General features: G+C 37.0%; 4 protein-coding genes, 1 long non-coding RNA gene and 1 pseudogene across 17 annotated transcripts; 4 read left to right on the top strand and 2 right to left on the bottom strand.

The window, feature by feature from the left end:
• Nucleotides 1-34,194: 34,194 nt before the first annotated feature.
• LOC104885597 (uncharacterized) lies at nucleotides 34,195-48,409 on the top strand. The gene is made up of 4 exons (XM_010670265.4): nucleotides 34,195-34,818; nucleotides 37,304-38,059; nucleotides 44,274-44,921; nucleotides 47,371-48,409. Exons 1-4 carry the CDS (start codon nucleotides 34,345-34,347, stop codon nucleotides 48,142-48,144), a joined length of 2,652 nt encoding a protein of 883 aa, XP_010668567.3. The 5' UTR covers nucleotides 34,195-34,344; the 3' UTR covers nucleotides 48,145-48,409.
• Nucleotides 48,410-83,690: 35,281 nt separating this feature from the next.
• LOC104885603 (ankyrin repeat-containing protein At5g02620) lies at nucleotides 83,691-85,969 on the top strand. Its single transcript, XM_057392682.1, has 2 exons — nucleotides 83,691-84,545; nucleotides 84,962-85,969. Exons 1-2 carry the CDS (start codon nucleotides 83,937-83,939, stop codon nucleotides 85,709-85,711), a joined length of 1,359 nt encoding a protein of 452 aa, XP_057248665.1. The 5' UTR covers nucleotides 83,691-83,936; the 3' UTR covers nucleotides 85,712-85,969.
• Nucleotides 85,970-94,347: 8,378 nt separating this feature from the next.
• LOC130590529 (F-box/LRR-repeat protein At4g14103-like) lies at nucleotides 94,348-97,622 on the bottom strand (annotated as a pseudogene).
• Nucleotides 97,623-107,583: 9,961 nt separating this feature from the next.
• LOC104885615 (retrovirus-related Pol polyprotein from transposon TNT 1-94) lies at nucleotides 107,584-133,894 on the bottom strand. Of its 13 annotated transcripts, none has more exons than XM_010670283.4 (2): nucleotides 133,533-133,830; nucleotides 107,584-108,367 (listed from the first exon to the last, which is right to left on the bottom strand). In XM_010670283.4, the coding sequence occupies exon 2, from the start codon at nucleotides 108,331-108,333 to the stop codon at nucleotides 107,809-107,811; it is 525 nt and encodes a 174-aa protein (XP_010668585.2). In that variant the 5' UTR covers nucleotides 108,334-108,367; nucleotides 133,533-133,830; the 3' UTR covers nucleotides 107,584-107,808. The 13 variants fall into 13 exon arrangements, 10 of the variants coding, with proteins under 10 accessions (XP_010668585.2, XP_010668596.2, XP_057248664.1 ...); XM_010670294.4 differs by having other exon boundaries at nucleotides 133,538-133,830; XM_057392681.1 differs by lacking the exon at nucleotides 133,533-133,830 and adding an exon at nucleotides 126,555-127,312.
• LOC125495091 (uncharacterized) lies at nucleotides 120,981-122,852 on the top strand. The gene is made up of 2 exons (XR_007271781.2): nucleotides 120,981-122,448; nucleotides 122,602-122,852. It is a non-coding gene; the product is annotated as an uncharacterized LOC125495091 (long non-coding RNA).
• Nucleotides 133,895-138,437: 4,543 nt separating the features above from the next.
• LOC104885641 (uncharacterized) lies at nucleotides 138,438-143,819 on the top strand. Its single transcript, XM_019247304.3, has 7 exons — nucleotides 138,438-139,086; nucleotides 141,123-141,161; nucleotides 141,280-141,350; nucleotides 141,695-141,759; nucleotides 141,851-141,940; nucleotides 142,043-142,135; nucleotides 142,867-143,819. The coding sequence occupies exons 1-7, from the start codon at nucleotides 138,659-138,661 to the stop codon at nucleotides 143,299-143,301; spliced, it is 1,221 nt and encodes a 406-aa protein (XP_019102849.2). The 5' UTR covers nucleotides 138,438-138,658; the 3' UTR covers nucleotides 143,302-143,819.
• The last annotated feature ends 360 nt before the right edge of the window (nucleotides 143,820-144,179 follow it).

Genomic DNA, 144,179 nt, shown 5'->3' with positions numbered 1-144,179 from the left:
TATAAAATATATTATAAAGTGGATAATAAGTCTATTGAAAAACATAACTAACACTAAGAATTCACTCCATTTCCTAATTATAGTATTTATATTAGTACTAGAGTTTCCATATAATCACATACTTTCTCTAATTATTGTAACTTAGTAATAGATATTAGAATAATATAATTGTTTGAAAATGTTTCACATATATAATTATATTGAGAAAAAAAATATTTCAGTATTTCAGTTAACCATTCACTAAAAAATCATAATCGTAATCGTACCGTTTAACTGTTAATTTTATCGATTCGGTAACCGTACCGTTAATTTTTTTTATCAGTACGTTTACCATCTGTTTTAACCTACTTTTCAATATATTGATACGTGATAGAGTATAAATCTATTCCTGGGGCCTCAACCATCAGCTTAAGCTTTTGGTTGAGTTGGTCCTTTGACATGGTATCAAGAGCCAGCGTGACAAAAAGGTCACGGGTTCGAAGGGCTCTTGCGAGGGGGCGTGATAGAGTATAAATCTATTCCTGGGGCCTCAACCATCAGCTTAAGGTTTTGGTTGAGTTGATCCTTTGACAATACGGTCTTTCAGTTTCAATTTTTTATGAACACCGACGAGCAACAACATAGCGAATAGAGATGCAGGATGAGAAAATATTTCACGAGGGTAGGGGTTTCACGGGGTTTTGGGATTTTCTTTTGGGTGATAATGAGGATGAGGGATGCCACGATAGATTGGAAAAAAAAATAAAGAATTGAATTGAATTTGGTTTGGTTGACAAACTGATAAGGGCCATAAAAGAAATGGGGCGACTGATAAGTGCCTATTTATACATATTTTTACCCTCTAATATAATAGCTTTAGTGTCGTCTGTTGAGTTATATGGGTTAAATATTATACTTTTAGAATATTTCGATTTAATCACTTGATAATTATTTTTTAGTGTTTAAAAGGTAAATTTGTGACTATATTAATTATTTAGTGATAATCTATTTGAATAGAGTTCGGAAAGATACACTAAATTCGAGTATTACTAATTCTGCAGGGCTAATATAGTATTTTGGTCATATCTCACTCATACGGAATCAAAACGAGACGATTCAAGTGGCTACGGAAAGCTGAGATCAAGACCTACAACTTTTTAGAAGAAAGCAAGAGCTAATTCAGCCGTTTACTTGGTCGAAATCGTGTTGCACACCTACAGCCCAAATATTTTAAGTACATTTATAATTTGAATAATTAATGGGGTAAGCCCACTTGTACTAACTAGCAAGCAGATTGTTGAAGAACTCACGCACAAAACAAAACAAAAAGGGAGGCTGAAAGCCCAAGGATTCAGAAGAAAAGAAACAGAGAGTCAACGCCTCAAAGGAGAAAAGAAGATGGGTTCCTATTACCCTAAGTCTAATGCATGCAAACATAAGAAAAAGGAGAAAAAGTAGGCTTTTGATTAAAAAGCCACAAAACAAACCCATACAAAGAAGAATAAAGAGGGAGGCGGCAGGAAGTAGAAGGACGGGAGAATGAGATGAAGAAGGGCGCAGAAGAGAAATGAAGGAGGACGAAACAATGGCGGCGAGATTTCAGTCTAGAAATTTGTCTCTAATGAGTTTTCTCTACTCTCTTTTATCTCTTTTCTTTGTTTTCATGTCTAATTTAGAGTAGTTTACACTAGTAGGAACATGTAATTGAATCTTGTTATGGGTTTATGAGATTATGATTTATGTTTGTTCAATTAATTAGTTTGATTGGTATTCACATGAAATTCGTTATTTGAGTTTATAATTTATGAATGTTAATTTTAGATTGATCACCTAAGATTTTATTCATGGTTATTTGCTTGGATTAACAGTAATATTATTAGGTTGAAGCTTTCTTATCTGATGTCATTGCTGGAATTTTATGTGATGTTAATTTTAATATAGTTGCAGCTTTCTGGCTTAATTAAAGTTAACTGATTGGTGTTCTTAAAGTGGTCAAGTTTGTTAATTTAATATATGCTTTCATTGTTAAATTGATATATTTGATTAGGACTGAACTTGCGTGCGTTCACGGGTTTAGTTAGTATGAATTATAAAGCAACTAATTTTCTTGCGTTCAAGGGATTATTTGTTAACCAATCTATCTATCAACTAGTTAAATGATTCAATGATTAAACTCTATCTCAAGAGAAAATTACATGTCTCCTATTAGTTTCTTAGTTATATTTTAAAACCGAATTTATTTCCTGCAATTTGTATTTTTAATTTTAGTTTAATAGTTTTAATATAATTCTGATATTTGAAACCCCCAATTTATTAAATAGTAGTTATATATATAATTAAATAATTAGTTTAAGATAATAACGCAGTCTCTGTGGGTTCGACCCTTACTTTCCCTATCTATTTGTTAGAGTTAGTGAGTGATTTATAAATTTAATTTTGTTGCGGAAATGACACGCATCAAATTTTGGCGCCGTTGCCGGGGACTGTATAATCTATTATTTTAGACTATTGTTTTAGTATTAGTATATATCTAAGTTTTTGTTTAATTCTAGTTTTTTTTGTTGCTTGATCTAATATTTATTTTTATATTTTCTGTGTGACTATTAACTAGTGAAATGGCAGGAGAAGGGGAAAAGAGCTTGAAAGAACATATGTTCAATGCATATGAGACACCCATGAGTGTTATTTTTCCCGCCTTAGAGAAACCATTCAAACTTGATCCAGGTTTTATCGGAATTCTCCCTAAATTTTATGGTCATGATAAGGAAGATGCTCATAGACATTTACAAGAATTTTCTCTTGCTTGCTCTACTTTGTCGTTAAATGGTAAAGATGATGATGGTATTAAACTTCGTGTTTTCCTTTTTACTTTACATGATTTAGCTAAAGATTGGTTACTTTATCTTCCCGTTGGATCTATTACTTCTTGGGATAGCCTTCGGAGAGTTTTTCTTGAAAAATACCAACCTGCTAACATAACTAGATTAATAAGGAGACAAATATGTAGTATTGAGCAAGATAAAAATGAGCAATTGCATGAGTATTGGAAAAGATTTAATAAACTTTGCATTTCATGCCCACAACATCAACTGAGTGAGAAAGTCCTAATTGAATGTTTTTATGATGGTTTGTTAGATGATCAGAAACGTTTAATAGATATCGCTAGTGGTGGAACTTTGGTGAATAAAACTCCTAGTGAAGCGAGAGAGTTAATAACTACTATGGCCCTTAATAATGAACAATATGGGACGAAAAATGATTCTGAAGTGAAAATCCAAAGGCAACTTAAGGAGCAAACTGAACAAATTGCTGAATTTAAAGTTGTAGTTACTAATATCAGTAATAAAGTTTCTAGTTTTAGTTCTCAACATGAGTCTTTGGAAAATTTAGTAAAACAACTAACTCTTCAAATAGGAAAAGTTCACTCTCATGAATTTAATAAACAACAACAAACTGAAAATCACCTTCACCATCTAGATAACCAAATAAACCAAATATGTACTACTCTTAGCAACATAGAAAGTAAATTGGATGGAAAAGTTTTTGAAAAGCCTATACCTCACTTGATAGATGAAACTAAAGCCATAACTTTGAGAAGTGGTAAAGAACTTGAAAATCGAGGTAATGTTGAAAACGAAGTCGAGGTGAGTCATGAAGCCATAGAACATGATAGTGAAAAATTAAAAGGTGACAACATTGGGCAGATTAGTGATATTGAGATGCAGAATGTGGAAAACGAGGTAGTGAAGATGAGAAAAGAAAAAGAAAAACCTACCATGGATCCTTTTTCAAATAAATCTGATCCTAGGAAAATAGTGCCATTTCCCTCACGTTTTGCTAACTCTAGGAAAGAAGAATTAGACAATGACATTTTAAGGACATTTAGGAAGGTTGAAATAAACATACCTCTCTTAGATGCAATCAAGCAAATGCCTAAATACGCTAGATTCTTAAAAGACTTATGCACTAACAAAAGGAAAATTCAGAGTGGTGAAAAAGTATGTGTGGGGGAGAACGTTTCTGCTGTTATTCAAAAGAAAATACCTCCTAAATGTAAGGATCCTGGGATGTTTTCTATACCTTGCAAAATAGGAAACCATGAGCTTAAGAGGTGTATGCTTGACTTAGGAGCCTCCATTAGCGTAATGCCTCAATCAATCTATAAATCTTTGAACCTGGGCCCCCTCTCTAAAACGAACGTAGTAATTCAGTTAGCCGATAGATCACAAGCATATCCCTTAGGAGTCTTAGAGGATGTTTTAGTTCAAGTGAATGAGTTAGTGTTTCCTGTTGACTTCTACATTCTTGATATGGGTGATACGCTTGATTCTATTGATGTGCCATTGTTGTTAGGGAGACCCTTTCTCAAAACCGCTAAAGCAAAAATTGATGTGTCAGAGGGTACTCTTTCTTTTGAATTTGATGGTGAAATGATTAAACTTAACATATATGATGCGATGAGATACCCTTCTAACATACTGGATGTGAACTTTGTGGATGGTATAGATGAGATTGATTGCATTAAACAAGAAAATTTTAACAGAGTTTACGAGTTGTGTGATAACAATTTTGATAAAAATTTAACAGAATTGAACATGGATGATTATCTTCTTGATGCTACTATTATTAACTCATTCCATGTTGGATCTTTTGTTGAATCTCCTGTAACTGCATATTCAGAGAATCATGTTGCTACACAAATTGATTTTGCATCTGGAAGTATTAATTATGAGTCAGCAAATACATGTGCTAATAATATGCAATTTGTTTCAAGTTGTGAATTGCCTGTCAATACTCAAAAGTTAATCCCATCTATTCAATCACCCCCTAACCTTGAACTAAAATCCCTGCCTAGTAACCTTAAGTATGCTTATTTGGGTGAAAATGACACTTTGCCAGTCATCATTTCTAGTTCACTTTCTGAGTCACAAGAGGAGAAATTGTTAAATGTTCTTAAGGAATACAAAGAGGCCATAGGATGGACCATTGCCGACATTAAAGGAATTAGTCCTACCTTGTGTATGCATAAAATATATTTAGAAAATGATGCCAAACCTGTTAGAGAAGCCCAAAGGAGACTTAATCCTTCAATGATGGATGTAGTAAAAAAGGAAATTCTTAAGTGGCGAGATGCAGGTGTCATTTTTCCGATTTCAGATTCAAAGTGGGTAAGTCCTATTCATGTCGTGCCTAAGAAAACGGGAATAACAGTTGTTGAGAATAATAAAGGAGAACTTGTTCCTACTAGAGTGTCCAATGGGTGGAGAGTGTGTATAGATTATAGGAAACTTAATCAAGCGACTAGAAAAGACCACTTTCCCTTACCATATATTGACCAAATGTTAGAAAAGCTTGCAGGACGTTCTTTCTTTTGTTTTCTTGATGGATATTCCGGATACATTCAAGTTCCTATTGCCCTTGAGGACCAAGAAAAGACTACCTTTACTTGCCCTTTTGGCACATTTGCATTTAGAAAAATGCCTTTTGGACTCTGTAATGCACCAGGTACATTTCAACGTTGTATGATGAGCATATTTTCTGACTTGCTTGATAATTCTATAGAAGTCTTTATGGATGATTTTACGGTTTTTGGTGATGATTTTGACTTGTGCCTTCACAATTTATCTCTTGCTTTGAAAAGATGTGTCGAGACTAACCTTGTGTTAAATTTTGAAAAATGTCATTTTATGGTGGAAAAAGGAGTAGTCTTAGGTCATATTGTTAGTTCTAAAGGACTCGAAGTCGATAAAGCTAAAATTGATGTCATAAGTTCACTTCCTTACCCCACTTGTGTGCGTGAAATTAGATCATTTTTAGGGCATGCTGGCTTTTATAGGCGTTTCATTCGTAACTTTTCCACTATTGCATCTCCATTATGCGCTTTACTTGCTAAAGATGCACCTTTTATTTTTACTGAGAAGTGCAAAATTGCTTTTGATACTTTGAAAGAGAAGCTCACTTGTGCTCCTGTTATTAGACCACCTAAGTGGTCTTTACCTTTTGAAATAATGTGTGATGCTAGTGATAAAGCAGTAGGTGCCGTACTCGGACAAAAGGTGGATAAGGAACCATATGTTATTTATTATGCTTCTAAATCTCTTGATGCTGCCCAATGTAATTACACAGTTACTGAAAAAGAAATGTATGCAGTTATTTTTGCTCTAGAAAAGTTTAGACCTTATTTGTTGGGGACTCATGTGATTGTGTATACTGATCATTCTGCTTTGAAATATCTTCTAACAAAGAAAGAGTCTAAACCTAGATTGCTGAGATGGATGCTTTTACTACAAGAATTTGACCTAGAAATTAGGGATAAAAAAGGAGCAGAAAACCTTGTTGCTGACCATTTAAGTAGAATCACCCATGATACGGAAGCAGTAACTTCTTCATCTGATTTATTCCCTGATGAGTGTTTATATGCTTTGCATGGTACAATGCCTTGGTATGCTGATATTGTTAATTATTTAGTGTCAAAAGAGTTGCCTAATGATTTGTCTAGAGCCCAAAAAGATAAAATTAAACATGATTCAAGATTTTATATTTGGGATGAGCCTTATTTATATAAAGTCTGTTCTGACGATATCGTTCGAAAATGTGTGCCTGATCATGAAATTAAATCTATTCTTGAATTTTGTCATACGTTTGAATGTGGTGGTCATTTTGGTCCCAAAAGAACTGCTCATAAAGTTTCAGAATGTGGATTCTTTTGGCCTTCTTTACATAAAGATGCTTATTTATTTGTGAAATCTTGTGATCGATGTCAAAGAACTGGAAATATTTCTAAGAAAGACCAAATGCCTCTTAATTCTGTTTTTGTGTTTGATATCTTTGACGTGTGGGGCATTGATTTTATGGGACCATTTCCCGCTTCTTCTGGTAATCTTTATATTCTTTTAGCAGTTGATTATGTTTCTAAATGGGTAGAGGCAAAAGCTACTAAAACTAATGATTCGAAAGTGGTGGCTGAATTTGTTAGAGATCAGATTTTTAATAGATTTGGCGTTCCAAGGGCTATCATTAGTGATAGAGGGACTCACTTTTGTAATCGTATAGTTGAGGCTTTGCTTAAGAAATACCATGTCACTCATAAGATTTCAACTGCTTATCATCCCCAAACTAATGGACAAGCTGAAGTTTCTAATAGGGAAATAAAATCTATTTTAGAGAAAGTTGTGAATCCTAATAGAAAAGATTGGAGTAATCGCTTAGGTGACGCTTTATGGGCTTATAGAACTGCCTACAAAACTCCAATAGGGATGTCTCCTTATCGCTTAGTGTATGGAAAAGCTTGTCATTTACCCGTAGAGTTGGAACATAGAGCATTTTGGGCTATTAAAAAGTGTTATTTAGACTATGACAAGGCGATTGCCCATAGGAAATTGGAAATTCAAGAGTTAGAAGAAATAAGAAACGATGCTTATGAAAATTCTCGAATATATAAGGAGAAAACAAAGAAATATCATGATCAAATGTTATCTAGGAAAACTTTTTTTATTGGCGATAAAGTTTTGCTTTACAACTCAAGGTTAAGACTTTTTCCAGGTAAATTGAAGTCCAAATGGACCGGACCTTTTGAGGTTATTAAGGTTTTTGAGCATGGTGCAGTAGAAATTAAGAGTTATGATTCTGGAAAGATATTTAAAGTGAATGGACACCGACTCAAGGCTTTCTATGAAGGGTTTGACGCCAATTGGCTCGACGTTATTCATTTGGAAGATCCCGTCTACCATGACTAAAGCTCAAAAGGGATGTCGAGCCAACTACGAGGCACAAAGGCACTACTTGGGGGGCAACCCAAGGATTTATTGTTTTTAATTGCTTTCTTTTATTGTTCTTGTTTTAGTCTTTTATCTTGTTGTCCATTAAGCGTATTGTTTTGTTTTTGCTAGCTTTCTGTTTACTATCTACTGACCTATTGTTCACATGTGTGAAAATTAATTATCCCCTCATAATTTGTGCTTGACATTAATGATCCAGTAACTGCTTAATTTCTTTCCTGATTTATGATTTGTCGGTATAATCAATAGTATCTTCCAGGAAACATGTTTTTTAGAACGTGATTTACTTATGTACACTTAGTGTGATAGGCTGAATTCAGTTCTTTTATTGTTCAAGTTTCAAGTTTACTTGGGAACTCATCTCTTGCATTACTTATTTAATTATGATTTAGCGATGACTTGGTAATTCTATTCAATACTGAATTCTGCAAACACCCGATAAGTCTGAGTTACTATAGTTCGTTTAGGGCTGCAAAATTTTTTTATGCTTGCTCGTTCTTGGTTCAGATTGCAGGCTCTTCTCATATCTTTGTCTGATTAAAAGTTTTATACAAGTGTACTAATCACTTCTCCATTTTGGTTCTACAGAGCATTGTCTCCCACTCACTCCAATTTTTCTGAAGCTATAAGGGACTAAAACACTTAATTCAATAATGACTACTATGGTAATGTTCAAGGCACGATGAAGTAACTAATATCATAGCTGGCAGTTTACAAACGACGAAAGTAATGCAGCGATGACGGCTTAGAAATTGCATACAACCAGCTAAGTGTCTTCTTTCCCTTAATTTTGTTTTAATTTTTGTTCCATTGAGGACAATGCAACACTTAAGTGTGGGGGGAATTTTGGAGTTATTTTGAGCTGGATGATAAAGTTGTGTTGGATTGATATTTGCTGGATTACAGGTGTTGTGATAGAAAAAAATTATGGATTGTTACATTTTAGGGGAGGTGCTGCCGAAATTTTAATTGAGTTTGATTATATATTTGCATCTACATAGTAGTTTTATTCATGTATTCATAAAAACAAAATAAAACAAAAAAATTATATAATGTGCTTTTGTTTGCATTAGTTTAGGATTGGTCTGCATTATTTAGGATTTCACCTCTTAGTTTCCTAAGGAATTTCTATTAGTAAGTTTGATAAGAAACTCTAATCTAACTTGTTTTTGAAACTAATATGTTTTCGAAATAAAAGATTTTGGTAATGTCTGTATAATTGGAAAAGAATGGTTGAACTTGAGAGATCTATAATATAATTGGAAAAAAAACTATCTTGTTTCTCTTAGATAAGTTGGCTAGATAGATAGATCAAAGCCTGTGAGTTTCTGAGCCTATTAGATTGACACATCTGAATCAGTCTGTATTTTTTTCTTGTGTGATAGTTCCTCAATGAAGTGTGGCTCTTAAGCTTGACTTGGTACTCTTTGAGACTTTTGTGACAAATGCTATGAAGAAATGATTTAGGCGTTCTTTTCATTTTTTTAGCCTCAGATATATTTTATTTCATATACTATTTCCCTTTCTTTTGCCCTTTAGAGCCTTAAAAATCCGTGTTTATTTGCTAACCTTACATTACAAACCTGTGGCCTTCTACATATTATACCCAAGCTTGGCTAAGGGGAGTTGTTATATTGAGTTTGTATTGTAAGTTTGCTTTATAGTGGAGACAAAAAAAAGCAAGGGTTATGAGATTGAGAAAAATATTATATAAAAAAATATTGTGAAAAGAAAAGAGAAGAAAAAAAAGAAAAAAAAGTGATTGAAGATTATAGATTGGTAGAAATGCTATGAATATATTTGAAATTGTTGCAATTGCATTATTATTTAGGAAGGAGTGGTGAATGATATAATTATAAGAAGAAAAAGTTGGAGTATGATGTTCAATATACAAATGGAGTTTGTTGTGACTAAAACATCTTAAGTCATGTATTTTTGCTCCCTTTAGTTTGGTTTTTTTTAAACTCCACATTCCTAAATATTTTCCCTACCCTTTAACCTTAGCCACGTTACAACCCTTTACAAGCCCTTTTGATCTTTATGCATCTTGTCGCTCTTAAAGTGTAGAATTGAGACGATAGTCAAGTTTAAAGAAAAATACTTCATTTAGAGTCGACTTGGTTACATGTTTGAGTGATATATTATTTAACCCTAAACACATAAGAGTAGAGTGTTTAAATTATATTTGTGAGGGTCTATCTATTGAACTTGATGTATTCACAAGGGTGAACTCATGCTAGCTATCTTTGAGTTGCAAAGAAAACCATTTGTTCATGAAGTATTATGAGTTTTGATAGTATGACACTTTCAATGCCAAGAGTATAACATGCCTACTAACTTTTTCACAATGTTTTCGTGACTAACTTTAAATGTTTTAGTTTCTTGTCTTATACTTGTCTAATTTAGTTATTTCCAATAGAGAAATTTGAGGTGGTCAATTAGATCTTGCATTTAGTTGGTAAATTGCATTTAGTTTAATCTTAGTGGTATTTTGATCGAGGACGACCAAAAGCTAAGTGTGGGGGAATTTGATAAGTGCCTATTTATACATATTTTTACCCTCTAATATAATAGCTTTAGTGTCGTCTGTTGAGTTATATGGGTTAAATATTATACTTTTAGAATATTTCGATTTAATCACTTGATAATTATTTTTTAGTGTTTAAAAGGTAAATTTGTGACTATATTAATTATTTAGTGATAATCTATTTGAATAGAGTTCGAAAGATACACTAAATTCGAGTATTACTAATTCTGCAGGGCTAATATAGTATTTTGGTCATATCTACTCATACGGAATCAAAACGAGACGATTCAAGTGGCTACGGAAAGCTGAGATCAAGACCTACAACTTTTTAGAAGAAAGCAAGAGCTAATTCAGCCGTTACTTGGTCGAAATCGTGTTGCACACTACAGCCCAAATATTTAAGTACATTTATAATTTGAATAATTAATGGGTAAGCCCACTTGTACTAACTAGCAAGCAGATTGTTGAAGAACTCACGCACAAACAAAAACAAAAAGGGAGGCTGAAAGCCCAAGGATTCAGAGAAAGAAACAGAGAGTCAACGCCTCAAAGGAGAAAAGAAGATGGGTTCCTATTACCCTAAGTCTAATGCATGCAAACATAGAAAAAGGAGAAAAAGTAGGCTTTTGATTAAAAAGCACAAACAAACCCATACAAAGAAGAATAAAGAGGGAGGCGCAGGAAGTAGAAGAGGAGAATGAGATGAAGAAGGGCGCAGAAGAGAAATGAAGGAGGACGAAACAATGGCGGCAGATTTCAGTCTGAAATTTGTCTCTAATAGTTTTCTCTACTCTCTTTTATCCTTTTCTTTGTTTTCATGTCTAATTTAGAGTAGTTACACTAGTAGGAACATGTAATTGAATCTTGTTATGGTTTATGAGATTATGATTTATGTTTGTTCAATTAATTAGTTTGATTGGTATTCACATGAAATTCGTTATTTGTAGTTATAATTTATGAATGTTAATTTTAGATTGATCACCTAAGATTTTATTCATGGTTATTTGCTTGGATTAACAGTAATATTATTAGGTTGAAGCTTTCTTATCTGATGTCATTGCTGGAATTTTATGTGATGTTAATTTTAATATAGTTGCAGCTTTCTGGCTTAATTAAAGTTAACTGATTGGTGTTCTTAAAGTGGTCAAGTTTGTTAATTTAATATATGCTTTCATTGTAAATTGATATATTTTGATTAGGACTGAACTTGCGTGCGTTCACGGGGTTTAGTTAGTATGAATTATAAAGCAACTAATTTTCTTGCGTTCAAGGGATTATTTGTTAACCAATCTATCTATCAACTAGTTAAATGATTCAATGATTAAACTCTATCTCAAGAGAAAATTACATGTCTCCTATTAGTTTCTTAGTTATATTTTAAAACCGAATTTATTTCCTGCAATTTGTATTTTTAATTTTAGTTTAATAGTTTTAATATAATTCTGATATTTGAAACCCCCCATTTATAAAATAGTAGTTATATATATAATTAAATAATTAGTTTAAGATAATAACGCAGTCTCTGTGGGTTCGACCCTTACTTTCCCTATCTATTTGTTAGAGTTAGTGAGTGATTTATAAATTTAATTTTGTTGCGGAAATGACACGCATCAGCGACCTAATTTCCTATTTGTCTAAACAATCAACTAATTTTGGATATCTAAACCCAAGATAATTTAAAAAATAATAAACCTTAGAATTAATAAACACATTATTACAAATACGACAAAGAAAAGTTTTAAAGTCCAAAACTCAAATAAAAATAAGAAAATCCGAACTTAATAACTTAATATATAAAATTACTTCGACCATTCTCTTTTGTTCTTCCAATTTAGAATCTTGACACTATTCACAATTGAAGAGAATCTTCTAAAGTTTTTTCAACATATGACAAAAAAATAGTCATCTGGGGTCATGTTTGATTCTTCTCAATGAGTACTTTTTTAATATTCAATCATTATAATTTTTACTAATACACAATGAAAGATATTTAAGGTCAAAAACGTGCATTGGCAAACGTGAAAGTCAAAACAAGAAGAATAAAAAGAAATAGAGGGAGTAGTATTTAATAAACTCTTTTAACACAAATAATATTTTAATTGGTAAATTCGTACCAAAAAAGGAAATAGAAAATCTATTTGGGACAAACATAAATGGAAACATGGAAAAATCTATTTAGGGAAGGATGGAGTATAAATTAAACAGTAAAAATATGTATGTTAAGACTCGAACTCACAACCTCTCATTTGAAATACAAGTGTAATAATAACCAACTAATTAACCAATCTACAATCTCATATTAGCCTTTGTGAGAATTTTTCATATATTCAAAGATAAGAAATATTTCTGATTTGATGATAGTAGATTGATATCTCATATACCACATGTACGATTTGTTTTTTTTTTTTTCTATGTATTTAATTTTGAAAAGTGTTTGAGAAAACCGTCTTTTTTCTAAGACGTGACTGAGACGCCCCAGCGGTGAGCCTGTGCAATCCAATACGAAGGAGGTGAGTTCGGTTCAGTTACAAGCCTAGGAGGTTCCGTAATCCGTACTAACTTATTGGCAATAGTAGGAGTATATCCTCTAGCTTATATTATACTAGAATTTTTTGCACGCGATGCGTGCTTGAATTTTTTTTCAAAACAAAAACTCGATTTTTTTCGGCATAAGAGTCAAAATTTGAATATTAAACATACGAAGTGTAATTGTTTTTAGTTGCAAAATTTGATTGGTTTAGTTTCTGTCACTTAAATCTCTCACCATTCTTCTTTTCTTTTTTTTTTTTTTTTTCTTTTCAAAGTTAGAACAAAATAGAAATTTTATTGAATTTATTTATGATTTCTAATATTGTAATTTTTTAGTTGATTTTTGAATTAAGTACAATACTTCATAAAGTGTAAAGAAAGTAGACACTTTGATTTCAAATCAATTTTTTCATAGGTTGTAGTTTGTAAGTGAATTTTTAAGTTTTTGTAAAGTTTCCTCATTTAGTGATTTGCATAACGTAAATTATGCAACTTTATGATTTTAGTTGACTTATGAGTGATTGTTATAATTATATTTTTGATATTTTTGTTTGAAGCCCCCTTTGATTTGTAAGTGAATTTGTAATTTAGAATGGGAAGGAGGTAACATAGTCTATTCATTCGGGGACACCATAGCTCCCCCCAGCTCTTATATAATAGAGATATGTTGTACTTTAATTCTTAAATGATATTTTACATAAACTTTTTTACCTTGATAATTAATCGCTATTATAATAGGTCCAAATGTATGTAAAAGTTTCATTATATATAGGAAACACTATAAAAAAGTAAATATTTTTTTTCCTTGTTTAACTTCTAAATTTTGATTTCACTATAAATACACCTCTATTTTTATCATGACCCACCATTAATTGTGAATGGTTCTTGAGAATAGTTATTTGTAAGTAAATTTTTGTAAATATTTTTGTATGTATTGACGTTCTAAGTTATTAGTTAGTTTTAGTTTGTATGTTAATTTTAAGTTTTAATAAAGTTTCCTGATTATTTGAGTGATGTCCGTGATTTTTATAACGTGATTTCTCAATTGTATGAGTGAATTGTAAAGTTTATTCTTTTAAGTGATTTGTGAGTGAGTATTGTAAATTTATTTTAGGTAGTTTTCTTTGAGTGCCGATTTTGATTTTGACATTTCTTTTGTAATTTAGAAAGGGAAGATATGATACTTTCTCTCATCTTTCTCCAATTTGGGACAACTCACATGTGCACAACATATATGGGGTTCAACACTCCCCCTCAAATGTGAGTCTCCTTAGAATTAGAGTACAATGGCGAGGTACACATTAGTAATTCTCATTGGGAATGAACGTCCAGTAGATGTCCTTATCCGATTGCTTGACAAAGCGCTAGTATGAAAGGCCCAACAACTTGGGGTTTGATACCATGATAAGTTTGATAGAACTGAAAATGGACATGGTTGTAGGAGTAGCTCCTCTATCTTATATTATGGTAATTTCTCTCCTCTTTCTCCAATGTGGGACAGCTCACATGTGTACAACATATACGGAGTTCAACAGTGATCCTCTACTTTATTACACAAATTATAGACTAATTGGTTAACAATAAATTATTTTGTTAAATTTAATCTGGTAAAACCAGGTGCACATAATCTAGACAATTGTTAAAACTAATATACGAATCTTGATAAAAGTTTATAAAAACACACAGGGCTCCTGCTAATATAATAGAAGTACTCTAAAGTTCTATAAATTGGTATACAAGAAGCTTATTTTTCTTTCATTTAAATTTAGCTTGATCTAAAGTATATATTAAATGCATGTATTACCTTATCCCCGACATATAGGTGCGTTCCACCCTCATCAGCAACTTTGTTGTTCTTTTATTAATCAAAATACATAATTGCTCATCTATAATTTCTATATATATTATTAAGACCTGTGTGGAATTATTAGAGGTCGTCACGTGTCTTCTGAATGTATACACTGATAAAACAACATTTTCAATTAGTTTATAAAAAAATATGTGTAATGTCTCGAGGCATCGCCCGAGCCAACGACTAGTTAAATTCTAAAGCTTGTATCTCACGAGATTGCTTTTATGAAATTGCTTGACCTGACCTTATTGAGTGAAAAATTGCATAACATGACCTTATTTTTGAGTGAAAATTTGCATGACCTGACCTTATATTGAGTGAAAATTTGCATGACCTGACCTTATATTGAGTGAAAAATTGCATGACCTTTGTAATAGGGTAGACAGGCTCTTCATTTCTACATAAGTTTCATAACATATTTTTTGATGTCACAGTGAATTTGTAGGATATAAGAAAGCAAATTAGAAACAAAACTTTGGAGAAGAAGTTATTGCTTTCTCATTCAGCTAAAACAAATAATAACAACCTATTATATAGACATACATAAGCTGAAAAATAGGAAAAACTACCTAAGTGGGATAGTGATTCACACATGATTTGCATCCGCTACTAGCAACAGTAATCAACACATGATGAAATTAACTAAACTGACTCTTAAAAAACTAACTTAGTTATCCTAAACTTAAGGAATTAATTAACCACTAACTTGAAGCACTAACTTCAACAGAATTTTCGTTCGTATTAGAAAAAAGTGTCTTATTTTAATCGAGAATGTAATGTAGGTTACGTATGAAGTTACGTTATTCTACACAAGCTCTGTGCCTCTGTTGCTTTAAGTAAATTTTTGCATTAAATTATTTTTCTTAAATTTTTTTTGGGAAAGACAAAAAATAGATTACTTGAAAGAGTTTTAACACACAAACTTTAGCCATGATAAGAAGGTTCAGGATCCATGGGCCAGCTGTCCTTCCTTGTGCATATCTTGCTACGCACCCGCAAGCCTATTAGATGGTCTTCCTTAAATATTCCCCCAATTGCTTGACCTAAACCAATAAACGTAATATTCCTCCTGCAATAAAGCATAGCACAAACTATTTCATGATCCCGAATGATGAGGCTCGTCATTTTCTTGAGTAATGGAGCCTGTATCAATTGTCCACATATATGTGGTATATATATTATTCTTGAAGCTAAGCTTCCAAATTTATGGAAATTTCTATATTTACAAAACAAGGACGTTGATGTCATTGAGAAATGTCTGTAAATAACCTTTTTACTTCATGCATCATTATGATATGCCTTGTTCATCAAGCTTTTACTACAGCATAATCTTGATGCAATCATGCAAAACACGATTATGGTATATATACTTCTTTAATCTTTTCAAAAGGTGAATATATGCTACGTGAATAAGGAATTGCTACCCCACATGCAAATATAAGTGGCGGAGGCATTATATGCATTTTAGGTGTATTATTCAGCTTTGATAGACGAGCTCACAGGCATATTCAGGATTGTACATATATTGGAACACGGAAATCAACCTATCAAGTGGTAAGCAACTTGATATCGTTTAAGGGAGGTCTCGAGTTTGAGTCTCACCGTATGTAGAAACTCTTGTTGGGAGACTCACCCACCAAAGCCAGGTGTGCGACCCAAGTCGAGCTCGAATGTAGTCGGAGCAAAATCCCGGTGAACCGGGTGGGCAACCCAAAAAAAATAGAATACCGAAAATCCAATTCACAAAATAACCATCGAAAATTGACCTAACTTCGAATTAGATTATTTGAATTATTTTTAATCATTTTTTTCTATGTCAACTTGACAAGTTTAGTTAGATTTTGTTTGAATAAAATTACGAAATGAAACAAGGATCACAAGATGAACAATCTTCTAGGCGTGGATCACTTTCCCAAAAGTAATATTCCGACCCTATTCGTAAAGCATGGGTATCACGGAATTCACCTTCGAGATACAAAGAAGAAAACAATAGTGGTCACGCTTACTATGAACACTATCAATTGAGAATGAATTTGTGAGAATTTGTGAAGATGATGATTCTCTTAGATTTAACTTTTGAGTTTGTATGCAAGAGAGAAGAAGTAGTTTTCTCATTATCCTTCATCATATAACTTGTCTCATATATATACAAGTGCTCCATCATTTCTTAGAAACCGAAACAATGTATTGACAAACCGTCAATCCGCAAAGCCACGCAAAAAACGCAAGAAAAACAGAAGATCTTCGCGACTCGAGATCAGTGTCGCGAGTCGCGACTGGGCGCCGTCGCGAGGTGCGACCCAGGTCGCGAGTCGCGAGCACTCGTCTGTCTTCTCGTTTCTTCTACTTCGCGAACAACACATTGACGAAAGCACTCGCGAGGTGCGACATAGGTCGCGACTCGCGACCAGTGCCTGCTGCTTGTGCGAAGTGCAACGCCCTTTGTGTGGCTTGCTGCGACCTTGTGCGTAGGTTTGCTGCGACCTTGTGCGTGGCTTGCATAGCATTGTATCCATGTATTAAGTTGAGCAACAACACCATGACCAAGTAGCTCAAATAACACATCATGAAATATACTAAACTATATACTCTAAATCTCCAACAGATTTTACTCTTCCAATTCTAAAATATAGTACTTGATTTTCATTTAATTAGGATGTCCTACACTACAATGCTTTCAACTCAAAAACATCCTTTCCCCCCTAATATACCCTAGCTCATTTTTTTTTTTAAAAAAAAACTCCTCGCTTTTATATCCCCATCTTATCTTGGAAAATTATTCCATATTTAATGTTATTATAATTAATATGATATCTTTGACCATTTTTGTAATTTTTCTCTACCCTTAATCCTCATCATTCACTTTCATTAGTTGCACCCAATTACAATGATTTTGTTTTTTTTATTTAAATATAAATAAAATCTCTTTGTATTCCTTTTAGATTTTACTTACCTTAATTTCTGTGAAAAAAGAGAATCAAACACTATATTTTGGAATGGAGGGAGTAGTTTTCATCAATAATTAAGTGCTGTAACAAGTCTATTTTATTATAGGAATATTCAATTTACAATTGTTTTTTCTTTTTTCACACTTGTCAGACTCAAATTCGTATTTTTGAGGTTTTTTTTACGAGAAAGTACTTTTTATGTTTAGTAGTCTAGGAAATTGCATTTCTTTTCCTTTTCTTTAATTTCTATCTAATTAAGGGCTTGTTCTTTTCGGCATAAAACAGCTAAACCAAACTGAACTGAACTGAACTGAACTGAACTGAATTGAACTGAATTGAACTGAACTGAACTGAAATGAATAGTGATATGTGAGAGTAAAAGTATTGTCAAGAGCTGAACTGAACTGAACTGAACTGAACTGAATTGAATTGAACTGAACTGAACTGAAAATAAGCTGGGGAGAACAGCCCCTAAAAGTCATAGAGGGGAGGTGGTAACTTTCTCTTTATTATTGTTTCTTTTCCGCCTAAAAGTATACATTAAAAAAAAAATGATGGAGCACACCCATAACCTCACATAGATCCCTCTCGATGACACCATATAGCCTGACTATGTTTCGAACTTTTTTTTTATTCACGTCTTACTAATCATATGTTGACTAGATTAGGATTTGTTCTTATTGTTTGGGCTTATTTCCTGGGTTAGGCCTGCCAGGGATAATTAAGCCCAATAAGGGCCTTAAACCTCCAGAGGGCCCCACCTGTGATGGTGCATCCCAGCTGTCAGTGCCCCCAGCTGGCCTACAGTTGGGATATCCCAGCACTATAAATACTCAACCCCCTCATCAATGAGAAGGTATTGAATTCTACCTAACAAACCAGAGCATCTCTCTCTAGACTTTATCTCTCTAAGCTTGATCACTGACTTGAGCGTCGGAGAGGCGATCCCGGAACAACCCCCGGGGCAGTCTAACCGTTACTTTTGCAGGATTCCGGCGTACGGACTTTGGACTCAGGACATTCGAATCTGACCCGGTACTCCCTAAGCAAAGGAATCAGAACCCTTAATTTCTAGACAGAAACAGTTTGGCGCCGTCTGTGGGGAAAGTACAAAAAGTTACTTCGCCACCACTCACTCAGATTTATTCACTCAGCTACTCAGCTCAGAACGCCAATCGACAATGGCACCAACCAAAAACACTCGCGGCCAACCTCTGATCAGGTCGCTCGACTAGAGAGAGGCCACTCGCCCGCGCATAATCGGGATCCCCCAATCCCCCGACCAGAGCGAGGTCATTCGCCTGCGCATAACCGGGAGGCCGAGCGGACTCCCTCACCGGCTCGGAGGTCACCTACCGTCCAAACTCTGGACCCTCGGTCGTATCCCAGCATATCAGCATGTGGAGCCTCAGCCGCTCTTTGCGTCTGACCTGGCCCTTATCACGGCTCAGCTCCAGGAAACTTCCAAAAGGGTATGATGGACATGATGGCCATGCTCCAGCAGAGGCAGCCACAACAAGTGTCCCCTCAACAGCATGAGCCCAGGGAGCGCACGGTCGTCCGCTCTCAGAGGGACAACTCTCGTTCTAATCGAGATCCCAGCCTAGCCGGCCACGGTCCGATGCGAGAGACCCAGCCACCGGGAAGAGAAAAGTCAGCGCGACAGGGGTCGGCCCGTCAGCATGCAGAGACCCATGTATCTAAATCCCCAAGGGGGGGTGCGGGTCGGAAACCCCAAGATGCCCGAGATTCCTTAACAACAAGAAGCGCCTCAGCCAAGGCTATGACGCCGGGAGTTCCTCAGGAAGAAAGCAAATGACCGAGAGGGCCAAGGGGACTCGGCTCATTCTCAGCCCCTAGGCTAGCTGGAGGAGGGCTCAAGTTCCTGATCCCCTTCAGTCAGGAAATCCTAGGGACTCAACCCCCGGGTAAAATTAAAACCCCCCTGATCGAGCCATTTGCGGGCCTAACCGACCCAGATGATCATATGGCTAGTTACAAGGCTCAAATGAGCGTACAGACAAGCTGCGAGGCCACTTGGTGCCGCTTCTTCCCTACCACCCTCAAGGGTTGGCTCTGAATTGGTTCCAAGAACTGCCGGCGGGGGTCATCACTGACTTCGCCATATTGGAGCACCTCTTCATCCATCAGTTCGTAGCGGGAAAGAGGCAAAGAAAAACCAGCCTTCACCTCATGGGGGTGAAGCAAGACAAGAATGAATCCTTGTCGGACTATATAAGGAGGTTCAACGAAGAGTCTCTCAAAATAACTGACCTACAGGACGCTGTAGCCTTCGCTGCCCTCATGTCCGGCCTCCAACCGGTCGGCTCAGATGGTCATTGGCCGAGAATGAAGTCAAAACTTACTCGGAAGCCATGGCTCGGGCCAAAGATTCATCCAAGCAACGGATATCTGCCGTTACTCGGACGAGGTTGGCAAGAAAAGGAAGGATGAAGGGATCACGCGGGTCAGCCTAAGCATCAAAGAACGGGGGCCGAGGGGATCGGCTCACGATAATGGCAACGACCCCCGATTCAATAAAAACCGGAAGGAAATCTACTTTGACATCCGGAAAAAATTGGCTTCCCAGGCCACGCCCATCCGGACATCATCGTCTCGGAGGGATAAAGTTATGGTGTGACTACCACAAGGAATGTGGACCACCACCAACGACTGTCGGAGCTCAAGAAATCCTTGAACGGTTTGGCCGACCAGGGCAACTCAACCCTCTAAAGCGTTCGAGCGAAGAAAAGGGAAAGCAAAAGGTGGGTCAGTCGAACAGTGGGGACACGAAGGTTCATTGGTGTCATCGCTGGAGGATTCGCGTCGGGAGGCCTAACCGGCCGAGCGCGCAAGGCTCACCTCCAGAACCTTAAACATCAGGTCTTGATGTTCAGCTCCCCGAGCAGCTGCCCCGTCATGACATTTGGGGAACCTAGTCGGACGTCGTGTTCCGCACGACGACCCCCTTGTCATCGAGCTCAAGGTAGCGAATACAAAGGTGAAGAGGGTATTGGTGGATAGTGGTCATCCGCTGAATAATCACCCTGACTGCCTCAAAAAGCTGAAGTACACCGAACGGGATGTTACCCCCATGGCTCAGCCGCTCATAGGCTTCGGGGGCAACTCTGTCCACCCGGTCGGATCAATAAAATTACCCACTCGGATGGGTGAAAAGGGTAAGGGGAGAAGCCTACCGATGACTTCTTGGTGGTAGACATCCCTTTGCCTTACAACATAATAATGGGGAGGCCCATGCTAAACAAGGCCAAGGCCGCCATCTCCACCTACCAGCTCCTCTTGCAGTTTGAGACTGATGACGGGAAGGTAGGAAAAATTCAAGGCGACCAACAGGCCGCAAGAGATGCTATGTGAATAGCCTCAAAAAATACCGACGTCCAAAAGGACTCGGACAACGACGTCCAAAAGGACTCGAAAAAAAGAAAATATGAAGGGGGTCAGCCCTCAACGAGCCTCGGGGTGTACATAACTGAAAACCCAAGCAATACGAGCGTCCTCAGCCAGCCGAGAGGACGAAGAAGTCGCGATCGGCCAGGACCCCGGTCGGACTGTCAGGGTAGGCAAGGCCATGGACCGCAAACAAGGCAAGATATCATCCAAGTGCTCACGGAGTACCAAGATGTCTTTGCCTATGAGGCCACAGAAATGCCGGGGCTCGACCCGAAAATCATGTGCCATGAGCTTAACATCAAAGAGGGGTTCAGACCATCAAGCAGAAGCTCAGGCACCAAGGTCCCGAAAGAAATGCCGCGGCAGCAGCAGAAGTCAAGAAGCTGCTCGAAGCGGGTTTCATAGAAGAGTGTCAATACTCGGAAGGCTGGCCAACGTGGTCTTGGTCAAAAAGCCGAGTGGGGCATGGCGAATGTGTGTCGACTTCACCGACTTAAACAAAGCCTGCCCAAAAGACAATCACCCTCTGCCAAAGATCGATAGGCTGGTCGATTCAACGGCAGGGCACGCCCTTCTCAGCTTCATGGATGCAAATGCCGGCTATCATCAAATTCCCATGGCCGAGAAGGATAGGGTTCATACAGCATTCATCACTCCTCAGGGTGTCTACTGCTACAAAATGATGCCTTCGGCCTCAAAAATGCCGGGGCGACATATCAGCGAACCGTCAACAAAATCTTCAGCGACCAATTGGGTCGGAACATTGAGGTATACGTTGACGATATGATAGTCAAAAGCAAGGCCCAGTCGGATCACCCTGCAGATCTGAAAGAAACGCTGAGCACCCTAAGGAAATACCGAATGATGCTCAACCCTAAAAAATGCGTCTTCGGAGTTAAAGGGGGAAAGTGCCTCGGATTTCTAGTAGATGAGAGAGGTATAGAGGCCAACCCGGACAAAATCAAAGCGGTCTTAGAAATGAAATCGCCTCGGAATGTTCGGGAAGTACAGCGCCTAACCGGCTGCTTAGCGGCACTCGGTCGGTTCCTCTCCCGGTCGGCCGATAAAACTTGTTGTTCTTCAAGGCCCTGAAGCGAAAAGAGTTCGCATGGGATGACGAAGCCGAGCAAGCCTTCGCTGACCTCAAGAATCACTTGGCATCTTTGCCCAAACTGATCTCCCCCTTGCCGGGGGAACCCCTGTTTATCTACTTGGCTGTCTCGGACTACGCTCTTAGCGCCGTCCTGATAGCCGAGCGAGAAGGAAAGCAACATCCGTGTACTTCATCAGCCACGCCTATAGGGGGGCCGAGGCGAAGTACAGCGATGTTGAGAAAATGGTCTTTGCCTTGGTGATGGCGAGCCGGAAGCTCAAGCCCTATTTCAAGCACACCCATCAAAGTCCTAACCGGACAACCGCTCCGGAAGCTTATTGAGAATAGAAATCACTCGAGTCGGATGAGTGATTGGGCAGACCAGTTAGCAGATTTTGGGCTCGAGTTCGAGCCCCGAAGAGCCATCAAGGCCCAAGCACTCGCTGACTTCATCACTGAATGCGCAACTCGACCCCCGGTCGGTTCGCAAGAGGAGTGGGAACTGCTTGTTGATGGATCGTCCACAAAGAGTGGTTGTGGAGCCGGATTGGTCATCAAACCCCCGGTCGGAGAAAAAATTGAATATGCTGTTAAGTTCGAATTTCTCGGATCTAACAACGAAGCCGAGTATGAGGCTCTTATCCTCGGAATACAGCTATGCATCCTAGCTGGGGCAAACTCAATCATAGCCAAGTCCGACTCACAACTCATAGTGGGTCAGATTTCCGGAGACTATGAGGCCAAGGAGGACAACATGAGGATGTACTTGGCCAAAGCCCGAGCTGTTATTGCAAGGTTGTCCGGATTCCGAATTATCACATTCCTCGCTCGGAAAATCAGCAAGCGATGCACTGGCTCGGATGGCTAGTTCTGCTGAGGGTCGGCCCCAGAACCATAACTTGGGAAGTGTTGAAGGAGCCTAGCATAAATGCCAAAGAGCAGCTCGTACTCAATCGATCCTCAAACTGGATGGGTGAAATTGTGGAGTACTTGCGAGACGGGACCTTACCCAGGATCCTAAAGAAGCCGACCGGATTAAGCATAAGTCAGGTTGGTTCCTTTGGCATGAAAGGCAGCTCTATAAAAAGTCTTTCACTCATCCCCTCCTCAATGTATAACTCCCGAGGAAGGAAATTATGTCCTCCGGGAAATACACCAAGGAGCCTGCGGAAGCCATCAAGGGGGTCGAACTATAGCCGGAAAGGCGCTAAGAGCAGGTACTATTGGCCTACTTTGAAAGCTGATGCCTCGGACTTAGTCCGACGGTGTCCCTCCTGCCAGATTCACTCGGACATTCCAAGGGCGCCTGCCACTCCCCTCACCACCATTCAAGCAGTCCTGCCCTTCGACAAGTGGGGCATGGACCTGCTCGGACCTTTCCCCCGGCTTCTGGGCAAAGGAAGTTCCTAATTGTGGCTATTGATTACTTCACCAAGTGGACCGAAGCCGAGCCACTGGCGTCAATTACTGACAAGCAGGTTCAGTTGTTCATATGGAGGAATATCATTACCCGGTTCGGAATTCCAAGAGCCTTGGTATCAGACAATGGCCGACAGTTCAACAGCGGGCCGACTCGAGAGTATTGTGCCCGGTTCGGCATTCAAACAAGGTTCTCGGCAGTCTCCCGCCCTCAGACCAACGGGCAAGCCGAGTCGGCTAATAAAATTGTCCTAAAGGATCAAGAAATCCCTTGATGCAGCTAAAGGGGCATGGGTAGACGACCTACCGGAGTCTCTGGTCGGCTCGAACAACGGTGAAAGAAGCCACGGGGCACTCTCCTTTCGGCTTGGTCTATGGAAGCGAGCTGTCCTTCCGGTCGAGGTGGGAATCCCTCCCCTCGGATGACATTCTATGAGTTCGACCAAAATGAAGAAGAAAAGCCCGTCAACTTAGACCTTTGCCAGAAACCCGAGGCAATGCTTTGCTACAAGCCATCCGGTACAAGCAAAGAATCACAAGGCACTTTAACGGCGAGTAAAGCCTCGGCCAATCAGTCTAGGCGACTGGGTCGTCCGAAAGGTCGAAGCCACCGGACTTTCCCATCTCAAAGGGAAGTTGGGGGCAAATTGGGACGGCCCTTACAAGGTTACAGAAATCATCAAGCCAGGGACATTCCGACTCGAATCTCCCGAAGGGGTCCCCCTGGCTCGGCCTTGGAACCTAGACAATCTCAAAAGATTCTATGTGTAACTTCTTTTTCGTTACTTGCACTAGGGGCATGATGTAAGGCCAGTACTACCTGGTCGGTTTAACAAGCAAGTCAAATTGTAACTCGGACATAACCAGTCCATGTACCAAGTCGGTTTCTACCCCAGAAATAAAAAGACTTAGCCAGTCTCATTATTTTGATCAAAAAGCAAAGACTTAACCAGTTTATTGTCTATTAAACGCTGTAATATTGCAAGTAACAAAAAAATGTGCGACAAATGACAAGTTGCAAAATAGTAGTTGTATTCCAATTGATCAAAAGTTGTAAAATACAACCAAAAGTTTACAAAAAACAGGGTCGAAAGCAGAAAAGCTAAAAGGCCGACAAGGCCAAAGCTAAGAAAATAAAATCCTAAAGCAGCTAAGTAGAAGGACCGTGGCAGGTTGCTCGGCAGCAGGTTGCTCTGTTGGAGGTGGCTCGGTGCTACCAGCATCTTCTTCTTCATCATCAGAATCGCTGTCCGAGCTCATCTCCTCAGCCATTTTGGCTTTAATCTCAGCTGCTTCGGCCTCGGACAATTCCTGGTAGCGAGACCAGACTGAATTCCAGTCGCCTCGGGACAGGAATCAGCCAAGGCTTCCTTAGCCTAGAAGCGCCTCGTCCTCGCCCATCTTATGGGAGGATTGGCCCACTCGGCGCAGAATCGGTACAGTCGTCCGACTTCTGCCAGGCTTGAACCACTCCTCCTGAGAGCGAGAAACGGCCGCTTGGGCTTCTTCTTAGTTGAGCCTCGGCCGCGAGAGTTTGAGCCGGACCTCTTCCAATCCTTCTCGGCCTGAGCTTGCTTGGTCTCGGCCGTACTTTGGCGGACTCAGCGTTTTCTTTGGCAAGAGAAAGGTTGGTCCTTTCACCTTCCAGTCTTCCCTCTCTGCTTCCAGGTCGCCTCGCCCTTCTCAATTTTTTGTTGGCCTCCTCCAAGCGGAGCTCGGCCAGACGCTTGGCCTCCTTGGCCTGATAAACTTCATCAAGATGCTTCCGAGCCGTCTCCTTCAGGCTCTGAACCTCCTGCACCAGCGTGAGCCGGTCCTCGGCTACTTTGGTCATCCGGATGGAAAACTGCAAAACAAAGACAAGTTAGAAAATAGAAATGAAAAAGTAAAAAGAGGAGTAAGGCTAAGGTACTTACGTCCATCCAGGAGCGAAAGAGTTCGCTCGATTCGTTTCTCCCATTCACCGCGTTGATATGATCTCGGTCGGTTTGGGTAACCAGTATTCTCCAAGGCACTGGCAATCCGTTCTCTTGTCCGTCTTGGACATTTGTAAAGGGGACCGGCGCCTCGGATAAGGTCTGCTCGGTTGCGAGGTCCCCTGTACATGGCTGGACTCGCACCGGCTCGAAATCCTCTGGGTGAAGGGAAATGTGTGTCCTTCATCCCCAGAAGCCGGGCGGGGCTGTTCACTCACAGAAGGCTCTTGCCTTGCCTTCTTGGCCGAGGCCTCCTTCTCGGCTCGGGCCTTCGCCAAGGCCTTCTCCTCATCTCCACCCTCTCTCAGTGCGCTCCTTGCGCTTCCTCGGCTTAGGGTTGGAAGGATCCTGCAAACAATAAAAGAGTTGGTGAGAAAAGAAAGAGATTAAAACCGGGTCGGATAAGAAATCTTACCTTTGGCTTGGAAGGCTTGTTAATCTTGTTGGCCTTCATCTCGGCCCTAATCCGAGCGCCTTCAGAGCAGCAGAGGTCAGTCGTTCGGCCATTCTTGGTCGGTTTCTTTAAGGAAGGCTAGAGAGGCTTCTGCAAAAGGAAAAAGAGTTAGACAAAATGTCAAAAAGCAAAAAAAGTCAACCGGACCCCCTCTTGCCGAATTACCCTTGGAAAGGCCGGACTCAAGCCGAAGGCCGCCAAGAAATGCTCGTTCTTGACAGTTTGCAGCTCGGGAGCCAGTTCCCCGCTACAACACCTCGCCACCATCGACTATCTTAGCCTCCAGCTGAAAGTAAATAGCGGCCACGGCTTCCTCGTCGATAGCTCAGGCACCTTGAAGTTCAAACAGTGGTTTGGCTCGGCTGACGGGGCACGGTGGGGATGCCCCATTCCCCACCATGGTACACAAAGCGAACCCTCGGCGGAACCCCTTCTGAGAAGTGGGGAGATCAAGGACTGTACGGTAGCCCCGCCGAGCCTGAAAGCACCACCAGCCCGGACCATGATCCCCGGCTGGCATTTCGAACAACTTGTACATATGCCGCCAAAGGGTAAGGGTCGGCTTGACACCGATGATGTCACAGATCACCTGAACCGCTAAGATGCCGCCCCAAGATTTGGGGGAGCTGACCCAAGCACAAGTTGTAGGCGTTCAGAATGTCTTTCTCAAATTGGGTCAGCGGGAATCTTAAGCCTAGTTCCATTGCCTTATAATAAAAGCCGTGCATCCGGGCGGTGGAGACAAGATGGTATGGCTCGCATCGGGTCGGACCAACAGATAGGGGTCCTTTATTTGAAACTTTGCTGCTTGGCCTCGGGCATCCTCCATTAAGGCCTTTATTAAGAGGAAGTGAAATTTTGCTCCCGGACCCTTTGGGGTCGATCTCAGGATACGCAGCCGACCGGATGTAGAAGCTTCGCCTTCTTCTCCCGGCATAGCTACCCTAACTACACCATCAGACAAATATTTGTCTAAGTAACTCCTCGAAGAAGGATAGGCCAGGGACACCTCCCAGGGTAGGGGGATGGCACCCTCGGCCTCCTCCTCCTCGGCTTGCGAAGGAGTACTCGGGAGGGAAAGCGCCTCAGGCACAGCCGAGGGATCCGGGCAACTTATTAAAGTTGACACCAATACCATTCCCATACCCCTCACTTCCTCGGCTAAATTATAAGGAGGTGAGGGAGGGGGTGTCACTGACTCGGACGAGCTCCCCATTATTTATCAACAGAAGGGGGTCGGCCGATTTTATTAAAAGAAAGAGAAGAAAAACTTAGCAGAAAAAACAAAACAAGGCGTACCTGGTCGGACGAAGAAGATGGAGCCCGGACTTAGAGAGAGAAAATCTCTAAAGTAGAGAGAGAGAGAGCAGAAAACTCAAATTTAGAGAGAGAGAGAGAATTGTAAAGTGACAAAAATCTCTCCCCTCTCTCCTACTTATAGGCAGAATCCTCGGTCTCCGTGTCCCGCGTCACACTTGGACCGGGCTGTGCTTCCACCTTAATGGGCCTCCCAATGCCCAAAACTGTTCAAAAGACACAACTCCCGGAATATCAATCGTCACAAAACATAAATGCCAGAAGTTGAATCGCCACCATGTTTTCAAGCACCCCAATAATCCACCGTTGCCACGTGGCATTTGGGTTCCAAGAAGCTATTAAGTTCACCAGCTCAAATTGCCAGTTCATCAGCTCAAGGTTACCCACTCGGTCACCTCAGCCAGTGGTCCAAAACCTTAGGCACCGGCTCGGACAAGCATGGGGCTCATTGGCCCCTCATCCGAGCCGCGTCCAACTAGCTCGGCCCAGGAGGCACTCCTCCTTGGTTGAGTAAGTCTCCTAAGTCCCAGATTGACTTAGCGAGAGCAGGCACCGGCTCGGACAAGCATGGGGCTCATTGGCCCCTCATCCGAGCCGCGTCCAACTAGCTCGGCCCAGGAGGCACTCCTCCTTGGTTGAGTAAGTCTCCTAAGTCCCAGATTGACTTAGCGAGAGCAGGCACCGGCTCGGACAAGCATGGGGCTCATTGGCCCCTCATCCGAGCCGCGTCCAACTAGCTCGGCCCAGGAGGCACTCCTCCTTGGTTGAGTAAGTCTCCTAAGTCCCAGATTGACTTAGCGAGAGCAGGCACCGGCTCGGACAAGCATGGGGCTCATTGGCCCCTCATCCGAGCCGCGTCCAACCTAGCTCGGCCCAAGGAGGCACTCCTCCTTGGTTGAGTAAGTCTCCTAAGTCCCAGATTGACTTAGCGAGAGCAGGCACCGGCTCGGACAAGCATGGGGCTCATTGGCCCCTCATCCGAGCCGCGTCCAACCAGCTCGGCCCAGGAGGCACTCCTCCTTGGTTGAGTAAGTCTCCTAAGTCCCAGATTGACTTAGCGAGAGCAGGCACCGGCTCGGACAAGCATGGGGCTCATTGGCCCCTCATCCGAGCCGCGTCCAACCAGCTCGGCTTAAGGAGGCACTCCTCCTTGGTCGAGTGAGCTTCCAAGTCCAATTGACTTAGCGAAGGGATACCGGCTCGGACAAGCATGGGGCTCATTGGCCCCGGTCCGAGCCGTAAACTACACCACTTCCATATCTCTTACGAGACTGGTCGGCACTGCCACCCCTCTCCTCGAGGAGACCGGGTCGGCACATGCCACCCTCTCTCCAGAGACCGGGTCGGCACATGCCACCCTCTCTCCTCGAGAGACCGGGTCGGCACATGCCACCCTCTCCTTGAGGGACCGGGTCGGCACATGCCACCTTCTCTCCAGAGACGGGTCGGCACATGCCACCCCTCTCCTTGAGGAGACCGGGTCGGCACATGCCACCCTCTCCTTGAGGAGACCGGGTCGGCACATGCCACCCCTCTCCTTGAGGACCGGGTCGGCAAACCACCCTTCTCCTTGGAGACCGGGTCGGCACTAGCCACCCCTCTCCTTGAGGAGACTGGGTCGGCACGTGCCCTCCTTTTTTGCCTAAAAAGCAGATCAGCCTGGGTTCAAAATCGTCTAGGTTCCGCCACGAACGGGAGACACTTCAGCAAGGCATCGATGTTTCCCATTCCTGGCGTGGGGCTAATTGTTTGGGCTTATTTCCTGGGTTAGGCCTGCCAGGGATAATTAAGCCCAATAAGGGCCTTAAACCTCTAGAGGGCCCCACCTGTGATGGTGCATCCCAGCTGTCAGTGCCCCCAGCTGGCCTACAGTTGGGATATCCTCAGCACTATAAATACTCAACCCCTCATCAATGAGAAGGTATTGAATTCTCACCTACAAACCAGAGCATCTCTCTCTAGACTTTATCTCTCTAAGCTTGATCACTGACTTGAGCGTCGGAGAGGCGATCCCGGAACAACCCCCGGGGCAGTCTAACCGTTACTTTTGCAGGATTCCGGCGTACGAACTTTGGACTCAGGACATTCGAATCTGACCCGGTACTCCCTAAGCAAAGGAACCAGAGCCCTTAATTTCTAGACAGAAACACTTATTTTTATCCATTTTACCTGATCGAACTTATCTTATCTATTATGAGCTCTTTTTTTTTTTTTTTACTTTTTCCTAATTTTTAGAACTTTCTAAAATTTTCAAAACTGTCTTAATTTTCACTTTTGAAACTTATCTTGATTTTTCCCAAGATAAGTAAATGTAAGTTGAAAAGAGAGCATAACTCTATACCATTTAATACAAGAACTTTTGAATATGAGTAGCACTGGTTTCACAAATTGCTTTTCATCAATATTGTTAAGTTGTACTATAAATCAAAGTCTCAATATTATAAGATGTAGTTTGGTGGTTGGATTATCACTTACAGACTGTGGAGTCAAAGGTTTGTGATCAATTAATTACAAACTCTTTTCTTAATTTTTTGAGTAATAAAAGAGTTTGATATGCATTTGACAAGAGGGGAGACGTGATTCTTAGGTGTATAATTCTTGGAGTTTGAATTGGCGTCTCATAGTGAGATGTCAAAATGACATCTCAAAAGGGTACCAAGGTAATTTTATAAGATGGAGGTACCAAAATAAGTATAGGTTGATACCAAAGCTTAGGCAAATTGGTAACAAAATGGATTCACCATGATACCTCTTGTAGCCTATAAATCAATGGCTATAGACGGGATACGTGGCCTCATCACAGCCTTACAGGTGGCACTCTTTTTGCTGTTGTAAAGTACATGGACTAGAAGCTTATAGGGGGTAAAGTACATTTATTTTTCTGAATAAAGAGAGGTGTACTAAGCCCTTCTTATGACCCAATCTATACCTAAGCCCAGTAAACACAAAAAACACCTTTATATGGGTGATATGTACTCTCCAATCAGTGATTGCCACATGTCATAGCATTATTGTTTAGCCAATCAGATGCTCCCAAATTAGGGTGACATCAAGGTACAACAGTCATTTCAGACACTATAAATAGTCCTTGAAATCAGGGGAAAAGTACGTTTTTCAGAGCATAGTACTGTTATTCTGCCATAAATACTCTCTATGCTCTCTCTCTCTAAAAAAGTTCTTTTTCCACTCCTGATACCTGACTTAAGTTTCGGAGGGGGAAATACCACCCAAACCTCTAGGGTGGGTCCCTTTTTGCAGGTTTGAAGGCGGAGCTCAGTTCGGGATTTGAGTCCTGACATTGTTGCACAAGTCTCCTATTGTTGAACCTACTGTTGGGGATAGTAGTATTTATTTACGAGTCTAACACTAGGTAACAATACCTATACCAAAGTAACTCTTACTTGGTACTAAAGCATTACCCCCTTCGTCTTTTTTTAGTTCCTATATTTTTATCATTTAAATCTGTCTCTTTATAATTGCTATATTTCTCCTTATTTTAAAAAATGGTAAAAAAAACCTCACCCACTTCCCCCTATTAAGCCCAACTAATAGATCCAACCCCACCTAACCCTATTTACTGCCCCAACCCCCTCTTAAATACCCCAACCCCCCATAAGCCGTACTATATCTCCATCCAAAACCCTAATGACTCATCCCCTTCAGATCTCTTTCTCTCTCTGACGCTTCTTCTTACTCTCTGAAATTCACTTTTCTCTCTCCTTTTCTTCCTAAAATTGATAGATCAAGATTTTTTTAGTTGTAAACTCTCAAAAAAAACCCTAGATTAATTATCCTTGCAATGCGATTTTTGTGAAACAAATTTTTTAGTTTTTTCAGTTCTTTTAAACTTTGAGTCCCCTATTCTTGTTGTGTTTCCATGGATGATTTAACCCCCATTTTGAAGAAAGGCCCTTTGACTTGCTTGACGATGAGTTCGATTGTGAATCAAAAGAAGTTAGGGTTGGAAATAATCAGTTTTATCTGGGTAACTTTTGTTGGTCTTGCGGTGTCTCTTCAATCAAACCACCAGATTTGGTGTTTTCTCGTCCAAAAACGGAACAAAAGCTGAAAAAAAAATTGAAGATCCCCCCTAAAGGGTTCGAATTATGGCGATCTTATCTCACGTGGTTCAAAAACCATTAATTTTGAATGTCTTTTATAATTCTTTTATAGGAGATCGGTCCACTCCTTAACTTAATCCTCTTTTTATTTTTGTCTGAATTACTTGTGACTTACGTTTGGAAGCATAATATTTGTTAGCATTTAGTTTGCATGTCTAGGGTTATTGATGTTTACGCTTTTATTTTAAGTTAATTCAGTTTGATTTACTTTGATTTTGGTGGATATCACTTGATTTATGTTGATATTTGATGATTTATGTTAATATTTGTTGATTTATGTTGATTTCAGTGGAGTTCACTTGATTTAAGTTCGTTTATGTTGATTTATGTTGATTTTCCTTCGTTTATGTTGATTTATGTTCATATTAGTTGAGTTGGGATGATTTAAGTTGATTTGGAGTGAATTTAGATGATTTTATGGATCTGACTTGATTTATATGGATATTTGTTCATGTTTTTGTTCATTTCAGTGGATCTCACATGCTTTATGTTGATTTATGTTTAAGTTTGTTGACTACACTTGATTCATGTGGATTTATGTTGAATTTAGTGGATTTTTGTTAACTTGACTTGATCTTAGGGTACTTATGTTTAATTTTGTTCACTACACTTGATTTATGTGGACTTATGTTCATATTTGTGGATTTTTGTTAACTTCACATGATTTTAGTTGACTTATGTATTATTTTGGTCGGCGACTACGTTTGAGTTAGGTTCATTTATATTCTTTTTATTCTTGTTTGTCCTATTAAGTTACTGATTTAAGTTGATTAAGGTTCATCTATGGTACTATACACTGAATTAGAACTGATTTATGTTGATTTAAGTTCATTGGTGTTGATTTATGGTGATTTCACATGATTTTAGTTGATTTTTGTAAATTTTACTTGATTCTAGTTAATTTATGTTGATTTATGTTGACTAAATTTTATTTAGGTCGATTTAAGTTTATTTATGGTGCTAACCTGTTTATTTTAGTTGCATTTGGTTGATTACAATTTATTTTAATTCATTTAGGTTGCTTTGAGTTGATATAAATTAACTTTTAGGGTTTTCGGTTGGTTCATGTTATTTGATTTAAGTCCATTTCATGTTTCAAGCTCTTCTTCTCGAATGAACTGAATAAATTGTGCTGCACAATTTAATCAATTCAGTCGGGAAGAAGAGGCTTGAAGTTAGTTGATTTAAGTTCATTGATGTTGCTGATGTTGTTCATTTTAATTGTTTTGCGCTTGTTTGTGGATGATTTGACTTCATTTCAGTTTTCTTGTAAGTTCATTCATGTTTGCTGATTGTACGTGTAAGTTGATTATGATTTATGATACTGATCTTAGTTGATTTCACATTTGCATCCCTAGAGCCATAATATTAGCCCTAACACTTGTCCTCTTCCTTAATGAAATAGCCATTAAGTGTGATGGATCCAATTAAATCTTCTTTCTTCCAACTCTGCTTGTCCTCTTGTTATTGACATCAATGTTTGTGTTGTTGTGGATTTGTTGTTCAACACTTTTTGGACTGTCCACCTTGAAGTGTTGAAATCTGATGCAATCTTCTTCAATGTTCCACATGGTAACTTATAGCCATGTTCATTTCTTTGCACAAGTTATTGTAACTTGTCTGCCACATTACATGGCCTCTCATTGAATTGTCTATAACATGGCTCTTTCTCTTCTGTGCAACTTTTGGTTGTTGTTATTATTGCTCATCTTCTGATCAAGAATATGTCCATTGAAACTCTATGCCTACATCTGAAGCATCACTTAACCATTTTTGCACTAATTCTTCATCTTCATTCACTTGCTATTCATTGAAGATGTTTTAATTTCTTCATGTGGGAATTCATCAAGTGGCAGAGAATTCAAATCTGAGACCTCTCTATCTGGAATTGGATCGTTAAGATCAATAGTGGGATGACTTGTTCTCTTGGTTGAGCAGTTGATGTTGCAGCTGTGGAAGTTTTATCAGTAGAACTGTATAGGGGAGCCGTAGCATTGCTATGGATGCCAGACAAGTTCAGGCTGAGAAATTTTCAACAACTTATGCAATGAAAACTTAAGAAAAAAAGGTAAGCTCAATCACTCAATGATGTCAAGCTGAGAGTGATACCACCCTAAACCCCCACCCCCCTTACAATAGTTGATTGTGTTTTTCTCTACTTCATGAAGTTGGATTGATGAAATATGGAAGAAAAGTGAAATGAGGCCTCTGAAATGGTTGATGTGTGTGCTTATAAAATTACTGTGCTGGTGACTTGTGTAAATTTTGGGGCGAAAACTTGAATTTCCCTATTTGACATTCAATTTTAGTTTGGATAATTTTTTTTTGGGGGGGGGGATTTCAACTCCTGCTGTAATTTTTTACTTTTGCCTTCCATGAAAATTTTCGAGATTTGTAATCCCTGTTGACAATTGTTGTAACTTGGTTCCATGAATTTTTTGGAGGAAAACCTAAATACATGTTGAAATTATAAAGCCATTGAAATCTTGTTTTGGAGCAAAAGTGAATAAGTAGTCCCCTTTAATTCCCATAAAAAAAACCGCCAGTTAAAAAAAAAGTGGGCCAAGTCCCTTTTTCCTACCAAAATTATTAACTTAAGTAAACTTTCTTACTTTACATTTATACTCTCTTTGCACAGTGGGCCCCACCATTTTCCTTGATCGTTGTGAAGAAGTATATGTAACGACTAAAAAAAGACAGAGGGAGTAGTTTGGTACCAAAGTTTTCAGTGAGCTTTGGTATCTTCAACTTATCTATTTACTTTGATACTCCTATGAGATGCCATTTTAGAATAAGTTAGCAACACTATCTACAATGCTTGCCCATCTGATTTACTGATTGATAGTGTCATGTTGTAGCACTAGTATAAATATCATGAAACAACATAAGACCACTACTATAGCTGAGTGAATTTTCAATAGCTTCCTGTCCAAAAATAAGATGGAAGGACAAACAAGATTGTATGAAGCAGCACTGAAGGGAGATGTGGATTCCTTGATCAACTTATTACAAGAAGATCCATTCATCCTCGATCTATGCATGGAAAAATCAAGCTGTTTCATGCAGTCCCCATTACATGTAGCAGCCAAGATGGGACACAAAGAGATTATTGAAACTATTCTTGAAAGAAAATCTAATATGATTTTTGCAGATGATGAAGATGGGAGGACTCTAATTCATGTTGCAGCCATGAATGGTCACACACAAGTGCTTGAAATGCTTCATCGTGCGAACCCTCACGCAACTCGAGTGCGGACCAATCGTGGTGAAACTGCTTTACATTTGTGCGTCAAGCATAATCAAGCTGGAGCTCTGCAGCTTATGTTACATCATTCAGATGATGAGCTGCTTAACTCCAAAGACGATGATGGCAATACTGTCTTGCACCTTGCAGTCATTGGTCAACAACGTCAGGTAAGTTGTTCTCTCTTTTATCTTTTATTTTTTTTTAAGTGGCTAATATCTTTTAGAGGCAGGACTCAAGATTTGACATCAAATCCTAATCAACTAAAGTTGAAATTTTTTACTATTATATGAATTCTAAAATTTTTGCGATTCATGTATTATTTTTGATGGGGTAAAATTAAATCATATGTCATCAAATATGATATTAAATTACTCCCTCTATTTCTTTTTGCTGTTTCTATTTTAACTTACATATTTGTCAATGCACATTTTTTACCTTAAATATCTTTCATTGTATATTAGTAAAAATTATAATAATTAAATATTAATAAAGTACTCATGGAGACGAATCAAATAAGACCCTACATTATTATATTATTCTTATCATATGTTGAAAATAATTTTAGAAGATTCTGTTCAATTGTGAATAGTAACAAGATTCTAAAAAAGAAGAACAAAAGAGAATGGAAGGAGTATTATGACTTTTTCTTTTACCTTAGTCCTTAGCTTATTTATCTTTACCCCTTACCACTTATATCCATATTACTGTTTTTGACTTTACCATTGTTGACCCTTTTAGTTTAATTTGTGATGCGTAGGAATTCTCCCGGCCTCTTTCTCCCCCTCCCCATCGGACACCACCCTTCCCCTCACCCCTCCTCCTCCCCCCTCACCTCCACCCCACCCCACCCAACCCACCCCACCCCAAAAAATCACCCCATCTCGTACCTTGGAAATCACCCTCTTCCTGTGACGGAGGCAGGATTCTTAAAGTGCAGGGACAAAATACGGACGTCGAGCATTTCGAAATTGTTTTTAAGAAAAAAACACTACAACACAAATTGTTTAATACTTAACGTTTTAAGTCCAAAATTCCAAAATGCTTAGAGTCTTACAATCCAAAGAGAAATTAAGGAGATTCATTTTGAGGTGTCTCACTATGAGTGGGTGAAGAGCAAGATGTTTCTTGGAATTTCATTCTTTCAAACATAAATTATCCAAGATCGGATTGTTTCCCCTTAGCCTTGGACTTGTTTGAATCAGGTGAATGTGAATCACTAGACATTTTCTAATTAAATTGATAAACATGAATTAATTACATTATCAAACCAAACTAGTCAATTATAAATCAACTCATATTTACAATTTCCAAATTAGATATTACAAACTAAATAAACCTAAAACATGAATCAACAAATCAACTCAATAATTCATGACCAACAACAAATCAATTCAACTAATTCAAGCATTCAACCATAATCACAACCAAACAATGATAAAAATAAAAATTTACAAGTCAATTTACTCTACAATCAATAAATATTACCTCAAAAAAAATTGAAACTTCGGGTTTAGGAAAAAAATGACTTATTGAGTCACTAGTGACTGGCGTCTGGACAGCTGGGCTGGCAGCGTACATCCGACGACTCGTGGGTGGGTTCCTCATATTATGTTCTTCCTTCGTTTGAATCATATCTCACTTTGGTTGGGTTCTTCACTTTATCTCCTTCCTTCGTTCCTCACTTTTTACGGCGACTCATAGCTCACTTTTCAACGATTCGTTGCTCGTGGCAGGGAGTTAGCGTTTCAAACTTTATCTCCTTCCTTGGTTTCTCGATTTTCACTTTTCGTTTTTCAAAGGCTTTGTCTGTTATTCTGTTTTTCGTTTTTTTAAACCGTGAAATTATTTTTTAAAAGTAAAGGAAATCTATCCCTATGTCCTCCCAGTTGGCTTTGCCTCTGCCCCCTTCACTCCGCTGCCAACCCTAGAAACCAGCCTTACCCAAAAGCCCCAACCACCATCCTTCGAATTGATTTATGATGGTAGTGTTAATTAATTTATAATTTTCTATGATGATATAATTTTTTTATAATGGTAATTTATTGATTGATTTTCATATAGTTTAATAGTTAGTTCATATGTGTTAATTTATTTGTATTAAATAATGAATATAGGAAACGATGAGTGATACACCTAGATTAAAAAAATCAAAGACAATGGAAAAACAACCCGATCTTCGACAATTTATGTTTAAGAAAATGAAATTTCAAGATAATTCATGTTCTTCAGCGCCACCGGTAGATAGTGGTATTCCATCATGACCCTGCGATTTTGAAATCTTGACTCTGTCACTGTTCGAAACCTCGAATCAGCCACCACCCTAGCCACCCCCACTTGCAATCACCATCCTAGCCCAGCCACCCTCGAAACCCGGTGGTGGTTGTGTATTGTGAAAGGGAAGGAGGAGAAAAAAAATGTATTTATTTGTTCTTTTATTTATATTAAAATTAAAAAACGACTAATGAAATAGAGACATGTGTCAAAGTACCTAGATTACCGGCAATTTTGACTTACTTTAGGAAAAGTAGGTTTAAAGATTGATAATATTATAAATAATCCAAATGTTGTAATATTTTGAGAGAACTGCTCAAAGTTTATATTATTTGATTTAAATTTTCATAGACATATTGATATTACTTGACATGGGGGCAGATGGTAGAAATGTTGCTTGGACGCCCAAAGATGGAAAAGAACGAAGTAAATAATAATGGGTTAACAGCTTTGGACAGTCACATGTGCATTCTTGTAAAAGAAAGAAGAGATGGATATTACGATATAGAGGAGCTTTTGGAAAATGCCAAAGCATTACGTGCAAAAGATGCACTGAAAAGAAAAGAAAGAACTAAATGGTTGGACAACCAAAGTAACGCCCTAATGGTAGTTGCATCCTTGATAGCAACCATGGCTTTCCAATTCGGGACTACTAATCCTCCTGGTGGTTTTTGGCAAGAAGACAAACTTCTTAAAGAAACTAGTGACACCAAAACTTATGAACATCTAGCAGGTACTCCAGTACTATATGATCAATTCAAAAAGCAGTTTTCTCGTGTAATGGTGTTGAACACAATAGCGTTTGTTTCATCTCTTAGTGTCATCCTTCTACTAATAAGCGGTCTACCTTATAGCCGAATTTTTATGGCGGTTTTGAGGATAACAATGTGGATTGCAGTTTCCGCGACGACGGCGACTTATGCAATGTCATTGGCAATGACTCTGGTGCCTGATGGTACTGATCCAAGGAAAGAAAGAAAGCCTGATAAATTTATCATTTGTGTTTGGTTAAGTATCACCGTGATATTGCTAATTGGACATGCTCTTTACTTCCTAGTCAAGCTCATCAGGAGGAAACCAACCTTACCCTCAAAGATCCTCAGGAAACTTGGCTTCCCAGTTCAAGCAAGTACCACATAATCAAGACTGGTGTTATTTTCTTCCGTATGCTTTACTATATATGTAATTCTGTATCTACGTTATGTAGTTTTGTGTTCTATTTTAACACTTCTTTTACTTGTCTTCTCTCCAACTTAACGAGTTAGGAGGGGGGATATATAATAATGTCATAGTGGACATATCAAACTAGTTAGCTGAGTGGGTGAATTTGCCCATGTTATATATGATTATGAATAAGGGAGTGTCATCAGTCTGTAATAGTTAAGCCTAACAAAAGAAATGATAGATCCATGTATTATTAGTTTGTATCATTTACCGTATACAAATTAATAATTTATAATACCTATCTTAGTCCTTTAAAAATAATAACAATTAGTAAAAGAGTAAGAAAGGATCGATCCCACGAGAAGTATTAAAATTCCTAACTCTCAAAGCTTAACTAAAACAAAAATAAACTATTATGCACATAAAGAATATAATAACAACTAATATATACATTATTTACATAGAATGGGGGGTTTGGAATCAAGCTAGAGTACCTAATAATCTAAATCAAATAACTAATAACAAATGTAAATATGTACAAGTGACAAACAAGCAAGCCAACATAACGGTTCGATCATAGATTAATTAGATAATTAACAATTGTTTAATACTTATAATCTAGTTCCCTTTAGTACTCGACTTAGCAATTAAGTTGGTGAATTATCGCCGCGATCAATTCTTGTCTTGCTCACTAGAAAACTAGATCTTACTAAGACAAATACAACCCTAACAAACTTGTTTTATTAGACCAATTCATATACTTAGTAAAATTAAGGTGAGCCGCTCACTCTAATTATATTAAGACGTTAACTCTAAATAACCATTAAACACCGTGCCTAATGACTACTTAGCATAATTTAATTACTCTCTATTTGTAACCGTGCGCACAATCACAAGTAAAGAGATTAAATTTATATTAAAAACACAATAATATGAATTGAATAATTAATAAATCAACTATTGTGAACTAAAAGTATAAGAACATCAAAACAACTGAAAACTATATCTAAAATTAAGAAGTCATGAATACAAGAACAATTAAAAACTAATTAATTGAAAGTAAGAAGGGAAAAACTCATAGATTGGAGTTCCGCCGACGCAGCCGCTGCCTTCGATTTCACCCACAAAGAACGATCGTCCACCTTCATAGGCCTTCAACGCCAAAGTCATCAATCGAACTTGGACCATCTTCACTGTCTCACAAAACCCTTACATTGTGGATACTTGTGTGTCCTCTTGCGGTAGACATTAGGGGTTTTTATACCCAATTGAGAAATCCCGCGAACTATGATCAATTTTAGGGAAGTTGCTTGTAGAGAAGAAAGAAACAATTGGATTTCCCCATATTCTCTACATTAGACCCGTGATTTTGCTATCCATCAGATCTCGAAAATTGAGGAAACAAATTCATCCTCTTGTGCTCTGTTCGTGGAAGAGATAAATAGGAAAGTTTCCTATTTCTTTGGCACCGCACATCTGCTCGTGAAGGTGAGAAGAAATGTTAAGGGAGGCAACTTTCTTTTCTCATCTTTATTTTACAATTGCTTCCCACGTATAGTGGGTTCTCCTTAATGTCCTTGCTTTGCTTTGCTTCTTTCTTTTGTTCTTTGTTGTCTTTTTAAACAAAAGAAAGTTGTAAATCACCTATAATAAGATTAACACACAATTTAAGCTATTATTTAATAAAATATAATATAAACATAAATAACCCACTTATTAATAAAAGTCAATAAAAGTTATTAAATAACACAAAGAAGACAAATATAAAACTAATTTTAGGGGCCAAAAATATAGAAATATATGCACTTATCAAATTCCCCCACACTTAGCTTTTGATCGCCCTCGATCAAAATATTACTAATAGACAACTACATGCAATTTAATACTAAATGCAAGACTAATATACCACCTCAATTTTCTTTATTGGAAATAACTAAATTAAATAAGTACAAGATAAGAAACTAAATCATTTAAAGTTAGTCATGAAAACAGTGAGAAAATATTAGTGGGGATGCTATAGTCTCATTTGAACTTTTCAAACTATTAAAACTCATAATACTTCATGAAAAATGGTTCTTTTCACAACTCAAAAATAGCTAGCATGAATTCACACTTTTGTGTGCATTGAGTTCAATAAATAGACCCTCACAAGTATAAATTAATCACTCAACTCTCATGTGTTTAGGGTTATATGATATTCACTCAAACCTACAACCAAGTCGACTCAAAATGAAGTATATTTCTTTAAACTTGTCTATCGACTCAGTTCTCAACTTGGATGGTGACAAGATACATATATAAAGAACAAAAGGTCTTTTAACAGGTTGTAACATGGCTAAGGTTTAAAGGGTAGGGATAATATTTAGGAATGTGGAGTTAAAAAGAAGCCAAGCTAAAGGGAGCAAAAATACATGACTTGAGATGTTTCAGTCACAACAAGCTCCTTTTATACATTGAACATCATACTCCAAGTCTCCAACTACATTAATTTCTTTTATATCACCTCATCCTCAACCACAAATAATAATGCAATTGCAACAATTTCACATATAATTCATAGCCTTTTCACCAATATATAATCTTCAAACACTTTTTTTTTATTCTTCTGTTTTTCTTCTCAAATAATTTTTTTTTCAATGTCATAATCCATGTTTTGTTTCTTCCCTTTTTCTTTAGGCAATATTTTTTTCACGATAACAAAAACTTACAATACAAACTCATCTTAATAACTCCCCTTAGCTAGGCTTGGGTATAATATGTAGGAGGTTTTTGTAATGTATGATTATTAAAGAAATAAGGATTTTAAGGCTCAAAAAGGGCTAAACAAAGGGAAATATTATATGAAAGAAAAATCTCTGGAGCTAAAATATATATGGAAAGAGTGCCTAAATCATTTCTTCATAGCATTTATCACAAATGTTTCAAAGAGTACCAAGTCAAGTTCAAGAGCCATATTTCATTGAGGATATCACACAAGAAAGAAAATAATGAGACTGATGTCGATGTGTCAGTCTAATAGGCTCAAAAGCTCACAAGGTTTTGGTCTATCTATCTAGCCAGCTTATTAAAGAGAAGTAAGATAGTTTCTTTTTCAATTGTATTATAAATCTCTCAAGTCTGACCATCCTCTTACCAATCACATAGGCATTCCCAAAATCTTTGTTTTAAAATAATTTTTTTTTGTTTGGTTGAAAACAAGTTAGATTAGAGTTTCTTATTAATTTTTACTAATAGGTATTCCTTATAAAATTAAGAGGTGGAAATCCTAAATTAAATGCAACGATACTAAAACTAATGCAAACAAAAGCACATATTTTTTTTTAGTATATGAGAAAATAAAAATGCTACAGAAAATTTGGCAACACTACTTCCTCATAAAAACAGGATATATCTTAATTTTTTTTTTCATAACTTAAAGTCGTGGATACTAGAACCTGTATTCATCATATAATGTTGAAACCCATTGAAACTCCACTTGTGAGTGTCCCACATTGGAGAAAGAGGAGAGAATAAACCACTTTATAAGATGAGGAGTTACTCCTCCTATCACCAATTGGTTTTAGGAGGAACCTCCTAACTTGTAAGTGGACTAAACTCTCCTCCTCCTTATTGGGTTACCCAGGCCCATTTTCATATAATCTGAAAAATTAACATGGTATCAGAGCCCGGGTTGTGGGTCTCTTCTAAACTGGGCCTCTAATCAAGCAACTAGGTAAAGGTTTACCTCGAAAGGATGTCCAGCTCCTAAGAGGATTATTTATGATTACCTTTCCAGTTAGCTCTAAATTCTAAAGACACTCACATTTGAGGGGGTGTGTTGAAACCCATTAAATGCCCACTTGTGAGTGTCCCGCATTGGAGAAAGAGGAGAGAATAAACCACTTTATAAGATTAGGAGTTACTCCTCCTATCACCAATTGGTTTTAGGATGAAACCTTCTAGCTTGTAAGTGGGCTAAACTCTCCGCCTCCTTATTGGGTTACCCAGGCCCATTTTCATACAATCTGAAAATTAACATGGTATCAGAGCCCGGGTTGTGGGTCTCGTCTAAACTGGATATTTGATCGCTACTGGATTATTACTCTGACCTTTCCAGTTAGCTCTGAATTTCTAAGGACACTCACAAGTGAGGGGGTGTTTTGAAACCCATTGAAAGTCCACTTGTGAGTGTCCCACATTGGAGAAAGAGGAAAGAATAAACCACTTTATAAGATGAGGAGTTACTCCTCCTATCACTAATTGGTTTTAGGATGGAACCTCCTAACTTGTAAGTGGGCTAAACTCTCCTCCTCCTTATTGGGTTACCCAGGCCCATTTTCATATAATCTAAAAAATTAACATATAAAATTATAAATCATATAATGCCACCACAAAACACGATTCATTCTCATGTTTTTGCTAATTCACCAAATTTCTAGCTCAAAATTGAAAAATTTCACCATTTGTCTCCCCCACACTTAAACTGATCAATGTCCTCATTGATAGAAAGGAAATTATATGAGGAAGGAAGAACTTAGCTGGTTAAGTGGTGGTTCTCGGAGCATGTGATAGCTCCTATTTCCGTTGTGTTACTATCAATCTCATTCAATGTAGATCGTAAGTGCAGACAATGAAGCAAAAGTGCAGAACATAACACTTTCCAAGAGAAGGCTGCAGATTGAACCATTGCGAAACTTCAAATAACATCACTTAACAATAGCATATATATAATTTTAGCTTCATCAAATGTATCAACATAATCTACACAATGAGTGAAACACAAATAATAGTAACTGTTAAGTTCTTTAACGCTTTTATGCTTGACAGAGGTTGCTACATAAGTGAATATATGCAGAATAAGTGCAGATTAAACTGAACGTATTATTGCTAAAACCACATAATTCTTTTAACTAGTTCCCAAAAAGAAAAGAGAAAATGAGTACACAAGTCAAACAACACCCTCTATAACTGTTATTAAAGTTGAAAATATAAGTGAAATAAAATCCACAAGACAAAATGCCAACTCAACTTGTTCAGATATAAGTTATATTTCTTATCTAGCGTCCATTAGCGGACTCGTACATGAAATTTTAAGATAATTTTCTAGAACTCGTGCTGACTTTCTAAGAAGTATTTACAGAGTCTATCAATAAATTTATTTATTTTGTTCTCATTAAGGTTGTAAACTACCTTGCAATAACACGCCCTCGGAAAACTTTTTTATTTATGCTAGAATAAGAAGTTGATGGCTCCTGACAATTTTCAGAAACAAAGAGTCTTATTCAACCATTTAAAATAAAAATTGTAGGAAAATTTAATAACACTAATCATTTTTATGGAACTTTTCTTCCCATAATATCTCAATTCTCAACTACTAATTACTATGAACTAATTTCAATTATGGAGATTACCTTTCCAAAATGATTCCATTTAACTGATAAGTGCTTTTTTAACCAGTTAACTTTCTCCTTCCCCTCCCTCGCCTCCTTTCGTGTTTGAGTTGGTATCTTGAATGTTACATTTTCTAATTCAATGGATAGCTTAAGGGCCATCATCTTAAGGTAAGAAATGGATTAGAAAAAAATTAAAAACAAAGAGAATCCTAATACATCTTTAAAATGAGATTCTAACCTCCGTAATTGAGATTAAAATGGAATAATCTATAAGTTTTTTTTTATTAGGAAATTAAGTCAGCCTAAGGGCTGACCCCTACAAGGCTACTAGCCTGTAGGAAACACCAACACATTGGCTGGCGAACCCCTGACCTCAAGGGTCAAGGGGGAGCGCTCTACCCACTTGAGCTAACTCCTATCCTTATGGAATAATCTATAGATAAAATTGGAGAAATTCATGTTTAGATAATTGTATTGAGTCAACTTAGCCGTCCTTTTCCCTCTAGTATATAATAACACACCTACCTAGAATAACATCTACACGATTAGGGGCCTAGTGCAACAAGTGACCCGATCAAAATCACATCATATTATCTCTAATAAATTCACAAACTTACGACCTTTCAGAATGTATACTTCCAATACTTAATTATCAGTATCCATCAAATTTTCAATTTATCGCTAGTCCAATGCGATAAAAAAAGGCTAAAGTTGCTTTTTATTGAATTTTCGTGCTGAACATTGACTATGAATGTGATTTAAATGTTTCAAAGATGAAACTGATCACTTGACTATATAATTCCTTGTTTATTTCTCACAATTCTAGCATTTGTCTTTCCATAAAATATAACGAGATGGAATCACAAACAGAGAGACTTCAGCTGCTAACAACACGGTTATATGATGCAGCACTTCTAGGAGACGTACCATCTTTACATGAATTGCTCCGGGATGATCCCCTCATCCTCGATCGATGCATCATCGAGAAATCGTATCGTTTCGTGCAGTCCCCGTTGCATGTAGCCACCAACCATGGGTACTTGGAGTTTATAAAAGAGATTTTACGCCACAAACCAGAGCTAGCAGAGGAGCTTGATCAATCAAAAAGATGGTCACCCCTACATATGGCCTCAGCAAAAGGGCATTTGGAGATATTGAATGCGTTGCTCGAAATAAATCCTACCATGTGCTTTGTGCGCGATCTAGATGGAAGGAACGTGATTCATGTTGCAGCTGTATATGGTCAAATTCAAGTGCTTGGAATGCTTCTTAGAGCTACGCCACAAGCAGCTCGAGAGCGGACTACTGATGGCGAAACTGTTTTACACTTGTGCGTGAAACATAGTCAGTCCGAGGCTCTTGTGTTCTTGGTTCGAACTATGGGTGATGCTCAGCTGCTTAACTCCAAGGATAGTGATGGTAATACCATCTTACACCTAGCAGTGGCCGCAAAACATTACGAGGTACTACCTCCGTTTCTTTTTAGGGGTCGTTTGGTTCAAAATAAGGAATGGAAAGGGAATGGAATGGGATGAAAGGATGGAATGGAAATGGAATGTGTTACTTTAGACACTTGTTTGTTTTGATGTAGGAATAGAATCATTGGCCTAATGACTCCCTTACTTTTTGTTTCCTATGGTGTGAGGAGGGTTTCAAGATGGGGGAATCAAAATTGGGCTAGTAAGGGAGTGAAAAAAATGGATAACCCAACCAAACATAAAATAAGGGAGTGTGTTATCTCAATCCGTTTCCAAGCCTAAAATATTTCCAACCAAACGGACCCTTAATTGTTACACTTACACTTTTCACGCATGTCAATGTAAAACTTTGATGATATATATCTCTAGTTTTGTATTTGTAAAAATTATAAAAAGTACATATTAATAAAATACATACGAAAACGAATCTAACAAAACCCCACATGAATATATTTTTATTCACGTATAAATCACAAATGATGGTCAAAGTGCAATTTGTGAATAGTGTAAAATGTCAAAGTGTAACAATTAAAAAGAAACGGAGGTAGTATAAGATTATAAACCAACACCCAATTTATGATCATTTTTAGTTACATTTGTAGAAATCTTGCTTATTATCGAAACCAATACGTATTCCATTTAAGAATCAAGGTTGACTGGTTGGAGGCGAAGGGTTTGATTCTTGCCCCCTTGCAAAATGGGATCCGCAATCCCCCCACTTGTGCAAGAGATTTCATCTTATCTTATATATATATATATATATATATATATATATATATATATATATATATATATATATATATATATATATATATATATATATATATATATATATATATAAAATACGTATTTCATTTATGAAAGAGAAAAAAAACTTGATCTATGTTTTTTAATTAAGAAGCTGAGTGAAATTTTGCATTTTAATTTTAAAGTCAAACATAATAAATTCTATAATTTTTTGTAACTATAAAGACATAGACAACTTTTTTTTATCTTTACTATTATTATGATAATAACATTCTCTTACCGAATTCAATTGAAATTGTTATTTTTATCCCCAATTCCTTGAGCTTTTTAAAACAACTTATCATGCCACAACTGACGTACCTTTTACAGTTTCGTACTAGACGATGAAATTATAAAAAGCTAATAAAATCAATTATGAAATTTTTGAATAATATATTTGATAATTGTAACTAACATGGGACATCTATCGCTCCGGGAAAAAATACTAATTGAACATAATGAACAAAACATAGAACATAATATGTTTAGTTTAAGACCACATATTTAAACCTAGACTTGAACTGCTTGCATTGTGAAATTATGACTTGCTTGTTTCAAAATTTGATATCTAATCCATTTATAATGATATCTCCATGTGGATGTCAATCAGTTTAGTTGGAAACTTTGAGCGAAAATGATACCTCATGACTTGGAGTTGAATATCATACAAATATTGCTCCCATGACCACCTAGAATTATACATCATCCAAAAGAAAAATTAGTAATACTTTATTCCCTAATGAGATGACTAAAGAAGGGAGTATTTTATGTTTGATACAAGAATTACTTCATATCAATAATAAGTCGTAATCAGCAATATTATTGTTTTAAACAGTACTCAAGACTCAAAAAAACTTTGTTTATAGAAAAATTAATTAGTAATTGCATAGGAGAAGAATAAGGTTTTTTTGGACCGGGAGAGAAAAATTAGGTTAGCGAATCAACAAACATCAACTTCGATTTGTGATGCCAAGTTTATTAAGTATTTGAATTTGTAAAATTTTGTTCAAGGAAAGTTATTGTTCGATCTGAAAATCCAGCTTTTTTTTACGGGTAATCCCAGCTTTGATATGCAAAGATTAAATCATTATTTGTACAATTTCGGTGAAGGCCAGTGTAGGCTTTTGTCTATTTCGTCAAAATGAGATGGATAAATTCATACTCTTACACAATTATTGCTTATGACATTTATCTAATTAGAAGAAGACTTATTCAAACATATATCAAACAAATCCTAAAGAATCCAAATATTCCAACCTTAGAAAACACCTCCATAGAACTCAACACCTTGGAGAAAAAGACTATCGTATGTTACTTGCAACTAGCATGTTGCTGCAACAATTGTACAACTCAAAGAATCTGGTATGCCCCTAACAAATATGTACTTATTAGATAATAAAAAGATAGAATAGTCTGTAACTAGTCATAGGCCTGTATAAAACACTATATATATTGAATGTCGGGTTAACATACTCAAGGTTAACACAATTATTCTCCATACTTGTATAGTACTAGCTCAGGACATTTATGTCGTTTTCTCTTATGGTATGTCCCTACTCCCTAACACAGATTATTGTTTGGCAACTTACAAGTAAGAAATGCAACAATAAGGTCTTACGTTAATTTTGCACTTTAACTATATGTGTAGACCATAAAGTTCTTACTCAAGGACAAGAGGATGGACAAAAACAAAATCAACACCAATGGCTTAACTGCAATGGACACTTGCATCCAGACCAAGAAAGATGGTCATGATGGGGGAATTTGGCTAGCCTTAAGGCGCGCCAAAGTGTCAAAAGCAAAAGTTTTACAAAAACCCAGAAAAAGAAGCCGCGATTGGTTGGAGAAACAACGTACTGCTCTTATGGTGGTGTCGTCATTAATAGCCACTATGGCATTCCAAGCCGGAATCAACCCTCCTGGAGGTGTATGGCAAGATAACAACAATGGCCATATAGCAGGTACTTCAATAATGGCTAATGTTGAAGGAGGACAACTTAACCATAAAATATATGATGTGTTTCTCATCTCCAACACCATAGGACTGGTCTCATCACTAACTGTCATAATTCTTCTCATAAGCGGACTTCCTTGTGTGAGACTCATCATGGGAATGTTAATGGTAATTATGTGGATCGCGGTAACAGCAACAACAATGACATACGTAGTCTCAGTTTACTTCCTTGTGTTCTTCAATCAAGACCTGTTATCCTCTCCAAAGGACCTGGCTTCCGCCAAAACCAAAAATCCTGTTTTATCAACTATAATTCTCGTATGTGGTGTTTGGATAATTTTGTTAGCACTACTCGTAATTGGGCATGTCCTTCGCCTCTTCACTAAACTGATCAAGCAAACAATACGCCTGGTGATACAAGGAATCAGAAGTACCTACACAAAGACTAGAAACTACCCACCAGTTTAAAGATCCAATTTGATTTCAAGAGGTTTCTCATTGACACTTGATTTGACATGCAATGTTTGGTATTTCACCGGCCAGTAACTAGTAAGATAGATTAACAATTGAATTTATGGTTGGTTTTCCCAATCATAATTCAAAGGCAGATCTATTAGAATTTATAAAACCCATAGACTACAGACAATAATGGGCATTAATGTTGTTTTTATTCTGCCTCCATGTTCTTTTTGACATGCAATGTTTGGTATTCTGCTCCTGGCTAAGGTTATTTTTATATACCTTTATGTTCTTGTAACATACTAATACTATGTTCTTGTACTGTATGTTGCTTTTATCAATGAAGATGTCATTTGTTGTTTTATTCCAAGTTGTATATTATGTGCTTACAGGATTATGATCCACGTTATGCTCCTATGTGTAGGCTCTAATTTGTGAACGCAAATGGGGGTGAAGACAGAGCATGCGCCAATGAGCTATTGATAAGTTAGAGTTCTCTTTAATGCCACTGATAGGTTATTACAAATCAGTTTGTTACTGATCTTAGCTTTCCAAGGCAACACGTCCGTGTCATAAGTGACACGTCTGTGTTGCTCCATTTTTCCGAAATCAGGAACTTTGGCTTGGCGACTGATATTGGAATATCTGGTCGACACGACCGTATCATATTTGACACATTCGTGGCGACCTGCTTTCTGACGAATTTTCGTTAAGTTGTCCTATTAATTTAGGAAACTAAAAATACCCTTTGAGAAGTTTTATTTAGACACTTAGGTTTTAATTATTTAGTTTTAGAGAGCTTTGAGAGAAAAACTCTATTGTTAACTTGAGATCTACAATTTTGCTACCTTGGATTAATTTCATTAAAGTAAAAGACTAAGTTTTCTAATTCTCTCTCTTTTATTTATTATCATGCTTACTTATTTATAAATGAATTGTTTTGTTATTGCAACCATGAGTGAATAGTTCCATGATCTAGGGTTAAGTTGAGCCCTAGCAATGTTTAATGCATGAATTCTCCCCTAATCACAATTTAATGTGATTAATTGTCGTTGCTTGATTGAATTGTATTTATTTTCATTATCATACTAGGGATAGGTGATATTGAATTGAGACCTTATGTCTTGTTTTCAATGAGAATTGAATCTAGATGGATTGGTTGGTTCAATCAAGGGTATGAATATCTCTATGGGAATTTATATTGTGATGCTTTTCTTAGTGTCTCTTTTCTTGCATGATTCCATGTGAATAGGTTTGAATGATTGATTAGAGTAACTATTGGTACTCGGGAGAGGCCTTTAGTATTTTTAGGGTGCATTATTCCTTTTGGACAATTGATACTCTTATTAGGATGGGATCGGAACTATTCATGTATTGCTCGTGCTAGTCGGGATGCTTAATTCTAGATGCTTTATTAATTGGGTTCATCTTGTGTATTATTGTTATTTGTTATAGTTTAGTGTTAGTATTAGTCTAGCATACATTTTCACCATTATTGTTTGTCACGTATTTAGTTAGCCGGATTGAATCAAGCTAGCTAGTGTTAGTATTAGTCTAGTATTACGCCCCACTATTTTACACGTCGAGCAAACCCACGACCCTTCACCATAGACATGCTCTTGGGAAGTTCCCTCAATCCACGCTCAAGGAAATGTTTGTTTGTTCGCATTCATCAATACACAAATTAAAGCAAACATTTTCTATCTCCCACCAAAAAATGAGTATCGGTCTTTATAATCTTGCCAATAGAATTTCCGGTACTTTCCAAAACATCTTTATGGAACAATTCCGCGGGAAGTTCAGGCATATTAATCCAAATAGGGTATTGAGTGATGCAAGTGGTGGAAGGCTTAAATCCTGGTTGCCACAACAGGATCCACACCAGTCACCCAACACAAACCAGGGTCCCCCGGCTATTAATCTTGATCTATCCTCTGATGATCGACATTTAATGTAGTATAAACCTCTACCCAAAGAGACCATCTCTAAGGAACTATCCCAATCCCACATCTTTTGTAGTTCCTTCTTTAAAAACCGTGGGAAAGAAATATCCCTACAACTTTACAAATAATGGCGTCCTCCCAAGGTTTCACAAGTTCTGCATATTGCGCTTGAGAAATTGGGATGAATATTTCTTCTCCTTCAAGAAGATCTGAATAAGAGATTGTAAATGGGAGATCTGGCATCTTAAGAGGAATGACCTCAGAGATGGAAACATTGGCATCTTTCTTGGATTTGGAAAGTAAATATGGAACCTAAAATAAAGTTCTTCATGTGGTTTCTTTGGCATGACAGACTTCCCTACCGCAATTTTTTCTCAATCCGGGGTTTGGCCCAGGATCCTGCATGTCCTACATGTCATCACTAGCTAAAAGATTCCGAGCACATTGTTAAAAGTTGCCCTACCACGAGAGCCATATGGACCTCGTCGGATACTCCTCAGGTTCCTATTCAGGATTTTAGGGAGTGATTAGAAGCAAATATGAAATGTGAGAGGGCTTTTCGTTGCCTTCCTTGGGGTCAAGTGTTTCCATACATGTGCCATGAAATATGGAATGGCAGGAATAATTGTGTCTTTACGAAATCAAATCCATCCCCAGTTCAAGTCACTAGTTTTAAAGCTAGTGGGTGTGCGAGAGAATATGGGGTGGCTATGGAAAATAGAGCAGTCAATACTAATCTTTCTCGACCTATGTTTACCCACCCCCCTGATTATCTTATGATTCATGTGGATGCCTCTTTTGTTAGTCCTTTTGATATTTTGGGTCTTGGCGAAGTTGTCCGTGATGGAAAGGTAACTTGGCTTCTTGGATTTAGTAAGAAAATTTATGCTAATAGTCCTTTGCAGCCGAGTTGTTGGCTATTTTGGAACTATTGTATGTTGTGGAAGCAAAAAATTTCCGGAGAGTGATAATATACTTTTACTGTGAAGCAGCGGTTGATCTTATAATGCAACAGAAGTGTGTTGATAATCTCTTAGATGTGGTTAATACATGTAGGCACTGACATAACAAGTTCCCCGAAGTTCAGATGAAGCATTGTAGTTGGAGTTTTAACAAGGGACGTTGTAGCCAAGGCTTGTCGGTCTATGGAAATGAAAAGTGTTGTAACTAGAATTTTCCCCTCCCCACCTAGTTATTATATGCAACATTTACTTTCGGATAGTAATATTTTGAACACGTAATTTTATTTAATGTTACTTTGATTACCAAAAAAAAGGTGACAAATGACTTGTATTTTCAAGGCGGGGAGAACGCACCTAAAAGTTCCGGCTAACTCGAGATGGTAAAAAATAACTTAAATAATACAGTCATTCTCAAATTTTCCTTGACATTTCTCCATATAAGTTCCACAGAAATGTGCATGTGATTATCTATACCAGATTCCATTTTGTGGGATTTATCATTGTAATATGTAATAGGCCACCCAAATTGTTGTCTAAGGCGACATGCCGACTTTTGATAGTACGTGTTTTAGTTGTGTTTAGATCCTCTAGAGTTGTAAAATAACTCTACAAGGTAGAGTTTGACCAATATCAACCATTGAATAAAAAAAATTAATGGTTCATATATTATCTTTCCAAAATTTACCCTATTTTGTCTCATCAAAATTCACACCTAAATCTTTCCCTTCCACCAATATGAAGCCTTGATTTTAAAATGTATGGTTCAGATACAACTCTATCTTGTAGAGTTTCACTAGAACCCTAAAGGATCCGAACTCGTTTGTGTTTAAATCCTCTATAGAGTTGTAAAATAACTCTACAAGGTAGAGTTTGACCGATATCAACCATTGAATAAAAAAGTTATTCAAAGATGAATCCACCGCTTCATCGTTTTCCAAGGGAAGATTAAAGTCAATACAAGATCCACACTAGACAACCACTTCTCCTTGATTGAAATAAGACACGAAAATTTGTTATTACAGTTCGACATAAATAAATAGAGGAATTCAGTTAAAGGTTATACTCACTTTGACTCATTTGGAAGACTCGTATCTTAGATATAGATCCTAAAAGGTAGGATTCGCTCTAAGCCTCTAACTAAATGAGGGTACTCAGGGAATTGGCAGCGAGATTATAAGTTAATTATATTTATTCAGATATATCTAGTTAGCCTTGTCAGCAAAGTTAGTTATTTCTAACTGTATAAAAGGCTCATGTATTGCTTATCTTGATGTATCACACTATAATAAAATCTTCCTGTAATAAACTCTCTATTTCTAGAGTTTATTTTCTCTCTCTATCAAAGTATGAATTCTGGTTAGATTTCTATATGGTATCAGAGCAAGATCTCAAGAAGAGATTGTTTTTTTTTTTTAAAGAAACATTGAGTTTCTCGATTGAAATTCGTAATTGCGAATGTTGAAATTCTCGAAGTAATTGGAGTTTTCTGTAGAATATTGAAGTAATTGGAGTTTCAATGGCAGAATCTGAAGCAAATTCAAATCGCAATGATTCTGTAATTGTTAATGGAGGTAATCTGGATCCTCTTTTCATAGCTAACTCTGACAATCCTACTTCTTCATTAGTTTCTGCTGTATTTTCTGGAACAAACTTCATTAGATGGAGTAGGAATGTTAAACGAGCATTGATTGCGAAGAATAAGGATGGTTTTATAACTGGATTAACACCTAAACCTAATGAATCTAGTCAAGAATATGTGAAATGGACTAGAGCAGATTATATGGTTATGAGTTGGATTCTTAGTTCAATGACTCCACAAATAGCAGATGATTTTGCATATGTGAGTAGTTCAGTTGAATTGTGGCAAGAATTGAACGAAAGATTTGGACAATCTAATGGTCCATTGATCTATCAATTAAAGAAAGAAATTGATAGTTTAAGACAAGAAAATCTTACCATAATTGCATATTATGGAAAGATTAAAAGACTGTGGGATGAACTTAATTCTTTAAGGATTTCTCCTACTTGCTGTTGTGGTGCTTTAAACAAATGCACATGTCAATTTCTTAAAAGATTGTCAGATATTGAAGCTGAGGATAAGCTAATGCAATTCTTGCTAGGCTTAAATAGTGGATTTGATAGCACTATTACAAATATGTTATCCATGGAACCTTTACCTACTATAAACAAAGCCTTTTCTATAGCACAACAAATTGAGAAACAGAAGGAGATAGCAGGTGTCTTAGAGGCTGGTGAAAGTAGTGCTATGGCTGTTCAGAAATATAATCAAGGAGGGATGTCTAGTGCTATATAGAGGTTTCAAGGGAAGAAAGATTGGAAGAAAGACAAATTTGACAAAAAATGTGACCATTGCAAAGGAAAAGGTCATACCATGGATCAATGTTTTAAACTAATTGGGTATCCTGAGTGGTACACTGCTGTGAAGAATGCAAAAGGAGGAAATACAGGAGGTATAGGAGGAAATAGGAAGTTTGCTGCTAATGTTCATGTTGACAGTGGACATGGACATTGTGATTCTCCTCTGGAGTATGAAGATGATGCAACTTACAATGAGAACAAGCAAATGAATTCTCAAATGATGAATAACATTTGCCAAGAAGTTGTGAGAATGATGAAAGGAAAAGAACAGTCTAATACCTCTGCTGCTGCTGGAAATATGTCTTTTGCAAGTTTTGCAGGTAATGTATATTCATCTATACATTTAAATAATGAATGTTGCACATGGATTGTGGATTCAGGGGCATGTGATCACATGGTTTATGATGAAAAATTGTTGAGTGGTAAAAAGGTTCTTAACAAAGAGATTAAATTGGGTTGCCTGATGGGACTTTTAGAATGGTATATAAGACTGGTACAGTTGTGCTAAATGAACATTTAAGCATTGATGATGTATTACTGGTAGAAGGTTTTAAACATAACTTACTGTCTGTTAGTAAGTTGGCAGAGAAAGCAAATGTTTTGGTTCATTTCACCAAGGATAGTTGCTATTTTCAGGACCTGTATAAACACAAGGTTCTTGGAATTGGTAAGAAACAAGGAGGTTTATATTACTACTACAGCAATGTGTGTGATATAAATAAAGGGTTGAGTACAAGTTCATCTTGTCATGATGTGGAAACAACTTCCAATACTGGTATGTTGCCAAATAAAACTGCTGTAGGTAGACAAGTTACATCTAAGACTGTTAATGATGTACATTTGATGCATAGCAGATTAGGACATATATCATTGTCCAAAATGAAACATATTCCTGGTATGAGTTGTAAAGACATGAATGAATACAACTGTGGTATATGCTTTAATTCAAAGCAACATAAACTTCCATTTTCTGTTAGCAAGAGTAGAGCTGATCAATGTTTTGATTTAATTCATGTTGATCTATGGGGGCCATACAGAGTGAATGCATTAAATGGAGCAAAGTATTTTCTAACTTTGGTAGATGATCATAGTAGAGTTACTTGGACTTTTTTATTACACAACAAGTCTCAAGTTGTTAAAACTCTTGAATACTTTCTGAAAATGGTGAAGACTCAGTTTGGAAAATGTATAAAAGCTGTAAGATCAGACAATGGGACTGAAATAGTGAAGACACAATGCATTCACATGTTTATGTCTGAAGGAATCATAATGCAAAAGAGTGTGCCATATGTTCCTCAACAGAATGGTAGGGTTGAAAGAAAACATAGACACCTCTTGGAAATAGCTAGAGCTCTTAGGTTTCAAGCTCATTTACCTAAGAAATTCTGGGGAGATTGTCTTTTAACAGCAACTTACTTGATAAATCATTTACCTACAAAGATTTTATCATGGAAAACACCATATGAAGTGATGTTTGGTAAACCTTCTGAATACAGTGGATTGAGGAATTTTGGATGCTTGTGTCATGCTTACAATATGAATGTTCAGAAAGACAAATTTGATTCAAGATCTAGAACCTGTATCTTTATAGGTTATCCCCCTGGGCAGAAAGCATATAAGCTATATGATCTTAATACTCATACTACATTTGTTTCTAGAGATGTAGTCTTCTTTGAACAATGTTTTCCATTTTCTACAAATAAGCCAAACACTGAAATATATAAACCTGAATTAGTGAAGTTTGCTGATGAAGTCCTTAAACAGAACAATGATAACTCTCCTCTAGTCTCTTCTTCTATGTCTTTATCTCAAAATTCTTCTTCTCCTGAAAATTCTACTTCTATGCCTATTCTTGAACCTATCTCACCACAAAATACTTCCCCTGCACAGTCTAATACACATTCAGATTCATGCTCTATTAATAATATTACCTCTCCTTCTTCTCATCATGAATCTGTTCCAGTTGTTAGACATAGTAGTAGGGTTGTAATTCCCTCTACTAAACTTAATGATTTTGTTTCAACTTACATTCCTCACAAAAATGCTCAAATATCTTCTATTTCTGAATCAAAATCTTTTGCTGTTAATTCTTGTCAAATTGTGGAACCTAAATATTATAATCAAGCAAAGCATGATCCTGATTGGATTCTTGCTATGAACAAAGAAATTCAGGCTTTAGAAGCCAATGAAACTTGGACTCTCACTTCTTTACCTAAAGGGAAAAGGGCTATAGGGTCCAAGTGGGTTTATAAAACAAAATTAAAACCTGATGGCACTATAGAGAGACATAAAGCTAGGCTGGTTGCAATAGGATATCAGCAAATTGAGGGTCAGGACTTTACTCAAACATTCTCTCCAGTGGCTAAGTTGGCAACTGTTAGAGTGGTGATTGCATTAGCAACTGTGAAACAGTGGAATTTATGTCAGTTGGATGTAAATAATGCATTTTTGCATGGATTTTTAGATGAGGAGGTATACATGGTTCCTCCTGCTGGTTATTTCAAGGCTAAACCTGGACAGGTTTGTAAATTGCAGAAATCTATATATGGGTTAAAACAAGCTTCAAGACAATGGAATAAAGAACTTACCAAGTTTCTTGTGTCTATTGGTTTTATTCAGTCCAAACAGGACTATTCCTTGTTCACTAGACAACTTGATGGTGAATTTTTGGTTGTTCTAGTATATGTAGATGATATGCTTGTCACAGGAACTTCTTTGTTGCAAATTCAAGAGGTAAAGAAGGGTTTAGATTTGGCTTTTACTATAAAGGATCTGGGAGATTTAAACTATTTTCTGGGTGTTGAAATTACAAGATCTTCTGTTGGAACCTTCATGTCTCAAAAGAAATACATTAAGGATATTCTGGTGGATACTGGTATGGAAGATTGTGCAAGTGTTGCTACTCCATTGTCTGCTGGGTTAAAATTGTCCATAGATTCTGGTGAAGTTTTGCAAGAACCAGATGTATACAGAAGACTTGTTGGAAGGTTACTCTATCTTGGCATTACCAGGCCTGACTTGTCATATGCAGTTCAACACCTAAGTCAGTTTATGCATGAACCTAGAGTTCCACATTTGCGAGCAGCTCTACATTTGGTTAAATATCTCAGAGGTACAATGGACTATGGTTTACATTATACAAAAGATTCTACTCTTGATCTATGTGCTTATAGTGATTCAGATTGGAGCAGTTGTCAGTTTAGTAGCAGATCATTGAGCTCATATGCTGTGTTTATGGGAAATAATCTCATTTCTTGGAAAACAAAGAAGCAAGCAACTGTGAGTAAATCTTCAGCAGAAGCTGAATATAGAAGTATGTCCAACACTGCTAGTGAATTGGTCTGGGTTCATGGTCTTCTTGAAGATTTGCAGATTACTGTTCCTTTGCCTATTATGCTAAAATGTGACAATATATCAGCTGAACATTTAGCACATAATCCTGTGTTTCATGAGAAAACAAAACACTTGAAAAGAGATATGCACTATGTGAGAGAGCAAGTGGCAGCAGGCTTTCTAACAACTTCTCATGTTTCTAGTGCTTCTCAGTTAGCTGATGTGCTAACAAAAGCTTTACCTTCAACTCAGCATCAGGCTATATGTAGCAAGCTTGGACTTATATCCCAAGTCCAGCTTGAAGGGGGAGTATAAGTTAATTATATTTATTCAGATATATCTAGTTAGCCTTGTCAGCAAAGTTAGTTATTTCTAATTGTATAAAAGGCTCATGTATTGCTTATCTTGATGTATCACACTATAATAAAATCTTCCTGTAATAAACTCTCTATTTCTAGAGTTTATTTTCTCTCTCTATCAAAGTATGAATTCTGGTTAGATTTCTATAGAGATCCTCTTAACTTTGCCTCCTACTCGCAAATATTGAACTAAGAAATCGTGAAGGTTGAGAGGAAAAATTAACTTCCCTCTTCTTAAACTTTTTTTTTTCAAAAGTAGTACTTGAGTTGAGCGAACACCTACCTACTTTTTCGTCTTCTTGAAATGACTTTTTCTGTAGAGGAAAATTCATGTGTACTTAAATTGCCTGGTAAACATTATTACCTCTCGGATAGTTTTAGTAAACGTAGCCGTCTTTGTCCTTCCAGTACTTTTTTATAAGTCACGTATCTATCAAATATAAAGTATACACAATCAGCAAGAAATTAGAGTGACCTAATCAAAATAATATCAAAGATTCCCTAATCTGTTCACGAAAAAAACGACCATTCAGAAATTTTACCAATTCTGTTGCATATGTAGACTGACTCCAGTGGAAGAAATTTCTAAAAACGTCAAGTTGATTATATTTAAACTATAGGTTGAAGATGACTTTGGTTTTTATATATACTTATAATTTTCTATAAAAGAAATTTGATCACTTGACTATACTAATCCCACCATTAAATAGTGCATACATTATATCCCTTCTAAGTACCTTCTTACATTTCTAGCAACTGCCTTTCCACAAATCATAGAAATGAAAGCACAAACAGAAAGGCTATATGATGCAGCACTTCTAGGAGATGTACCATCCTTGCTCAAATTGACTCGAGATGACCCGCTCATCCTCAATCGATGCATCATTGAAAAATCAAGCCGTTTCGTGCAATCGCCGTTACATGTAGCCACGACTCATGGGCACTTGGAGTTCATCAAAGAAGTTGTACGTCAAAAGCCAGAACTAGCAACGGAGCTTGATCAATCAAAAAGATGGACACCACTACATATGGCCTCAGCAAATGGACATTTGGAGATATTGAACGTTTTGCTTGCAGTAAATTCTAGCATGTGCTTTGTGCGCGATCTAGATGGAAGGAATGCACTTCATGTTGCAGCTGTAAATGGTCAAATTCAAGCGCTTGGTGTGCTTCTTCGGGCTAAGCCGCAAGCAGCTCGAGAGCGAACTACTGATGGTGAAACTGTTTTACACTTGTGTGTGAAACATAGTCAGTCACAGGCTCTCATGTTCTTGGTACGAACCATGAGTGATGGTCAGTTGCTTAACGCCAAGGATAGCGAAGGTAACACTGTCTTACACCTAGCAGTGGCAGCAAAACACTACGAGGTACATAATTATAAACCAAAATTACAAATTTATAATATTGTAGGCTATAGAGTAATATTGTGGGTCACTTACATTTCTGCCTGCGACCCAAAAATCTATATGAACTCCTGTTTACATTGTAAGCTGATAATAGAAATCCTTTCGCTTTTGAAGAAGTTGCACCATAACTTCACCTAGCCTTAAAATTGTGCTTCATATATATTTCACAAAATCCCTACGAAAATTGAATCAAATGAGAAGCTTGACATGAAAAATAATATTAGCTAGAGTTATAATGCTTGCATTCTCAAACTGTCGCCTGACTAGTAAAAAAAAAAAAGACGAGGATGCCCATAAGAGGTGAATTGGAATGACTTTTTCATTCAGGAAATCTAGCTATGTCCCTTTTTCTTGTGTTTTGTACCTCTATCTCACGCAACACGAACGACTTATTCCAACATAAACCATTGTTTTGAAACAAAAAAAGCTGATACTTCAAGAATATAATACAGCAATTGACAGCTAATCCAAGCATATATAAACACCTTGTTGGTGAACTAATATGATATATTGATATGTAACACTTCAAATGACGCAACACAAGCATGGGCGGATCTAGGGGGTGGCCTACCCGGGCCTCGGCCAACCCCATGATCCAAAATATCTATAAGTAACCTATCTGAGATAGTGATACAAATAAGTATGGTGGAGCAGGTGGTTGGAGCGTGTCTATACTAGACATCAAGTCACGAGTTTGATTCTAAGGACATTTGTTTTTGGGTTTTTTTCAAAGAAATTAATCAATAAGTTCGGCCCACCCTATATAAAAATCCTAGATTTACACAAGGATCTTGCTATTCAAAATTTTGACTCCCTCCTCAAAAACCTATTAAACATGACTTGTTCCCTAATCATAAGCTGCATGAATTTGCGTGTCGATTTACTGTTCTTTGCATTTTCTTTGTTTGATTTCGTCATAACAAAAACATAGCCTGACATAGAATTTGCTATTCAACTATGTGCAGACTATTGATTTTCTACTCAAGGATAAGAGAATGGCAAAAAACACAATCAACACTAATGGCTTAACAGCAATGGACACTTGCATCCTGACCACTAAAGATGGTCATGATGGGGGAATCTGGTTGATCTTGAGGCGCGCCAAAGTGTCAAGAGCAAAGGCTTTGCTAAAACCCAGGATAAACACACGCGATTGGGTGGAAAAGCAACGTACTGCTCTTATGGTGGTGTCTTCATTAATAGCCACTATGGCTTTCCAAGCCGGAATTAACCCTCCGGGAGGTGTATGGCAAGATAACAACAATGGCCATAAAGCAGGTACTTCAATAATGGCAAAGCAAGACCCTGTAACATATGAAGCATTTCTCATCTCCAACACAATAGGATTTATCTCATCTCTGACTGTCATAATTCTCCTCATAAGCGGACTCCCTTGTACGAAGCTTGTTGTGCGTATTTTAATGGTCACTATGTGGATCGCGATGACAGCCACAACATTTACTTACACATTCTCTGTTTATTTCATTGTATCCTCCAAAAAGAGCCTTGAGGACCTAATAAACGACCCAACAACCTCCAGAAAGCCTGTTCTAACAACGATTATATTTGCAAGTAATGTTTGGGCAATGTCCTTAGGACTTGTCATCGCAATCCATGTTGTTCGCTTCTTTACTAGACTATTCAAGCAAATTATACGCCTGGTGATACAAGGAATTAGAAATTCTTACGCAAACGCTAGAAGGTACCCACCAGTTTGATGGGTTTTTCACTTGGAGAAAGAAGATTTATGTACCATATATAAAATCATAAGTATTGCTGATTATCAAGATTCTGGATGGAAAAGACATCATACATCTAGAACTTTCCTCTGTTCTGTTATATATTTTCTTTTGTACAGCAAAATGATTTCAAAATGTAATGCATTGTTTGCTACTTCAAGGATAAGAAAGAAGAATTATTGGGAGATGTTACATTTCAAATATGCTTATTCTAATTCTAAGGCAAGTTAAGTGAAATTAATCTTCGGCCTTGACGGAGAGATATAGTGGAAAAGGCAAAGCTAATGACAAATTAATAGAAACTGAAACCGTGACAGTGATGGAGGGCACGACTGATAGGTTGATCCCAAAAATCGACAAAATTTTGTACATCACAACCACCACAAGTTACAATCGTAGCTATTTGAAAATAGAGTGTCGTGTTTGTAACATGTTACACCATAATATATATTTAGTGGTGTCAGAAATAGATCTGCTCGCTGGGTCTACTTGATTCTGACCTGACTTGAACCTGGTTCGACCTGTGAGGGTCAGTCCCTAGACCCGATCGAAACCTGACCTGGGATTACCCAGACCTGACTGATACCTGACAATATTATATGTTGACCTGACCAAATAGACCTGCATTCAAACTTGATCTCGATCGTACTTAACCAGATATTACTAAAATTCATCAAATGATATTAAAAAATATCTGGTTAAACCATATACTCCAAATTTATCATCCCATTTTAATATTTTACCAAAATTTCCCCATTTTTTCTACCATATTTTCTACCAAATTATCTCATTTTAATATTCTACCAAATTTGCTACCAAATTATATCTCAAACTCTCGTAACCCTATACTAAACAACAACATATGAGCTCGTAACCAGATATGAAATTCATTCTTATTGAAATATCCCAAAACACTATTACATAGAGCCTAAGCTTTGGCAAGCTTTCTATGGCACTTTTGTTATGCATTTAATGATGTTGTTAGTAGGAAGGATTTATGGAGGGATCTAGCTCAGATCCAGGTGATGCAGAATGCTTGGGTATGGATGGGGGACTTTAATAATGAGTTAGATATGGAAGATAGACTAGGAGCTCCTATGAGAGCAAATGAGTTCATTGATTTCAGGAGATGTATGGAGCAATGCAGTATGGAGGATATGAAGGCCACTAGGTGTTTTTATACATGGAATAACAAGCAAGAGGCTGAGAGTAGAATTTTTACAAAGATTGAGAGAGTTATGTATAATTCTGCATGGTTAGAAGCATACCCATTCACAAAAGTTCATTTTCACCCTGAAGGAGAATTTGATCATAGCCCGACCTGTGATCTTGACCTCATACCCTATCCCTAATTTGGGGAACCATTCAGATACTTTTTAATGTGGAGCACTGTTGTTAACTTTGAAGCTTTAGTGTCTGGAAGCTGGAGTAGTAATGTTCCTGGGACTCCTATGTTTAGAGTTGTTCAGAAGCTTAAAAGGTTGAAAATGGTGCTGAAAAAGTTAAATACATAAGATTTTAATGACTTGTAAGCTCAGGAGATGAAAAGTGCTCAGATTTTGAAACAATGCCAAGTACAACTCCATAATCAACGTGACAACTTGGTGTTGAGGGGGAAGGAAATAGAAGCTGTTCAAGCATATAAGACTACTCATAACTCTTATATACAGTTCTTGCAACAAAAGGCTAAATGTGACTGGTTGAGAAATGGGGATTTGAATACCAAGCTGTTTCACAGAAGCATTAGAAAAAGGCAGATGCAGAATGCTATTTCTAGCATTCACAATGAAGTTGGAGAATGGGTGGATCAACCTACTCTAATCAATAAAGCCTTCTTAGAATATTATCAGAACCTCTTGGGATCTAGAATGGAACACAGGAAGGCTGTTAAGAGTAGTGTGGTTCAATGTGGGCCTCTGGTGACCCAGGCTCAGTGTAATCTTCTCCTAAGGCTAGTGACAGGGGAGGAAGTAAAGAATGCCTTGTGGTCAATTCATGGTGATAGAGCCCCGGGCCCTGATGGTTTTGGTAGCCAATTCTTTAAAGATTGTTGGCACATAGTGGGGGGGGGGGTGATGTAATTGCTGCAGTGGTGGATTTCTTTCAAAATGGAAGGTTGTTAACAGAGGTAAACTCCACCACAATCACTCTTATACCTAAAACTCTTTGCCCTAGTCATGTTGGTGATTATAGACCCATATTATGCTGCAATGTGATATACAAGTGTATCACAAAGGTCCTCTGCCATAGACTGAGAGATGTGCTTTCAGATATCATCATTTATACTCAAGGAGCTTTTGTGCACAGTAGATATATCATGCACAACATCATGATTTGTCAAGACTTGGTGAAATAGTATGGTACCAGGAATTGTAGGCCTAGCTGCATGATGAAAGTAGACATGAGGAAGGCTTATGACACTATAGAGTGGAGCTTCCTAAAAGAAATGCTTGAATGTCTAGGGTTCCCTGCAAGGTTCACTAGTTATGTGATGAAATATGTGGGTTCTCCAAAGTTCCCACTCATGATAAATGGAGTCATGCATGGCTATTTTCCTTCTCAAAGAGGTTTAAGACAAGGTGACCCCTTGTCCCCCCTCCTTTTTGTCATATGCATGGAATATCTCTCAAGAATCTTGAAGAAAGTGAGTGAAAGAGAGGATTTCAAATTCCATCCCAAGTGCAAGGCTCTGAAGCTAACTCACTTATGTTTTGCTGATGACATATTACTCTGCTGCAAAGGTGAATTCTCCTCAATACATCTGATACTTAGAGGCTTCAAGCTCTTTTCAGAAATCTCAGGCTTGCAAGCAAATGTTAACAAGTTAGCCATGTATTGTAGTGGAATGAAGGATGAGGACATTCAAAGGGCTCTTGATTGATCTGGATTCACCAGAGGATACTTACCATTCAAGTATCTAGGAGTGCCAATATGCTCAAAAAGAATTTCTATTGCTGAATGTGAGAATCTTACTGAGAAGATGGTGGCTAGAATCAGAATGTGGAGTATTAGACATATATTTTTTGCTGGCAGGGTTCAACTCATCAATTCTGTGTTGATAAGACTCCACTCATACTAGGCTCATGTTTTTTGTTTTACCTAAACAAGTATTACAGGATATTACCAAGATATGTAGAGCAGTCTTCCTGTGGTCAGGAGATTATTCTAGTTCTAAGGCAGGATATGTGAATTGGGCTGATGTGTGCACTCCTAAAAGTGCATGTGGTCTAGGAATAAGAAACATATTCTTATGGAACACTGCTGCAATTGGTAAGTATGTTTGGGCTGTTGAGAAGAAACTTGACAATTTGTGGGTCAAGTGGATTCATGCTGTTTATATTCACAAAATTCATGGTGGGATTATGTGCCAAAGAGTACTAGTAGCTGGTACTGGAGGCAGGTGTGTAGTGTGAAGGAAAAATTGAAGGAGTATTACACTCAGGCCTAAATTCAGCAAATATCTCATTACTCTATCGCTGAAGTTTACAAGAAACTCTCTGGTGACTATTAGAAGATTTAGTGGAGTACTGTTGTCTGGGGTAGACTAGGAGTGCCAAAATACAATTCTGTAGTTGGCTGGCTATTCAAGGAAGATTACAGACTAGAGCTAAACTTCATAGCTGCGGGGTGAATGATACCGACAAATGCTTGGTTTGTGAATCTCATGTGAGGACCATAGACACGTGTTTTTTAATTGTGAATTTAGCAGTAGATGTCTTGCTATAATTAAACAATGGTGTGGCATTACTACTCGCAGTCAGGACATACAACAATTGTTTCATTGGCTGGCTAGCAGGAGAAGAGGCACAAAGATCAGAAGGATGGTGCAAGTTGCTGCACTATAAGCTATCATCTATTTTACTTGGCAGGCTAGAAATCAGGCTTTTTGAAAAGGGAAAGTTAGTTGTATAGATCACACTGTAAAGAGAATACAAAGAAATGTGAAATATAGATGTCTTAGTACTATTCCTAAGAAGATCAGTCATGGTGATAGATGTTGGTTGGAAGCTTTGTAAATTAGATGTTGGTGGTCCTTGGTTTAGCTAGGCTATCCAAGGAAAATTAGGGTGTAAATTGTTTCGTTTTTTATAATCACAACTGACACTTACCTATCAAAAAAAAAAAAAAGAAATATCCCAAAACAGATTAAAGAAGAAATTGGAAGAACAAAAAATCTGCTATAACAATAAATTACACAAAAATTCAAAATTTAGTGAAATTACATAAAAAAAATTACACAAAAAGAAATAAATGTGAAATTATATGAAATTACACAAAAATCAATAAATTTGGAGGACGAAATTGAACGATATTACACAAAAACAATTAATCAACACAATTTCCCTCAACAAAAAATTAATCAACACAAAAATTAATTCATGGGTGATGGCATTGGTGTTTGTGGGTGAGGAGGTGAGAGAAATTGCATACCATTAACAAAAACATTACTCACAACAAAAAAAGAAATTGATGCCACTGTTATACCAAATTAATTCATCAGAAAACTACAACAATCTGATTCAAGTGAATGAAGTTAAAGTAAGGATAAAAAAATATTCAGAAATTGAAATAAATTAAGAATATATAAACTAACTTATCAAAGAGAAACAAGATTGAAATGAGTAATGACTGGAAAATAATTCAAGGGAAAAATCACAACATTATACATTTGACATATCCAACAAAAACAACTACAAAAATCAAAATCGAAAATCATTCAAGAATTAAAATCGTAGTTGAACGATGGCGAAGACAAGAAGGTGTTGGTGCGGAATCACAGCGGCTTTAAGTTGTCAAGAGTTTCTTGATGATACTCATGTGTGCCATGAGAGAAGTTGAATCTGGGAACATTCATTCCCGCTCTCAACAATTTCTCCAACATAACCACCGACCTCGAAGCCGGCCATAGTGTACAAACGATCTTAGTCTTCGGAATTCTTCCATCGCTCGGTTGCTCCTTCGGGATTCCTTCTATGTCTATGTTCGCCATTTTACACTTCTTCCAAAACAACAACCAACAACAAATTTAATCAAACCACAGATCCATTCAAATCTAGTTGATTATCTATAAGTTGAGATGTAAAAAAAATACCAATCTATTAAATTCAGTCAATGAGAAATGATATTAATAGAGAATAAAAGAAAAGAGAGAGGATTTAATCGCTCAACAAAAATCGAAAAGTTCAAAAATCCTAGAAAAAGCGCAACTGGAATTTGAGAACACTAGTAGAATAAATGCTATTTGTTGCGCTGATATTGCTGCGGTTTTACCTATACGCAGCAATATAACACGCAAAAAGAAAAAAAAATTGAAAATTACAATATTGTTGCGGTTTCCCGCCAAAAATCGCAGCAATATTTTTCAACGGACAAATTTTGAAAAACATATGGGCCCATAGCAACAAATATTGCTGCGGTTTCCACGTGGAAACCGCAGCAATATTCGCTGGCAATCAAAAAAAAAAGGAGGCGGGTTTTGTCGAATTGCTCACTCTCTCACAATCTCTCAAACTCTCTCACAGTCTCTCACACTTTCGACCCCCTCACACTCTCTCTCTCTTTCTCCTCCGGCGACACGTTCGGTCTTCCGGCGATTTCGCAACAACTTTCCGGCGTCCCCCCTTCGTTTTCCGGCGTTTCAGTCCTTGGTTTTCGGCGAGTTCGAATTCCTCCGCCGCCTCTCTCCTTCGTTGCTCCAACGAATCGACCTCCGCTTCTATTTCACCGGCGCCACTTCAATTTTTCCGGTGCTTCTCCTCCGGCACTTCTCCTCCGGCGCCTCTCCTTAGAATTTTCGGTGCATTCGAGCTTGTTCCTCGCCGTTTTGTCATCTTAGGTTAGTTTTTTTGTAAATTTTTCTTAATTAGTGTTTTAATAAATTTTTGGCTTAAATTGTAGTTTAAAATGATTAGTATAAAGTATATATATGCTTAGTTATAAGATTTGAGTATTAAAAACTGATTTGTGATAATTTTGCTTTAGTTTTTGTATGCCCTAATATGTTATACGGATTGTTTATGCTTAAGTTATTGTGATTTTTGTAATTCTTTGTTTAAAGTGATATGAATGCAATGCCTTTATATTGATAGACTTACCAATGGGAGGGGAAGGGAAATCTAAGGAATGGTTTGGTATTTGTTGTTTGATGATAACTTGAAATCGCTTGAATGCGATTATTGTTTGGTGAATATTTGGAATCGCTTGAATGCGATTGTTTTTATGTACATCATATTGCCTAGATACCCGTTCAAGACTTACTCATTAGGAGTAAGTCTTGAATAGTCCCCGTTTTGGGACTGTTCTTAAACGCCACATCTCACTTAGGTGGTGAATGTGTGTTGATTCTTTGATTCTAAGTGAAATACGGTTAGTCATTTCCCTAATTTGTTCTCCGGGTACATATAAGATAAACAATTATCTTTATCGTGTACTTGGCGAACTGAAGGGAAATGCTGCCGAATTTTACTTAGAATCAAAGATGATACATGCATTCACTAGTGGGATTGGACGTTTAAGGATGGGTTAGGTTGGACTGATAAGGACCCAATGGAAGCATGCATTGAATATTAGTTTGCTGTATGTGTTGGAGTTATGTGAATTTTAAATTGATAATAATTTGTATATATGTATGTGTTGGGGTTTTTAGAAATGGATCGAAGTTGGATGTATGGAAAGAGGAATACGTTGGAGTTCGTAGAAGGTGTGAATGAGTTTTGTAAATGTGCTGTAGAACATCAACAACTTACTTGCGAGACTGAGATTTATTGTCCATGTGTTGATTGCTACAATGTGAATATGATTTCTGATATTAGGACCATAAGGGATCATCTTATCCGTCGTGGATTTAGGGCTGAGTATTATATTTGGTTATGGCATGGTGAGCAGGGAAAATATACTCAGGATAGGGTTAATGTTGATGTTGGCACTAGTAATTCATTAGAAATTGATATGTCGAATGTCGGGGTTGAGAATGAAGTTGTGATAGAAGATCATGTTAGGATTGAAGGTGATGATGTAGTAGGTGATGAAAATGACAACGGAGATAATAGTGACACTGAGGATGAAGAGTTTGGTGATCGAATAGGTGAGATGTTGGAAGGGGATGACTATTTTAATGAGCGGCCACGAGTGTTTGACAGTTTGTCTAAAGCTGCTGGGAAACCCCTTTATCCAGGGTGTACAAAATACACTCAATTGAGTGGGGTTTTAACTCTTTTCAACATAAAAGCGAAACATAATTTGACTGATGTAGGCTTCACAGAACTCTTAGAAGCTTTACATGATATGTTTCCTGAGGGTAATTTGTTACCAAAATCTACCTACTATGCCAAAAAATTAATGTGTCCTTTGGGTTTGGAATATGAGCGATCAATGCATGTCCGAATGATTGCATGTTGTATCAAAATGAGTATGCGGACCTTTATGAATGCCCGAGGTGTGGTATGTCCCGCTACAAATTGCCGGATGGGGTTGTGCCCAGACCGGGCAATACTGGGCCTTCTGCGAAAGTGTTGTGGTATCTTCCAGTTGTGCCAAGGTTTAGAGAGGCTCTTTCTATCAAAGAAGATGCAAAAAACTAAGATGGCATGCTGATCGCAGAAAGAAAGATGGGATGCTTAGGCATCCAGCAGATTCTCCTCAATGGAAAGCTATCGATTCCAGATATAGAGACTTTGGTCAGGAAGCTAGGAACTTGAGACTTGCATTGTGTACGGACGGAATGAATCCTTACGGTACTTTGAGTAGTCAACATAGCACTTGGCCTGTTCTTTTAGTGATATACAATCTTCCTCCATGGTTGTGCATGAAGCGGAAGTATATTATGTTGTCTCTTTTAATTTCTGGGCCTAAGCAGCCGGGAAATGATATAGACATATATCTTGCACCTCTCATCGAAGATCTCAAAAAGATGTGGGATGAAGGTGTTATGGTGTTTGATGCGTTTTTTAATGAAGATTTCAGGCTTCATGCTATGCTATTCTGTATTATAAATAATTATCCTGCTTATGAGAATTTATCGGAGTATAAGGTCAAAGGGAAAAAGGCATGTCCCATTTGTGAGAATGGCATGGAGGCTACACATTTGCCACATTGTGGGAAACATGTCTATATCATTAATAGGCAATTCCTACATAGTTCTCATCCATATCGAAAGAAAAAAGCACCATTTAACGGGTTTGTTGAAAATGGTCCAGCTCCTATACCGTTAACTGAAAAAGAAGTTTATAATCGTGTTAAGGGATAGGAACAATATTTGGTAAGGGGGTTAAACCTTCGGAAGACGATGGTGTCGTTTGGAAAAAAGAGTCTATATTCTGGAGACTTCCTTATTGGAAATACTTACCAGTTAGACATTGTCTCGACGTAATGCATATTGAAAAAAATGTTTGTGATGCAATTATCGGTACTCTGTTGAATATGTCAGGAAAGACTAAGGATGGTCTTAAGGTTCGTAGAGATATGGAGAAATTGAAGATTCGGCCTAATTTATGGCCAAAGTTAAGGAAAAGGCTAAGAAAGGAAAGGGAACAACAACGTATTTGCCTCCGCTTGCTATACATTGTCTAGGAAAGAGAAACGATTGTTCTGTGAGTGTTTATACGGTATTAAGGTTCCCACTGGATACTCATCTAACATGAGAAGACTTGTTTCCATGACTGATCTGAAATTAATTGGGTTGAAATCTCATGACTGTCATGTGATGATGCAAGTGTTTTTGTCGATTGCAATACGCGGGATTCTTCCAAAACATGTCAGACTTGCTATCACGAGGTTGTGTTCATTTTTCAATACCATATGCAACAAGGTACTTGATCCTGATAGGTTGGATGCTTTGCAAAATGAGGTGGTGATCACACTTTGTCAATTTGAGATGTATTTTCCACCTTCTTTTTCTGACATTATGGTTCACTTAGTCCTTCATTTGATAAGGGAGATTAAGCTGTGTGGTCCTGTGTTTTTAAGATGGGCATACCCTTTTGAGAGACATATGTGTTCTTTGAAAAAGAAAGTGAAGAATCCAGCAAGACCAGAGGCGAGTATTATTCAAGGAACAATTGCCGAAGAGGTTGGAGGATATTGTTCTTCTTATTTTGCTAAGGCTGTGACGATAAGTCTTCCAAAGGCTGTGACGAAGAAATCGGTGGGCTGGAAAAATGGGGAAGAACGAGGCTGAAAAAATCGGTGGTTTGAGAGAAGGAAGTGGAGGTAGGAGGGTGAAAGAGATGGGGATTAGGGTTTTAGAGAGGAGAGATGGAAGGGACACTAGGGAAATGGGAATGGGTTTCAGAGATTGATGGTTAAGATTTTGATCCTTCTTAAATCAAGGGTTCTAATTCATGATCCATAATATTATTGTTTGGCCAATGGAAAAAGAGAATGACCTAACGCATGGATCGATGACCTAGCACATGATTGCTAGTTTATATTCCTATAATCTTACTCATTATTGTCTTGATTTAGTAACTTTTACTAACTTTAATTATTAGTTAATTATTTTATTATAATTTGAAATTTTGGTTATTATTATAGAAATTGTTATGATTAGTATTTAAGTATAACTATCATTTATTAATTAGCATAATATAACCATTATTATTATTATTATTATTATTATTATTATTATTATTATTATTATTATTATTATTATTATTATTATTATTATTATTATTATTATTTAACTTGAGTTATGAATTGACTTTCTAATTTTTATATCATTAAACGCGATCTTAGTCAGTGAACATTAACTACTATTTAATAACAACTAGTTTTTAGGTCTGCCCAAGTAATTATATTTTTCATTTATTAACATTTTACTTCATAAATATAACACCAAATATTACTTGGTTTGGTGGTTAAAGCTGTATAAGCTTGAGGTTATAGCCTATAGGATCAAATTTTATAAGATGCATTTTCTATTTTTTTATTATATGTGTGTTTATATAAAGTAAACACACTAAGAGATAGCGCCACGTGTTATAAATCCTTGCTTAGGAAAATCTTTTAATATATTAGTATAGATATGTTGTTAGAGTTATAATCCATAATATAATGATTTTGAGTTCTACTTTTAACCTTTTAATAATGAATGATAAAGCAACATTGAAAAAGGAAAATAAAAGGTGGTAAAGGTCGTGGAGGATTCGAACTTCTGACTACATAGTAATTAAAAAAAGATACCAACAATGCAATTCCTTAACCACTCAACAAATATAACTTTACACATAATTACTATAACAATTAAGACATATAGACTTAATTTGGAGGCCTCTCATTTTCCCAAGGCCTTGTGCCGAGGCTCATGATGCACATGCTCATGGACGAGCTTGCTTTGACACACAAGTCTCTGGTGGGTTTGCCATACGTTGCTGGAACTTGCCCCAAGGTAATGGTAATGGTAATCCGTTGTTTCAACTTACAAGCGTGATATGCATGATTCCATAGTTTGCTCAACTATATTTTTGTCTATATTAAAGCAGGAACTGAGGTTATCGTGGAAGCATGTCAGGGCTTTTAACCTTTTTTCGAAGGTTATACCTTCAGGCCCCATCAAGGTGGTCAGAAGTATGATTACGTTGGCGCCTTGCTAGCTTGGGCAAACTTGTCTCCAGAAGGAAAGAAGAAAAAAGTTGCACAGGCTCGTGAGATGGCAATGGAAGAAGGAACCTTCTTTTGGCAAGAAATTGCTGCCAAATACAAGTTCATCTGACTATTAACTATAAAAGAGATGAGAATACTTTAGCAGAAGTCTAAAAGAAACTTGATCTGATGTTGCAGGCAACAAAATTTATTGTGGTTGGCAACCCTACGGGACTCGATAATGCTTTGCAAGTGGTTCCAACTGATTGCAATTTCGGTCTTGCAAACCAAACTCCGAAAAGAGGCAAGCAGGTGATGGAGGAAATTATCGATTCTAAGGGCAGAAAATTCTTCAGCCTGGATGACTATCTTTGTCAACAAAAGCTTTCTCTTTCATTATAGACTTGATTATTTGCTACCATAATTGTTGCTTAGGAATCACAACGCATGAAAACTGATGGAGCTCGCTTACACCACAGTGGAATATCAACAACCAAATTCTTTATCTACTCAGCTTCCTGTCCTGCCATTTTACAAGCATTTTATTTAAGCAACAATGTATTATAAACCATAGGCAAACAAACACCAGGGCCGTATTTGGGCATGGGCGAGAGGGGCAAGCGCCCAGGGCCCAAAACACATAGCCCAAATAAGTAAAGGTAAAAGAGAATAAAAGGAAAATAGAAAAAAAAAATGGAAAAGAAAAGATCACTGCAAAACTGCAAATACTGCCGACAATTAAGCTTATTGCGAATTAAGTTTCTTATTCAATTCTCTCACTTGTTTTTCAATCAATGTCAAACGCTCAAAATTTTTGGGTAATTTCTTTCTTTTCTTTGCAATTTTTGTTCTTTAGTCGATTTTTTTAGGTTTTGCAAATTCTGAATTTTATTACTTCATTTTTCGAACAAGAATTATTAAATGATCAAGTACTTACATCCTTATTTTAACGTCTTTTTAAAAAATTTCGGACCAAAAAATTGTTTATTTTTCGGTCTAGATCGAAAAATAAAACATTCAAAAAACTTGGAAAGGGCCCTAATATGTAAGCTCGCCCTTGGGCCTCCAAAATATCAGAAACGGGGCTGACAAACACTGTACTCATCTTGCGTTCCTTACAAGGAGACACACACAAAGAGTTCATATACTCTCACTTTCAAATCTGAATTACCACAACAAAATGCCAATCCTTCACTTGAACCACTTATCAAATACCAAGGCAATCAACTAGAAAATAATACAACTATAATTACTAGAGAGACAAAACAAATGGTCAATGCCAATACTATAGTGAACCCTTTTGTCCTTAGCCACTCTATTTGGCTTTCACCTTCAACACACTTATAAAAAAAAACCTTACTGTCTATGGCCCTACTAAAATTAGGCAGGTTTTGCACATCCCAAATATAATAAATCATAAAGTACATATCGAGGACTAATATTGCTTCTTTACATAAGCTAGCACCAATAGAAACTCATAACTTCTTAGACAATTTGGAAAATTAATCCATCATTATATTAAGATTATCCATGATTTCCCCAAGTCTAACCAAGAAAGCATGAAATACTAGGACAAATCTAGTTTAAGAACTCTATCTATATTACTCCTTAGTTGATTTACTCACCAACGTCATTAGGAATCCACAAAACCAAAAGGTTAAGAAGCAATAAGCCAATAAAAAACATTTTATCATACTCTTGCACACGCAAATATATATTCACAAATAGCTTAATATGATTCACATAGATGAATAAAATAAGCAGTGATGATAAGAAGCACTTTCCACTACATCAATTTCACAAGGTCTCAAAACACATGTGAAGCATATAACATAAGGATAGAGATCCTATCTTACTAGACCAACACAGGAGTCTAACTTCTCGAGACTATCTGATAGAGTATAGACCTATTCCTGGGGCCTCAACCATCAGCTTAAGCTTTTGGTTGAGTTGGTCCTTTGACATGGTATCAAGAGCCAGCGTGACAAAAAGGTCACGGGTTCGAATCTCATCCACCCCTGAGGGGGTGTGATAGAGTATAGATCTATTCCTGGGGCCTCAACCATCAGCTTAAACTTTTGGTTGAGTTGGTCCTTTGACACTATCCAATTCTTTGAAAAAAAAATCATTATTTGAAATAACTACTAGGGTGCCCAAAGAATTACACTTCATATGCAAACATTAAGATATTGTTCACTAGATTAGGGATTAAAAACCACAATCTAAGTCACCTTAAGAAAACCAAAACACGATCCTTAATCACTCATGTCCATTAACAATGGGCGTACGAGAAGAAGCTGAAGCAAGCTACCCTAAAACAAAATTGAGAATATAAATATGACCACAAGCAAAAGGCTTCTAGTGAGGGCTTTCAATAAAGTTTTCTTTCTCCATTACTAACTGACTAGTTAGTCTAATATACTAACTCCCCCACATTGCACAAAAACATGAGTGGGCACATCAAAAAAAAATATTTTTACAAATGAGTTAGAGTTTGAGAATAAAGAAAGTAGTAAGAAATCTTTTCTTCCCAAAAACACAAAGTTTGTCGAGTCTATCCACTTATCAACAATACTATGTTTTGCAGTTGATATAGAATAACACCTTCTACCACTCAATATTACATGATAGTTTGTACGCTGCCAATAATAACATTCTAGGATACACAAACATTATCAATATCATACAAATACCATTACTGTACATGGTTAGATTCAATCATTTATTTAATACTCCTAAGACAAACTTTCACTCTACCCTTCATCTCACATGGCACAATCGAGGCATAAAAGGCTTTGATCACCAATCAACTATCCAGAATTTGATAGCAAATTTACAAACGGTTTCAAATACAACAACAATAGTTAAAGACACTTAAAGTACGTGCTTAACGTTGCAACACCAATTCCACCGTCATATCAAGTCATCAATATAAAGAACTATGAAATCAAAGATCAAACAGATATATTAAATAAAATGGTGGAATGACATGTTCTCACTAGCAAATATAGAATTTCCGAGACTTGACAAAATCGGTATTCCGACGAAACAAATTAATTTATCTACCACTACTACTTTATGAAGACGGGTGAGAATTGTCAATCGCGATGCACAAAGGAATTAGAGTTCCTACAACAGCATCAGGATTGAAAATAATTTAAAGCAAAAAGGACAAATTCCACCTTTTGGGCTAATAAAAAAATAGTAGTTTCAGGAAACAACATTAATCAAAATAAAGGGGATTACACCATAATTAACCAATTCAAATGGATCGAATTATTGATATAATTGATGCGAACTGTCCAAACGCAATTTTAGAAATAAAAGATGCGCACAAAACATATAATCGCCACCTTAAATACTGAACAAATTAAAGAGCACATCTGCAAAACTCGTATAAGCAACAATTCAAATATGTTTCTTGATCGAAGGAAAGATTAGCAAAAAAAACAATACTCAGTTACCAAAAAATTCAACTTTAAAATGTAGGAATGTAAACTGGTAACAAAAGAAGAAGACTTATCTGACAGTCGTGGCGTGAAATAATCACTGCTCTAAAGTTGAATTTGCCCCGTAACAACACACGGACTCACGGCAATCAACCTCTAGGGATACATGACTTCTATCTTTCCGATGTTGACAGAAAAGCAGATTGAGAACGCTCTTGAATATTACCCAGAAAAGAGGAGAATAAAAGAGAAGAGAAGTTGTATTTTCGTGTTTTTTCTCCCTCCCCAAAGAATACCAGAACACTGATATATATAAAGGAAAAAATGGAGAATCAAACGTGATAAGATCAAGGCTAAAAACGTGGAGAAAACGGTCCATAAACTGACCCAAAAAGATAGTTAAGTTTATTCCCCAAGGCCCAAGGCCCGAACCAAGCAGACAGTGCATGAGGTAAAAATACATCGCCACATACCCACTAAAACCCTCATTGTTACTTAACTCAAAGGGTTGAGAAAGAGTAATGGTTAGAATCCTTATTCTTCTCTTTTATTCTTTCAATGTGGGACAAATGACTCTTCATATTCTTTTGAAACAAACTTTGAGTTTCTAAGAAATACTCTTATAAACTCCAACAAAAAGTAGAATTTGTTTCTCCCTCTGTTCCTTCTTCGTAAAACATACAAAAAATTTAAGGTTGAATGATAGCCCTTAGCTATAGTTAATATTTAAGCTTTTGGTTAGAGTCCCGGGAATAGCTTAATACTCTATCAACTCAACCAAAAGCTTAAACTGATGGTTGGAGTTCCAGGAATCTCTATTCTATATGAGAAGAGGGGTAGGACACCAAAATATTAGAACCCCATTTTACCCTCATAACATCTTTGTTCTAACTACGTACTTTATTGAAAAAATAAAAAAGAAAACTACCTAATTTATTTAAAAAATAAAAAAAATATTACAAAAAGAAAAACATCAACAATTCAAATATTCCTAATTTATTAGAAATAATTAATAATTAATTTATAGAGCCTAAAGATTTTCACATGAGAAATAGAAAAGTCTCTCTCTAGGGTTTCTAGGGTTTGAGTGATAGTCCTGGGTTTCCATTAGTTTTTCTCGATTTTGTTCGATCAGCCAGATCCTATTTTGGGATTAGTGTCAGTCATCATGGCTGACGAGATCATCTTGAAGGTTTCTGAAATGAAAATAACGGCGGAGGAGGACAAAACCATAGGGTTTGATGACATTCCAGAAATCGTTTGCAATAAGGACTTTACCCTAGCTTTGGTTGGTAAGGTTGTGACAGTACGTTCATTCAACTTCGATGCGCTCAAACGCACCCTCAATCAGGTTTGGGCGATCTCGAAGGGGGCTATTTTTCGGATGATAGAAAATGAATTATTTGTGGTCCAGTTCGGTTGTAAGCGAGACAAAGAGAAGGTCATGGCAGGTAGGCCATGGACCTTTGATCAAAGCTTGGTGTTGTTGCAGGAGATCGACGCCGATATTCAGCCCTCAAACATCCGCATGACGCATTCACCTTTCTGGGTTCGCGTTTACAATTTGCCCATGCGATGTCGGTCGGAACAGCATATTCGATTGTTAGGAGGGTGTATCGGGGAGGTTCTTGGAGTGGATACTAATGAAATATTATGGGATAAGTCAGCGCGTCTCCGTGTGCTCATCGACATTACCAAACCGCTTCGGAGAGTGCAGCGGTTTTCTTTGAAAAATGGAGTGTCGGCTTTGGTGGAGATCAAGTATGAGCGTCTCCCCACATTCTGTTTTCTTTGTGGGGTGATAGGGCATATCAGACGTGACTGTGTGGAGGTCTCAGAAGAGGATAAAGACGGGGATAGACAATGGGGAGCGTGGCTTCGCGCTCCTCCTAGACGAGGGAGGCAGAAGATGGAAGAGGAGGTGAGGGGTTTCTTGAAGGGGGCTCGTGTTTTGGATTTTGGGAGGAAGGAGGAGGGTTACATGGTGAGGGCTAATAATGGTGACCCGAAGGAGGGGGGTCAGGTCTGTACAGTAGCGAAAACTAAGGAGAGTCGGGCTTCGGGTGCGAGGAGTGATTCTGTGGGATGCGAAGCTGCTGTTGTCAAGTCTCAGGGAGCCGTGGAGGTTGCGGCTGAAGTTGCTGTTACGGTGGCCTGTGATGGCGTGGGTGGGCTGCAGGTTCCAGACATCGTACGTTCCTCCATGGATGTTGTTGAAAATGATTCAGGTGATTTTCATAATAATAACCTTTATTCTTTTACTGCTGGGGAGGGGAAAGTTGCTACCAAAATTAAGAAACCAAAACACAAAATTCGGTTGACTAAACTTGCTGGGGAGGTCCTTATTGAAAATAGAAACGTGAGCCCATGCAATATTGATTATGGTGGTAAGGTAGGGGATAAAAGAAGGATGGTGGATAATATGATTGTGGATGATATTCATGATTATGATAACTTGAGTTCCAAGAAACCTAAATTAAATGATTTTTCTAACAATGACAATAATGTTGATATTGTTAAGGCGGAGGTTGGTTGTAACCAACCCCGCTAGGCATTATGAAAATCTTGTGTTGGAACTAACAGGGTATGGGTAACCCTTGGACAGTTCGTCAGTTGAGAAGACTTATTGCCTCTAATACCCCCGACATTCTTTTTATGTCGGAAACAAAGATTACTAAAAATATTGTTGAGCAGAAAAAGGAGAGCCTCGGGTTTTCCGGGGCCTTTGGAGTTTCGTGTGTTGGGAGAGCTGGAGGTTTATGTATGTTTTGGAAGGAAGAGACGATCTCTTTTAGGATGGTGTCCTTCTCCCAAAATCATATTTGTGGTGATGTGGGGAGTAGTGGGGATGTGCGCTGGAGGTTTGTGGGCATTTATGGATGGCCGGAGGAGGAGAATAAACACAAAACTTGGGCTTTGATAAAAGGGTTGTGTGATGAATATGAGGGGCCTATAGTCTTTGGGGGTGATTTTAATGAAATTTTGAGTTATGATGAGAAGGATGGGGGTGCATCGAGGGAGCGGAGAGCTATGGTGGGGTTCCGTAATGTGATGGATGACTCTAGTTTGGGAGATTTGCGGTTCGTGGGTCAGTGGCACACCTGGGAGAGAGGGAGGAGTCCGGAATCTCGAATTAGAGAACGTTTAGATCGGTTTATTGTCTCCCGGTCTTGGTTGCATTTATTTCCAGAGGCTTTTATTGACCATTAGGTGCGTTACTGTTCGGATCATGCTGCTATTGTATTACGTTGTTTGGGAAATGTGTGGATACCGCAAAGAAGGGCTGGTGGGTTTCGGTTTGAGACTTTTTGGCTACTTGATGATGCTTGTGAGGAGGTGGTGCGGGGGGCGTGGAATGCAGCAGAGGGTGGTCGAATTTGTGAAAAATTAGGAGCTGTTGCGAGGGAGTTGCAGGGATGGAGTAAAAAGGCTTTTGGGTCTCTTAGAAAGAAAATTGAAGTAGTGGAGAAAAAGTTGCATGCAGCCCAGGGTGAAGCTACTTCGAATGATGGTTGTGAGCGGTGTGTGAGTTTGGAAAAGGAGCTGGATGAATTACATGCTAAGAACGAGGCTTACTGGTATATGAGATCACGAGTGGCGGAAGTGAAGGATGGGGATAGAAATACTTCATATTTTCACCATAAAGCTTCTCAAAGAAAGAAACGGAACCTCATTCATGGTATTTTTGATGGTGGTGGGAGGTGGCAAACGGAAGGTGAGGAGATTGAGTGTGTGGTAGCACGCTATTTTCAGGAGATCTTTACGTCTTCCGAGCCTTCTTCTAATGATTTTCAGGAGGTTTTGCAGCATGTGAAGATGTCTGTGACACAGGAGTATAACGATATCCTTCTGAAGCCTTATTCAAAAGAGGAGATTTTTGCAGCTTTGAGTGACATGCACCCTTGCAAAGCCCCAGGGCCTGCTGGTATGCATGCTATCTTTTATCAGAGATTCTGGCACATAACTATTCTTGCCCAGGAAATGTCAATTGTACTAATATTGCTCTTATTCCCAAAGTAAAATCCCCTACTGTTGTCTCTGAGTTTAGGCCTATAAGTTTATGCAATGTATTGTATAAAATAGCTTCTAAAGCTATTGTTTTGCGGCTTAAACAATTCCTTTCTTGTATTGTAACGGAGAATCAAAGTGCGTTTGTCCCTGGAAGATTGATTTCAGATAACTCTCTTATTGCTCTGGAGATCTTTCATACTATGAAGAAGAGGAATAATAGCATGAAGGGATTGATGGCGATGAAACTTGACATGAGTAAAGCCTATGACAGAGTGGAGTGGGGTTTTTTCAGGAAGCTACTATTGACAATGGGTTTTGATGGACGATGGGTAAATTTGGTTATGAGTTGTGTTGCTACTGTTTCATATTCCTTCATTATTAATGGACGAGTATGTGGTTCTGTGACTCCATCCAGAGGATTACGCCAGGGTGATCCTTTATCTCCGTTCCTGTTTATCTTGGTTGCTGATGCTTTTTCTCAGATGGTAAAACAAAAGGTGGTTTCGAAAGAAGTTCATGGTGCGAAAGCAAGCCGGAATGGTCCAGAAATCTCTCACCTTCTTTTTGCAGATGATAGTCTTCTCTTTACCAGGGCTACCCGACAGGAGTGCTTGACAATAGTTGATATTCTCAACAAATATGAAGCAGCATCCGGGCAGAAAATTAATTATGAAAAGTCGAAAGTATCCTTTAGTAGAGGTATAAGCTGTGAGAAGAAAGAAGAATTGATTAATCTTCTTCATATACGGCAAGTTGATAGACACCAGAAGTATCTTGGTATTCCAGCTCTTTGTGGGAGGTCTAAAAAAGTGCTTTTCCGGGAACTCTTAGATAGAATGTGGAAGAAGTTAAGGGGGTGGAAAGTGAAGTTATTGTCGCGCGCTGGGAAAGAGGTTCTCATCAAGGCTGTTATCCAAGCCTTGCCTACATACCTAATAGGAGTTTATAAGCTTCCTGTTGCTGTCATACAAGAAATCCACTCTGCGATGGCTAGATTCTGGTGGGGTGGAAGAGGGGATGAACGGAAAATGCATTGGCTAAATTGGGAGAAAATGTGCAAACCCAAGTGTATGGGGGGTATGGGATTTAAGGACCTTGCGGTTTTCAATGATGCTTTATTAGGTAAAAAAGTTTGGCGATTGTTACATAATAAAAAGTCCCTTTTGAGTAGGGTAATGAGTGCCAAGTATTATCCACATGGTGATGTGTGTCAAGCACGGTTAGGATACTCGCATAGCTACTCGTGGCGGAGTATTTGGGGAGCGAAGAGTTTGGTATTGGAGGGGTTGATTTGGAGGGTTGGAGATGGAACGGAAATAAACATATGAAGTGCACCATGGGTAAGGGATGAAGAAGGTAGGTTCATCAAGAGTGCTAGAGTGGAGGGACTAGAAGTGGTGGGAGATTTAATGGATGTTGAAAGGAAGGAGTGGAATGTGGAACTTATTGAGAGCCATTTCAATGAACGTGATCAACAATGTATAATGGCCATTCCTTTAAGCACTAGATGTCTACAAGATGAGTTAACTTGGGCATACTCTAAGGACGGCACTTATTCGGTGAAAACTGCTTATATGTTGGGAAAAGGGGGGAACCTAGATGATTTCCATAGAGCGTGGAATATTTTATGGAGCCTAAATGTGTCGCCAAAGGTACGTCATTTCCTATGGCGTGCTTGCACAAGTTCACTCCCAGTAAGGAAAGTGCTTCAGAGACGTCACCTCATCGACGAAGCAGGGTGCCCCTGTTGTGCTAGAGAGGATGAGACGCAGTTACATTTATTCTATCAATGCCCGATGTCGCTTAAGTTGTGGGAAGAGCTGGGTAGTAATATATTATTGCCAGGGGTTGAAGATGAAGCCATGTGTGATACCCTCGTCAGATGGAGTCAGATGGATGCAAAGGTGGTTCAAAAGGGTTGTTATATCCTATGGAACGTTTGGGTTGAAAGAAACAGGAGAGTTTTTGAGCACACAAGTCAACCTGCCACTGTGGTGGGCCAGAGAATTATGAGGCAAGTTGAAGATTTTAATAACTATGCTGTGAGGATTTACGGAGGAGTGCGCTCCCCCGCGGCTCGGAGCCCAAGCCGATGGAATGCCCCCCCAGTTGGCGCTATTAAACTGAACACAGATGCAAGTTTGGCCGAGGAAGGATGGGTGGGACTTGGTGTGATAGCCCGCGACTCGGAAGGTAAGGTGCGCTTTGCTGCAACTAGACGTGTGCGTGCATACTGGCCTCCCGAGGTAGCTGAATGCAAGGCCATTTATATGGCAACCCGCTTGGCTAAAGCTCATGGGTATGGGGATGTGATTTTTGAATCCGACTCTCTGTTAGCTACAAAGAGGTTAACGAAAGCAGCAATTTTTTTCTCAGATTTGGATGCAATACTTGGGGACATTCTTTTTATGTGTAATGCATTTTCTTCTGTTTCTTTTTCTCATGTTAAAAGGGATGGGAATACTGTTGCCCATAACCTTGCTAGAGTTGTGCCTTTTGGTGTTGAACAATGTTGGGAGCATCACTGTCCTAGTTCTGTAACACCTTATGTACTTATGGACACTTTGTCCCTTTGATTAATGCACTTCTCTTTCCCCTCAAAAAAAAAAATAATTAATTTAATTTTATTCATAGTTGTTTAATACTCTATCACGCCCCCTCACGGGTGAGCCCATCGGGCTTGAAATGTGGATGCAGCACAGACCTCTCTAGTACCTGGTGCTAAATATTCTACTTAGAAAGGAGGGGGTGGATGAGATTCGAACCCGTGACCTCTTTGTCACACTGGCTCTTGATACCATATCAAATAACCAACTCAACCAAAAGTTTAAACTGATGGTTGAAGTCCCAAAAATAGTTTAATACTCTATCAAATATGTTACTATCAATATTAAGAAACGACTTGTTAAGGCAAATCTTATGGTATAGTAATTCTTAGAGAAATTACCAACTTCAAGCAACATCGTGGTCAAACTAAAATTTCGAGAGCCACTCGTGCCTCATAAGTTTGAAAGTTTGAAAGGCAAAGAGTAAACTGACGAGTTAATGACATACTCCATCCGTTCTATAGTACTCATTTCTTATTTTTCACAAGAATTAAGGAAAATGGAAGGAATTTTATGATTTCACAAAAATATATATTTAAGTAAATGTTTATTGGGTATTTTTGTCTTGGAACTAGTTTTTTCTTCTTTTTCCTTTAAAATAAAATGAAAGAGCATTAAATATTCCTTGGAATGATGTAAAACAATGAATAGGGGGACATATTTTAAAAGAATGTAGGGGTATTTTGGAAAGTTTTATGTAGAAATGAAGGATAATTTAGTCCAAACAAATTGATAAAAAAGAAATAGGCACAACATTTTGGGACACCCAAAAAGGAATGCAAGCACTATATTATGGGACGGAGGGAGTAGTATTTATTTGTCAAATTATACCAAGATTGGACACTTTTGCACATCCTTGTAATGAAAAATGATTTTCTTGCAAAAGAATAGGACCTTTATTTTAATTAAGGGTCTATGACATGATATATGAAGTTGGGTCCGGATCCTCTAGAGTTTTATGAAAACTCTACAAAGTAGAGTTGAATTCTGACCATATATTATAAAATCAAGGGCTCATGATTAGTGGGAAAGGAAAAGATATAGGCAAGATATTCGGGGGAAAGATAGGGGGGATTTTTGGGAAAGAAAATACAAGCCTTTGATTTCTTAATCAACGACTGATATTTAACGAACTCTACCTTGTAGAGTTATTTTGAAACTCTAGAGGATCTCAGCACATGAAGTTTCCGTATAAGTTTCCTCGACAATGTTTCAATTCAGATTTGTTTTTAATTGTTAAAGATTTTTATCTGGTCCTACGTTTTTTATGCTGTCAATGGCCAATTGACCAATTTGGTAAAAAAAATTGGCACATAACGACAATTTGCTAAAAAAATTAGCTTCTGTGACCATTTAGTAAATAAACTTAGTTTCGGATGACAAATTGGTAAATAAACTTAGGTTCGAGTGACAAATTGATAAAAAAAGTTAACTATTGCGACAATTTATTAAAAAAAATTGAGCTCCTGAGACGTTGAGGCCAAAATTTTTTAAAACCTATTTTTCTATGCTTTCCCATTTTTGTTAAATTTTATTCTTCTTTCCCACACATTTATTTACCCAACTATCGCTCATTATTTTACCATATATTCTTTCCATTCTAATTAATACAAGAGGAGAATAAAAAATATTATTTCATCCATCATAGTTTAAGTGCAAATGTATTCAATATTTTTTATAATATTTAATGTATTATTGTCCCTAAAGTTGTTACTCCGGAGTGTATAGTTTCATTAAAATATTGTATCTATCTTAGATTCCACAAAAATATTGAAATAAATTTCAATACATATTGCATAAAATGTTATTGTTTTTGAATGTTTTTTTTTTTTTTGAAAGGTTGCTCTCGAATGTTAATTAGAATGCAACAAAGAAAAATAATTGTGTAGAAAAGAGAATATTTTTAATTTATTAATTTCACCATTATTTCTTTTTTCTATATGCAATTATTTACACAATTATTTCCTATATTTTCCTCTCCATTTTCATTCTAACTAACATTTGAGAACAATAATATTTGTATTCAATATGTATTGAAATGTATTTAATATATTTGTGGATAATTTTTAAGATGAATACAATCTTGTAATGAAGATATATGACAACTTTGGGGACAATGGTGCATTAAATTATCCCAAAAAAATCTCAAAAATATCAAACAATACATGAATACATTTGCTCTCCACATGTGATGAGTGAAATAATATTTTAATGATTCTCGCTCGTATTGTATTAATCAAAAGGAGATACCCCCGAATTCAACAATAAATAAAAAGAAAAAAATAGGTTTTTAAAATTTTGGCCTAAATGTCGCAAGAGCTCAATTGTTTTTACCAAACTATCGCAAAAGTTAACTATTTTATCAATTTGTCACCCAAACCTAAGTTTATTTACCAATTTATCATCCGAAGCTAAGTTTATTTACCAAATTGTCACTGAAACTAATGTTTTTACCAAATTGTCATTAGGTGCTAATTTTTTTTACCAAATTGGTCGATTGGCCTGCTGTCAATAGGTAGTATAACAACATGACAGAGAGAAAGAATGGACAAATGAAGGTTACACAATCATACAATTCAAACCATTCATGACATTTCCTTGAAATATATCAATAATATGACGTAAGATAAGTGACCTAAGTGCTTAGATAATCTTAACAGATTATTGCATTAAGCATCCATGGACGACTTTCAATGAAATCCTCCAAGAGAGACGACTCTGAGTCAATCCATTATAAACTTTACCAACTAGACAAATTGCATTATCATAGTCTTTAATGAATTATGAGATCAAATTCACGCCAATCAGTTCTCTCTTCTGCAAGAACACAATAATCAAAACCAAATCTGGTCCACAGAACAGCAGTCAACAGAGAAAAATCTAAGAGTTTTGAGATGGCTTGTAATTCGGCTCATACTTTTTCCGAATAAGATTAATCATATGACCATATTGATACACTAATATAAAGGGCATACAAGATAAGTTACTTAAGCTCATTTGCAAATTTCAAGCACTTACTTCATAAACCATAAAAAGATGGAAGGAAAAACAGAGAGAATTCAATTAAGAATTACACGACTACATGATGCAGCGATTGAGGGAGACGTACCTTCCTTGCTCGACTTGCTTCAAGAAGATCCGTTCATCCTTGATCGATGCAACGTTGAGAGATCAGGTTGTTTTGTACAATCACCATTACATGTAGCCTCTTCTTTGGGGCACTTTAAGTTCACAACTGAGATTCTAAGTCGAAAGCCAGAACTAACAGAGGAACTAGATCAATTGAAAAGATCGTCACCACTACATATAGCCTCGGCAAAAGGGCACCTGGAGATTGTCAAAACCTTGCTTGCAGTGAATCCCAACATGTGTTTTGCACGCGACCAAGATGGAAGGAACCCTGTGCATGTTGCAGCCACAAGCGGTCAGGTTCACGTGCTTGATGAGCTTCTTCGGGCCAAGCCTCAGGCAGCTAAGGAGCGGACAAATAGTGGTGAAACTGCTCTGCACTTGTGTGTGAAACACAGTCAGCCAGAGGCTCTCAAGTTCATCATAAATGCCACAGATGATGGTGAGCTGCTGAACTCCAAGGACGGTGATGGTAACACCGTCTTGCACCTAGCAGTGGCTGCTAAACAACTTGAGGTAAGAACAACCATTTATTAAAAGTTCAAACTGCAAATAGCCTAAAAGAACTACCTTACTAAAAGATATAGTATATCCTACTAGTATCTACTGTTAACAAACTTATATGTATTATTGATAACTATTGACAACTTATATAAACACATTGTTGGGTGACTTGGTGAACTAATATGATATATCACACTTCCAACAACCAAACACAAGGGTTTCGCTATTCAAAATTTTGACTCCCTCAAAAACCTATAGAACATGTCTTCTTCCTCACCTGTGAAGTGTGGACTAGTTACCGTATTGTTGGTATGCCGCATGAATTTTTGCATGTCGATCTACTGTTCCTTATATTTTCTTTATTTGTTTTGTCATAACAATATGAAAGCCTGACATAGACTTTGCACATCAACTATGTCTATGTGTAGACTATTGATTTTCTCCTCAAACATAAGAGGATGGCAAAAAACACAATCAACACTAGTGGCTTAACAGCAATGGATACTTGCAACCAGACCAAGAAAGATGGTCATGATGAGAAAATTTGGTTGGCCTTGAGGCGCGCCAAAGTGTCGAAAGCAAAGGTTTTGCTGAAACGGGAAAACAGGACCAAGTGGTTGAAAAGGCAAAGTACTGCTCTTATGGTGGTGTCGTCATTAATAGCCACTATGGCTTTTCAAGCCGGAATTAACCCTCCAGGAGGTGTATGGCAAGACAGCAGTAATGGTCATTTACCAGGTACCTCAATAATGGCAATAAATAACCCTATTAGATATAAGTTGTTTCTCGATTCTAACACTATAGGATTGGTATCGTCTCTGAGTGTGATACTTCTCCTCATAAGCGGACTCCCGTGTATGAAACTTGCTATGGCAATTTTAATGGTAACTATGTGGATCGCAATATCAGCAACAACATTTACATACGTTGTCGGTGCTTACTTCCTTGCAGCCTACGGAGGAAAAAGCGTCTACGAAGTGCTCACCCTTAAAACCTCCGCAAATCGTCCTCTAAGCACGATTGTATCTGTATCTTTGTTTTGGTTATTGTTGTTAGGATTCCTCATCCTAGGCCATGCCGCTCGCGTCATTGCTAGACTAATCAAACAAATTATACGCCCGGTGTTTCAAGGAATCAGAAATATTTACGCAAACACCAGAAGGTACCCACCAGTTTGATGGGTTTTTCACTTGGAGAAAGAAGATTTATGTACCATACAATCATCACGATTCTTATGAAGAATGAAGACTTGTATAGCTATTAGTTTATTTTCTTATGTTATTGTAACAATAAATTGGTTAGTGGTTATAACCACTTAATAACCTCTGTTGCTGTTGTAAGCTACTATAAGTAGCCTTTCTCTCTCTTTCTTTCTCACTAATGAAGAACTTATTGTTTACAGAGAAATCTCCTCTTACATTTTCTCTCTCTTCATACTTTACTTCTTCTATCTTGATTCACATGTTATCAGAGCAGAATCGGTCTATTCTCGCTGATTTTCGCTGATTTTTCTTCTAATTTCTACAAATTCTTCGTTTCTTGAACTTGTAGTTTCATAAATTTCACAAAAATGGTGGAAATTGAGCAAAATGCTGGAAATCAAGGTGATCAGAAACTTGAAAATTCGTTTACTGGAATTTCTTTCAATGTAAGTGCATCTTATAATGATCCTCTTTTCATCTCGAATTATGATCAAACTATAAATAAATTAGTTGCTGCTAATCGGAATGGTAACAATTTCGTACGTTAGCTAGAAACGAAATGTGCGTAAAAGCTTTGATTGCTTAAAACAAGTTAGGTTTCGTCGAAGCCGTGCATGTAGTGTGAAACAGAGGTAGTATTATATATAGGACAATAATAATTAGGAGAAAACAATCTAATCTTCTTAGTCAATGAGAAAATATTACCGAGACCTTATTTCAAGGTAATCACAAATTTTTGTATCTGAGACCACTATTTTTCCAAAAAAAAATAATTAATGAGAATATCATTTGTAAAAATATAAACTTAAAATAGAAAATGTTTTACAAAATTACTTTCAAGTTGTTAAAGTAGGCACTACTACTTTACTGCATCATAGTACATCAGTACTGGCAATCATCAGCTGTTAGTGAGCACTACCTTGTATGCTGCAATCCCAAGGAGGATTTTTCTCTCTGGCGTCTGTGCCAATCATTAGTCTTTTTTGTCATTTTGTGTTGCTGGCAATTGTGCCGTTATTTCAGCACCTTCCTAGGAAACTTCTGGGTTTTCTCTAGTCTATAAAAGACTAAGTGTAAGCTGTTTACAAACACGTTTGAATGAAGGAAAAGAGAGAAAGTAGTGAAGAAAATTAATGTCTTGTTCTAAATGTTTTCATGGTATCAGAGCTTAGGCTCGAAAAATCACTACATTTCTTATGTTTTTCTGCTAAAAATCCTCCCTAAACACATCTAACCTACTCTCAAAATAGCTAGAAAGAAAAAATCTGTCATGACTAATACCACTATAGAGGTAACTAGTCCTCTTTATCTCCATCCATCAGATGGAAATAACTTTCTGGTAATAGAAAAACTACAAGGGTCTGCTAACTACAGATCTTGGAAGAGATCAATGGAGATTGGTCTTGCATCAAAAAGAAAACTAGGTTTTGTTACAGGAGTGGTAAGAAGAGATGATAAAGATGCTGTTAAAGGAGAAGCCTGGGATACATGTAACAGTATGATTATATCTTGGATTCTAGGTTCTATAAATGAATCCATTAAGAAGTCTGTAATGTTTGTGAGCAATGCACACCAGATATGGATGCAATTAGAGAAAAGATTCTCTCTCACAAATGGGTCAAGAAAATATAAACTGAACAAAGAATTATATGAAGCAAAACAGCAAGGTAAACAGGTGAGTGAGTATTACACTATGATGAAGTGTCACTGGGAGGAACTGGACTCTCTAAATACTCTACCTCCTATTACCTCTGTAACAGCAGAGATAACAAGCTTCGTTGAAGCTCTTACTCAGCAGCAAGATGAACATAAGTTGTTCCAGTTCTTGAATGGACTTGATGAAGTCTATGGAACACAGAGAAGCAACATTCTCATGATGTCTCCTCTTCCAACAGTAGAAACTGCTTGTAGCTTTCTTGAACAAGAAGAAGCTCAGAGAGAGCTGCTGAGTCAAGTGAAAGAAGAAACAGAAACCTTGGCTATGTTCAGTAAAGGGATAGGGGGAGCCTCTACTAGCACACCTTCCACTACTCAATGCACTGTGTGTAGTAAAACTGGACACACAAAGGAAAGTTGCTGGTTTGTAGTAGGGTTTCCCAAGAACAAAGCCAGAACTCAGGGACTTCCATACAACAAAGGGAAGGCAAAAAATAATTATGGTCAGCAAAAATGGAGTAAAGGGAAGCCATCTGGTGTGAAAGTAGCAGCAAATGTTCAAAATCAGAGTGACAACATGTCAGTTTCAAGTAACAACACCACCATTACTGCTCAACAACTTGAACAGCTTCTCAGACTCTTGCCTACTCCATCTAAAGGTGAGGATACTGAAGATGAGATGGACATACATTACTCAGGTATGGTGTCATGTTACTTTGCTGATTCTGTAAACATGGATACATGGATTCTGGATTCTGGTGCCTCAGATCATATGACTGGGAATTTTGGTATATTAAAACATGTTGTGTCATGCAAAGATAACTCATTGATCAGTTTACCTACTGGTCAGACTTCTAAAGTCACTCATACTGGTACTGTGATATTAGAAAGTAACATAAAGTTAAGAAATGTTCTGTACATTCCTACCTTTAAACATAATCTCTTGTCTGTGAACAAGTTGTGTGAAGATCTAAAATGTAAGGCAACATTCCTTGATGAATATTGTCTGATCATTGACTGTGTGAATGAAGAAATAAAAGGTGTAGGAAAAAGTGCTAATGGTCTTTACTATCTGATAAATGAGCCAGTTGAGAAAACTCTGTGTAGAATTAAAGAAGAGACCAGTAGTGTAATTCAAAGAAACAAGAAAAGGGTGGCTATGAATGCTCAAAATTACACTGAATTTCCTAGTGTGATTAGTGATGTACCAAAGTTGAGCAAAGAAACACTGTGGCATCATAGATTGGGGCATGCTCCAATGAAGAAACTTGCTATGATAGACTCTATTGATGTGAAGGGTGGATGTCAGGATGTTTGTATTACATGTCCTTTAGCAAAATTCACAAAGTTACCTTTTAAAAGGAGTGAGTCAAGGGCAGGAGAGTTGTTAGAAATGGTACACATGGATACCTGGGGGCCTTATAAGGTAAACTATAAGGGAAAATATAGGTATTTTCTCACCTTGGTAGATGAATACTCAAGACTAACATGGGTGCATCTACTGAAATTGAAGTCTGATGCTTTTGGTGCCTTGGAAAATTTTGTCAATATGGCAAGGACACAGTTTGGGAAGAGCATAAAGGTCATAAGATCAGATAATGCTTTAGAATTTGATGACAGTAAGTGTAGACCATACTTTGAGAAGCTTGGGATAATTCACCAAACATCATGTCCTGATAGGCCTCAGCAAAATGGTAGAGTAGAAAGGAGGCACAGGAATGTTCTTGAAATGGCAAGGGCCATAAGGTTTCAGAGTGGACTTCCACTTCATTTCTGGGTTGACTGTGTGATGACAGCAACCTATATTACTAACAGGTTGCCCAGCTCAGTTCATCAGGGAAAGAGCCCCTATGAAGTATGCTACAGAAAGAAACCAAATTACAGCATGATGAAATGCTTTGGTTGCTTAGCTATGGCATATAATCCTGATAGAAGGAAAGATAAGTTTGGTGCAAGAGGTATCCCTTGTATCTTTATTGGATACTCAATTACTCAGAAGGGGTATAAGCTTCATAATCTTGTTAGTGGAGTGTCATTTGTGAATAGGGATGTAAAGTTTCATGAAAATGTATATCCCTATCACATCTTTCATACTACATCTCATAAGAAGGTGGACATTTGTGAGGCTCCTAAACAAAACATTGTATGGAGTGAGGTGAATGATGAAGAAACACAACAAGATAACACTGAGAGGGGTGATGGTGATGCAGAATTAGGTGAGATGGTGGATGTAGAAACTGATGTGGAGGTATCTCCAAGAAGATCCAGAAGAGAACACAGAGCCCCAACTTGGCATAATGACTATGAAGTGAGAGCAAATCTTGTTCAAAGAGTGACTAACATTCAAGTCACTAAGCAGTACACATCACTCCTGAGTACAATAGAGAGAGCACCTGATCCCAAGTTCTTTAAAGAAGCAGTGAAACACAAGCAGTGGTTGAAAGCTATGAATGAAGAATTGGAGGCTCTAGAAAGCAACAACACATGGGAAATTACAGAGTTACCCACAGGGAAGCATGCCATTGGTTGCAAATGGATCTACACAACCAAAATTGATCCACAAAGGCAAGACCTGAGGTACAAGTCTAGACTTGTTGTGCTGGGAAATAGACAGCAATATGGTCTGGACTATGGTGAAACATTTGCACCTGTTGCAAAATTGACTACAGTAAGGTCAATACTAGCTGTTGCAGCTATTCAAGGCTGGCATACACATCAAATGGATGTGAAAAATGCCTTTTTGCATGGAGAACTTGAAGAAACTGTGTATATGAAGTTGCCACCAGGTTACACAAAGCAAGGGTTCAGATTTAATGTTGATAAGCCAGAAGAAGCTGTGCCTACCACTGAAAGTAAGCTCAAGGTATGTAAGCTATTAAAATCACTGTATGGGCTTAAACAAGCACCCAGACAGTGGTTTACTAAGCTAAGTACTGTATTGAAGAGTAATGGATTTGCTCAATCTAATGCTGATTACTCTCTGTTTGTGAAGCAAGAAGGATCTACATTTACAGCTATCTTAGCCTATGTAGATGACCTTATACTCACTGGAAACAATATGAGCAGTATTATTCAAGCAAAACAGTTTCTGAGCACTGAATTCAAAATGAAAGACCTAGGTGAGTTGAAATATTTCCTAGGTATTGAAGTTGATAGGAATGATCAAGGTATTTTCTTATCTCAAAGAAAATATGTTGCAGATCTTCTTGAAGATTATGGGCTAATGGACTGCAAACCCCTGAAATTACCCATGGACACTCATGTGAAGCTTCTTACAAGCTCAGGAGACCTACTACCTAATCCTGAGTTGTATCAAAGGCTGATAGGAAAGCTTATCTACCTGACCATCACAAGACCAGACATTGCATACACTGTGCATGTCTTAAGTTAATTTTATGCATGCTCCCACTACAGTGCACTTTCAAGCTGCAAAAAGGGTACTTAGATACCTAGCTGGTTCAAGAGAACAAGGCATTCTTCTAGCCAGTAAATCTGCAGCAAAACTACAAGCTTACTGTGATAGTGACTGGGGAGGTTGTCCTAACACAAGAAGATCAACAACTGGCTTTTGTATCATGCTTGGGAACTCACCTCTCACATGGAAATCTAAGAAACAATCTGTGGTGGCTAGGTCTACAGCAGAAGCAGAGTGTAGGGCTCTTGCCATGACTGTGTGTGAAGTCATTTGGATCAAACAGCTTCTTAAAGATCTTGGGTTGAAAAATTTGAACACTACACCTATTTTTTGTGACAATCAGGCAGCATTAGCCATAGCTTCTAACCCAGTACACCATGAGAAGACCAAGCATGTAGGGATTGATTGTCACTTCATCAGAGATCAAGTGGGTTCAGGAGGTGTTCTTCCTACATATGTACCTAGTGCACAGCAGTTAGCTGATGTACTCACTAAAATTTTAACAACTGAGCAACATCAGGCCCTTCTATTCAAGCTGGGAGTTCTTCAGTCCTCTCCACTCTCAGCTTGAGGGGGAGTGTTAAAGTAGGCACTACTACTTTACTGCATCATAGTACATCAGTACTGGCAATCATCAGCTGTTAGTGAGCACTACCTTGTATGCTGCAATCCCAAGGAGGATTTTTCTCTCTGGCGTCTGTGCCAATCATTAGTCTTTTTTGTCATTTTGTGTTGCTGGCAATTGTGCCGTTATTTCAGCACCTTCCTAGGAAACTTCTGGGTTTTCTCTAGTCTATAAAAGACTAAGTGTAAGTTGTTTACAAACACGTTTGAATGAAGGAAAAGAGAGAAAGTAGTGAAGAAAATTAATGTCTTGTTCTAAATGTTTTAACAAGTTAAGTACATTACATACAAAGTTAATAGTCTGAGTGGGTCAGATGCTCTCACCAAGTGCAAGGTAAAATATGCATGCTTCAGTCTCTTAAAAACTCTAATTTCAATTTGGAATTCGCAGAAGTGGCATTAAAGCTGACAAAATATATTGAAAGGAAAAGGTTGGAATTATTATTATTATCCCCAAAGGGTATATTTATGATACATTATATAAAACCTAACTTAAGTAGAACTAGGAAAACATATCCTAAACCAAATAAATATAATACTAATAAATATGATCTCTAAATAAACACTTCTAAATCGATAGATTTACGAAATAAACCTAAATCTAACAAAAGCAGTTGATATCCAGTATGCTTCTTTCAAGTAAATCTAAGTATTTGTCATTGCACCTGATATGCGACCCTGATGAATGATGACATCTACAAGCTAACAAAAGAAAATAAAGTTAACATGATAAGGGGTTCAATCATTATTAAGCTGTGTGGAAGTGTCTTGCAAGGGCTACAACCAGCATAAGAATATTGACAATGCCTCATTGGAATTTTCCTCTGTCATTGACATGCAGGTAGTAAAATTCTTACTAAAAAGCAACAGTATGGGAAGAAATGCTATAAACACAAATGGCTCAACGGCAATGGATGTTTTCAGTAGAAGTGGAAAGCATGTCAATGATAAAGAGATATAGCAATCCCTTAAGAGGGCCAAAGCATTACGGGCAAAGGATGCACTAAAACCCCGTAACAGAAACCATGTTTGGTTAGAGAACCAACGTAGTGCACAGGGTCGTCTCGAACTATAAAGAGGCCATGTGCAAACTCATATTTGAAGAATTAAATAATGTAATAGCTCATTCATTAGTCGAAATAAGTAGATAAACCTTTTCTCTTTTACTACTTGGACTTTTTCTATTTTGGGGCCCTCACAATTAAGGGGCCCTGTTCCATAGAACATGTTAAAAGCCGGCCCTGCGGCTTGATAGTAACTATGGCTTTCCAAGTTGGCATCAATCCTCCAGGAGGCATTTGGCAAGAAACAAAAGATGGCCACTTTGCAGGTATTTCTATTATGAAAGATCTTAGAAAAGAGAGTTATGATTTATTACTTACAACACAATAGGACTGGTTTCATCTCTAAGTGTCATCCTTCTTCTCATAAGGGTCTTCCTTGCAAACGACTCTTTGTGGGTATTTTGATGATAACCATGTGGATTGCAGTATCAGCAACAACATTGTCTTACTTGACCTCTGTGAACTCTCTCTCATTCTTCAATGCAACCTTCAAGCAAAACTATGCGATTCGGCTTGCAATAACAATCTCTCTGTACACCTGGCTGGTTTTGATGTTAATTCTGCTCCTCATACATTTTAGTCGCATCATAGTAAAACTGACAAAGAAACTGGCGCAATTAGGGAAGAAAATGTATCAGAGAAGTTTTACAAGGGCTGCAAACCATCCATCTATGTAATGCTATTGTTTCATGGAGTATATTCTCCTTAATGTTGTATCCATTACCAGTAGTATAACCATGTTCAAATCAATCATTACATAGATCAAGGCAATATAGTAAACATTTGAATCTAATAGTGATAATTACTTTGTATTCCTGCAAGACTTCTTTTTCTGTCCTCAAAATATCCTTACTTCAGAAATCTTTGATCTGCACCAGCTCATCCACTTGTATTGTATATGCTCATGCTCCTCTTATGCAGCAATTATTTATGGCCAGTTCAATATCTGGTAAAGATTAGTGGCAATCAGCAGACTATAGACTGGGTGGTCATTTTCATACTTCTTCTAGTGCAAAAAATCAGTTACCGACTGCCAAACTGTATGAACAAACTGCACATATGGTAAAAATGTATTGCAGATATATTATGAAACGAAATCAGCAGCGTCGCAGTTTACTCTTACACTATGTTTGGATAGGGGAATTTGGTGGGGAATGAAGAAAATGGGAAGGGAGAGAAATATTTTCTCTTGCTTGGATACAACATGGGGGAAGGGAATCAGAAGGATCCAATTCCCCCTCCTCTCTTAGTAAAGGAAATCCTTCAATGTTGGAATGATTTGGAAGGAAAAAGCAAGCTCACTCTTCCCTCCCTTTCCTTTCCTCCCCTTTCTCTCTCCTTCCTTCCCCTTCGTTTCCCTCCACCATTGCTATCCAAACATAGTGTTAATGTAGATTGGCAAAAATGTCATCAAATATCTTCTACGAGAAGTCCCTGTTCTTTGGGGCTGAATTGATCCAAATTTAACTGAATGTGATCTGAACTGAAATAAAGTGAAACCGTGAGATGGAAGTAGATGAACTCAACTGAACTGATCTGAAGTGATATGAAGTGAAACTGTGCCCAAAAGAAGAAGGCCTAAGAGTAAGATGAAATACACTCAGAAGAATAACCTACAACAAGTGTCGCCTTTGAATATGATTATGACACCAATAGAATCCAGATAGGCAAAAAGACAAACAACCTAACGGCTAATTTTAACCCTAGAAGATAGACTATGAGTTCAATCTAAGATTATATTATCTATTTTATCCAATCATATTAGACTAGATATAAGTCCAGAACAAAAAAAGGAAATTTTAAAATCTGTCACATTTGCCTATGCCAACAACTTCAGAGTTGATGTCTCAAAATCACAGAACTTCTATTGAGCAATTTATAGACCCTCTTGGTTGCTTCTTCAATATGTTGTCAAGTGATATTCTATCTGTTATTTTCACTGAACTTGCACAAACTATAACAAATTCTGCCAGAGCAGATGCGTTTCGTAGAAAATATTTGACCATTAATAGGTCACATTGTATTCCCTGGCAATTCTCTATTGTGATACTCCTTAGATGAAACCTCAAACAAGATGGGACTACTTGAACTGCACTCCAATATTGAGATTACATGCCATCAAACTCCAGAGTATGTGGAAAAAATTTGTTACATTCAATTCCCTGAGAAGAGGACAGAATACTATAGTCAGGAGGAACAACAACAAAAGCTACAGTCAGGACTGGACAGACCAAGAGATCTTTCCAATTACTTCCTCCGTTTCATAATACTCGCTACACTTTCCATTGTGGGAACTTTCACGTTAATTGCTACACTTCCTTTTTCGGCAATAAACTCTCTCTATCTCTCTCCTCTCACATGGGTCCCTTTTCTTTTTACTCTCTACCTCTCTCTTCTCCAAAAATTGCCTAGGAGTCCGTGAATTGAGAAGTGTAGCGAGTAACATGAAACAGAGGAAGTATAAGAATTTGGAAGAGAAAAATCATATTAACCTCAGGGAAAGCAAGTGTTTCTAGCAAAGCTGAGCAACTGAGCAGCTCAAGCAACACTTTATGCCAAAGATTGAATTCACAAAAACCAAGCTTAAATGTTCCAAATTATGAAAGACAGGCAGCTTATGTCTTACCAGTTCACAGCACTGAATAGCCTAGAAGTCTAGAACCAAAGAGTAGGGCAATCAATCTCATGATAGATAAAAAGGGCATCCTTCAAGGTAAAACCAAATGGATAGAAGGGTTCTGCAAACAAACCTCAATACACCCACTCAATAGAAACAGATGCCGAGCATTATACAACGACCTGAAGGCCAAGTATGGGCTCAGGACCACTATCAGTGTCGCTAAGCATGTAGTGAGTATCAGCACTTGCTTTGACTAGAGCATTAAGATCACCCATGGAGTATCGGAATGCAAAGTAGTCAGAATACTCTAGGAACTCCAAATTAGGAGTATCAAGAACAAAATTATTCCTTGACTCATCATATCTGTATGACTAACCTATGAAGCGAATATGCTGGTATATTGATGGAAATACTACCTTTCCAACAATATCCTATTAAAGCCAGATCTTCAAGGCATGGACAGCTCAAGACTAGCCTAGTCACAAAGTCACTATCAGAGAAGTCAACAAAACCAAAATGGAACACTTTTAAGTTAGGCAAGCAAAAAGACATGAGAACTTCAAGTTCATGATTCATGTCAAGCTTCAACAACTCCAGTGTTTGACAAACATAAAGGGCCAAAGGAATCTTAGTGGGTTTTCTCACATGGATACAAAGATCAAGTTCCTGGATACCATGGGGCTAAGGGAAAGGATATCCATGCATTAAGACGCACAGGTTAAGGATAACAATCTTTCCTATGACAGGGTCGCCAAGGAGGACGATCAATTTCACTCTAGCCAAATTTAACACTAAAGCTAGTCAACTTTTCAGACTGACATGCTTGCAATACATTATCCACAAATTTGATAAAAGTAGTGGAGCTTTCAGTTCGATGTGTACGTATTGTACAATGAGATATAGGTGAATCATTAAAGTTGAAACGCGTAATCCAAGTGAAAACACGCCTCCACCTCCATGACAGTACACTCGTAGCGACTGCATCTATTATGGAAAGGAAAGAAAGTATGTCAGCTAATTTATAATAAGATAAACTGCTGATTGTTGAAATCCATTGAAAGCCCACTTGTAAGTATCCCACATTGGAGAAAGATGAGAGATTGTTACACTTTATAAGGTAGAGGAGTTACTCCTACTATCACCAATTGGTTTTAGTATGGAACCTCCTTTGGGTTTATAAAGTGGATCAAATCTCCTCCTCCTTGTTCGGGTCACCCTGGCCCGTTTCGTATTGTTTCTAAATTTAACATTTTGGGTTTATAAAGTGGATCAAATCTCTCCTCCTCCTTGTTCGGGTCACCCATTTTGGGTTTATAAAGTGGATCAAATCTCTCCTCCTCCTTGTTCGGGTCACCCATTTTGGGTTTATAAAGTGGATCAAATCTCTCCTCCTCCTTGTTCGGGTCACCCATGCCCGTTTCGTATTGTTTCTAAATTTAACACTGATCCTGTCTATATCATCCATTTCTTGTATGTGGTTGAACTTGGAGCACACAACTGTAAGACCTGATGTAGGAAAGCTTAGACCTTTCTAACTTGTTCCGAATATTTAGAACAGCTACTACTAGTCTACTACTACTAATGAGAAATTTTCTTAAAATCATGACGATTATTTTTGCATTTATCCTAAACTGAGTGTGCTTTTTCTTCTAAAAAGTGAATGTGCATCTTTCTATTTTCTCCAAGCTAAACATTTTATCCTGCAAAAAAATTCCAGTTTTTTAAAAAAATGCACTTTGAACTCAAAAAAATGTGCACATTCAGTTCAAAAAAGTCGCAAATTGATCCTTCTCATTTTAATTCAATAATCAATGGCTTCTTCCCAATTCGGGGATCTGCATTCATATAGTTAAGTTCAATAGCTAATAATCTCACATGAAACTTTTTTTTTTTTTTTGACGGGGAATCTCACATGAAACTTAAAAATTACATAACTTGCACAAATTGAACTGTTTAATTAAAATAATCAATATGACTTTGAAAATCATCTTAATCATCAAACGTCTCATTGTTTGGCTCAATATGACAATTAATTGAGCTCAAAGGCTAATAATTTCAGATTAAACAAAAAAAATCCCTAAAGCTTTAATCTTTTGTAATATAAATTAATGAAAATCAATAATAAATCACAATTCCAAGTAATTAATCAATTTGAGTAATGAAACTAAGCAAATTAAAAGTAAATAAAAGTTTGGGTTTGTAATAGGAGGTTTGTTAAGAAGTAGTTATAACAAACTTAACAGCTTTTTAGGCGGGAAAGTTAGTTGAGAATCAGTTGAGTTTAACTATAAATAGCCTAAGCTGTACATTGGAGAGGTCATTCAGAAATTTAATCAAACACTCCTACTTCTCTCCTATTCTCTACTCTCCTTATCTCTTTCTCTCTTTCTCTCTCTCTTCTCTATTCCTTCACTTGTTAGTTAGTTCATTGTTTGAGTTGCTCAAACCTTGATTACATGGTGACAGTAGCTTAACTGTTACATTGGTATCAGAGCAAACTAGAGCCATTGTTGAATACTTGCAGCTCAAGTATTCGACAAAAGGGTTGAATCAGATTCTGGGTGGAAAATTCATTTTTTTTTTTTTTTTGAATTCTTGAAAGCTGGCTCCTGCAGTTACAAGAAGGGTACAAGTCATGGAAGATCAACTAAAATTACTTGAGCAACAAATTGAAATCCAAGCACAAAAGAGTCTGGAATTGCAAGAAAATATGATGAAGATGGTTTCTGATCTGGGTGATAAGTTGAAGGAGGCAGAAGATTCAAGAAACTCAAAAAGAAATTCAGTATCACCTAGGCATCGAAATGGTGATAATGGAGCAAATTCTAACAGGGTTCATGGGTATGTACCTAAACTTGACTTTCCAAAATTTGATGGGTCAAATGTTAGAATGTGGATAAAGAAGTGTAACAAATATTTTAGTTTGTGTAAAGTCCAAGAAGATCAGAAAGTGGATTTAGCATGCTTAAATGTTACTGATAAAGCAGAATATTGGGTAGCAAGTTATTTGGCTGCTAGGAGGAATGTTGATTGGACTGAATTTGTCATGGATCTTACTACTAGATTCAGAGATGATGTAGGTGTTAATGTGGTTGAGAAATTTAATAAGTTGAGTCAGCATGGATCTATAGAGTCTTACATAGATGAGTTTGAAAATTTGAGGTCTATAATGTTGCAACAGAATCATTATCTGCCTGATGCCTATCTTTTGGATAGTTTTATTGGTGGATTGAAGTCTAGCATTAAACCATTTTTACGAGCCTTTAAGCCTACAACAATTTCTGGAGCTGTGGAGTATGCAAGATTATAGGAAGAAAATTTAGAAGCTAATAAACCATCCTTCAAACGTTCTTTTCCTTCCATTCCTAAAGCAAATTCAACTACTAAACATTTGCCTGCCTTACTACCTACCCCAAACACATACCAAAGATCAAATAACTTTCAAACCAGACCACAAATAACTCTTACACCTGCTGAAAGAAGGGAAAAACAGCTTAAGGGTTTGTGTTATTTTTGTGATCAACCATATGAGAAGGGTCATAAATGTTAGCTTAAACAAACTCAATTGTTTCTTGTGGAGATTCCTGGTTGTGATGAGGAATTGATGGAGGTTAATGGCAATGATGAGAGTGCAATGGAGTTTGATGTTGGAGTAGAACCTCATATTTCTGTGCATGCATTGAGTGGCAATCACCATTTCCAGACTATGAGGGTAAGTGGGATGTGTGGGTCACAGTCTCTACATGTTCTCATTGATTCAGGGTCTACACATAACTTCTTGGATGTTGGTGTAGCAAAATCATTGGGGTTGGAAATTGAAATAGTAGCACCACAAGCCATTACAGTTGCAGATGGGAACCACCTAGCATGCCAGTCCATTTGTAGGAATTTTTCTTGGACTATGCAGGGAGTAAAGTTCCAATCTGATGTACTCCTTATACCCTTAGGAAGCTGTGACATGGTACTGGGAATTCAGTGGCTTAGTCACTTGGGTTTGATTAAATGGGACTTTAAAAAGCTGCAAATGGAGTTTGATCATGGTGGGCATCATATATCTTTAAAAGGCATGCTTCCTAAACAAGTGAGAGCAGCAGGACATAATGCTAGTGATGTCTTGGCTAATGCTGTACAGCTTTATCTCCTGCAACTTATTCCTCCACAGCAAGATAAACAGCAGGACTTCACCTTCTTTAGTTGTTCTTCTGAGCAACAGGAGCAACAACCACTTCCTCCAGGTATTGCTCAGTTACTGAGTAAATATGCAATAATTTTTAAAGAACCAATAGCATTGCCACCTTCTAGGCCTTTATATGATCATAAAATACCACTGGAATTTGGAGCTAACCCAGTGAATATTAGGCCTTATAGATATCCTCTTAAACAGAGGGATATTATTAAAAATTTAGTGCAAGAAATGTTGAACCAGGGCATCATTAGGGACAGCAATAGTCCCTTTGCTTCTCTTGTGGTGTTGGTTGGTAAAAAAGATGGTTCTTGGAGAATGTGTGTGGACTATAGGGATTTGAATAGAAAAACAATTAAGGATAAATTCCCTATCCCAGTTGTTGATGAGCTTATTGATGAACTTGCTGGGTCTACTGTTTTTAGTAAGATTGATCTTAGGGCTGGTTATCATCAGTTGAGGGTGCATAAGGATGATGTGTATAAGACTGCTTTTAAAACACATCATGGGCATTATGAGTTTTTAGTTATGCCATTTGGCTTAACTAATGCTCCTGCATCATTTCAAAGTTGGATGAATCACATTTTCAAATCTTTGTTAAGAAAATGTGTTTTGGTTTTCTTTGATGACATTTTAATTTATAGTCCTACTTTGGATGCCCATCTTCAACATCTAGAAGAAGTTTTTGTTCTTATGACTGAGCACACTTTATTTGCTAAGGAGAGTAAGTGCTCTTTTGCCATGGACAATGTGGAGTAGCTAGGGCATTTTATCTCGGGCAAGGGTGTTGAAACAGATCCTCAAAAGATTACAGCAGTGGTTAATTGGCCACTTCCACAGACAGTTAAAGACTTGAGGAGTTTTTTGGGCTTGGCAGGGTATTATAGAAAGTTTGTGAGGAATTATGCTTGGGTTAGCAAGCCTCTTCATCAACTTTTGAAAAAAGGGGAATTTCACTGGAACAATCAGGCTACTGAAGCTTTTGCAAAACTTAAAACTGCTTTAAGTACAGCACCTGTGTTGGCCTTGCCTAATTTTTCTGTGCCATTTGAAATTGAGACTGATGCTTCCAAAACTGGAATTGGAGCAGTATTGATGCAGCAAGGACACCCTTTGGCTTTCTTAAGTAGAGTCTTAGGCCCAAAGTGGCAAAAATTATCTGTATATGAAAAAGAATTGTTGGCTGTGGTGACTGCTGTGCAGAAGTGGGAGCAGTACCTCTCTGGACAACAATTTGTCATCAGAACAGATCAAAAGAGCCTTAAATGGTTGCTTCAGCAGAAGATTTCAACTCCTTTTCAGCAATTTTGGTTATCCAAACTCATGGGTTTTGATTATGTTATTCACTATAAGAGTGGTTATGATAATTTGGTGGCGGATGCTTTATCCAGAGTTAGTGGCTCTGAGATTCTTTGTCTTGCATTGACAGTATTAGATTCCAACTTGAGCTCTTGGCTTCGAACCAGTTATGATTTGGATATAAATATCCAGCAACTTGTCACTCATTTACAGCAAGGTATGCAGATTACAGACTTTTCTTTAGTTGATGGCCTGTTGAGAAAGAAGCATAAATTGGTGGTTGGACCAGATGACAGCCTCAAGACTCAGTTGTTACAGTGGTTACATGCCTCTGCTCAAGGAGGTCATTCAGGGAGAGATGCCACATTAAAAAGGGTCAAAGCTCTCTTCTATTGGAAGGGAATGACCAAATTTGTTACTCACTTTGTGAGAACTTGTGTAGTGTGCCAGGCTAATAAGCATGAAAGTGTTGCTTCTCCGGGGTTATTACAACCTCTTCCCATTCCTCAGGAAGTTTGGATTGATATATCCATGGATTTCATTACAGGGTTACCTAAATCTCATGGTAAAGAAGTCATTATGGTAGTTGTAGATAGACTGAGTAAATATGGACATTTCATGGCACTTAAGCATCCATATACAGCAGCGGATGTAGCTCAGTTATACTTGGATTCAGTTTTCAGACTACATGGGTGGCCCAGATCCATAGTAAGTGACAGGGACTCTATATTCATCAGCCAATTTTGGCAAGCCCTCTTTACTATTCAGGGTACTTCCTTGCTGTTGTCCTCAGCCTACCATCCGCAAACTGATGGCCAGACTGAGATTGCTAATAAATGTTTCGAAAGCTTCCTAAGGTGTATGTGTGGAGAGACTCCTCAGGAATGGTCTTTATGGCTTCCCCTAGCTGAATGGTGGTACAACACTAAGGCTATGTTCAGTTCACCTGAAATTTTCTGATCTGAACTTATCTGATCTGATCTGAACTTATTTTTTCTGATCTGATCTGATCTGAACTTATTTTTTCTGATCTGATCTGATCTGATCTGATCTGATGATCTGATCTGATCTGATCTGATCTGATCTGATCTGATCTGAACTTATTTTTTCAACAAGATCTTATCTTTTATAAAATATATTATTACTATTATATTATTACTTTGTAAATCATTATTATGCAATACATTATAAGATCTTCTTTATAGTGTTACTATTATTATCTTTATTTCTATTACAACTTTTATACAACTTTTATTATTAATAATAATTATTATTATTATCATTATTATTAGAACAACAATCATAATTATTATTATTACTAAAAATAATTATATAACTCAAGTCATTATTTTATAAGAGCCTTATACAATGTTTCACACTTTCCCTTAAAAAAAAGTTTCACACTTGAGAAGTCGGCAAACTGAACTCTTTTTTTTCCATATAAAATAGAACAAGATATACAAACAACTATGACTTGAGCACAAAATAAATAAATATCGTGCAACTTCAAATAGCTAGAGAGATTTGGAATTCGGTAAGAAGAGGTATACCGAATCTAAATTTAATTTGTATGTCACACTTAGCTTATTTTGAAATGTAATCCGAAATTAGTAGTTTCGTTGTCATGAATTTGAGATATCATATTTTATATATTTCTTATTTTTGCGTCAATCTTATGTTTTAACATGTGGCTTTTAATTTTCTATTATTTAATAACAACAAAATAACTTAATATAATAATAGCAATGACATTTATAATGGTAACAACAAGATTAATAATAATTACCAATATTAATAATTAATAAGAACAACAACAACAACAATAATAATTCTTTTGAACAAATGTACTAGTAAATAATAATACTGGATCTCCCTTTGTATTTTTTATCTTTGTCACTTAGAATCTTGACACTATTCACAATTGAGATAATCTTTTAGATTTTTTCTTAATATATAAGAAAAAAATATAGTCATGTGGGGTCTTGTTTGATTCGTCTCAATGAGTACTTTATTAATATTCAATTATTATAATTTTTATTAATATGTAGTGAAAGATATTTAATAATAATAAGTTTTTAAATATAAGCATGATATGATCTGAACTGATCTGATCTGATCTGATCTGATCTGATCTGGTCTGGTCTGATCTGATCTGATCTGATCTGATCTGAACTTATTTTTTCTGATCTGATCTGATCTGAACTTATTTTTTCTGATCTGATCTGATCTGATCTGATCTGATCTGATTAGATCTGAAATAAGCAAAAATAAGGTGAACTGAACATAGCCTAACTATCATACTTCAGCAAGGACTACCCCTTATGAGGTGGTTTACAATCAGCCACCACCTGTACATTTACCCTATCTTCCTGGAGAAACAAATATAGAAGCTGTGGACAGGTCCTTACAGAAGAGGGAGGCTATGATCAAACTGTTACAATTCCATCTTCAGAGAGCACAGCAAAGACAAAAGAATCAGGCTGACAGACATCGGAGTGAAAGAAGTTTTGCAGTTGGTAATTGGGTTTGGCTTAAGTTGCAGCCTTATAGACATAGGTCTTTAAGGGTAACTCGTAATGAGAAGTTATCTTCTCGATATTTTGGTCCTTTTCAGATCATTGAGGGGGTTGGACAAGTAGCTTATAAGCTTAAACTACCAGCTAATGTTCCAGTTCATCCAGTTTTCCATGTTTCTCAACTAAAAGCATTTCGAGGTGCTTTGCCTGCAGTAGCTCATATTCCAAGCTGGTTCCATGGCCAATCAGAATCTGCTATAGTTCAACCTGTGGCACTTCTTGATAGGAGGGTTGAAAAACGCCATAATACTGCTCAAGTGCAGTATCTTGTCCAGTGGGAAGGAATGTCTACAGATGAAGCTACATGGGAGTTTGCAGAAGAATTTGAAAAACGGTTCCCCTCTTTTGTAATTCCTTAAGCATTTTGTAAATCTTTGAACATTCTTAGATAGACAAGATTGAATTGATTGATCAAAACTTGTATGTAAGTTTTGTTTTAAGGAGGGTGGAATGTAATAGGAGGTTTGTTAAGAAGTAGTTATAACAAACTTAACAGCTTTTTAGGCGAGAAAGTTAGTTGAGAATCAGTTGAGTTTAACTATAAATAGCCTAAGCTGTACATTGGAGAGGTCATTCAGAAATTTAATCAAACACTCCTACTTCTCTCCTATTCTCTGCTCTCCTTATCTCTTTCTCTCTTTCTCTCTCTCTTCTCTATTCCTTAACTTGTTAGTTAGTTCATTGTTTGAGTTGCCTCAAACCTTGATTACATGGTGACAGTAGCTTAACTGTTACAGGGTTTTGGTTGTGTGGATTACCTGGATTGCATCTGCAATAGTGCAGATAGATGAGGAGGAAATTTTTCTCTTTTTTTTGGATTATAATTGAATTGTTCCGTTGGGAGCATTCTTTGCCCTTTATGAGAACACTATAGTAAGTTCAATGGCCTAATTTGAAGTTGGAGGACATAAGATGGTGGACTAAGGGCTTGTTCTCTTCGGCATAAAACAACTGAACTGAACTGAACTGAACTGAACTTATCAGAGCTGAACTGAACTGAACTGAACTTATCAGAGCTGAACTGAACTGAACTGAACTGAACTGAATTGAATTGAATTGAATTAAATTAAACTAAATGTAATAAATATATAAATAATATTTTAAACAAGAATAATATGAATATTAAATCATAATTATAATGATAAGTAATAATAATGAATAATAATAATAATAGTATTTTGGATATTTTTAAATTATAGTTATAAATAAATAATATTAATAATCATAAATTAATAATAATAATAATTAATGATAAATAATGATAATTAATAATAATTATTTTATATTATTTGTATTAATATATTAATACTTGATGATGATATATAATAACAATAATATCTAAGAAGTAAATTAATATTACTATTTTAATAATTAGATTTAATAATATAAAAATATTTAGTAATAAAAATAATGATTGGGTTGGACCGCAAAAAGTGCATCATAAACCGTCTTGACGCGATTTGATTGGTTTATGGGCTAAAAAAAGTGGGTTTATTTGTGCTTTGACCTAAATCATGTTCCTCCTAATAATAATAGTAATAATAATGAGTAAATCTATAATAAAAAAAAATAATATATAGAAACAACAACAACAACAACAACAACAATAATAATAATAATAATAATAATAATAATAATAATAATACTTAATAGTAATGATATATATTTAAATAATAATAATAATAATCATAATAATTATTTAACAAAATGGTTATAAAAGAATGGAGCTGAACTGAACTGAACTGAACTGAACTGATCTGAACTGAAGAGAGCTGAACTGAACTGAACTGAAGAGAGCTGAACTGAACTGAACTGAACTGAAAATAAGTTGGGGAGAACAGGCCCTAAGAGTAATTGAGATGCAAAATAGAATATATAAGACATTAGACGGTAGACCTTGCTTTATATAGGCTAGACATGACGCATTATGGGCAATGTAAGGCATTAGTTTTTTGACACAATTGTCTCATGGTGTGCCTCTAAGTTCAAGGGTAAGCTCGTGACGAGCTTGGCTAGGCGTCCAACCGTTTGAGTCTCTTGGTGGACTCAAACGGGGGCAGTTTGGTCATTTTATGTGTTGGAAGATTTCACGCGAGTGTGGCAAGGGTTTGCTTGGTACCAATGCTAGGTTATAATGGTACCATTGTCCGAAAATATTGATACCAAAGTAAGGTTTGCTTGGTACCAGTCCTGATAACAATTTGATACCAATGCTAGGTTATAATGGTACCATTGTGTTTTTTTGGGTGTTGGAGTCTCTTTTGGACTCCACCAGTTGGTTACCAAGTATTTCTCATGACGTAACAAGCATGGTACTGTGCAGTTATTTTGGCTTGTGATGTACATTATTGGACCATGCTAGCATCATACTTTGGGTTGGTTTGGTCATGTGCTAACCTTGATTTGAGATCCAAACTTTCAATCAATAGCACATTCAAGTTAGAGTGTTAATATCTTGTGGGAGGCCCCCCAATTTAATTTGGGACAAGTTTCGACCTCCATCCTTTTAGAGTTTCAGTCTCGTGAGCCTAAACTCTGGTTACCCTCGAAGCAGGGTCAGAAGTTACCAATGGTCGTAGCTTCTTTGTTACTTCAATCAGTAAGATCACAGGAAGCCGTTTCTGTTCAAGGGTCTTGGGAACTGTGGCAACCTATTTCTGAAGATTGTATGGGTGTTGTCTCTCAATAGGTTTCCGTTCATATCGTGTCTCCTTCAACAAGACATTGTCCCTAATTCATCCTATCATTGTTCTTGCTAAATTTAATTCGGTCTGAATATGTAATACATTACCTTTGTTTCTTAGAATATGTACGTAAAGAAGCTCCTCTAGCTTCAATTTGCTTTGTTTTATGTCCGGTTGTACTACCGTTAGGATGTACTTCCAATTTTACTTAATGTAAAATTAACCCGTATTTTAGAGTGAAAATACTAGCCAATACATATCATGTTTCGGTGTGACACCTAAGGAGAAAATAAAAGAGATTTTCCAAAATTTTAAAAGGATACTTTCTCTATTTTATTTCTTTTTCTTTGCTTGCTTTGCGCTGTTTTTATTAAAAAAATGTTTTCTTTGAACATGCATTATTGTTTTTGTACAATTGCCCATCTTTTTTGTTACACTTTTATGCTCTTTTTCCTATGGGAAAAATGTTTTCTTTGAACAAGCAAGCATGGTATTGTGCTGGAAGCCTGGAATCTCTTGAATGTTCCAGTATTTTTCTTTTAGGCTCCGTTTGGTAGGGTGTAAAACGTTTTCCCGAAAAACTATTTTCCTCTATTTTCAGTTTTACATTGTTTGGTTGGCAAAAGAGTGTAAAACCATTTTCCTTTGGGGTAAAATTACTCTCCAATGATGGAAAACCATTTTCCTTTCAAAATGAAGGAAAAACTATTTTTCGTATCTCTCTTGTACACTCCTCTCACTACCTCCTTACTTTCCCTTTCATTTTCCTTTCATTTCATCATTTTTCTTACATCGAACCAAACAACGGAAAACTAATTTTGGAATTGTGTTTTCCATTGTAAATTGTTTTCCATGAAAATCATTTTACACTGAAAATGTTTTACGCCCTACCAAACGGAGCCTTAGTTGTTGTCTTGTAATAGCATAAAGCTTTCACCCTGACATAAGGGAGCCTTATTACCTTACCTTTTATAAAAATGTTGCCTCTTTTTTTTTTCCCTCTTCACTATGAATTTACATAGTTATACAAATCATATAAATATCCAACACAAATATTACATCATTTAAATTAGATGACTATCGTGCAAACTAACTCCTCGCACCCCCATGACATACTCTCTTCAATGGAAAGTAAACGTATTATGCATTATTTTTTCTTAGATTCGGCATTTATTGCTCTCAAGACAAAACTGGGCAGTATTTAAGCATTTGCAAGATTAAGGTTTCATAGGAAAACTGGAAAAGTCTAATCAAGAAACAGTTTCGCTGTTTTGGGGACATGATGCAATAACTCAAGGTTGTTTTGTGTTGGTTTACACACCAATGCAAAACTACCCATGTGCACCTCAGTTTCCCTTAGCTAGTCTTATCACTAATCCAACCCAATAATAATACAATCAAATTCTTGTGGATTCGCTTATGTAAACGACTAAATAATCTCTAACACTAACCCGCTTATATCGTGTACTATTTATGTCGTGTTATTATGTTGTGTCAAATTTTGCTTACTCTAATTATGGACATCAAGACAAGGGGAAAAAAATTAACCAGCCCAACATAACATCAAACCAATTAACTTGGCCCAATTCCAAATAAGGTCGTCCAATTGGGAAATAATCAATCCATGATCACTTCAAAGCAATAGTGCAGCACAACATAATTAGTATCTTCATTAGTTTCAATCATACATTATTGAACTAGAAGTGCGAAAAATTATGCTCATGACATACCCATAAATGGTCTTTCATAAATCAAACAACATATTTTTGCTAATACCTAATTCACCACATAACTATATAAATCATCAACAACTGAATAGAAGATACTTCTAATACACAATCTATATAACAAAACTACATTACAACAACATTCTTTAAGAACTTCAATCAACCAAACATCAATATTGTACCCTGTAGGCCTGTAATACAGTTTATACATACTGGAAACACAATCTATAATCTGAGTTTATCCTTCATTTCTTCAGTAATGATCGGCATACAACTCGAACTTCGAGCAAGGCCACCCTTCCTAGGAGGAACACCCTTAGACTTGGCAGCTCCAGCACTACAACTCTTCTTCAATAACTTCTTGACAGCATCAGCTTGGTACAAAGCAGGGTAAGCCCTTCCAAGTCTATTAAACTTAACACATGCATTCATATGCTCTTCTAACGCTTCTTCTCTTGTCCTCCCACCATTTTTCTCCATCTCTTCTTTCACTGCTTCGGCACACAACCCGCATATAAGCTTCCCTGAGAACTTCTCCTTCATCTCATCAATGTATTCAGCCGTGCACTCCTCGCTCATCCCACAACATTCGCACTTCGCTTGCTCGACTTCTGACAGTGTAGGAAGGCTCAATAGAGCAGGATCACTGCTTTCTATCTTGGCTTTTAGTAATAATGCAGTTGATGTGTCTGATTTTGTTCTTTGGAGAGGTTCCATTGATGATGCTCTTGCAAGTTTACTTGGTGCCATATGTGGTTTTTTTATGCAAAAATGATGGAGAAACCTGGAATTTTGAGGAATATGCAAGAAAATGTTGTAAGGGTAAGGTCCTAAAATGATGATATATCACTAGATATTAGGCATATAAAGAAGATATAATATGAAGGTACTAACTATGATGTAAAATTCGGCTAAGTACAGAAGGGATAATGATGAAATACAACAGAGAAAGTAGAGATATTAATAACAAAAGGAGAACTTTTTGTAAGTATAATCACGAGAGATAGCTAAATAAAGAGATGAAAGACAGAGGAAAAGTTTTGTAAAGTTACAAAAAGAAGCAATTTAGCTTTGATTTCACGGGTTTGGAGAATAGATGTAGAAGCAAGTAGATGGATTAAGGTTGTGGTCAGGTTAGTATTTACTACTCCAACTATTCAATACATAGGCTAAGACTAGCTTGCATGCATGTTTCTACAATGTCCACATAAAATATTATTGTGTTTCTTTTTGGGTACGATTGAGTGTTGGATATAATTAAGGGGCAAGGCTCTTAACGCAAAGGAAAGATTAGACTCCATTCTATTCCCCTTGAAAATAATAAGGGTTCAATTAGTTTTTTTTTTTTTAAAGAGAAATTTCATTAATTGATGGCCAAACGGCATCTACAATAAGTATTAAAGAAAAACAAGACATAATCAGACAAGACAAGATCAAATCAAATTCGTCTTCGAATAAACTACAATGAACCAGATTGAGCAATACAACGCAGCTCTATTGTATTTGCTGGATCTTGTAACTATTGATGGGGAAGTCTATTATTCTAACATAGTTTGGGGAAGAAAATTCTTCCGGTCAAAAAAAAAAAATTCTTGATTTAACCATGTTAACCGCATCCGAATTTCCAATACTTCGATGTTGATGGTCTTGAACTTCAATCAATAGGAACAATTTCTCATACCAATTTTAAAACTTCCACGTGGGAAGAGAATAAAACTAAACTCCAAACCCCCGTAAAATTAAGGAGAGAAAGAACCCAAAAATTGGGTAGACACTCTCAAAAAGAGAGAGAATGGAAGATTATTAATAACAAAAACAATGAAAACTAAGAAAAAAAAGAATTGGGGGCTTACCACCATCGAAAAGATGACGGCAACCCCAAACTAGAAGAAAATGATTAGGGTTTTTTATAAGGGTTTAATTAGTTGGTGGAGCTTTTTTTGAGCTTGGAAACAGATTTAGTAAATTGAATCTTCTTTTTGTTCGATTTGGTAGTAGGTTAACCATTATGTCATTACCCTTTTCATAAGGATAATCCAAATTAGACGAGTAACGAGACTCTTACCTCTCCAGATTCAATTTTTACTCTTTCACGACTCCACGCTATATTACTAACTCATGCTTTCACCTGCAAATCTCTATTTTAATATAAGGTAACATTAAAAAAAATCAAGTCGAATCAAAATTAAATTATTCAGTTTCAATAAGTTCAAGAAGAAAAAAATGCACTCTATTAAATCAAACATGGTTGAGAGTTGAGACACATCTAAAATATCTTCAATAAAATTCTACCTAAGTATTAAAGGATGTTCCTAAGGGAAGAGTGCTTTTGCAGGCAGCTTCCTCAATTCTTTTGTTGGCTGGCCAAACGCGATTTTGTTCATCTATTAATAGTAGTTGATAGCAGTGTGCAAGATATTTCTTAGGAAACTTTTGTTGAAACGTTTCTGATTGTGACCTAAACCAACAATATTACTAGAAAAAGCTATCGTGCTATTGTAAATTACAGAAAAAATTGTAAAAAGGAAAAAGTTGTGAAAACACTCTTAAATGGGGTTTTATTTTTCAAAGTAACCAAAAATCAAAAAATAATTAAGAAAAAAGACTGAAGTGATTCTTTATGTTTTCAACAAGCGCCACGCACCAACTATTAACACTTTTGAAACAACAAATTACATTGATTATCTTTAGTTCAGAAGACTAAGTGCCATTATCAAAATCTCTCTTTTTTTGTTGTATAAAGTAATTAAGTGTAGTGATATAAACAAGATTTAATCTCATCATATCTTGAGTGTATCTTCACAAAACTTTATCAACTAAGCTAAGTAGCATCTACACACCATTACCAAAATCTAGGTTAAATGAACTCTTAGCTTTAATACCAGCTATCCAAATGCAACCATTTTCTGGTCATGAGTAGCAAATACACCTAGTACACTTTTGTTTGTTCTTTGTTTTAAATACTAGCTAGCGCCTAGCTTTATCTACTAGTATTAAATTGGGTATAAATGACCATATAATAAAGTCTACACAATTATCATATGTGATGGCTTAGCCTCATGATCCCTTCTGTTATAGGCAAAGGTCACATGATATGATCGATTACTAACTTTATGGCGCCTTTTATTGTCTTGTATTTGCACCTAAGAACTAAAAAAACCTAAATCTTTTGCGGGCAAAGCTTGCTTATTTAATAAGACGTTTACCTTTTTTTTTTTTTTTTTTGAGGGAAAAGCTTAGTAGTGCATTCAATTCATGGACAAAGTGTCCGAGAGTACATAGGGAGAAATCTCCCCTGGGCAGTGATTCTCCCAGACTTGTTCCACACCAAAAGGCACTAACTTAGCAAGGTGGTGGGCAACATAATTTCCACCCCTTTTTACATGAGACCACACTACAGAACTGAGACTAGAACTCAAAAACAAAATATCCTCTAAAATGCTATCAAAATCAGACAAAAAAATAGCTGCTCTAGAAAGACGATTAACTAATACTTGACTATCCGACTCTAGAATAATGTTATCATAACCATACCGCTTTGCCAGCTTAATCGCAAGAAGGAGAGCTTTGCATTCCGCTATTTTCGGAGGCCACCATGCTCGAACTCTTCGGGTTGCCGCAAACAACATCTCACCATTTCCATTCCTTGCCACGGCTCCCATGCCTATCCACCCCTCTACTGCCAGGGATGCATCCGAATTAACCTTCACAATTCCCGCAGGTGGAGGAACCCACCTATTAGCACTAGTGGCGAAGCGTGGGACAGAGTGTTTGTACACTCGCTGGGTGTATAAATTCTGCTCCTCCACCATTCTTCCCAGCCGAGTCAAAAGAACTTCGTTGGGGGTGGTATGCCCTTCAAAAACTTTGCGGTTTCGTTCCGTCCACACAATCCATAGCAACAATGCAGCTCTTTGGCGCTTCACACCCTCCAGCCCTCGCCAACCCAATACCGTATCACTCTAGCTCAGCCCCGGGTTTTGAATCAGTTGGCTAACACCACTATTCGCCCATAAGTCCAGCACCCGAGGGCACTGAACAAGCGCATGAGTGCTCGTTTCATATGTCGTAGCACACCATGGGCAAGCCTCATCCTCCAGCATGTGACGGTGCTTTAGCAAAGCCCGTGTAGGCAGCGTGTTGGAGCAAAGTCTCCACAAGAAATGTTTAGCCTTAGGTGGTATCTCCATACTCCAAATGTCCATCCAAACTTCATGTAAGTTCTCTAAATTCCCTCCCTTCCCTAGCATATACGCTGTTTTTGTGGAATACAATCCATCTTTTGAATATGCCCAAGTAAGAGAGTCATGTGGAGCTCGCTCACTTAAAGGGATAGCAAGAATGCGTTGTTGGTCTCGCTCATTAATATGGAGTGAAAGAAGATAATCATTCCATTCCATTCTAGGATAAACTATCAAATCGCTAACTTTACTGATCTCTTCAACTGGTGGACTAGTGATGAATCTGCCCTCCTCCCCCACTACCCATGGGTCATCCCAAATGCTGACAGTCTTTCCATTTCCAATTCTCCACAAAACACCCTCTTTTACCAACGCCTTTGCGCTCCAAATACTCCTCCAAGAATAGCTCCCTGCAAACCCCAAAGAAGCCTCCAGAAATGACTTTTTCGGATAATACTTCGCCTTCATTACGCGCCCCATCAATGAGTTGGCATGTTGAACGAGTCGCCAAGCCTGTCTGCCTAGTAATGCATCATTAAAAACCCTCAAATCTTTGAACCCCATCCCTCCTAAAAATTTTGGAGTACACATATCATCCCAATTTTTCCAGTGAATTTTCCGAGTTGGCCCAGTTTGTCCCCAAAAGAAACGTGCCATCGCCGAACTTATTCTTGCAATTATCAAACTTGGAATCTTGTATACCCCCATCAGATAAGTTGGAATGGCTTGTATAACAGATTTGAGTAGTATCTCTTTTCCTGCTCTAGACAAAAGTTTTTCTTTCCACCCCTGCAATTTCTTCCAGATACGATCCATCAGAGCTTCAAACATAATTTTCTTTGATCTTCCCGCAACAGTAGGGAGCCCCAAATACTTACCATGTCTATCAACTTGTCTCATATTCAGAATATTCATCAATTCTTCTTGTTGACCAGTACTGATCCCACTGCTAAACGACACCTCCGACTTTTCATAATTAATTTTCTGCCCGGATGCTTTTTCATACTGGTTGAGAATATCAACAATAGTCATGCATTCCTGTCGGTTAGCCCTCGCAAAGAGAAGACTGTCATCTGCAAAAAGAAGATGAGATATTTCTGGACCATTTCGACTCGCCTTAGCCCCATGTATTTTCCTCTCCTGCACCTTTCTCTGAATCATATGAGAAAACGCATCAGCAACCAGAATAAACAGGTAGGGAGAGAGAGGGTCTCCCTGCCGTAGCCCACGCTGAGGTATCACCTCCCCACATACTCTTCCATTAAGGATAAAAGAGTATGATACAGAAGAAACACAATCCATCACCAAATTCACCCATCTTCCATTGAAACCCATCGTCAAAAGAAGTTTTCTAAGGAATCCCCACTCTACCCTGTCATAGGCCTTACTCATGTCAAGCTTAAGAGCCACCGTACCTCTTCTCCCCTTACTTCTCTTCTTCATGGTATGAAACAACTCGAGAGCAATAATAGCATTATCCGTGATCAAACGGCCCGGAACAAAAGCACTCTGATTTTCAGTAACAATGTGGGGAAGAATATTTTTCAGACGCATAACTAAAGTTTTAGTAACAAGCTTGTACAAAACATTACACAAACTTATAGGTCTAAACTCAGTCATGGAAGTCGGATTTTTGACTTTGGGAATTAAAGCTATATTAGTTTTATTAACATGGTGGGGAGACAATCTACCATGTAAAATATTACTAACAAAACTAGTCACATCGTTCCCAACAATATGCCAAAAACGTTGATAAAAGATAGTGTGCATACCATCCGGCCCCGGGGCCTTACAAGAATGCATCTGAAGAAGCGCTGCATGAATTTCTTCTTTTGTGTAGGGTTTGAGAAGGGCTTCATTAAATTCCATAGAGATGGATCGATCGACATGAGAGAGAACTTCGTCCATGTGCGAAGCCTGTGGATGGGCCGTGGAAAAAAGTTTCTTATAATACTGCTCAACTAACTCCTCCAATTTTTCTTCCTCCGATTGCCAAATCTCGTTTTCATCATATAGACCAAGAATACGGTTTCTTTTCTTTCTTTGAGAGGCCTTGTGGTGAAAATAGCCTGTATTACGATCCCCATCTTTTACCTCTAGAACTCTAGATCGGAGGTACCAATAAGCCTCGTGCTTGCGGTTCAGGTCATCAAGCATGGCTTCATATTTCTCACACTCTTCACAACTTTCTCTCGAAATTCCTTTTTGTTGCGCAGCTCTCAAAAGCTTTTCTACATCTTCAATTTGTTTACCCAAGTTATCAAAAGTCTTCCGGCTCCATACTTTCAACTTGTACCCAACCTGGTCCAGTTTATGCATGATCGAAGGGGCACCCTGATCGTTCCATGCCTCGCGAATAACCTGCTCACAAGACTCATCAAATAGCCACGCAGTTTCGAACTTGAAAGATTTTTGGGAGCCCCTAGAAGAGGCCAAAGCTGGTTGTAGCTTAATTAATATCGGCGAGTGATCCGAATTATAGCGGAGCAGGTGCTCAACCAAAGCATTCGGGAATAATTGCGCCCAGCTCGACGAGGCTATAAACCTGTCGAGACGTTCCCTGATCCGAGAGTCCACCGATTTACCGCGCTCCCAAGTCCACCATTGTCCAACATAACCAATGTCTCTCAAGTCCCATTTATTCAGAACTTCTCGAAAATGTTCAACTTCTCGCCTCTCTCTCTCCACTCCTCCCTCCTTCTCTTCATAAGATAAAATCTCATTAAAGTCCCCGCCTAATAACTAACACTGGAAGTGTACTCTCCTCACAAAGTCGATGCAATAATTCCCAAGTATAGTGTTTAGAGCTCGAATCTGCCCACCCATATATGCCAATGAATCTTCAAGATATCCCTCCTTTAGTTACATCACCACAGATATGGTGGCTAGAGAAAGATACCAACTCAAACTGTACCTTGTCTTCCTGCCAAAACAAACAAAGACCCCCAGACCGACCCGTACTAGCTACTCCTATAGCATTCGTGTAGCCAATACGCTCCTTAACCATCTCAGCAGCAGCTTTACTGATCATAGTTTCTGAGACAAAAACTATATCAGGGGCATATAACGCACTCCACTTTCGGAGCCTCCGAACTGACCAGGGGTTGCCCATACCCCTGCAGTTCCAACACATTAGATTCATAATGTCGGGCGGGGTTGGGCCTCACCAACCACCGCCTCGACAAGTGTTCCAGCACTGCCATCCTCCACGTCACAGATTACTTTAGACTTCTTTAAGCCCTCATTTATGTCAACATTATCATCAATACACATCTCATCTGCTTGCTTTCTTTTTAGTCCTGTTTTTACCTCTAAATCCATATTTAAGCAACAGTCTTCAACATGAGTGGGAACAATAGATCCTTTATCTTTCTTGCGAGAATGAGTTTTAAAGCGTCGGACTTTTTTAGGGGAAAAACATCCAGCATTAAATTGCAATAAAGGTGGACTTACATTAGTCGCGTGAAGCGTTCGAAGGGAAGCTTCAACGTTGTTCTGAGTGTGAGCTACCTTAGTAGGCTCCAGGTCTGTATGAGGCTCTTTCTCACTAGAAGCTCCCATAGTGTGAGGCAGATCATGTATAACTCCCCCTGCAATCTCCTGAATTCCGTCACTTCTTTCATGTTGCACACCCCCATCCTGCAACTCATTATTGTTAACTAGCGCTTCAGTCACTTCCTTCGTTTGAGCAACCTTGTCACTCCTCCAACTTCCAACAGACCCCTCACTATTGGTTACTTCGGTAGCAAGTTTTGGATTATTTAAAGTTACATTCCCCACTCCCCTTCCTGGGCTACCGAAACTCAGCACACGAGCACAGCTCAAGAATTTCTTGGCTTCATCTTCCAATCTTTGTCTGCCTCGACGCGGAGAGGCGCGCAGCCAGGACCCCCATTGATTTTCATTCGGTGCTTCCTCCTCTTCAGTCACCAAACAATCCCTTTCAATGTGCCCAATAATCCCACAACCATAGCAAAAAGTGGGGAGTCGTTCATACTTGATTTCGATCAAAGCCGAACCTTTGCTAGTGGTTATTGTTTGCATCCTCCGCAGCGGTTTCGAAACATCAGCAATAACCCTAACCCTCGCTGAGGTATCCCATACAACCCCATCTGTGTCAACTTCAACTACTTCTCCAACTCCACCAGCCACCAAACGAATATGCTTCTCCGATCGACATCCCATGGGAAGGTTATACAAGCGAATCCAGAAAGGGCACATCGTCATCTCGATACTTGATGGTTGTTGTGTACCGTCAATATCGTTCAACATCACCAGATTTTGATCAAACGTCCAAGGTCGTCCCGATAAAACTTTCTCCTTATCCCTCCTATGAGCAAACTGCACTACAAACAAGTCATTCTCAATAGCCCTAAAAAGAGCGCCTTTCGAAAGCGCCCAAATCTGATTCATGGTGCGGTTCAAGGCTACAAAATTATAATTTCTCACAGTCATCACTTTCCCTACTAGGGCTAAAATAATCTCCGCAGACAAATCGTCCTCAGTAACATCATCCAAGGCAACTACTTTACCCTCTTCAGCCGTAATTTTTAGGTGCGAAATTCTAGAAACAATATCTTCCGCCATGATTATTGGTCACAATCCCAAGAGGGATCAGACTACTCGAAGAATCGAGCAAAAAGAGTGGAGAACCAAGACCCACGCTCAAACCCTAGCAGCCTAGAGAGAGACTTTTTGTCTTATATATGATTATTATAAGACGTTTACCTTATTAATTAAGGTCTAAGATTCAAATCGACAAATAACGTGTTTGGAAGTAAAAATCTCCTTATTTTTTCCTTATATTTTCAAGTGTCTCACCCACAAATTCTAAACTAGAAAATTGTAACTCGAATTCTGGTCTAACTCATTGTTTTTTATCATTTTTGTTATAACAAAATATATTTATGGTTAGTGGACATATTACATATACAAGATGGGTGTCTTGATCCATTTTAGGGTACATATCACATTAACAATAGTATTATCTATAGACTAAAAACCTAGGCTAGTTTGACAAATCCCCTCGATTTTCAGGATTCGTCTATTACATTAACAAAAATGGTGGAGAAATTGTATCCTAGTTGTCACTTAGTTTATGCTACAGTCTATAGAGTTTCTGCTGTTAAGAACAGATAATAGAAATTTTTTCCTTTTGCCACTCGCTAGCGTAATATCTTGGTGCAGTCGTTGTTGGCTTGTTGCCAACAACAAGAAGCTGGTGATATAACACTTTTTATGGCATGTTCTATGTAATTTATCAGAATTTATTATATTTTATTAGTCTTTATTAGATCTTATCTAACCTTGTTTTCTAAGAGTATTAGATTTTACTTTTATTAAATTAAACTTATCTAAACTTATATTTTCAAATAAAGACTGAAAAATAAGGTGAATAGAACAAGTCCTTAATTAGACTATCATGATAGGACAATTAAATCCCCTCCTTTCTATGTGGTGAGTAGGCCTAAACCCACTACACTATTAACCCAAAAAATATTTAAAAAAATTGAACGAGTATGTAACAAAGATATAAAGTAAATCATGCGGAGGTTCTCGCCATTCACAGGGTAATAAAAAATTTCATGGCTCATAGTTGAGTTGGACTCCATAGACTTGAGAGATGAGAGAGGGTTTGTGTAACAATCTCGCGCTTTCGAGCTGCTAGCTAACACACGTAGCATTCACAAATCTCAATCATTACTCAATAAACCCAAATTTGCATTTAATCACAGCGGCACATAATATTTTATACGATCTTGGACCTGTGGGTCATGGCCAACAACACAACAACTTCAAATCAAATATCATATTACATAATATATACTTTACTCAATCCCAAATAATATAATTCTTAATTCTTAAAGAAGCATTAATAAAATGATTCTCTCTTTTATGTGAGAAGTTTATGAGAGAATAGTTTCATTTATTTCAGAAAGGAAAAAGTATAATTTTTCTCTTTTCACAACTGCACTAGGAGGTCATCTCCTAGATCAAACCCGACCATGGCGGTCAATTCACTCTCATACCATTATTACTATATTTATAATAATTATTATTAGTAATTTTAATAATTTATTTACTTCTTATTGTTATAATCATTATCATTACTCCATCTGTTTTTTATCATTCTCACTTCCTGTGCGCGTTTCCCAATGCAAATTCTTTAAACTTAAATATCTTTTATTATACATTAGCAAACATTATCACGATTGAATATTAATAAATTACTAAAGTAACCGAGACGAATCAAACAAGACCCCACATGACTATTTTTTTCTTATAAATTAAGAAAAAATGAGAACATTTACTCTAATAAGTATGAATAGTGTCAAGATTCCAAGTGATAAAGATAAAAAATAGAGGGAGTATTAATTAATTAATTAATAATAATTATGCTTTTTAATGTTAATAATAATTTTTTATTATTATTAGTCAAATTTGGTCTCAACTTAGCAGGTGCACCAACACTAGGGGTGAGAGTTATTCGGATAGAATCCAAAATCCAATCCAATCCAAATTAGTAATTCGGATTGGATACTGTGTTCGCATTGGATTCAGATTGAGATTTTCTAAAAAAATGGATTTTCGGATCGGATTGAATTGTGGGTAATTGGATCCAAAAAAATTCAATAAAACTGAATAATAAGATGTCTTGTATTATGTATCTGGATTGGGGGTAAGTACTAAACTGGTTTTTTTAAGAAAAGCTTAGTCCATAGCCCAATAGGCGTATCACTTCAACCCTTCTCCTAAAATCCTAACATCACTTAATTACTCATTTCCTAAATCTTTTAGGCTGCTATTGTGCTTAATTTATTTAATCGAAAAACTAGAGTTTTTTTTTATAAAAAAAAAATGGATTTTCAGATTGAATCCAATCTAGAGTATGAAAATTCAAATTGGATTGGATCGGATTCAAACTCTAATCAGTTTGGATTCGGGTTGGAAAATCAAAAGCCAAATTTTGTTTTGATCAGATCGGATTAGGCTGTAATACAAACTGTACACTGTACTTTCAGCCCATACCTAACACCATCAACTATGACTTATACCTAGAATACCACCAAGCACAGACATTGGTGCACTTCATACCATAAATGAGGCCGAAGACCAGAATTCTCACCTCAAAATAAGTCATATAATAAAATAAATGGGGCTGGAGACCTGGGGGGAAATGGAAAAATAATAATACTTCCTCCATTCCATAATAAGTGAAACATTTACTATTTTAGAACGTTTCAAAATAAGTTAAACATATCTTAAATGGATAAAAGAAAGTGACAAAATGACAAGAGTACCATCACAAACTTGTGTGGTTTGTTTTTCTCTCTCCTCCTTTTGATAATGAAAAGGGTATTTTATGACTTTTTGCTTTTGAAAATGATGTTTATTACATCTTGTGCTCAATCCCTATGTTTCACTTATTATGGAACGAATGAAGTATAATATTAGGAAATTTCCGTTGCTGATGGTAATTCTGGTCTCTGGCCTCATTTATGGTACGGACTGCACCCAAGTCCATACTTGGTGGTGTTCTGGCTATAGGTCTTAATTGGTGGTGTTGGGTACACCTGCGCTACAGTTCAAAGTGTTGAGGCCAATTTTGCCTTATTATTATTATTATTATTATTATTATTATTATTATTATTATTATTATTATTATTATTATTATTATTATTATTATTATTATTATTATTATTATTGTTCAGCTCAGTTTTATTTTGAAAGATAAATTTAATTAATTGAAGGCCAAACGACACCTACAATAAATATTAAAGAAAAACAAGATACAATTAGACAATGTTAAATCAAATTCGTCTTCGAAAAAAACTACTATGAACCATATTGAACAATACAAGACAACCCCCTTGTATGTGCTGAATCAAGCAGCTATTGATCGAGCCATGTTGATCACATCCCAATGAGAATAATTTCTTATACCTAAAAACAAAACAAAAAAAACATACTCACGACTCCCATAAAGTGAGAAGAAGATTTCCACAACAGAGACTAAAAACCTCATAACAGATTTTGAAAACTGACAACTAAAAAAATTAAAACTACTTTTTCTGGTTTCCTGTTTTTGGTTTTTAGTTTTGAAAAATAACTGAAAACTGAAAAAAAAAAACGATAACGAACGGCCCCTAATAAAAGGGGAAAAGGGGATAGGGAGACTAGGATTTTAGAGAGAAAAAGAGAAATAAGGGGGGATTTGGTAACTTTTATTGATAACTTTTTTCAATTCAGTTCAGGATCTCTAAGTACAAAAGAAGGACCTTATTCTTCAAACTCACTATATAAATCTTATTTTTATTTTTATTTTCAAAAAAAAAATGTCACAGTTTCATTTGCCAACAAATGAGACTTGTTGCAATTTTTCTTTGGAAAAATTGTTTTTAATAAGTTAACCTTTGGTTGATCTTCTCATAATAAGTCAATCTTTTGATTATCTCTATTATATAAGTGAATGGATTGGAGGAAGTATGATGTCCTCCTATTAATGTCTATATTACCCTTACTTTTTTAATTACATCAATTTTATTTACATTTTTAAAGTAATAATAGGTAATCAATCAATTAGAATATTTGCCATTTTTAAAAACTACAAGTAGAATAACTAGAAATTTTAGATTAAAAAAAGGAAAGACTAAAAAAGTTTAAAAAAACAAAGATAATAAATTCATTTAAGAATATCGAAATCTTCCATCAAAAGGAAAAATTGCCAAAATAAAAAATCAGCAATATACTCCCACACCATCATTATAGTCATGTAAAGAAATGATCACAATTACATAGAGGATAATAAGGTCAGATCAGTAACTGATCTGAACTTATTTTTGCTGAAAATAACTTCTAATAAGTTGAATAAAACATATGTTTGATTGAAAAAACCGTCAACTTAAACTATTATAATTAGTTGTCGCTGCATGTATTGCGTGCATATAAAACTAACTACTCGACATTACGAAACATCACAATGAAAAAGTTATCATCGCACGTATCACGTGCTTAGAAAGCTAGTCTTAAAATAAGTTAACCTTGTATCTACTTCTGCTGTAAACGAATTAATGACGTTGAAAGTATGATACGTATCACATTTTAATATGATGACATTGTGATTTAACTCATTCATAGCAAAAACAGATATAAAATTAACTTATTCATATTTAATCGAAAAGTTGACTTATTTGAAGAAAAACGTGCAAATGTTAACTTATTAAAAATATTTTTTCCTTTTTCTTTAGATGGTACAGTGGCAATACTGCCCGCAAGAGAAATTGAGTCTCTGTCGGGTTTTGGAAATCAAAACGCCATCGAAGATTCATTCCACAATGACACAAGATTATAGCTTCAGACTCCATTCAAGAATTTGAGTCTTTGCTTCAGACTACAACTTCAGACTTGCGATAAAGATTCAACAAAGGGAGAAGAGCAAGGGAGAGACAGCAGGAGAATAAAACTGAAGTTTCACTCAATTTCTAGATAAGTTAACCATTTCAAATTCATATCCCTTGTGTTGTTGTTCTTCGTCTTACTTGTTGCAAATTTCTCATCAAAACCCTTGTTATATGTTGCTGCACTAGCAAAAACTTGTTTAATTTCATCACTAGCCCTCAATTTATGACTTCCCACAACAAAAAATCTAAAGATAACCCCTTTATATTGCATAGGTACTATTTAGATGGAGATAACAAATCCAAGAAATATTTTGCTTTACACCCAGATAATGGAATTTCTGAATGTAATTTGATCTTTCAAGAAATACCCTTTAAATTTGGTTGTGCTAGTTACTGTTTCAAAATTGTGGGTTCTTGTAATGGGGTTGTTTGTTTGTCTAATGACATTAATACATACACCAATGTCATATATCTATGGAACCCTAGTATAAGAAAAGCAATTGAAGTCCCTTTGTCCTAATTTGACATTCTTTGCGTGTGGCCTATATGACATGTGTGTTGGATTTGGGTTTGATGAGCTGAATAGTGACTACGAGGTGATTCGTCTAGTTTACCTTGATAATGATCGGGAGCCAAATCAGCTTCCTCCGCTTGTTGAGATATGCACGGTTAGTTCTGGACTGTGTTGAAGCATCATTGCTTCTCGTCCTATATACTTTTTTTTTTTTTTTAATTAGGAAATTAAGTCAGCCCAAAGGCTAACCCCTACAAGGCTACTAGCCTGTAGGAAACACCAATACATTGGCTGGTAAGGCATGCTAAGGAAATACCCCAACATAATGATGGGGGTAAGGATCGAACCCCTGACCTCAGGAGCCAAGGGGGAGTGCTCTACCCACTTGAGCTAACTCCTATCCTTAATCTCGTCCTATATACTATGTTCTCTATGTTTTAGTTTATCTGTTGATCGAAACACTTATTCGCAATGTTATTTGAATGGGTATGTGCATTGGCCGGGATCCGTTATCCAACCTAAGGAAGATGGGAGTTGTTTGGAGAAAGTTCGGAAAATTATTGTGACCTTCAATGTACGAGATGAGTTCTTTGGTGAAAATGAAGTTGCCGGCTTGTTTTGAGGGCTCTAATACTCAGTTGAGTAGATTGATGATCACAACTTGCTGCGATATGCTTGCTCTAATAGTAATGTCAGATGACGATTGTGGGTTTGCCTTATGGTTGATGAAACAATATGGCAATGAGGATTCTTAGACTGAATCTTTCAGGTTTGTAATCCAGCTGGATACCCAGTTCCTAAGGCGTTATACTTCAGGAAGGACAGTTTTTATATGATATTAACAAGTCGTTATTGCCATAACTGGGAAAGTAAGTAATGGCTCCAAGTGTTTTCTATTGACTCTGATAAAGGTCACATACAGGTGCTAGAAACCCTTGACGGGCCACCTAGAGGATTATATTTGGGATCATACAACGAAGCTCTGGCACTAAACAATGAAGGAAAAGCTATTTTGGATTATGAGGTCAAATATGATCCTATCTGTCATCAATTGACAATTCCTTCCTGCACATCTCCTGAAGATTTTGGATTTTGTAATTTAGAATGATTAGATTGTGTGCTTGCTTGTGGCAATGGAAGTTTACAACCATCAATTCTTTTGTGTTCTTGTGACGTGTGCTGTTATTAGTTTCCCAAAGACAGGCCTCTTATTTATATTGTGACTGCGTGCTGTTCAATTTGCAGACAGGCTTCTTATGTTACATTAGTCTTGTTCGCTCTTTAAAAACATGAGGTCTCAAATCTATTAAGTACTGTCTACAACAGGGCCTGGATTCCCGTATTAAACCTCCTCTCAAATTTTCCTAGTCAGGTTTGAACTTGTGACCTCCAAATCATCAATATCCTATACGTGGTGTGACCTTGTGGAAACCCTTCTATAAGGAAAACAATTGAACTTCCCTCTCCTATTGTTATACTCATCAGACACGGATATTATTATAAAATGTATATAGGTTTTGGTTTTGGCCTTCTTACTAGCAGCTACAAGGTGGTGATTCTTGTGACTTGTTTATCTTGAAATGGCAATAATGATTTGTCTAAGGTTCCCCCCTGATGTCGAGATCTGGTTAAACACAATTAGTTCTGTCTTATGGAAAGCATTAGGGCTTCTGGTCCTGTTTATCAAACTTGCTTGATACTATGGATTTAATGGTTATGTCGTTGATGTTCTTAAAATTCTTCCGATTTCTTTTCTTAAAGCATTTCTAGGGCTCATTATTTTAGAGGTATTGATGCACCTAAGATTGCATGGTCAGTCTATATATTATATATAAATCTTCATTGTTTAGGCTTGTTTTGTTGATAGTTGATCGTGCTTCCATTCCTAAGTTTTATGCGCTACCCTTTATAGCTCGTGGAAATGTTTAGATTCTGTATAGTTTTTTTCTCTGTTTTATCTTCTTCAGTTTTTCTATGGAGATTGTTGATTTTGCATAGGCCTAAGGAGCAATATTAGCATATCAACAGAGTTGGACGAAACATGGAGATGTGTCCTTCGAGATGGGAAATGATACCTTTTTTGTTGCATATATTGATCTAGTTTGTAGTGCTTAGAAGACTTTAAACATCAATCTTTCAAGCATTTTTAAGCTAAAGCAATACTTTGACCTATTTCACCAAGGTCTGAGAATATGACAGATTTGGGAACCTAGATTACAAAAGTTTGTTTTTCTTTTTGCTTTTGTGATATCAGTCCATTAATATCAGAATCCATGGATAAGGGTATATACTATGCAAGAGGTGCTCAATTAGGAAATCATTGCTGAGGCTTTTTGGCTCCAAACTTGTGTATTTCCTCAACCCCCTACCCTTAATTTGGCTGGAATTAGACTCTGGTGATGATTTGTGTCCCATTATATTTTGTGGTGAAGACCTGATGTATTCTCTTTCTACACCATTTAACTTTCCTCTATTAAAAAACAGAATTTAACTTTTGAAGCTTACTTTTCACCCCCCTTCCAGAACAAATAAAGAAGAGAAGAAAGTTTCTGCTCATTTTTAATGTATTTCACCTTAATGACAACTTTTACAAGCCGAATAAGCTATGATACTGAGGTAATCGGAGTATGGAGCTTATATCAGTTACCTTACCTGTTTCCAGCTCGTCGTTGCTTAGGGCTAAAGGTTGCCCAAGTTGAATCATTAGCTTCTAATACTATATGTCTATATGCTTGTAATGAACTGTTATATTTCTGGATTGATTATGATATACTACTGTATGCTAACTAGAGCTCTAATATTTGAAAAGGAAAATGCCCAAATGTACGGGCATTGGTTTGGTCAGCTCATTGGCAATTAGCCGATTATAAGGTGTTTGGCCATACTTTTGTTGGAACTTAAGATCTGAGTTTCCTCTTGAAGTTGAAGTTTACAGATCTCATAAATAATTACTCAAGCCATTTTTGCTCTTGGAGGATCTAGGGACTCCTCCCATTGATTCCTTGCCGCTGAAGAAGGTCTTAGCACCCTTTTTGAATAGTTAACTTATATTGTACTTAAGGTGTAACACCAAAGCTGAATTTGTGTTCTTATGACGGTTGATAAACCTGAGGATTTTAGTACTTATGCTGTTGTATACGAGAACTGCTATTATTTTCGAGAAAACCAACTAAAATGAGTTTTTTGAGCTGCTTTTTCTATGGGACTGCTGAGTTCGAGTTGCTTAACAAGTAACTCCCTAGTGGTTAACATCTGTGAAGCCTGATGATTGCACCAAAAGTATAGACTGCAAACTTAGCTAGAAATATTTGTTGTGAGCACTACCTAAGTGCTAAAAAATGATGTCGAAATCTGATGGCATACAAAATTTAGCAAATGCAGCTTAGGGTACCAAAGTGAAGGAAGATTTACCAGACTACTCTTCATGAGGGAAGTGGTGCAGTGAAGTTCCAGGTTCTGTTCTTTTTCATCTTTTTTCTTTTTCTTTCCGATAGGTGAAGGATTCGTTATAAGCGAACAGGAGCATAGTGGTTAAAAGAATTTGCAGCTAGTAGTCAAGATATTTCAATTAATGTTCTTTGGTGCATCTAACATAGTTCTACATTTCAAGGTAACTTTGAGTGATCAAAATATAGAAGAAATCTTTTAGAAACAAATAGGAAAGTACAGTAACCTATGTTGTTTGGATTGTAGGGCAATTCACATGGTGCAATTATAGAAGCAGGGTTAGTTATTCGCATTTGACCACTAAACTAAGACTTAGGTATGAGGTTTAGCTTGCATTATATTGCAGAGTTTGGGACTCTTTGTACTATAGTATGCATACTACATTCGGAATGTCGAGCTTGCATTATGAGGTTTAACACAGGCTCTACATTTTACATTATGTGGGATCCTCGACATTCCGACAGTTTTCTACACTTTATCATACGGTAGAATCGTGTAAATTTTTTATAAAATTGCAAGATCGAACATTTGGACACGTACTTGTGTGATGTGTCCATTACCAGTTCGCATATTCGAGTAACACGGGTTTTAATGAAGGTAATCTTAATGCCAAGTAGCTGCTGATCGTATTCTAAGCCAACTAACAAGTATCATTGAGCACTCCTTGTTTTGAAAAAATTGAAACCAACTTTTTATCCAAGTGAACTGCTAAGTTGGTAATTGGTATATAGAATTATGAACTTTCGTTTTAGTGTTGTACAATATAAAGATATATTTTAGTTCTCGCCATATTTTGACCTCTAATGCAGTTATTTTGAAGTTAAAAGATGATGCATGGTCTGTCAAGATCAATTTATATGTTTTAAAAAAAAATCAAATGGACTCGGTGCACACTAACTTAGTGTGCACGGGGTTGGTAAGATATTAACTTCATATAGTGAATTCTACAAAGATATAGTGAACTTATACACAATATAGTATATTTCATTAACGGAAAACATAATGTGAAATTATCTGCAATATAATAGAAGAATTAATTAAAATGTTTTAACATACCGAAAGATCTAAGTTGCGTAGTATTTATCATGACACGTATCTTTATTATATAAGGGAAGGGGGAGCAACGGTGTCCTCTTTTGAAATGCCTATTTTGCCCCCCTTCCCTTCTAAATTACAAAAGGAATGTCAAAATCAAAATTGACACTTAAAGAAAATTACCGAAAATTAATTTACAACACTCACTCACAAATCACTTAAAAGAAGAAACTTTACAAATCACTCATAAAATTGAGAAAATCACGTTATAAAAATCACGCAAATCACTCAAATAATCAGGAAACTTTATTAAAACTTAAAATTAGCATACAAACTAAAACTAATAACCTAGAATGTCAATACATACAAAAACATTTACAAAAATTTACTTACGAATCACTATTTTCAAGAACCATTCACAATTGCGGCAATCTATTTCTGCAGATCGTCTCAGTTTTATCTTTCAACAGGTTCCCTATTATACCGGGTCTTTTTCAAGACAATCAACCCATCATTACCCACATTCGTTCGTGGCAACTTTACGTTGGACTGGATTTGTAATAGTTTGCTTTTGTTTAATAGTCTGTAAGAGCAAATGAAGCTCCTTTAGTTTTGTTTGCTTGTGTTATGTGTGGTAGTATTATCATTAGGTTGTAATTCCTTTCTTAAATTAATGCAAGTTTTCTTGATGTCCAAAAAAAAAAAGAACCATTCACAATTAATGATGGGTCATGATAAAAAAAAAATTTCATTATTAAAGTGATTAAAAAAGAACCTATTACCTATCTTTTTCTATTATATAATGGCAATTAATTATCAAGGTAATAGGTTTATGTAAAATATCATTCAAGAATTAAATTACAATATATCTCTATTATATAAGGGAAGGGGGGAGCTATGGTGTCTCCGAATGAAGAGACTATGTTACCCCTTCTCATTCTAAATTACAAATTCACTTACAAATCAAAAGGGACTTCAAACAAAAATACCAAAAATATAATTATAACAATCACTCACAAGTCAACTAAAATCATAAAATTGCATAATTTACGTTATGCAAATCACTAAAATGAGGAAACTTTACACAAACTTAAAATTCACTTACAAACTACAACCTATGAAAAAATTGACTTGAAATCAAAGTGTCTACTTTCTTTACAATTTATGAAGTACTGTACTTACTTCAATAAAATTTCTATTTTGTGCATAGAATTTAACTTTGAAAAGTAAAAAAAAAAAAAAAAAAAAAAAAAAAAAAAAAAAAAATGTTGAGAGACTTAAGTGACATAAACTAAACCAATCAAATTTTTGCAACTTAAAACAATTATACTTCGTATGTCTAATGTTCAAATTTTGACTCTTACGCCGAACAAAATCGAGTTTACGTTTCGAAAAAAAATTCAAGCACGCATCGCGTGCAAAAAATTCTAGTTCTAACATATGGAATGGTTTATTTTCTCCATAATATAATGAGTGTCTGAATGATATAATGATCAGTTTCTGCTTGATATAGTGTGTGTTTGAATGATATAGTGAGTTTCTGCATGATATAGTGTATTTCTGAATGATCTAGTGAGTTTCTGTATGATATAATGTGTGTCTGAATGATATAGTGAGTTTCTGTATGATATAGTGTGTGTGTTTGAATGATATAGTGAGTGTGTCTGAATGATATAGTGTGAGTCTGAATGATATAGTGGATTTCTGCATAATATAGTAGATTTCGCATAATGTAGTGGATCGTTCAGTAATGATATGTTGTTTTTCCTGGTGCACACTAATGTTAACGTGAATCGGGTCCACACAAGTCAGATTGTCTATGTTTTAGTTGTTATAGTATGGTTAAGGAATTAGTTTTAAAAGTTTAAAATATATCTCAAAATTATTATATTATGGATTATAACTTTAACCACATATCTATACTAATATATTAAAAGATGTTCCTAAGCAAGGATATATACCACGTGGCGCTATCTCTTATGTTTACTTTATATCAACACACATATAAAGTAAAAAGATAGAAAATGCATCTTATAAAATTTGATCCCATAACCTCAAACTTATACACTAAAGCTTTAACCACCAAACCAAGTAATATTTGGTGTTATATTTATGAAGTAAAATGTAAATAAATGAAAATTATAATTACTTGAGCAGGCCTAAAAACTAGTTGTTATTAAATAGTAGTTCATGTAAACTGACTAAGGTATCGTTTAATGATAGTTGTACAAGGCCTTCCTGGTCAAGATTAGGGGGGAAACTTGGTACATACTCCCTTTGTTTTGCTATGATGCTCTTAGTTGAAAGAAACATGTTTATGTTAAGAAAAAATATATTAAATGGGGCAAATGACAATTAATGTAATCCCTATTCCTATTTACACCAAACAAAATTAGGCCTAAAATTTGGCTCGAAATAATGAATTAAAATAGAACGTATATTATGATGATAACATTGAAGTGGAGTCAGCGGGAAGTACTACTCTTTCGTAACAAACCTTCATCCGGTGAGATCCCTTAATACATTCTCTCAGGCCTCAGGGCTCATGTAAATAGAGAAAAGTCTGCAGTGTACTTTGGTAATGTTCATGAAGAGATGCAAAGGAGGATTCTTCAAGTGTCAGGGTTCCAAAATGTGTTTCCATCTAGGTATCTTGGGGTACAATCACTGTTAAGAGATTGCAAAAGCTGATTGTGACATGTTGGTGGATAGAATTCTAAGAAGAATCCTATGTTGGAGCTCAAGACATTTGTCTTATGTATTATGCTGCAAGAATAGTACTTGTTAAGTCTAATCTGTTGAGTATACACACTTATTGGGCATATATATTATTGCTCCCAAGAAGTGTTCTAGACATAATTGTGCAAATCTGCAGATTATTTCTCTAGGATGGTAAAGTAATCTTGCATAGATCCCCTCTGTGGCTTGGCGATGGGTTTATGGACCTAAACATACACGAGGTCTAGGAGTGAGAGATTGCCATACATGGAATATTGCTGCAATATGAAAATATGTTTGGCAGATTACACAAAAGGAGGATTTACTTTGGATTAAATGGGTTCATAATGTATATATAAAAAAGCAGGATTGGTGGGATTATAAACCCTCCACGTACAGCTAGTTGGGTATGGAGATTGATATGCAAGGTAAAAGATGTGATGAAACTTGCCTACACAAGTAACAGATGGCTACACTGCTAAAGAAGGTTACAAATGGTTGACAGGTCAAAGAAACAAGGTGCCTTGGTATCAATGGGTTTGGAATACTGCTAATCAACCCAAACACTAATTTATCAGTTGGCTTGTTGCACTTAACAAGCTCAGAACAAGAGTACATGCATCTAGCTAAAGCAGGTATTTGTCCAGATACCTCTTGCTTACGGTGTGGTAATGAGCCAGAAGATTGTGTACACTTGTTTTTCAGATGTGTTTATAGCAACATGATTTTCAAAGCTGTCATGAACTGGCTGGGGATGCAATGTTAGATCACTTGAAAGCATTTTTACCTCTTGGAAAAGATGGGGCAGAAAATACAGGAGTAAAAACAGACATAAGTTAGGCTATGTTGCTCTTGCAGCAATAATATATCATACCTGGAGTGCTAGAATTCATGTGTTGTGGGAAAATGCTTTATATAGACTTGAGAATGTAATTAAGTGTGTTAAATACGATGTATGTACTAGACTAAAGATGAATGTTGTAAATTAGTGGTCTGTCACTGATAAGGAGTGGTTTTGTACGTAGCCTTTGTGAGAGTATGTAGTTGGTGTTGTTTTGTGTATGTGTGGGTGGCTAGATGCTCTAGGGTCTGTTGATTGGTAGTAGTGCTTGTTGTTGTGTCTCTTACTCCTGTATGATGGTGTTGAATTGTTGATTTGGTAATATACCTTTACATTTTAACAAAAAAAAATTAAAGTAGACTTTGACATATTACCATTTTGAGAAAATATGCAATCATGAGAGTTCAAAGAGTGAATGTATATATCAATTTTGGTGTGTTGTTTTCTCTCTTTTCCCGGATTGTTCAATATACTATGAAAGTGAAAGAGATCAAGAAAATAGGGAGCATCACATAATGACTTGTCATACATTCATGGATTCACACTCTTATGTGGATATTTCCATGCAAGTTCAGCCAAACAAACTAAAACCCATCCTTTTCAACGGAAAAGAGAAGATTTTATTTTAAAATCAATTATGAGCATAGGTGAGCAAGAGTTCATAAAACTATATAATCATTACCAATTGAAATATAATATTCAAATTCTCAACACATAAAAAAAAAAAGCTTTGAAAGTATGTCAATGGCAAATCCGAACTAATGTGCCAAACTCGAAAAAAAAGAGTGTTATAACGGACGTGAGAGAGAAACAAATTATGAATGCAAAAAGCAATAAAAACAGACAACGGATTTACGTGGTTCACCAATTTGGCTACATCCACGGCAGAGAGAGGGAGAATATTTTTTTATGTGAGGAAACCCAGATTACAGAGAGAATTTAGGCTAATTCGGCGTTTAAAACCTAGGTACAAATAACCTATTTATACTTAGCGCTCAAAAACGCGTTTCCGCGTTATCCGCCGACCCTCCCGGGCGCCCGGGCGAAATCCGCCCGACCGGGCGGTCCCCAGCTCTTCCAGAACAGCTTGCGCTCCCGACCGGGCGAGATCCGCCCGACCGGGCGAGGCGAAAACAGTTTCGTCAGTTCTTCGTAAAACTGACATAACTTTCTCGTTTCTCATCGGAATTGGGCATATGACCTACCCTTGGAAAGCTCTCGGAAAAAGCTATCACCTCCACTTTGAATCACCTCAAAATCATTTATAGATTGAGAGATATGTCCATTCAAAGTCAGCCTTATGTCATTCCTTCTTCACGCATTCTACCAAACACCTTCAAGGCACCATTCAAGTCACTATTCTTACAAATCTCCACCTTGACTTGAATCCTCTCACAATACCAGAAAACAGATGCATTGATCACAACGCCAGAATCTCCCTACACCAGATTTGTCTCAACAGACAACCAGACCAGATTAGTCCCTAAGGACCCCAGAATTGCCCCAAGAGGGCAACTAACAATCACGAACAGCTTGTAAGTCCAAACAACCTTGGAACTTACCCTGCGGAATCAGATTCGAACAGATGTGTTTCTTATACTCTTTCCTAGCACAAGTAACACCTTCCTTGGACGGCCCAAAAATATTCACCTCTCCACATACAGTGCAAAACCCACCATGTCTTCACAACCGTCCCTTTGGGGAGAGTTCCCAAAGATTTCATGCTGACCAGGAGTCAAGTTTGACTGACCCAATTTTGATGACGAAGAACACGAAATTTCAGATTCAAATTGTAAGTGTTGACAGATTTCTCCCTGACGTGAACCACCACTCCAACCTAGAGTGCCTCTGTGCTCCACCTGTTTCTCAACACTATCACAAACATCCAATGTAGCAACCCCAGACTCAGATAACGTAGACCCTTGTAACACATACAATGTCTCCCGTTTAACCCCTTTCAGAATCATCTTCGAACCCCTGTAGACATACAACCCTCCACCCTCACCTTTGAAACGAACCCTTTCTTGTCTAACAGACTAAGTGAAATCAGATTCTTTGTGACTTATGGAACATGCCTAACATCATTCAAAGTACAGACTTTGTCATCACATGTCCTAATTCTGATGGACCCTATACCAACTGTCTTACAGACCTCACTGTTGGCCATAGTAACACTTCCATCAACCTGTTTATAGTTCATAAACCATTCCCTGCGCGAACACATATGACAAGACGCTCCAGAATCTAAAACCCACACATCCCTACAATGTGACTGGCTATTAGCTACTAGGGCCAGATCTTCCTCAGAATCCCCTCCAGTTTCTGCCAGAGCAGCAGAACCTTCATTCTTGTCCTCCTGCTTCTTTTTCTTAGGACACTCCCTTTTCCAATGCCCCGTTTCCTTACAGTAATTACAGACATCATTAGGTTTAGGACCCTTAGAAGACGGTTTCCTGGATTTTTTCCCCGAATTCTCCTGTCCATTACTACTGGCTACTAATCCAGCAGCCTGATCGACTGTACCTGTACCAGATGCCTTATGACGAATCTCTCTAGTATGCAGAGCAGATCTTACTTCTTGTAACGACAGACTATCTTTCCCAACAATAAAAGAATCCACAAAATTCTCATATGATATAGGCAAAGATACCAGCAATATTAAAGCAGCATCCTCATCATCTACTTTAACATCAATATTTCTCAGATCTAGCAAGATAGTATTCAGTTTATCTAGATGATCCCTTAGAGACGTACCTTCCTGCATACGCAGGCTGAACAGACGTTGTTTCATCATCAACTTGTTGGTTAAAGATTTTGTCATGTACAAACTCTCTAATTTCAACCACAGATCAGATGCGGTTTCCTCCTCCGCGACTTCAGTGATTATGTCATCTTCCAGACACAGCATAATCGTTGAATGAGCCTTCTCCTCCAGAACGGCCATCTCAGCGGTGACTGAATCCGTTGCTTTCTTTGCCAACGGTGCCCACAACCCCTGTTGCTTCAGTAACGCCCGCATCTTGATCTGCCACAGACTAAAACTATTCCCCCCAGTAAATTTATCGATTTTGACATTCACCCCAGACATCTTTCTCACACAGATCGAACACCAAAGCTCTGATACCAGTTTGTTATAACGGACGTGAGAGAGAAACAAATTATGAATGCAAAAAGCAATAAAAACAGACGACAGATTTACGTGGTTCACAAATTTGGCTACATCCACGGCAGAGAGAAGGAGAATATTTTTTTATGTGAGGAAAACCAGATTACAGAGAGAATTTAGGCTAATTCGGCGTTTACAACCTAGGTACAAATAACCTATTTATACTTAGCGCTCAAAAACGCGTTTCCGCGTTATCCGCCGACCTGCCCGGGCGCCCGGGCGAAATCCGCCCGACCGGGCGGTCCCCAGCTCTTCCAGAACAGCTTGCGCGCCCGACCGGGCGAGGCGAAAACAGTTTCGTCAATTATTCGTAAAAATGACATAACTTTCTCGTTTCTCATCGGAATTGGGCGTATGACCTATCGTTGGAAAGCTCTCGGAACAAGCTATCACCTCCACTTTGAATCACCTCAAAATCATTTATAGATTGAGAGATATGTCCATTCAAAGTCAGCCTTATGTCATTCCTTCTTCACGCATTCTACCAAACACCTTCAAGGCACCATTCAAGTCACTATTCTTACAAAGAGCTTGTATGAATAATGGGCAATAATACGAGAAAACAATCATCAATTCAACTACAAAACCTCTAAATTCACCAATTAAAACTATAAATTAGATAATTCAAAAAAGAAACAAAACATACCGTACCAGAATTGTCGGTGGAACAAGCGATGGGAAGACCCGAGAATTCCGACAAAGGTGTGATGTCGCCGGCGATCGTCGTGAGATTTTAACAGGGAAGACAAAGGAAGATTTTTGAATTTTGGTTTGTACGTAGTGACTGATGAGAGCAAAGGAATTGAAGTGAAGAGAAGATGAAGGATTAGATTTTGGTTTCTTACATCTCAGCAATAGCTTTATTATCAAACTTTAAAAAAATTAGCTATATTTACCCCAACGTAGAAGAATACTATATTATATATGGAATTATTTTTAACTTGACACCAATTTGAGAAATATTTTATTTTTAAACACTATAATGGGAAAGCATTCTAGAAAAATATCACAAATTATGAGTTGTTTTTATTTAAGGTATGATAAAATTACCTTGCAAGTGGGTGAGAAATTAGGGTATGTTCTCTTCGGCATAAAACAGCTGAACTGAACTGAACTGAATTGATCTGAACTAAACTGAATTGAACTGAACTGAATTGAACTGAACTGATCTGAACTGAATTGAACTGAACTGAACTGAACTGAAATGAATAGTGATATGTGAGAGTAAAAGTATTGTCAAGAGCTGAACTGAACTGAACTGAACTGATCTGAACTGAACTGAACTGAACTGGTCTAAAATGAACTGAACTGATCTGAATTGAACTGAACTGAACTGAACTGAAAATAAGATGGGGAGAACAGGTCCTTAGGGATTTTACTTTATAAGTGGTAATCAAATACATTTTACAAAAGTAAAAAAAGGGGTCTTATATCAACTAGATCATGAAAGAAGGATCTCAAGTTAACTAAACCAACTTTGATTCTTACAAACCATAACGGGGATCGTTGATTTGATTTTGAAAGATACATGGCTAGTACTGAACTTCTATACATCGCCCAACAATTACTTAAAATCGCCAAAAAAAAAACAATGCAATTACATTTATAACCTTCCTCATTTTTTTTCTTAAATCAACACCATCCACCTCACCTCCTGTCTGCCTGGCTGCTGCCACCACCACCACCATCTTCCTCACCTCCTGCCTTCCACCACCACCCACGCACCAAACTCCACCACCCTCACCTCCATTGAAATTACCCTTCCCTCTCCTTCACTGTTTACGTACCACCACCACCACTACAACTTCTTGTTCTCTATTTTTTTTTTTACCACAGTACATTGTTGCATCACTACATCTCTCTGCCATACAAATTGAAAAAAAAAACAAAACAAAACCAAATAAAACATCTACCAACTAAACATTTAAGATACTTGTCCTCCAGATTACTCCTTTCCATCAACCATTAAAACCAGCAGCAAGAGAAGAGGAGTGTTGCCATCTACTTCTTCTTCTCTATTTCTCTCTCCACATCAATGAAGTTAAAATTTTTGCAGAAACATCAATATATCATCATCACCATTTTAACAAACTCTTCACTTTTTCTTTCTTCTCCACTTCATCATTTTTCCTTTTTAGTCAGATTATTATAAAAAAGATTCAGATTTACTTCCAGAAAGTCAAATAAAAACCATTCAACTCTTATTCAAAGCTGCATTGTACGGAAACACTACACAAACTACTTTCTCTCTCTTCTTTTTAACATTTTCCCGCTTTTCTTCTGGGTTAACCAAACTCAGGTGAATTTCGCTTTATTTTCTTAATTTTCAAGTATTACTTCTATTTGCAGCTTGTAATTACGATGTTAATTCAATTCTAAGTTTTTGTTCCGATTTTCAAATATTACTGGTAAATAGTAGCTCATATTCATATATGAATTCAATTCTCTTCACTTTTTCTTTTTTCTCCACTTCATCATTTTTCCTTTTTAGTTGAGATTATTATATAAAAGATTCGATTTACACCCAAAATATCAAATAAAAAAGCATTCAACGAATTCAAAGCTGCATTGTACGGAAACACTTCGTGTTTCATCGAATTTTTTTTTATACTGGAGAACGTCCCGCCCGGACGATCGCCCCATGGGATGAACGTCCTGGCCGGACGATCGCCCCATGGGCTGAACGTCCTGGCGGGACGTTCTCCAGTATAAAAAAATTTCAACAAAGGTGGTTGCGGTGGAGGTCGATAGTGGTAGTGGGAAGGTAGGTGGTGGTGGGGTGGTGGGGAAAAGAGAAGGTGAAATGGCAGTAGGTTGATGGTGGTGGGGGTGGTGGGTAGTGTAGAAAAGAGGAAAGGGTAAATTGGGCTATAAAAATATATTTTAGGCGATTTTAAGTAATTTATGGGCAATGTTTAACAATAATTCCTAACAGACTAACTCCTATATACAATAATATATAATAATATATGGACAATGAACTATTTTGTCCCGAAACTTGGTTAGAAATATTGAACAAAGACATAATAGAGACAGAAAAGGACAGCACAAATCAATACAGTAGTAAAAAATGCATCCTAGCCGTGAAATTTTGCATGGCGGCGATTGCGGACCGCTATGGCGCTATAGGTATGAGAGGCCACCAAGCTGCCATGCAACCATTTATGATTTATCCAACTGCCTAAGTAGTCAGTAGGCCACAAGTTATGGTCGTCAGTCAAGATGTCATCTTTTCCGGTCTATTTACCCATTAGGAAACCCATAATATCCATCTGTCTCATATTTAGTCGGTATCTCAAACGGCTATAAGCCTATCAAAATTTCTTTTTTATTGCTCCTTTTTGTCGTTTATTAATTTATTCGTTTTGACTTTTAACATTTATATTTGAAAAAATTATAAAAAAATTGGTATCTCGAAACAATATATCGAAACGAATCAAACGATATCTCACATGATTATATTTTTCCTTTCATATAAAACACAAATAATGATCAAAGTAATAAAGATAAATAATATTACAAGTCAAAGTGGATAAATTAGTAAAAAAAAAGAGGGAGTAGTATTCAAACAAAATATTATAATAAAAATTTATTGTTATATAGCTTAGATAGCGACAATCAGAATATTAATATCGACATATTTTACAAAGAGAAAATGTTAGTGGTAACTTGTTGGAGTCACCAAAGACTCCAACCACATAAGTGATGTTCATAAATTCACGAATTAGGAAGTAAGTTAAACTAAAAAGTAGTCAAGTTGGTATTAAGCTGAAATCAAGTTATAATTTCGATACAACTTTGAAATCATATTATTAGTAATTAAACGCACTTAATTAAGTTGGTATCGAGTTGCAATTTAAAAAACTGATACTAATTCAACCAATTTAAATACCAACTTATATGCATATTACGTGAAATTACCAACATGTTTTTATAGGACATTTTGAATTTGAACAAATTGTCAACTAGACAAGCTCTTTCATAAATACAACCAAAACTCATTTGCCCATGCTCGTAGCAATAACCATTTAGAAGTCCGCAAATTTGTAGCGCTTATCTTTAGAATCAAGAGGAATCAGTTCATGATGTGAAAATTTAATTCTTTGTTTTTGTATGAAAGACTACATTAATATAAGCCATACTAGGTACTACTGATTAATCAATGTGTCACATTTTCTATAAACGTAATTTGTGTCAAGTATTACTTTGTTGACTTGAAATTCTTATTTTCGAAAGTCAAGCTAAACTAGTTGAACAACCTACCGCCATTTTCTTTCTGGAAAGAGAATAATTCCAATATTCATTAAATATTAGAGCACAACATGAGCCAAAATGATTTCAAATCCAACTTCATTGGAGTCTTATATCAATTCTGCTTTCTTATTCATGAGTAACTTTATTGTTCCCTATTAAGTCATTTTATCCATTGAAGTACACGAATTAAATTTAAATCGATAATAAAAATTGACATAAAATACTTCTATTACGTTAATACTATTAAGTAATCTATAATTTCATCTTGATCATATTTGTTTTATATTTTCTATAATTGTGAAAGTGAAGATTTATTTATTAATCATGGTAATCCAAAACGTCCTCACAACTTTAATTATCAAACTAATAACCATAACTTCTTACATCTCCTCTTACACTGCATAAACTGCCTTCATTCATGTATGTCTTAAAAATTAAAATTACACCAATCATAAATTGTAATTTTACCATTTAATCTTATAGTATCAAACTTTTTAAATCACAAATTAAGCTATATTTTTCTATTAACAAAATATACGACACACAACCACTCACAAGATCAACCAAGGATGTCTTGACCTAGTGGTTAAGATTGAGGTATTGTGATCGACAGGTCACAGGTTCAAATTCTCCCTCTCATTATTTATACGTTGTATTGCCTTCATGACTCATATGGATAAAAAAACAACTCACAAGAGCACCCTATCGAACCCACCCCTTAGGCTATGTTCAGTTCACCTTATTTTTGCTTATTTCAGATCTAATCAGATCAGATCAGAAAAAATAAGTTCAGATCAGATCAGTTCAGATTATGCTTATATTTAAAAATCATTATATCTTTCATTACATATTAGTAAAAAATATAATAATTGAATATTAATATAGTACTCATTGAGACGAATCAAACAAGACCCCACATGACTATATTTTTTCTTATATATTGAGAAAAATCTAAAAGATAAGATCTTGTAATCAGATCAGTTAAGATCACATCAGATCAGATCAGATCAGAAAAAATAAGTTCAGATCAGATCAGATAAGTTCAGATCAGAAAATTTCAGGTGAACTAAACATAGCCTTAGTTACTTAACTAGGGAGTGACTAACTAACTAGTAATAAGTGAAACCTAACAGCTGAGCTGACCATGTAACGTTTGTTTTGGAGTAGAAAAACCTTGTCTGGAACTTTCCACCGAAAACGGCCCCACAAATGGAGAAAACCCCAACAATTAGGCGGTAAAAAAGGTTGTAACTTAAAACAAAAAACGTCCATCTTCTCTCCTCCAACCAACAAAAACAAACAACTGGTCAAAAACTCAAAATTCATTTTAAATCAAACAAAAATAATCCTTCTTCTATAAATTCTCTCATCCATCACTTCCCCCAAATCTTTCCTTTCTCTTCTCTCTTTCTCTCTCCTCAAAAATTCCATTTTTCTACATCCTCAAACATTTCTCATTTTTCTCTGCAAAAAATATTCTCTCTCCTCCGCCATTTTTATCCATCCATCAAAACAACAATGGAGGCGGTGAAGGTGGAGGAGCTTACCTCAGGAGCAAGCGGTAGAATTATTCCTCTCTTCAATCGAGCTAAATCAATGGCGCTTTTTATAATTCCTTCTTATCATTTCTTCAAAAAATTCATCGTCATTTTTTACTCTTCCTTTCTTTGCTTCCTTCTCCTTCTTCTCCCGCCTTCGCAGCGCCACTCTTCGACGGAGGATTCGCCGGTGCCGGCGAAATTCCGGCGACGGAGATTGGTGGAAGAGGAAGAGGATACGATTCGTCGCCGAGCGTTTGCGGAAGCCCTAAAAATGGTGCCTGATGGAGGAGAAGAGGAGGAGAGAGAATTTTGCCGGAATTGTCGTTGGAAGACTTCGTTGTTTTGTGGTGTTCGTCGTAATGCTCTTTTTTGCCGGTCTTGGTTTCCGGTTTCCGGTAATCCGAAGTATGGCCTTCTTTTGATGATTTCAGTTTTGGTTTCGTGTTTTTATTTTGTGTTGATTATTGTGCAATTTCATGGAAAGTCATCATATTTTTGCATGTTGAATTTTGATGTTTTTTATTTTATTAGAATGATTATGTTTAGGTTAGAAAGGATGATATATGATCATTTGTTTACAGTGAAGACATTTATTTCTGGAGTTCCATAGTCTGCTGAATTTGATTTGGTGTTTATTCGCTTGTTCTGTTTGAATGTTTTTTCTTTTTTGTGTTTAATTTTTTAGGTGTTAATTGAATCAACTTAGGGATTTTACATAGTTTTTGGCTGTGGTTGAATAATAGATTTGCGAAAGCGGAACGAAGAAAACTGAGTATTGGTGGTTTTCTATGGATTAGTTTGGCTGTGTTTCTTCAAAGACGAATTGGCTAGGTTGATAAAATGGTGTTAAGACTATAAATGAAGAGATACTTGAGTTGAGAAGTTGAGGATTCAATTGTTGTTTGGTTTTTGCACCTCTGTTCGGAGCAAAATGAAAGCTTTAGGGATAGTTGAAATGAGTGTTTGATGGTCTAGCTCCGGCCAGAAGTCTTAAATGTCTGCAGATTGTGCGTCGCAATTATCTTTTTTTAACCAATGATTGCATTCCAACCTGTTGGGTTGTCTGTGCAGTGTCTTGCTTGAGCAGGAAGCTTGTTGCTTAAAATAGCTTCATCTTGAGTGATTGAAAGAGTGTAGGGTATAAGACTGTTCTTTGAGGAAGCTAGGACGATGTATTGCTGCTTGTGCCAGTCTTACATTAGGTTTTTCAGCCTGGTTGAAGAACATTATCCCAGCATGTATGTTTTTCAGCTAAAATTACAGACCAGTCTTGATCAACTTGAAGTGGAAGAGACTTTGCACATTGAATGTTTCCAGGTGTTAGACATGACAACTTCACTTGTTGACTCTGTCCTTGGATGTATTTTAGTACAAGAATTAGGTTGTAGAATTAAGTGGCACTTGCTGTTGATCTGCCATTTCTGCTGTTGTGGATGGTATCTCTTGTTAGCTAGGAAAGTGGACATAAACATTTTTATGCTGGAACACGAGGTGCAATGATATAGTCAGTTTTGCAGACAAAATATCCTGAATTTTTATATTCTAAAGCTGCAAATATGTAACTTGTCTTTGGCTAGAGACACAAGACTTGAAATTTGGATTTTACTTGCTATTTGCATTTTTAGAGCTCTTGCTTTTGTATGCCTTTGTCCCAAAAAAATCTTGTGGTGTAGTTCCATAGCTATCTGGCTATTGAATGCTCTAGTTATATAGCTTCGAGTGGCAGATGTGAGGTGTTTATTCGCTATGCGCTTCATAAGAAATCTTTGATGAGTATAACCTCTTGTGAACTTAAGAGGGAATTTATTAGTGCTGCTCTATTTGCTGATCATGCTTTCACTCCTTGGGATGGCCTTTTTCTGGTTAGTAAATCATGTCTTGGCTGCATGTAGTGATGAAGGACCATCAAATGACTTAGATTTTTAAGCTAGCTATCAAATCATCTGGTCTCTAAAACTCATTAGGTACAGGGGGATTTTGTTTTTGTGTAAAGCATCAATCTTCTAGAGCTCTTTTTTTTGTTTATTGGTTGCATGAATTGCAAATCCGGCCCCTTGCTGACAATTTTAAAAGTGTAAAGCACTTTCATCCAAAGCTTATTCATATTTAGTCTCTGTGCACGATTCTTCATTCTCTGAAAGTTTCGATCTGTCGCATGCTTCCGGGCTCTAGCTGTAAACGAAGGTTGATATAGACTCTGAGTGGGATTGCTTTTGTAAGTTATCATATAAGTAAGACAAAAGAATATCAAGTTCATCATACTACTGATAAAGGTTTGATTTCAGTAGGAGATTTTTTTCCTGGGACAGTTTGTTGTGTGATTGTGTTTGCATCCATCCTGTTTCAGCTGGCTGTTGCATATATGTTGTATCTGAAATTTTGATATACTTGGTATTTTCTGTTTTTGTATATTATAATTAATAGCTCTTATATATTTTCAGGGGCATCGTCATAGTTATTCATGGGCTTAACGAGCATGGGTGAGTATTGCGAACCTTGTCAATTTGCTGCCTGATATGGTGGGCTGAGAAGCTTAAAGGTGCTGCTTATTTTATCTCCCAAAATATCTTAACCTGTTACTTTGTTGTTTATTTGCAGGGGAAGATATACTCATTTTGCAAGGCAATTAATCTCTCGCAACTTTGGGGTGTATGCTATGGATTGGACGGGTAATCTTTATATTTATTTAGACTGGCTCAAGTCTTTCACAACTCATATTTATTGAAGATAGTGTCATAGTGATGGTCTATGGGACTTTGGTACTGTCTTGGACTCTTGGTGGTCTGTTGCTCTGATTGTTTTGATTCCATCTGTCAAAGTGAAAATTTCCATAATTATTACTTGCTAACATGTCTTGCATGTGGCTAGAAATAGGGAATCCTAGAACCACTTTAAAGTGGATACTTCTTGCTCAGAATCACAGTATATGATTTTGTGTTTTACCAAAAAGAGATATTTACAAGAATAATCTATTATTATTCCAGGAATCTTAAATGTATTAACTCTTGTGTAGGCCATGGTGGGAGTGATGGACTGCATGGGTTTGTTCCCTCCCTTGATCATGTTGTAGCCGATACTGTAAGTTGGAATTCTGTCCATCTCATTCTTCTGTTGTTAACAGAGGTTCCTTTGTTAATAAAGTTACTGAGCTCCTTTCTGTTATAAATAGGCGGCTTTCTTGGAGAATGTCAAACTTGAGCATCCTGGGGTACCTTGCTTCATGTTTGGTCACTCTACTGGTGGCGCAGTGATTTTAAAGGTTAGTCATAATAGTTAATATTTGGAGATTTTTTCATTCCTTCTGGGTGAGAGAATTTACTGATATCCTTCCTAACAATTTATATACTCTGTTCTTGTGCAGGCAACTTTTTTTCCGCACATCAAAAGTATGGTTGAAGGAATTATATTGACCTCGCCTGCCTTGCGTGTTAAGCCAGCACATCCTGTGGTCAAGGTAGGTGTGTGCATGGAAGCTTGAAAATCTTAATTAGGATATTTTATGCCAATTTCATGACATGATACTTTTATTCATGATCTGTGATATGATTGATTTAGCATACCAGATCTTATATCAGGGGATAAAATTCCCCCATAAGGCAGCTGGGTGAGATATGTAATCGTGTGTCTGGTCTTCCAACTTATGCAGTGTACTTTCATGCCTTGGCATCCAAGATTGTCTCAACGGACGGGTTATGGGAGAAATTTGGTGTAGATACAACTGGGTAGTAAACATAAAATTTCATCTTGTTGACGATTTGATTAAAACCTTTTGTCCAATTTACTAACAGAGTGTAGGAGAATGTGGGGGGACAGTTGCTGACCTTCTGTCCTAGTGGCGGGAATATCAATTTAACCACTTTGTCATCCATGCTCCTGAATTATATTAGAAAATAATACTAGTTGGATATTCCTTTTCTCATTAAGCTTGTGTATTTTGTCTTTTAGTCATGAAGTTTGTAGGCTCTTTGTAGGCTGGGCCTATTTGCTGACTGTGGTAAACTGGTAATAACCTCAAGTCCAGGCGTATCCGCATATTATCGGATTGGAGTAGGAGATGAGGCTATTAAATCGATAAAACCTAACCTAGCTAAGACGCTTACCCCTCCCCCCTTAAAAATAAAAATAAAAGTAAAATGTCCTAAATGAAAAGCAGAGATGCTTATGCTCTTGCTGCTGTCCATGCAGGTTGTAGCCCCTGTATTCTCATTGGTTGCACCAAGATTTCAGTTTAAAGGTGCCAACAAGAGTGGCATTGCAGTTTCTAGGGATCCAGCCCAACTTCTTGCGAAATACTCTGATCCACTTGTTTATACTGGTCCCATAAGGGTCCGCACGGGGCATGAACTCTTGCGCATCACCTCTTATTTAACACGCAACTTCAAATCAGTCACTGTGCCATTCTTTGTTCTCCATGGAACTGCTGATCGGGTGACCGATCCACTGGCTTCTCAAGATCTCTACGATCAAGCAGCCTCAACCGTCAAAGATATAAAGCTTTACGATGGCTTCTTGCACGACCTCCTATTCGAACCTGAGAGAGACGAAATTGCATGGGATATCATCAATTGGATGGAGAACAGACTAGCTACATCGCTCAATATTGGGAAAGTAGTTGACTGATTAACTCAATCTGTGATTAGGTGTTCTCTCTTCATTTTTGTTCTTTATAAAAAAGGTCAGTGATTAAAATGGAAATCACGGTGTCGTGTTTATAGTATCCCCTCTGCCTGGCATTATTTGTCACGTTGATAGCGTAATTTGTAATTTGGACATTAATGTGACAACTAAATCTGGACGGGGTAATATGTCTTAGCAAAGGGTGTGGAAATTGTAAATTATATAGGATATGTTCAGGTCCTTGCATCAGGCATATATAATGTCTTTTTGGTAGGTTGCTACGCCTGATTACAGTTGCAAACTGTTATTTGGCTAAAACTTTTGCTGGTGATTTGAATTTTTCGTTCTAGTAGTTTTGCGATACCCTTTGACCCGCCTGGATCCCACTGATAGCGGGACTTTTGCAAAGGTGTAGATGTACACATAACACATTCTTACTCTTGAGTATGTTGAGAGGCTGGTTATACTTTGTCAAATACTCAAATAATTAAATTGTTAATATATATACTTATTTATATGTAGATTTTTGATTTAGAAGCATCTGTTTTGAGTTTTGGCAGCTCGCTTCTAAGATTAATATTGATGATCATGTAATAGTTTTTCGGTATGATTGTGGTTTTCTGTTTTTTGTTTTTTTTTTTTATTTTCAAAGTCATATGATATATGTCTTATAATGAATAAAAAATAGTTAAATTTATTGGAAATATGATGATATTTTAAAAATTGATAATTGAAAAATGAAAATCACTTTTTCTTGTTTTCAAAAGAATTGAAAATTGAAAATAAAAAATGATGATGAACGGGTCTTAAATTAGTAGGAAGCAAATTAAAGTATAGATATCATAGACTCATGGTAACCAAAATTGTTTATTACTACCTAA

This window comes from Beta vulgaris, chromosome 2, assembly GCF_026745355.1.
Source record: "Beta vulgaris subsp. vulgaris cultivar EL10 chromosome 2, EL10.2, whole genome shotgun sequence".
In the NCBI taxonomy this organism is placed as follows: Eukaryota; Viridiplantae; Streptophyta; class Magnoliopsida; order Caryophyllales; family Amaranthaceae; genus Beta; species Beta vulgaris.
This window is presented reverse-complemented; position numbering and strand designations above follow the sequence as displayed.

Coding starts and splice junctions, on each gene's coding strand:
- LOC104885597 (XM_010670265.4), top strand. CDS start 34,345: ATGGAAGGACAAACAAGATTGTATGAAGCAGCACTGAAGGGAGATGTG. Junction 38,060..44,273: donor CAGTTCAAGCAAGTACCACA/TAATCAAGACTG, acceptor TTGTTTATTTCT/CACAATTCTAGCATTTGTCT. Junction 44,922..47,370: donor TGGCCGCAAAACATTACGAG/GTACTACCTCCG, acceptor CTATATGTGTAG/ACCATAAAGTTCTTACTCAA.
- LOC104885603 (XM_057392682.1), top strand. CDS start 83,937: ATGGAAGGAAAAACAGAGAGAATTCAATTAAGAATTACACGACTACAT. Junction 84,546..84,961: donor TGGCTGCTAAACAACTTGAG/GTAAGAACAACC, acceptor GTCTATGTGTAG/ACTATTGATTTTCTCCTCAA.
- LOC104885615 (XM_057392677.1), bottom strand. CDS start 132,808: ATGTCTGGGGTGAATGTCAAAATCGATAAATTTACTGGGGGGAATAGT.
- LOC104885641 (XM_019247304.3), top strand. CDS start 138,659: ATGGAGGCGGTGAAGGTGGAGGAGCTTACCTCAGGAGCAAGCGGTAGA. Junction 141,162..141,279: donor CATGGGCTTAACGAGCATGG/GTGAGTATTGCG, acceptor GTTTATTTGCAG/GGGAAGATATACTCATTTTG. Junction 141,351..141,694: donor GTATGCTATGGATTGGACGG/GTAATCTTTATA, acceptor ACTCTTGTGTAG/GCCATGGTGGGAGTGATGGA.